Raw genomic sequence first — 144,179 nt, forward strand, 5'->3', positions numbered from 1 at the left:
GGCGCCCCCGATGTGCTCATCACGGACAGAGGAACAGCACTGGCAGCGGAACTGACGCAAGCCATCCTTTATTGCAGCCAAACCAGCCACCGGAGGACAACTGCATACCATCCGCAGACCAACGGACTTACCGAGAGCCTGAACAAAACTATCGCCGATATGCTCGCCGTGTATGCCGATGCCGAACACAAGACCTGGGACGTCATCTTGCTTACGTAGTCTTCGCCTACAACACTGCAGTGTAGGAGACCACCCATGACGCCTTTTACGCAGGGAGGCCACGACCACGCTGGACGCCATGCTGGCCAACGTTACCGAAGAAGATAACGTCGATGTCGCGGTCTTCCTTTCAACGCGCAGAAGGAGCCCGAAGACTTACCCGATTAAGGATCAAAGACCAGCAGCGGACCGACACCAGACGCTGCAACCTACGAAGACGAAACGCGGAATACAGCCAGGAGACCGAGTCTGGGTTTGGACTCCCATTCCCCGTCGTGGACGGAGGAAAAATCTTTTGCAGCGCTATTTCGGTCTGTACAAGGTTCTTCGTCGGCTAGGTGAAATGAACTATGAAATCGTCCGTGACGAAATGACTGCATTCCAGCGGCACGCGTACGACCAGAAGTTGTCCATGTCGTCCGTCGAAAGCCCTATTATGCGCGATAAAGGGCGCTGTGTTTCTGCTCTCGGTGTTTATTTTTGTGCAATCCGTTTAATTTGTTTGTAGTCGCCCTATCTTTTAAAGCATCGGGTCGATGCTTCTCTGAGAGAGCAACAATGCGCGAATCTTTGTAGTGTTGTTTTTTTTTTCTTCAAAGCGGCCGGCACGCCGCTTTACAGCTTTTTTTTTAAATGAAAGGCGCGCTCAGATTTCTCTCGATTGATCGCATCCAGGCAGAGCCGAGCCTATATTGTTCCAGAGTGTTCTAGTAACTTTACATGCTTTATCTCGAAAGTTCGCTACCAGCTTTAAAATGAGCACGCCAGGGAGCGGCGAGCATTCGTTTTGACGACTACGCTTGTTGCAACGCCGCCCCCGACTCATTCAGTCGTTTGCAGGTGCAAGTCAGCCCAGGTAAATAGTTTTGATTAGAAGCCATTTTTCCTGTCTTCCTGCTCTCCGGACTGCTGTCACTCAATACTTCAGAATATTGCAGTTTTTTCAGGCCTCATGTGGCCTGTAACCACACTTTGTCGTCATAGTCATCCTTCGGCTCTTGAAACCAAAACCGAAAGAGCACAATAAAGAAATCTGATTTTAAATTATTTAGCGGTCGTTGGAGAATTCCATGTGATGATCATGTATAATAATGATGATCCATGTATAACGCATCATTACAGACCAGAAAACACGCACCTAGGTGTATGTGCCCCTAAAATAAATAGAACGCCTTCAAAAGGAAAACAACTGCGGCAATTGATCGATGAAAAGTAGCCTTGGTCCTTTTCGGGAGCCCTTTCTGGCTAAATAATGAGGACGATATTATGCACAGAATCCGTCATGACGCAATATGGCCTTGCACTACGTCGCTGAATGACGCACGTGGAAGAAATGGCCGGAGAATGCTGAGGTTCGAACTCCCACTTTTCTAGGACAGAAGAGTAGTAGTACTATTTATCGCTTTATATCATTTCATAGAACTATTGTCGGAGCGTGAACGAAAAGAACACAGGCACGGACACGAACATTGGGGAGGAGGATTCGAGAAAAATATTCCGTTTCTTGAAAAAGCAACCCAGCGCTACATTTTCAGACGAGACACAGAGAGAACTTGACAATGCAGTGCTCGATTACTTCAACAAAATATGCAGCACCGACTAGCCGTGTAACGTGTTTTGTTACATCGTTTCTGCGTTTCTTTGCTTGGCGGTTTGGTATTTGTTCCAGCGTAAGCAGCGCGCTTGTCCGCTAACGCGTGTAATGCTTTTGTTGATCTGACCGACCACGCAGAAATGTTCTTTTTTTTTTCTGTGACCCTGCACGAAACCTTAGTCCATAACTGTACAGTTGCAAGAACACCGCCGAAGAAACGCATTGAGGACCTTTTTTCTTCCGTTTAATTGCACGAATGTTCACTTTTTATGTATTATTCCGCTCTATCAATCAACTTCCCGTCCGCCAGGCTGCCAGACATGGCATATAAAAAATGTTGCTGAGGATTCGTCCCAGAAATAATTTATGCAAGGAGCTAGTGAAGTCTTAGATATATTTTTTTTTTGTGGAACGCGTTGCACATTGCCTTGACGTGAAGGATTGGCAAGTAAAAAAATATAGTTGCGTCCTCCAATTATAGCATAGATATATCAAAAAGTGTCTCCCAGTGCTCTTTGAAATTTACTGTTCAAAAATTGCAATCCGCCACTTTGGCCTTCGCGCGAAAGGAGTTATTGGCTTAAAGAATATTTCATACCCATTTTATGGTCACAGTTGAATTGCTTGCAAAATATACCACAGACAAAATGATAAAATTCTTATGTACCCAACCACGAACACGTGTTGGCGACAAGATGGCCAAAAGGTGTTTCCTTTCCTTTATTTTTCACCTCACGACTGCAGGTAAAACAGTGCGATCAAACCTCAAGTGTACGAGCAGAGAAGGGAGTAGCGGCTTATCTGGTTCTGTTTTGACTTAATGTCTTCTCGCCTTGAACTAGAGAAATACCCATTTCTAGAAATATTATGCCTTGTATAGATGACTCACCATTAAAACGAGCCATAGCAGCCCGAAAAAAGTGCCAGGAGCGAGACTTAGCCGCAGATTGGTACGGTGCTCCTGTACGCAGTCGGTCAGTGCGCGAGCAATGCCTCGCATATTCTTCGAAAAAGTTCGTCCAGTTTTGTGGTTGTGATGGAGCTGCCGTCAGGGAAAATACGATCGAGCAGTTTTAAGGGGCAGATACACTCAAGAGATTGACAGACTCGAATGCTTCCACGAGGATTAGCGATTCCGGAAAGCACAAGTAGTGCTCTTCAATGCGCAAAGAACATTATTTCTGTTATTCAAAAGTGTCCGAGAAACTGTGACAGCCGTGTGGTACTATAACCCTGTCCTGTAATCTGTGCAAATATTTAGGAGTTCGTAAAAGATACGCAGATGAAAGGAAAGCATCGTGCTAGAGCTTCCAGCGAAGAAATTTCACGAACATCAGTCGCCCTATTCCTGCCACAAGCAGACGTATACTTATTGCAGACCAGAGACGGAGTTTTCGCCTCAAAGTATTTCTATTTTGCTTGTCTGAACGAGAAAGAAATGAACATTTTTCTGCGATATGCACCACCGGTACGCTCAGGTTTTCAAAACTGTTTCACATTTTTGGAACATTCTCTGCATATCATAATGGCTTCGCCCTGCAAGTTGAGTTCCTATGAAATGCACTGAACCCTCTGAATTTTTGCTCAAGGATTTAACCAAAACGGGTCGTCCCTGCTCTGGACCGAAACAGCAGTATACTTTCCATAGGCCAAAGACGGAGTTTCAGGCTCTATGTTTTTTAAACGTGTTTATCTGAAAAACGAGAAATCCACTTTTCTTTTTCGGCATCGCATAGGGTTTACGAATGCTTTTTCCAGTAGGTATTTTGTGACACTAAAGTTCCATTGAAGTTTCAGTGAAAACACCGTTACAGAAAACAGCGCCATTGAAGCAAGATCTTCTGCAGGGAGATTGCTACAAATAGCACATTTCGAATGCGTTCGGCGGGATGGTTTTCGCGCCGCAGGAAAATGTTTTTGGCTTCTTTTGCGGCATATCAAAACCCAAAGACGAGCGGTATACCTTCCCTTTCGAGAAAAAGGTGCTGCGAGAAAATGCGACATTGAAACGCCATATTTCTTAGAATCGTTCGAGAGTTTGACAGCAAACTGGTGACCCATTATTCCTACCGCATTGCTGTTTACAAACTATCGTTCGTACTAAATAATTCCATGAATAGCTTTTGCCACATATCTTTAATCCAGCAACTGACCTAGGAATTGCTTCTAATTATTCTAATATTCACTGATACCATTACAGAATTCTCGCTCAGTACAAATTATACTATGCCTGTCAAATAAAAAGAAATTTCATCAGCAATGTGGAGGCGCGTCGCAGCTTTGAAGCTGTATGACGGACATATTGATGCGGGTAGACGACGACGACGAAGAGCGATGGCACGAGTGCGAAGAGTAGAAGACGACAACGAAGTTCGGACTGTGTTCTCGGTGCCGCTCGCAGCTGTTCTTGTCTATTTGTAAATATCTGTAAATATATTCTTTTCCGCAACATATTTGGTGGAGGTGCGGATTTCCCCTACGTCTACCGACGACGGAGCTCCGCAGCGGCCGCCAGTTGCCTTCACTCATCATGACCCACGACGCCGCCCAGCAAACCTCAGCCCCGGCCATGACATCACTCGTTCTTTCTCCCCCTCGGGACCCTGGGACATTTTCTGGTACCGACAACACTGACGTCGACGACTGGATCAACATGTACGAGCGAGTGAGTACCTACAACCGCTGGGATCCGACCCTTATGCTCGCAAATGTAATATTCTATCTAAAAGACACCGCCCGGGTCTGGTATGAGACACACGAAGATCATCTGACCAGCTGGGACGTGTGCAAAGAGAAACTCCGCGAATTGTTTGGACGGCCGCTCGGCCGAACGCTTGCCGCTAAGAAGGACCTCGCCTCCCGAGCTCAAACATCTACGGAGTCCTATGTGTCGTACATTCAGGATGTGCTGGCCCTCTGTCACAAAGTTGACGCCAACATGCCCGAGTCTGACAAAGTCGGCCACGTGTTGAAGGGAATCGCCGACGATGCCTTCAACTTGCTCGTATACAAGAGCTGCACTACAGTCGACGGAATTATTAAGGAATGTCGACGCTTCGAGGAAGCCAAAAGCAGGCGTATTAGCCAGCCGTACACACGCCTCCCCAACACGGCTGCGACTTCTTCATGTGAAGACCTGCGACACCGGGCAACTCCAGCGCCCCCAGAAAATGTGACCCGCATCATCCGACGCGAGCTCGAAGCTATGTCCCCTGCCCCCCAGCATCTACATGATGGCGACACCCGCTTACCTACCATCTCTCTGGTACAAGCTGTCGTCCGTCAAGAGCTTGCCAACCTTGGTTTCCAGCCCGTCAGCCCTGTACGGTCTTCACCACCACCCGAAATCACTGCGATTGCTCCTGGACGACCTTCGTACTTCACTCCGCGTCGCCGAAACCCTAACGACTGGCGGACAACCGACGACAGGCCCATTTGTTTCCATTGCCACCGCATTGGCCACATCTCCCGCCACTGTCGAAATTATTGGTCCCGTCGCAGCACATACCGTCCTCTCAGCTCCCACCACGACGACGAACAGCCCAGCCACTACACGCCCCCTCCAGCCCAGCACAGTGCTACAGTCGACGGCCAGATTACCCGCTCCAGCCGCTCCCCGTCCCCCCTGCGTCGCCAGTCTCGTTCGCCCCAACGCCGTCGCTCCTCTCCCTGCCCCTACGGACGCTCGCAAGCGGAAAACTAGACGCTGCAGTGTCTAGAGGTGATGCTGCAGTACAGCCCCAGTCCCAAAATCCTCAATTAGCCCTTCGCGCACACCATAATTTGCTCGCTATTCATGTCGATGGAGTGCCTGTGAGAGCCCTGATCGATACAGGCGCGCACGTATCCGTCATGAGTTCAGCCCTACGACGCCGCCTCCGAAAAGTACTGACCCCTGCACCCAAAGCCGTTCTCCGCGTTGCCGACGGCGGAACTGCTCATGTTGTTGGACTATGCACAGCCCGTGTGACCATATCCGGCCGCCATACATCCGTTCTGTTCTCTGTTCTGGACCAGTGCCCGCATGAAGTCATTCTTGGCCTCGACTTCCTGTCTGAGCATTCAGCCCTCATTGACTGCGCCACTAATGTTGTTCAGCTTGACCTTCCTCTTTCTGCTGAGTCGCCGTCCCCAGTTATACACCGTCTTTGTGCTGTCGACTTTGTCCGTCTACCGCCTCAAGCCGCAACTTACATCTCTTTCTCATCTGTTCCCCCTGTACCTGATGGTCACTACGTAGTCACTCCGGAACTTGACGTCGCCCTGACGCGCAGCATTGCGCTTCCACACATTGTATTTACAATGTCGGCCAACCGAGCGTGCCTTCCGGTCCTGAACTTCAGTTCATCCATCCAACCGCTCCCGCAAGGCATCTCACTCGCCACGCTGTGCCCTGCTGCCGAATGTGTGATATCAGTGGTGGACAGCTGCTTACCTTCCACTCAGCAATGCCGGTTGCCTGCGGCCCCATCAACAGCGAGCCCAACGGACGACTACGCCGACATGATCGCTTCTGACCTACCGCCGATGCAAGCTCGCGATCTTAGGTGCCTCTTATCATCTTTCCGCGACATCTTCGACTTTGACAGCCGTGTTTTGGCTCGGACCTCTGTGGTGACGCATCACATAAACACCGGTGATTCCGCTCCTCTCCGCTGACGTCCGTACCGAGTGTCCAGCGCCGAACGCACCGTCATAAATCAAGAGGTGGACAAGATGCTCGCAAAAGACATCATCGAGCCCTCGTCAAGTCCTTGGGCTTCACCAGTCGTCCTGGTGAAAAAGAAGGATGGCAGCTGGCGCTTCTGCGTTGATTATCGGCACCTCAACCGCATCACAAAAAAAGACGTATATCCACTCCCAAGGATCGATGATGCCTTAGATTGCCTCCATGGCGCCAAATATTTCTCTTCAATTGATCTTCGATCGGGGTACTGGCAAATTGCTGTTGATGAAAAGGACCGCGAGAAGACCGCCTTCGTGACGCCCGATGGCTTATACCAGTTTAAAGTCATGCCGTTCGGCCTCTGTAACGCCCCGGCTACCTTCGAACGAATGATGGACTCCCTTCTTCGTGGCTTTAAATGGTCCACCTGCCTCTGTTACCTAGACGATGTTGTGGTTTTCTCGCCTACTTTTGCCACGCACCTCGAGCGCCTCTCTAATATTCTGACAGTGTTTCGTAACGCCGGACTTCAGCTGAACTCATCGAAATGCAAGTTCGGTCGTCGCCAACTCACTATTCTCGGACACCTCGTTGACGCTTCTGGTGTACGCCCAGATCCCATCAAAATTCAAGCTGTGAAGGACTTTCCTCTTCCAAGGTCGTCGAAAGATGTGCGCAGCTTTGTCGGCTTGTGCTCATATTTTCGCCGTTTTATCAAAGATTTCGCCGGCATCGCTCGTCCCCTCACCGATCTTCTGAAGAACGACACCCCCTTTACCTGGGGCCCTGCTCAAGAGAACTCATTTTCATCTCTCGTCCATTTGCTGACCACTCCGCCCATCTTAGCACATTTTGACCCGTCGTCTCCCACAGAGGTTCGCACTGACGCCTCCGGATATGGCATCGGCGCCGTCCTAGCCCAACGTCAACAGGGTCAAGATCGAGTCATCGCTTATGCCAGCCGCCTACTTTCAGCCGCAGAGCAAAATTACACCATTACTGAGCGCGAGTGTCTTGCCCTTGTCTGGGCAGTAGCTAAATTCAGACCCTACCTGTTCGGCCGTTCATTCGCTGTTGTCACTGATCACCACGCTCTCTGTTGGTTGTCTTCACTAAAAGATCCCACCGGTCGCCTTGGTCGCTGGGCATTGCGCCTCCAAGAATACTCATACTCCGTCGTGTACAAGTCAGGGCGCCATCACCAGGACGCTGACTGCTTATCCCGATACCCTGTGGAACCACCTGACCTAGAGGACGCTGAGACCCTGCCCTGCCTCTTAGCTATCTCCGATCTTGCTGATATTGCCAACGAACAGCGTCACGACTCATCTTTACGACCTATCTTTGATGGCATCCGTTCTGCAAACCGATCTCCGTCTCTGAACCTTTATGTGCTCCAGAACGGCATTTTGTATCGCCGAAACCTACGCTCCGATGGCCCTCCGCTCCTGCTCGTGATACCCCAACGTCTACGCTCTTCTGTCCTTGCAGAACTGCACGATCTGCCGACAGCCGGTCACCTTGGCGTGTCCCGCACGTACGCTCGGGTGCGGCATCGCTTCTTTTGGCCTGGTCTCTATCGTTCCGTCAAGCGTTACGTGGCCGCTTGCGACCTGTGTCAACGTCGGAAAAGGCCCTCCACTCTGCCTGCCGGTCTTCTGCAACCCATCGACATACCTCCTGAACCTTTTCACCGTGTTGGCCTCGACCTTCTTGGCCCTTTTCCGACGTCCCTCTCCGGCAACAAGTGGATCGCTGTCGCAACTGATTATACGACTCGGTACGCCATCACGCGTGCTTTGCCGTCCAGCTGCGCTACCGATGTTGCCGATTTTCTTCTGCAAGACGTCATCCTTCACCACGGCGCCCCTCGTCAACTGCTCACCGACCGCGGTCGTTATTTTCTATCCAGAGTAGTTCACGACATTCTTCGTTCGTGTGACACGCAGCACCAGCTCGCGACAGCTTACCACCCACAAACCAATGGGCTTACGGAAAGGTTCAACCGCACGCTCACCGACATGTTAGCCATGTACGTATCGCCAGACCACCGAGATTGGGACGCAGCCTTGCCTTATGTGACATTTGCATATAACTCTTCCCTTCATGACAGAACAGGCTATTCTCCTTTCTACCTTTTGTTTGGTAGGCATCCCACCTTGCCTTTGGACACACTCATGCCGCCTTCTTCAGCCCCCACCACTGCTTACGCTCGGGACGCCATCTCCCAGGCCACGCTGGCGCGCCAAATAGCACGTAGTAGGCTCCAAGCCTCTCAAGTTTCCCAGAAGTCAGCCTACGACCGCCGTCACCAGGCCGTCGAATATACCCCAGGATCACTCGTCCTTCTCTGGACGCCCTCTCGCAGCGTCGGTCTCTCCGAGAAGCTCCTTTCGCACTACCGTGGCCCTTATCGTGTCGTGCGCCGTGTTACCGACGTGAACTATGAAATTGCTCCCCTTGAAACCTCGCCCTCGTCATCTGGCGCCACCACCGACATCGTCCACGTCTGTCGCCTTAAACCTTACCACGACGCTCATACGTCGCCGCCCTAGCGCCGAGACGGCGTTTCAGCAGCCGGGGGTCCTGATGCGGGTAGACGACGACGACGAAGAGCGATGGCACGAGTGCGAAGAGTAGAAGACGACAACGAAGTTCGGACTGTGTTCTCGGTGCCGCTCGCAGCTGTTCTTGTCTATTTGTAAATATCTGTAAATATATTCTTTTCCGCAACAATATTTTTCAAAACCAGCTCTGGCTTTCGGCTGCTTCTGTGGATTACTTTGATATAATGGCGTCCCCTGTCACTTCACTTCAGAAAAAATGTACTGTTCCTTTTCCATTCTTTTGTACCGATCGCTTTCGCAAGATCGTTGCCTTCGCCCTCAGCTGGCGTAAATTCGTGCATACGTCGAGGTATTAGCAGTCACTATTCCTTTGAGGGCTATTTATACTTGCTCTCCGCTGCAGCCTAAGTAAACATTTGCAGGCTTGAAAGGATTGCACTAAAGAAATAGTAAGGTTTTAACCACATTTACTGCCCCGTAATAAGCGCAGGATAAAGGAGAAAGAAATGGTAGCCTACGATTACGATACCCGGTAATGTGAGATTTGAGCACTGCTCTTGAAATACTTTGCACATATTACATTAATTACGGAAATAATGCGAATCTTTTTTTTAGGCGAACAGCATTTGTGATTTCAAACATTCCAAAAATATTATACTAATGATTTTGCTTCAGTGGACTATAGTGAACAAAAGCTCTATCACGTAAACCATAAACCAAACCTGAGCCTCTACAAAGGATAATAACCCGATATTTCAATGTACAACTTGGTTCAGAAGAAATGAAACTATTGACGCAAGATGAAAGCTTAGAGGTAATCTTTAATCAACACTAAAGTTGGAACACACATATGGGCCATGTGGCAAGGAAATTTGGCGCAAGCGCCCAGGTTGTCGGATCAGGTTCAACAATAAACGTATGCATTACGACTCCTTATTTTCCGTCATATCATTTATTGCTGCCTTATCCTAAGCAACGTAAACTCAAAGTAACATTACAGAAAAAAGCCGTTCGTCACGCAGCTAACACCATTTACGACGCCCATGCAAAGGCCCTATTTCCTTTTATTAATGTTTTTGCACATTCAACCTTATTATGCAATATAAAGGAAGTACCAGGAATAACAATACCACTTCCATAAGTCTGTGTAATCTTACGAGATCTGCAGGAGCACCCTATTTCATCAAGAAAATAGAGTTCTGGTCAATCCTCTTCTCTCGCTGAAATCGCCCTCTACATAGACTACACTACCACCTGCCGAAATACTTGAATCCCGTACCAACGTAAAAACCAAAAATGGAACCAACACCTTATATTAGAAAGCATGCAACTCCACAATAATTATAATGACTTGTACCGCAATTAAACATCGGCAGCATATGAATTTTGTGTTTCAATGTTCTGTCTACCATTGTCTTTTTATTGTATTGTTGCTAATTAGATCCTTTGTGCCGTATGCGTAATTATGCGGAGTATTTTGGAGCGAGAGCTCCACTACGCCATGTTTTGCCAAGGCCATCGGGTGTTGCAGTTTGACCTTCAGCAGGAGGAGGGCCGGAGGTGTGGCTGAGGCGTGAAACCACGTGATTCGCCGCGCCACTGCTCGGACCGCGGTGGCCGCGTATCGGCCACGGCCACGGCGCCCGTGGGCCGTGCGATCTCAATGAACATTAAAGATCCCGAGCTGGTCGAAATTATTCCGGAGCCTTCCACTACGGCACCTCTTTCTTCCTTTTTTTTTTTTCACTCCCACCTTCCTCCCTTCCGCTACAGCGCGGTTCGGGTGTCCACCGAGATGTGTGAGACAGTTATATGTGTGCTATGTGTGCTTCTTTCGTTTTGTGCTAATCAAAAATCTAGCAAAACTTCAACATTTCGTTTAGTTATCCTATTGGAAACCACGAAATGTTCGAGGGGAGTCTGGCAGTTGTCTGGCAGTTGCATGCTACTGCCTCGGACGGGACACGTCCAGTTCTTCCTTTCTGCTTCCGCTTGGGGTGAAGCTTCGTTCGCAGGGCTACAGGCTTTGGAGAAAAGGAAATGGGCACATTGTGAAGAAAAGCCTGTCCGACCAGACAGAGAGAATTTGGCTCCCTAAGGAAAGATAAATTCGACTGGCGCACGTAACTGTTCACCGAGTTGAGTGGTATCATACACGGTGGAAGAATAGACTCTTCTTCCACCATGGTATCACCGCAACTACGCCAGGCTGCAGGGGAAAGGACAGGCGACGAGCGACCAGGGAGCAGGGTGAACGCTGACAGGTCCCGCAGTACCCGTTCGATAAAGGGCGTCCTCTTCGCATCTCCTCTCACCACAGTGTGAATGTCCGCGTTGTCTTTTTTTTGCCTTCTATCTATATGATGCCTTTTCTTCTGGGAGAACGGCTCCTGCGTTCCAAGGTTGACCGTACCATGCTTCTTCTGTTCCCGACTGCCGAATTCGTTCAACGCGGTATCTGCCATCGAAACCTGAAACACCTGAGCTGCGGATGGCGGGAGTAAAAGGACATGCAGAGGGAAAGAAAAAGGGGGGGGGGGAGCGGTAGAAGAAAGGATAGGGGTTGGGCGGCCATATAAACTATGTACACATACAGGATATTGCTGGAAGTGTCTGCTGATGTCGTATCCGGGTGGAGGTGGTCTCCGCCGGCTTAAGCCAGTCATTGCGCCGCTTTCGTCGTTCCAGACTTCGTCCCGCGCGCAACCAGCGGCAATATATACTATGTACAGTCTTTGGCAAACATAACCAGGCTGCACGTTTTTCTTCTCAGTCGTATATTAAAGCTATTATGACAGATCTCAAGCTCTAAATCTCTGTATGGTAAGAAGAACCCCTGTTCTCACCTTCAAAGAACTTTTTGATCTTTAGGGAAGCCGTGAGGCCTCTCTTATACGAATGAGAAGCAAACCATGGAGCCTGGTTACTTTTGACAAAGACTGTTCATATACAGGATATCGATGAAAGTGGCCGCTGATGTCCTCTGCGGGCGGAGGTGGTCCCTGCCGGCGTACACCAGCCACGCGGAACCTGATTTATCCCGAGCTGTATGTGAGGGCCACTCCCCCTGCACAATGCTTCATCTCGGCTCCTGTAATGGCCCGAGTCCCCTTTTCTCTGCAGGGTGCTCTCGTGCGGCTGCTCGCGGCGGCCTGAAGGGGCGTCCCTCTAAGCGCTTGTCTCACTCCCCATTCGTCTCAGCGCAACATACTGCGTCGTCTGAATTTGTCCGTGCTGTGGTCCGTGCGCACCGTACTGTGCCAGCTCAAGCCTCGCTCTGCTTTAGCCGTCATCGCTTGGATTACCGTCGTGTGGCATTGTTCCCAAGAGGTACGTTTTGCGAGCGCCCCTTGCGCGCTCCTTGGTCGTTTAACTCGGGCCTCAGTGCGCCCGCTGTCATAATCTAAGTTTCTCTTCGACTCTAGCATGCGCTTAACTTTATCTGCTTTGCGTGCACTTGGATACACTACTCGCTTGTGCTTTTTGCAGTACAGCACAACTCTGTGCATCCTATCATGTGCCGTTTCAAAGCTGTACACGAACGAACTGTTCACTTAAACGACCATCTTGCCGGTCGAGTTGGCAACGGTTCATCTTTGGTTACAGGCTCGAAAAAAGACATGACACAAGGCAAAAGACGGGATGAAGCGCCACTCACAGCTGATTTATTCAAAGGCAACACGCACAAATATATGCCGTCTTACTTGCAAGGAATACTATCATCTTCAAAGTTGATATGATAGTGAACGGAAGAAAAATTGTTGTCACCTTATACAAGGATATAGACATGTCGCTGACACACATGCTTCCTTTCTTTGCAATAAAAAAGCTTGGATTAATTCCGTGGCTTTTGTATCTTTACTTTTTGAGAGAAACCGCACATCGGAACAACATGGCTCACAAGAGCGTGACGGGCAGTACCTTATATACTTAGGCATATTTGGGCCTTCTTTATTTTGCTCGTTTGTTTCGTGTTCGCTGATTCGCTCGTTAAAGCAGAGCCCAGTTTGCCCTATACATGAGCGGCCGCATGAGAGGAGAATTTCATAGACAACTCCTTTGGCGCACTTCAAGCCAAAGCAATATCCTACCTGGCTTGTTGACAATAATTTCCTGTCTGTGGAGAGGCTACCTTACCAAATGACAGATAACTCTGGGTGTGCGTGTTAGACAAGCTGCTGAAGGAAAGAAGTACGAAGAGGAAGACTTCTGGGGGAGGATTAGTCGTTGTGGGGGACATTCATCTGCCTGAGGACCTGTCATCTGTTCTGCGGAAGGGACCCAAGTATGGACTTGAACCACAAGTATCACCGCAAGAACTGATTGCCATCAGTCGTCGAATCGCCAGTAAGGTCAATTCAGAGGAGCATGAAAAGTGCCTTCTTGAGGGCTTTGACTGCCTTCTCAAATCTTGCAATCGGGTTTCTGTTCGTAATAAGGGAACTTCAACCCGAGCCACTGTATCTTTATTTAATAAAAAAAAACCTAAGGCTTTTACAAGCTGATATAGAAGGTGGATTTATAGTTTTATCTGAAGATAATTTTTCAGAAACAGGAGCCCGAGCAATTGAAAAGAATTTTTCGGCTATCAAAGTGAAAGCTACGAAAGTTAACAACAGAGCTGTTGCATTGTATGAGCAGCTAGGTTTAGTCTGTCTTGGTAAACAGATTGCCAAATGCAAGAATAATGCATTGAAAGTGTTCTTTTCGGTAAAAACGTACAAGGAAGGAATGCCCTTTAGAAATAATGTTACTGAAAAGGGGTCCTAGCTGAGGCCGCTTAGATGGTTCTTTTTCAAAAATTTGGGTAAGCTTGATGTAGAAGACCCCTTTTTTACCAAAATATCTGATGAAGTTTGTGAATTGTTAAAATTGCATCATGATGATGGACGCGCCTTTTCGGTAGATGTTGTGGATTTATTTTATTCTGTTCCACACGAAGCCATGTTCACTGCAGTGAGACAGTGTATTGAAAGTTAAAACCCTATTTCTTTTCAAAATACTGCGGGTGTATCCATCGAAGATTTTTAAACCCTTTTACAGAATTACTTAAATCCGCCTTTGTAACATTTGACAAGCAGTGTTTTCTGCAGAAAGCTGGCATATGTACAGACTAAGAGGTACTTGAAGCTGGGCTTGTAGGTGCGTATTCGTGAAAGACATAAGAGCGCAAAACGGCACGAGAGGTGAATGTCTGCGATTAAGAGCATGGATAAGGGCAAAGGCTATATAAACGTTCTTCCCTGAATAAATCCTGTTGAAAGTGCAGCGCTCGTCCTGTTCCCTTACTCGTCCGTGCTGCCGTCTGGCGCTTTCATGTCTTTCACGAATATGTACAGGCTGTTGTGTTGCATCTGTTTTGAATATTTTGATTTCACAAATGAATCAAGTTTTGCACCAGGTTTCACCGGCTAGCATGTCAAATGGAAACATGTTGTCTATAATCTGCGGAACTGTTAAGAATAAATATGTGAATGTGGTTCGGGAAAGGCACACATGTAGAGTGAAACATGATAATGTACATATGCCTTGTAAGAGGAATATGGTGTACCGGATACTGTTACCTTTCGGTCCGGTTTATGCGGATCAAACTAGAAGGTGTATCAATGTAAGATTACGGGAGCACGGGAGATGTTTGAATATCGGTAGGATTCTAACTTGGCTGCGTATTGCAAGTAATGTGAAGGCTGCTGCCTATTCCTTCCGGTATAGCGCTTTTCAGCGATACATTCGGAGCACATTAACCGGCAGATTATCGAGGCTAGATACACGTTACGACTCGGTGACGGAAGTGTGAGTGTGCCGTCCATCGCGTTAACACGCAACGAGTTGGACCATCAAGACCATGGGAATGTTCGAAGCGATTTTTGACTCATGTTGTGATGTATGTTTACAAGTAATTATGAGTTTTGTTGTGTCGCTTGCATTTTCTATTATTGCGAAAGCAATACTTGTTGCACTTTCAGCCCGTCGCGTAGCGAGGCCGGTAGCTACCAATGACCTTTAGCATGACTCCCTCCTGTGACATCATGCCATCTGCCGCAAAAACCAGGGGCCCAACTCGCGCCGTCGCGTGGCGAGGCTGCAGCTACCAAGCGCGGCCTAACTCCTGCTCCTGCCACGCGCGGCGCGCTTAGCCGTCTGACTTCACAGCTTCAAGAGCGGGGCTCCAACTTGCGCCGTCGCGTAGCGAGGCCGTAGCTACCAAGCGCGGCCTAAGTCCCGCTCCTGCCGCGCTCGGCGCGCTTAGCGTTCGGTTCGGGTGTCCACCGAGATGACAGAGAATTACTGCGCCATTTTCTTTCCTCAAAAAGCGGTACGTTCAAAGGGCAAAGCGTGGCGCAGTAATTCTCTCTCATCTCGGTGGACACCTGAACCACAGGAAGGGAGGAACGCCACCACCCGTTCGGCGCGATGCCTTGCCCTTTGAACGCAACGCTTTTTGAGGAAAGCAAATTCTCTGTCATATCAGTGGACCCCGAACCGCACCGTACAGGAAGAGAGGAAGTGGGAGTGAAAGAACAGGGAAGCTTCTAGACAATCATCCGTTAGCGTCAGCCGCTCGTTTTGGCGACCGAGGCACGCATAAATCTCTCAGCACGTGGGGGCCCTCGTGTGGTAAGTATAATGCCATGTAAAACAAATGGTCAAAACGTCTATAAACATAAGCTTTACTAAGAGCACTACCAAGACACACCACCAGCCAAATCAGGCGCAGCCAGGGCTATTGCTTTCGCAACTTACCGGGCTTAACCAAGCTAAGCCTCTGCCAAATTTATATTCCCTCTTCACTTCAATAATGTTTAGCTGCGAGTCAGCGCTTTTTTTTGTCTCTTTCATCGTCCCTGTCTTTTACGCTGGTATATTAATCATGGCAATATCTTCTCTGCCATCAAGTGCGTTGCAAATGCTGAACGTTCGGAACCAGCGCCCAACCAAGCTTTCCGGGATGTTGTTCTCAGGCTGGATGTAACTCCTAGCTACGAGTGCTTGATGCGCCCTGCTGGAGTTAGCTGGCGCCTTTAACTGGTCCCGTGAGCTGCTCTGCTCTCTTGCCAACTCTTTGTGGTCACTTCTGTGGTCACTCGAAGTGCCCCTGACCTCCATGATTTCACGAACTCTGCCAGTGCTGATTCGACTTCGGGATGACGGCCTTTCTCGAGCCTCGGGCGGTGCCATCAGAGAAGTGGCTGAGCTCCGAATCCTGGGTCTGTTCGTCATTAACAAACTTAGGCCGGACTCTACTATAGCGAAACTCAAGAGCATAGGTGAACAGGTAGGGCGCATGATCCACCGTGTTTCCAACAAGCGGGGTGGTCTGCGGGGCCGGGACGCGCTACGGCTCGCCCATGCCTTCGTGACCAGCCGGATCCTCTACGCCGTGCCGTACCTACGCACCACCAAACAACAAGACGAGCGCATTGACGCCATCATCAGGAAGGCAAGAAAGCGAGCACTGGACCTCCCGGTGGCCACCTCCAACGACAAACTGAAGGCGTTGGGAGTGGTAAACTCCTATCAGGAGTTGCGGGAGGCTCACCTCGTGAACCAATATCCGCGGCTATCACAGACAGTACCTGGGCGCCGCCTGCTAAACCGCTTACACATCCAACACACATGCATACCAGAGGGGACGGAGAACATCCCGGTGCTGTGGCGCCACATGCTCTGGGTCGCTCCACTCCCGCGTAACATGGAGATGACCACATGAAGGCAGACGACACGCGCGGGTTCGCACGCTTGAGAGGCAATATGGATATAAAGAGGGCGTCTACTACGTGGACTTCACAGGGCCGTCACCCGCGGGATTCTTCACGGCTGCCGTAGTCCACCGGGGAATGAATGCCGATGGGCTATCTCTTCTGGCCCCAAATTCAACACGAGCGGAAGAAGTCGCAATAGCTCTCGCTGCCGCCGATCCAAAATCCAGAACAGTTATCACAGGCTCTCGCCAGGCCTGTGAACATCATCTTGCAGGTGAAATATCACCTCTTGCCTCCCACATTCTAAGACGCGCTCCCGCCGATCCAACTCGCACAAAAGTGATCTGGGCTCCTGGCCACCAGGGTCTACGAAGCAATGAGGCCGCTGATGCGGCCGCCCGAGCGCTCACACACCGGGCTCCTCATCCTAGCTCTCCTGGCTCAGAAGCTCATAAACCGCTTCTGTGGTTCCGCGAAATCCTAATTCATTATTGCGACAGCCACCGTCTCTACCCGGCACCTGCCAAGGGGCTGAGTAAGGCGGAGGAGCGAACTCTGCGGCGCCTGCAGACAGGAACTCTTCTCTGTCCTTCCATAGCAAAACACTTCGATCCGAACACAGATGGGCGCGGCCCGTACTGTGGAGAGATCTGCGATATCTTTCACATGGTGTGGGCATGTACTCAGAATCCTCACCTTCCCCCTTCCCCCACCCCCACCCGATAGGCATGGGAGACTGCCCACCTCAACTGCTCCACACTGGAGTCCCAAAGGGCTCTAGTAAAGCGGGCGCGAGACGGGGCCTCGTCGTGCGGTGTCCCGGACTAAGGATACCGATCATGCAGCAGAGTTTTTTGACCCTCAAACTCTCTTTGAATATTAAAGTTTTACACCACCACCACCGCGCTGTTCATTTAAGAACTGTTCGGCGGCGACGACTTTTCTCTTAAAGGCGGCAGTTAACGACACCGTCTGCTTGGTACCATGATATAGGCGAAACACCGCGGGTGAAAAGCTTGCACAGCCGCGGAACGTGCCCAAGCCACCACATTAAGAGAAAACGAGGTCAAAGTGGTACCCGAAGTACACCCAATGCTCGTGCGCGCTTTTGGCGGCATCGGCTACGAAAAGTAACGGCTACAGTGCCGTCTTCTGTTGGAGTTTAATGGGTGCGCCATCTGTCTGCTACTTTTTGTTTTGTTATGTGTTGTCGTTTTATTTTGTGCATACAACAAAAAATTCTCGAATCTAAGCAGACTTAACATTTTCATATCTCGTGTTCTTGAATAAACAATGGACCTATTTTCGAATAAATACGATATCATCATCGATTGGCAGTTTTAGAGGCGACCGAAGCTGTGGCCTAGTTGCCTAAAGGCAGAAAAGCCTCTTCTTGCCTCATTGGCTTCCCCCAAATGAAAGCTTAGGCGTGTGTTAGCAGCGAAAAATCTACCTATGTGGAAGGAATCGTTCAATACTGTGAAGTAGCGGTGCAGTACTGGGTGCCGCAGTAGTGATAAGAAAATAGTACTATAAATGAGAGGGGCAGTTTATTATTACTTGGGACAATGCTACAGCATAGCGCCTTCGTGCGGCTGTTATTGTGCTGTTAACGTGCCGCACGATACATAAAGTCCATGCACACGTATGGCTTCCCTCTCCGCTAACGGGGATTTTCCGCAGTGCGCAACGGCCTTGCTTACAGCTTCATGCTAAAGGATATAGCTTGGCATGTCTGCACATGGCCGAGCGCAGCTGCCATGCCTATGGGGCTTGTACCGCTATCACAGTAATAATCCATCGCCTACCGTAACAGGAAAATGAGCGCGGGCATTGCCTTAGAGCATATTGTGCGCTTAAGGCCGAAGCCGTGTAAACTGGTAGCGGGTACCCTGCCAAAGCGAAGCTGGTGGAGGCCATTCCGCATATGAACCAGTCTTGTGTCGTGCACACAAGGTAGTAGGGCGACTCTGCAGATTAAGACCCATAGAGTGTAGACCACGGCCGGCCGCTGAGTAGCGGGACGTGTCCCATCGAAGCGCACCAAAGCTGTGGCGTTGTTGTAGTAATGGAGTTCAACACGCCAGGGCTGTACGTAAAGTGTTTGAAACGCTGCATTTGGGGGCTACGGAGGAAGTGGGATTTCTCAGATATATGTGGGGGTAAAAACGCTTTCTACAGTAATTGCTATCCTACACAAGTAGCTGCCAGCCAAGCACGACGTCGGTAGTAGTGGAAATGCCTTATTATATTAGTTGTATTAGCCGTACGCCACTGCTAAAACACTCCAACTTCAGAACGCACCGACATCGCTTTGCGTTTTCGTGTTTCGCACAAATCGAAATGTGGTAAGTATGTGCCCGCCAAACCCACTGAAACACCGCGCAGAAGAAAAAGAGAAAAGTCGCAGAAAGATGTGACCAGCGCTCACGGCGGAATCGAGCTAAGCAACCACAATATGAAGGCATGAAAAAAACGATGGTCGATTTGCGTGGTTCTAACAAACGCGAATTAGGCGCGCTAGCAGCTCAATTTTCCCTTCGGTTCTGATGTTCACATCGAGTTTTCATGGTGGTTGTTCGGATATCGATAATCGGTTAATGTGTATATATGTGAAATTGGTCATTCTCTCCATAGTACGGTCATTGTACGGTCAAGTGTATGTAGTGTGATGTATGAGTGGTTGTACAAAAGGAAAAGGAAATTGCACAGACCTGTAACTGGCGAGGCACACCACTACCACTGCCAGCATACAGATAGACACGAGGGAGAAGAGACAGGGGCAGGAAAAGAGTCATTGAAAAAGGCGCGCGAGCCATCTTGTGCCAGGGACTCCTACCAGCAGTCCCTACACGAGACTTCCAGGCATGTGAGGAGAGACTGAAGGGCCTTCGAAGCGCTGTGGCCAGCCGAGAAGAACAGGCGGTCAGTGTTCCGTGCAGGGAGCCCAAGCGCCCAGTAGCTCGCCGTCAGCTTTTCCTGGTGGGCAGGAAGGCAGCACACTCCAGTAGGAGGTGGTCTGTGGCCTCCTGCGGGTGTCCGCAGTGATGGCAGTGAGCAGCAGGTGCCAGCTCTTTCTTGAAAAGGCAGGAGCCAGTCAAGCAGCAGCCAACACGTAGACGTAGCAGGAGGGACCTCTGCTGCCTTGTGAGCCCACTAGTAGGAAGGAGCTGAGCGAAACGGCACACGGCCAAAGAAAAGAAGCAGGAAGAGAAGAAAGACGAACACAGCGCTGACTGTCAACTGCCGTGTGCCGTTGCGCTGAAAAACTAGGAGCTTAAATCAAGTACACCAACTAGCCCAAGAACTAACTCTACGGAGCTGAGGGAGCGTTCCCGTGGAGACCCTGAGATCAGGGTGCTCCATGAGGAGCTGGCGCTCAGTGATGTTACGTGCGGCGTCTAGGGAATCACATCGGAGCGCCAAGATGAGGAGCTGCCATGGGCTGCCTTCGCTAGGACATCGGCAGCTTCATTGCCTGGGAACCCAGCGTGGCCACGAATCCAGGAGAGCTGTATTGAGCAGCCCCATGCTGCGAGACCATTGAGCATTGCCGCCAGCTTGGTCACTATCGGCAGTAGGCATCGAGGATCCTGTAAAAGGTGGAGGCCCGACCTGGTATCACTGAGGATGGCAGCAGGAAGCCCGGACTGCTAGGCGGGCCTCCAAGATGTCCGCCGCCAGGTGAAGGGAAGCCATCTCCGCAGTGGTGGAGCTGGCAACGAAGGGAAGCGTGGCCTGCCTGTTTCCTCCCAAGGCGGGTGCCCGTAGGCCGCTGTAGCAGAAGGGCAGGCCGAGGCAACACGAAATCGTCCGTGTAGAGCTGGGTGTAGCTCCCGAGATCGTCATCCACAGTCGCCCTACTGTCTCAGTAGACTATAACAGCTGGGATGGAGAGCTTAGGCCTGTACCCAGGAGCAGAGAGGCGCACCCGGAAGCTGTGTTCAAGGTCTGGGCGTGATGTAGGGTAAAGACGCTCCGGCAGACCCCAGACCCCTCGAGTACGTGGAAACCTTAGCCCATGCGTGATTGGAGCTGGCTGATGAGGCACTCCAGGACGGGGCTATCATCTGGGACCAGGCAAAGGCTGTCTGCTGGACCTAGAGCTCCATCGGCCAAGCCCCAACCTGAGCCAGTGTGGCAGGAACATGGGAGCCATGAGGGACACCCAGGCACAGTCGAATGGCCGCCCTTTGGCAGCTCTCGTCGATGAGCTGATGGGTGATTGTGAGCTGTGTCAAGGGGAGGACTGAGAGAAATTGAGCCGCTGCCATGACTTGGAAAATGCGGAGGCCCATCTGGTAGGTGATGCCGTTCCCCCTGGCCAATAGCTGCCAGATGGCGCCTCGGACTCTGGTGTTTTGCATGCAGTAGGCCTTGACTGCTGGCTGTCAAATGAGCTGACGGTCAGTCAGCAGGCCCAGGTAGCGGCAGACCCACTGCCACGTGAGTTCTTGGCCGGCGATGCTGACCACCGTCTTCCCCTGCTGCACACCAGGCCGCGTGTTGAAAAGTATGGCCTCGGATTAGTGGGGGACAGCCCCATTCCAGACGTTCTAGTAAGGCGCTCACTCTCGTGACGGCCCGCTGGACGCTCCTGACAACTTGCGCGCTCTGGTGCCGTGGATCATGGCACCAAATCAAAATGTCCGCATAGATGGTGATGCGGGCAGGAATCCACAGGCCAGCGGGGAAAAAGCCCAGCAACCCTGCCAGGGCAACGTCAAAGAGTATGGGGCTCAGGACGCTGCCGTGGAGGACCTCTGTCGTGAGGCGGTGCGGAACACTCGTACCTCCACCGACTGGCACAAGAGATGCCGCCAAACAGGATGCCCTAGATGTAAGCCTCGAGGTTGGCAGTTACCCCAAGGTAGTCCACCGCCTCAACGATGGCCGCATGGGAAATGTTATCAGACGCCTTTTTGATGTCCAAGAGCATGAGGCACACCACTTGGTGAGAGTTTCGTGCATCCTCGAGGCACGAGACCATGTTTGCGATGACGTCCGGTGTGCTGCGGTGCCGCCGGAAGCTGAAGTGCTGCTCGGGCAGGAACTCCTTCCGTTCGGCCATCCAGGTGCGTCTCTCCAGCCCCATGGCCTCCATGAGGTTCACAGGTGCTGATGTGAAACGGGTCTGTACGACTGGCGGTCAGCAGCCGGCCTACGAGCTTTTGAAGACAGGAACGACAGCGTTTGGCCAGGCCTCAGGGTGGGAGCCCGTTGCCCATACCTCGTTGTACAGCGGTCATGCGATGCGCCACTGCGCCTGTATGGCAGGTACTACTATCGGCGATACTTTGATTGCTTGAGTTGGGTTGAGACCCGGGTTTTGCCTTCCCGGACAGCCTCTCATGATTGAATCCGCTGCCGCCTGACATGGTGGGCAGGTTGGTAGGCAGGTCAGCAGCCTGCCGTAAAACCTGCTCCAGGCAAGCAGACGGAAACAAACACAAAAGCGAACGCACAATGGTTAAAAGCGTGTAATGGTCACTGTAAGCGGTAGCGCAATAAAACGCGAACCGCATTCGTGTCGCTGTTTCGTTCGTAGGAAGCCTTTAAATGCAGATCCCACTCCACATACCACGTGGTTATTCACTGCCGACAGAAAACAAGGCTTCCGTTTGCTTAACGCCTGGCAAAGACGCCGCTTTGTCTCTGAATTTGGAGCGCGCGCTCAGGACAAGTTTTTTTTTCACAGCGGCGTTCAAGAGCGCGAAGAAAGCCCTAGTGCACACGCGCAAAACCAGCTTACGCGGGCGGCACTCCAGGAAATTTAATTCAGCCGGAAGCTAGTCGTCCTGCCCGATCAATTACGCTGAGTTGCTCAGCTTGCAAACAAAGCGGCGAGATAGCCGGATACGACCACATTCTATGGAGCTGCAAAAGGGCTCCGCCACCGGTGGACCTACTACCAGTCCCTTCTCTAGAGCAGCGAGAGGCTATACTGGTCAGCTCAGACCCGTTGACGATAGTGCGGGCCACTGAGTGGGCTCACAAGGTCGCCGAGAGCCATGGGCTCGAAGCCATTTAGTATAGTGCCCACTAGGGCTCAGTGCCGGCAATAAACGTTTTCTAATACATTGCTCGGAGTGGGAGCTGTTCAGTGATCTCAGCCCGCAGACATGTATACTTGATCACAAGCAGTCTACTGCGCAGGAGGTCACGCTCCCCACAACACCGCCTTTCCCATAGACGATGGTGTCCGTGCTGCCCCTGAAGCGGTCTGACCCACCTGTACACATTCTAAACATTTACTGCCCACCTAAACTTAAGAACGTCACGTTCAATGAAATTTTCACCCAAGCAATGCAGGTGGCGGGAAGGGATCCCCTTCTGATCGTCGGCGACTTCAACGCCCCGAGCAGGCTATGGGGGTACCCCCAGGAGGACAGACGTGGGCGGAAGCTTGCGGAACTTCTTTCCACACTTCGACTTACTTTACACACTGATCCCGCCAACCCAACACGTGTCGGCAATTCGATTCAACGAGATACTTGCCCGGACCTCACATTTACACGCAACATACGCCATGCCGACTGGCTGAATACAGAGGACAATCTGGGTAGTGATCACTCTATAATCAACACAACCATTTACATGCGTCCCCTGAAACGCCCACTAACACAAGCTCCTGTACCGGACTGGACGACTTTCCGCACATCTCTACCTATCTTAGATCCCCTCCAGTCGGGATACGACGCATGGTCCAAATCGCTGACGTCTACACTCACGCAACACGAAAAGCAGATACAGCTCACAGAAACACAAAGGACGTGGACAACCACTTGTTCCACCTTTGGGAGGCCCGCCGCAGCCTCACCAAACGATGGAAGAAACAGAAACATAACAGACGCCTAAAGAAACGCATCCTCGAATTCACACAACAAGCAGCGGAATATGCTACTCAGCTAGCCGACACTAACTGGGTGGACCGGTGCAACGCGGCTCATCGCGCTCTCATTCCGCGCTCTCATCGATCCAATACAAACACGCACGGAAACCCAACGCCACTTACATAGGGCATTGCACAACTTTACAGGAACGACAACACAGCTAGCGCACACGCTCAGGGATCGATACCTTTGCACCACTAAGAACCCCCGGCAGGCGGCGTACTCGTATGCAGGCGAAGAGAACACGGAGCTGGACAAGCCGTTCCAGCTCCACGACCTCCGGGCGGCCTTAAGCAAGATGAAGCGGAGCACTGCACCTGGGCGCGACAAGGTTACGGTCAAGCTTTTGGCCAACCTTCCCGACGCAGCCTACGCCGCGTTCCTCAAATACATCAATAGCATTTGGGACGGAGAGACTCCTCTCCCTCTCGATTGGAAATCGGCTCTCGTGACCTTCATTCCGAAGGCCGGCAAAGCTATCGATGTGGAGAACCTTCGCCTCATCTCTCTGACGTCTTGTGTCGGCAAGCTGATGGAGACGATGGTGCGCGACAGACTCTCCGATTATCTCGAAACACAGCACATTTTCGCGGACACCATGTTCGGTTTTCGTCCTCAAAAGTCAGCACAGGATATACTTCTGCAGCTCCACCACGACATTTTAGATCCTGTCGAATGTCCCCACAACGACAAGATGGTCCTGGCCTTGGATCTTAAAGGCGCATTCGACAACGTCAAACATGAAGTAATCCTGGACCACCTCAGTAACACCAACTGTGGCCACGAAACATTCCATTACATAAGTCAATTTCTTACAGACCGTCAAGCCTATATACGCATACAAGATGCGGAACACGGGCCATAAACCATCGGCTCGAGGGGAACACCTCAAGGCGCGGTCCTGTCTCCCCTGCTCTTCAATTTGGCAATGCTTCGCCTTCCCTCCAAATTGTCTTCTCTGCCCGGGATACATCACGTTCTTTATGCGGATGACATTACAATCTGGGCCACGCAAGGCAACCTGGTGCCACATGGAGTCCTGCCTGCAAGCAGCGGCGACCCTAGTCGACGACTACGCGGCCTGCTGCGGACTCCAGTGCGCCCCAGCTAAATCAGAATTGGTGCACTTACGTCCCTCCCCTCGGGACACAACTCCACTTCGCATCAGTCTCCCCTCGGGACTGATCCGGGAGGCCAAGGAGATCCGCGTCCTTGGCCTCTTCATACACCACCAACGCAGAGTCAACACCACCATAGCCAAGCTTCGCACGGTGGGAGATCAGGTGGGCCGAATGGTCCGCCGGGTCTCCAACAAGCGGGGCGGATTACGAAGCAAGGATGCACTGCGGCTTGCCCATGCTTTCGTAAAGAGTAGAATCCTCTACTCAACTCCCTGCTTGCACCTGCGCAAACACGATGATGACCAACTGGAGGTCATCCTGCGGAAAGTCATCAAGCGGGCTCTCGATCTTCCGGTCACCACGTCCAACCAGAGGCTTCTGGCCTTGGGCGTGGTGAACACATTTCGGGAGCTTCGAGAGGCCCACTTAGTCAACCAATACACGCGTCTTGCACAGACCACGTCCGGTCGCCGCCTCTTGGACCGGCTACACATCAAACACGACTACCACATTGAGGAAAGGGAGAGAGTGCCAGAGCCCTGGAGACACGCCCTCCGGGTCCGACCCCTTCCCCGCAACATGTCCAGAGAAGACCATAGCGGTCGTCGCCAGGCGCGTGCGGAAGCGTTGGCGCGATGCTATGGTAACCAAGAACATGTGTATTACGTAGACGTTGCCGGCCCACACCACGGGGGGTGGTACACGGCCGCAGTCGTACACAACACAAACACAGTTAACGGGTTCACTTTCAAAGCCTACAGCGCAACACACGCGGAGGAGATTGCCATTGCTCTGGCTCTCACGAATCCCAAGTCAAAACACATCATCACCGACTCGCGAGGGGCCTGTCGGAACTACGAGTTGGGCTGGGCTCCCCCGCTTGCCTGGCGCATACTGGAATATAGCTGTCGATTTGAAGATCCAACTCCACGCAACCTGATTTGGGCCCCCGGTCACCAGGGACTCCAGGGAAACGAACAGGCCGATCAGGCCGCCCGCACACTCTCTCCCCGGGCTATCTCCCTGTCCTTGGAAGGGTACTCCCAATCAGACAATCTGGCCATTACATTCAAACAAATCACCGATTACTACAAGGAGGAGCACCGGCGCTACCCGGCCCCTTGTAAGGGTCTGGATCGCGCTGACGAGCGCCCGGCGGTGCTTAAGCATTTCAATACATCCTTTGATGGCACGTGCCAGTTCTGTGGGGAGGTGTCTGACACCTTCCACATGGTTTGGGCGTGTCAATCTAACCCATCTATCCCCCCAAACGCCAACCCCACCAGAGAGGACTGGGAGGCGGCCCTGCTCGGCTGTCAAGACCTGAAGAGCCAAAAGGCCTTGGTTCAACGGACGCGGGCGGCGTTGCTTGCCAATGGGGCCCCGGAATAGGGGCTCCACCTAGTACTGTGAGGGGAAAGGGCCAATAGGGTCCTACCCCAATCAACTTTCTGTAAAAAATTTAATTGCTTATAAATATTTTTCACCACCACCACCACCGCAGCGGCTTCTTGCCCAGGTTGTGTCCACTGTAGTGCGATGCACCTCCCTGCAATTAATGAACGGGAAACATAGGGTAGCGACCTCATCAACACCATGTGACCGCCAGTGATCGGGCACCGCCAAATTTAAAATCTGAGGACCCCAAACTCCCAAAGGAACCCAAAATTTTGGAAGACCCAGGAGGATTTGTCGGTGGACTTAGTAATCACATATGATAACGCAGTGGAGAGCACTCGAGCATTCTAGAAAGTGATGAGTCAGCATTGCATATAAGGGCAATGCAGCCGGTCCCATGACTCCCATCCGCAGATTTGGCGGGAACATTGCGCAATTAGAACATTGTACACTCTTTGCAGACACCATAGCAGGCAACCTAGGCAACTTAAATGTCGAATTTTCGCCTGTAAAATTCTGATTAAGAACCCTCCATGTTTTTCACTTCATGTTTGTAATTATCTGATTGTCTATAAACACCATTTGTTATCGGTGCAGTTCATGATCCCTGCAATATAAAAGCAGATAAATATAGGTTTTACTGAAGGTATTTTAGAGTCTATGAAACTGGTTACAAGCATGAAGGCTAAAAGCAACAGATTTTTTATTAGCGCGCTATGTTTTACAGTGTGAAAAAGCATTAGCTCACGTCGATGATCTTATTTGTAAGAAGCGGTCTCCATTGCTTTGGATGGGCGAGTGCCTTTTTTATCCAAAGCATATAGGCAGATACCCTTGAATAAATGCTATATATATTTCTTCTTCGTGCGCATTTGTCACCAACCGAAGTCACTCCGACTAGCACTGCTTTTCCACCGTCACCTTGGAGCCATAACGGTCCGCCGGAGTCCCCCTTTAAACGAAAAGGGAAAATAAAAAGCAGGTTAATTGTCTTGTGACCGATTTGCCTGATATTTTTAGCTTCTCGTCGCGCATGTATTTCAATTTTTAATTGAATTAAACTCAGTTTATTTATAGTTATACTTTGGAATGTTCTCCAGGGCTAAAAGGTAGGACTGGGCCTTGATTGATTCCTGGAGACCTTTTGCAGAGCAACGGGAGCCAGTGCTCCCAAGAACATGCTAAGTCAATAAAAGAATACGCATATTTATCCATGGCATACATTTTTAAAGGGCCACTGACCAGGGGTCTGCATATTTTAGACAAACAAGCGCATTGCATAGATGAGGCATCGAGGATAACCTCTGCAAGAAACTAGAGCCGTGTGCATACCAAAAAGTGGCAAAAATTCAAATCAAAGCCCGTTTGCTCTTTTATTTGAGAAGAAAACATCGTCACGCTCTACTCTGGCTTCGGGCCTTAAAACTGACGTCATCTTCAAAACCTTCGGGAAAGGCCTTCCATTGGTGCGTCGTTCTGACTGACGGGAGAACGGTGGGCTACTGCAGGCAATGAACAGCATCCCTCATTGGGACTTGGTCGAGAATAAACAACTGGGGCGAGGTCGCGGAAAAGAAAAAAAGCACGAAGAAACATCGCGGGGAGACCCAAGGAGCTAAATAGAGAGGATCTTGGGAGACCCCCCACCCATGAAATATCCCTGGCAGCAAAAAGCAAGACAAGAATTCTTTTCAAAGCGCGGCCATGACGTAGACGCGTGACGTACTCCATCAGACCTCCCGCTAACATGGGAGGAGGAAGGGCGGTTTTCCCTTGCTGAGCCTACTCGACGAGGCGCGAGAGAGAAAAATCTCGAGGAGGGAACGGAAGGAGAGGAGCATGGCGAAGTATCTTCATTGCGATGTGCATAATTACGCTATTAATGAGTCTTTTCAAAAATATTTATGGCCGCGCCTTCCGGACATGATGCGTCCCTACCAGAGAGGTGAAAAATTTTTCCGACCGGCGGGTGATCAGTGGCCATTTAAGTGAGAAACAATTCAAAAATTATGTAAGGTATATGAAAGATACATACACAAATGCCAGTGTGCTACCTAAAGGGGACATATATACATAGACGCAAGCATAGAGTGCCCGCATGCGCAAACGATATACACATAAAGTGCGCGTTAAAGAAGCCCACATGGTCGAAATTCTTGGAACACTTCACTACGCCGCCCCTCATAGCCTGAGTCGCTTTGGGACGTTACACACTCACAAATCACAGACCTTATGCATATACATGTAGCCAGAAAAAAGGAATAAAAAAGCATGTGGAAAGGACATGGAATACTAGATTAATGGCAGTTAGTAGTACTAGGGTAATGGCATTGACACAATCCTGTGGATTTTGAGTGAAAAAATATTCCTATTTTATACTGCTTCATTTGTATCACGAAGAGTGTGCTTTAAAGATCGGAACTTAGCGCGGAAACGAGGAATGAACGAAGGGTCGGTCTTACGGGTAGCAAACTATATATGTTCTTAAAGGGACACTGAAGCAAAATTTTGGAGCTGCTGTTTTACATGTAAACAAGAGCTTAACTGCTGAAATTGATAAATGAGACAAGCATTTTAGCGAAAAAAGGCGGATAGCACTTTTTTTTGCGATTTAATGCTGTATCTTTTCACCTGGCGGCCGCCTGTGGAAGCTGTGACTGGTCATAATAGCCACGCGCCCACTGTTCCCGCAGGAGCACGATTGCCATCGCTACTCGCGGGTTTTGCGCCGTCAGCGTCGGAGGTTCGGAGCCTTATCGCTTGGTCTACCCAAACTGCAGTGCGACATCGCGCTTCGAGTGACGCGACCAGTTGCCTGTCCGACGAGGCTGTCATGACGTCACGCTCTTCACCTAGCGCCGGCCGGGAGGGCTCAGCGCGCGCCCATAAAACATCGAAAATAAAACCATCCGCTGAAAAATATGCGAAGTCACCATTAGATTTCGGTGTAATCACATTCCGAGAATCTATTTTAAGCGTTTTTGTTCAAATTTAAGATTTTGCTTCAGTATCCCTTTAAGGCGATAAACTTTAACAAGTGGGACGCAGTGAACCTGTTTACAGTAGATGGTTTGACGTTGCTTCTTACAGATTCTCAGGTTTTCAATGCGACATTCTACAGACTAATCATAGTGAAGAGCTAAGCGAAAACACACGTAGCGATTCCATCTCTTCGCTGATGGGAATGTTCAAATCTTGAACATTTAAACCGCACTTGCTCTAATCTTGCACGTTGTAAATTTTTCCGATAATTCGTTCCAAAACAGGCAGGTCGGATGACATAGCAAATGTGCGATTTTTTTGCGCTTTAGGATGGATTCTAGAAATTCATCATACTTCATTCCGTTCACGCACGCAGGCAGGTGTCTCCAGCATAATGTGCCGTATTTCCTTGCCTCAAACTTGGACGCTCATCGCACTTACCATGCAGGTCGATTTCGTTTCATTAGTACAAATTGCTGGACCAACAACGATCCTCCTCTTCGAAGGATGCAAGACGAGTTTTCTTTGGCTTTTAAGGCATAAAGTGTCCGTCATCGCATGAAGTTCGGTGTATAGGAGCTTTGAACTGGTTCGATCCCCTGCAATTAAGACAAATAAAACCTTTTCGAAAAGAGCTAAGAAAACTTCTGAGTGAATTACAGTAGTAGCGTGCCGGAGAAATGCATTGCTTTGCTCAGCACAATGCTGTGGGTGGTTTTTCTGACTGTCAGTCGTCCTAGCAGTTTTTAGTGGGCAGCAGTGTTAAACGGTCTGTGAGAACAAATTTCAGCACCTATAACAAACTGAACTTGGCAAGTATCAGCAGCTTAAATGGCAGAAGAAAGAAGAGAAACGAACTACAGGTGTCGCTACATTCACTCGCTATTTTCTCCGAGAAACTGCATGCGTCGGCGTAAAATTTTCGCCGTGGATCCTGAAGGCTATCTTATATTCACTTCAAAACAGCGGCAACCGGTGTAGGCCCGTTCCACATGCTACGGCTACAACCAAAAAAAATTAGGCAGTGGCTTAGCTCTGGTTAAGCCTGGATATGCAAGCGAAAAGCTGCAGTTGTGCTTTGTTTGACGTCATGGCTGTCGCAGTTGGCGCACATCGCACTGGGAGCACCACGATAACGGTGGAGGCGTTCGGCCGTCCACACACTGCCTGTACGGAGGCGGAGGAGGAGACGCGCGTGTAGTGAATACGGTGCTGTCTTAGAAGGTTGCTTTAGAGACATGTAATGTGATGTCGATTCCTTTCGGGTGTACACCAAGAAATGAGAGAGAGGCATTTCCTTTCCTTAAAACCAATTTTCATTTAATTTCTTAAGACGCGGTTCAGGTATCCACCGAGATATGAGAGAGACAGGCTTTTTATTGGTTTATTGGGGTTTAACGTCCCAAAGCGACTTAGGCTATGAGGGACGCCGTAGTGAAGGACTCCGGAAATTTCGGCCACCTGGGGTTCTTTAACGTGCACTGACATCGCACAGCACACGGGCCTCTAGAATTTCGCCTCCATCGAAATTCAGCCGCAGCGGCCGGGATCGAACCTGCGTCTTTGAGAGAGACAGGCGTCGTTTACTTTCCTTAAAACCAATTTTCCTTTCATTTAACTTCGCTTACGGCGCGGTTCGGGTGTCCGTCTAGATATGAGAGTTTCCTGGCGCAGTGTTTGTGTTTTATTTATTTTTTTATTTGTGGCGCGTGTGACGTCACTCGGTTTCCCGCATGCGCAGCTGTGGCAAATCTTGGCTCCGACGGCTCACGCGAAGCGCGGTTTTGGTGCGGGTAGTGAAGCTTTTCGCTTCAAAATTCTGTGGGGTCGCTGATGTCGCTGTGCAATTTCAGGTAAGTGTTTTAGCACATGCAACGCATGCCCAGCAAATTCGGTCGGACCGGAAAACAGGCTTGCTGCCTCATCGGATCTGCCACCTCACCGTTTCCCCCGGCAACTCGTCCGTGCCTGCACGTGGAACGACTTCACGGAGCTCGCCTTTGGTCACACGATAACGATCACTCCAAAGGTGCACTCGAATTCCAACCGGACCAAAACGTGTGGTTTTGACATCTGTGGCTAAACCGACTCTCTAGCGTCGCAGACCGACGGAAACTGCGGCGTCAGGAGGCGAAAATCACACCATGCGTAACTGGTCGTAGAAGTAAGGGGTTTATACCGAGTTACTTGGAATCTCTCAAATGCGATTTTATCCGCAAAAAAAGAATGCATGTTTTTCTACCTGGCCTAATGTTGACTTACTGGGAAAGATTAATAGCATCAGTTTCAACTGGCAACAATGATAGCATGAAGATGTCTTCAGTATCGCTTTAGGTAGACGAGGTTGCTGAGGTGAAGCTACCGTAGAATATCAAGCGGACTTGTTTCGCGCGATTCGTTTGATACAACACGATTCATAAGGTCCACATGTAAGGCCCGTGAAACCTGCAGTGAAGACGAGGGGATAACGACTACATTGTCACGGACCACGAAGGCCTATGATGGCGATACTATGAGCGTGTATTTCTTGAAAGTGCGCATCCACCACCAGAAAAAAAAAACGCTAGTCAGCGCCCATAGGACCGTAAGTGTGTCTGGGTGAAAAAAATATGTGCGCGCTTGTTCTGAGTCCATCAAAATGCATAACTTGTCATTCCTTGCAGCCCTTCATTCATTTCGTGAGGCTGTTCATGTCACTTTGGCTTTTCTAGTCCGTATTTTTGTGCTCATGGCGTCGTAAGAGGATACGGTTGGAATATTTCTGAAATTAATCATTTGTTTCCTCTTCTGGTCTGTGGCATATCGACGGAGGCGAAATGGCAGAGACCTGCGTATTGTGAAATGTCGTTGCACGCAAAGAACCCCAAGTAGTCGATATTATCCGGAGCTCTTCACCACAGCGTTTCGCATAGTCTGAATCACTTTGGAACGTTGAAGCATATAAATGAAAGAAGCAGTTAGTTTTCTAAAGCTGTTGAGAAAGTGTTAGAGGAGCGACTGTGACTGAGAAATGGCCTGCGAAGCTCAACAGCGTCAGTAACGCAGAAAATGATGGCATATAACTGCTTCCAAGCGACAGCACCACTGCCTCAAGACATTGCGCAATTTGAAATGAAAGTTGCGAGAACTAAGAAATTTGTGAATTTTATAAGCGCCGTGCAGTGCGGTGCTACGTTCCAGTTAATCGGACATGTCTTTTGTTTTCACAGGCCCGTGACGTTCCTTAGTAAGGAGGCAATGAATGCACTCACGCTCAAAAGGCTTCCTCAAAACCTGGCGGCCACAAAATCTGAGCTCTAAAGTTCTAAGCTAGTTACCAGGGCACCAGGCGGCCGGACACAATGTTTAAAAAGTAGAAGATAATAAAGATGGTAAAGATGGATAGCTATCATAACGCGCATGCTGAAGTAAGCATGTATCGATGCCGGGTTCACGTATTTGTTCCAAGAAGAGCCATTTCGAACCGCATACAGAGGTTGTCTAAAAGCAGCGAAAGCAATATGATTTAACATTGAAAGGAGCCATTTAGTGGCGCATGATATGACGATACGGAAAAGGCGACAAGCGAGTGGAGCGCTGTGTTTGTGGTGCTATTGCTTTTATTTGGGGAGTTTAGTTCTGCAATTTTTCTTCACCATTGCACTAAGAAGTGAAATTATTTGACTTCTGGAACAGATAACAAGCCAATACACAACAATAAAAGTGCAGAGACTCCAAACGAGCCCAGTGGATAGAAACATGGAATGGAATACGAGAGGCATGTGATTTTCGCAGGTGCCAGAAACATACCAGTGTGAGAGACATAGAAGAGACGAATGAGAGACGTACGAGTCTGAGCTACGTGTCTGCGATCATGACACCTATGAGAGTCATATGAGATCATAATACCTTCGTACTAGAGCTGTCGTATAAAACTCTTCCTGGTTTTCAAGAAGGGAAGCGAATCAGATGCGCTAGCACTTTGGTCTTCACTTTGATTTCGGTTTCGAGTCATGGCTTGGCTTTCGACGTCAATTTGGCTTCAGACAAGGACCGATAAAATCACTGACACTAAAAGTTACTTTTATGGGATGGTAAAGCCCTGAATGATTTACGCACTAATCAAGGCGCTAGTGCGAGCGTGCCTAATGCTTTGGGGCACGCCATATCATGGACAGCTGAAGCAGACGGGCTGATTAGCAGCGCTGTTTTCAAAGGCTAGACAACATTATTAGGGGAAACCCATTTTAGTTCGAGAGCGATCCGCCTTTGTAGGGTAAGTTGTATCGGCTCTCAGCTGTAAAGGCCCTAGGCAAATATCTCCGGTACTCGTTTTCAATGATGACACGACGGTAGTCCCGTGTAGCTTTGCCGGAAAACTCCAATTCCGTGCAGCTTCCTCTGTGAACCGCAGCAGGTTGCGCACAAAACTGGGAAAAACACCTTTCAGAATTTTAAAAAGAAAATATGATGCACTCCTAACTTTCGCATGTGTTCTTCTGCATAGCGCAGTGCACTGGCAGCTAAGCATGAATTTTCATCTTCGTACTTTTAATAACGACCTCGTAGCGAAGAGAGTAGTAACATTATGGCACTTAGTTCTCTACTCAGTGTTCATATAAACTATGACTAACGTTGCACATGAATACAATAAGTTCAAGAGCTCCGCAAAGTTAGTGCAAGTCCTAAAATATATACGTTCCTTCACACATAAAGCTGTAATAGCTCGATAAGCGCAACCGTACGTGTAGAAACCAAAACGTGCCGATCCATAAAATCCGTGAAATTATGCGTGAAAAATTATTTGTTGATAATTGTTCCTTAAAGGAGCGATGTACGCTGTGAGTGCGACTGGACGAAATGGTTTCTTACCTTTGCCTACCATTCCCCAGCCAGCACCGAGCAGCTTCTTTCCTTGAACTCGAATCTTGCGCTTAGGAAGGCATATCGGGTTCACGAAGGCATCAAACTTCAGTGGTACTGGCAGCTGCAAAGAAAAATGCGCTAGTCGTTAAATTCTATAATAAGAAATGGACATTCCTTCTTCGTAAAACAAGGAACTTTTAATGTGTCTACACGAGGCGGTATTTATCCATTTAGAATGTACTTTCACAGTTCCAAAGTCGCGTTTTACTAGTATGTTCCGGCCTAGAAGACGCGGCTTTTTTTTTCAAAAATCTTGCTGGTGCGTCCTATACAAGTGGGCGTCTTATACGCGAATTTTTCGGTTTTTTGCGAGTTTAGAAATTACTCAGGTTCATCTTGAAGCTTTTTTCACCGAAAAAGTATCACTGCCAATGACGCGGTTGTAACACGGTTAATACTTCAATACGGGGACCACCGTGCGCAACTTTTTTTTTAGGTGAACTTAATCATCAAATGCCGGGGATGACGACTTCCGGGATCACAAACGAGCGACCGTTTCGGAGGCCCCAAGCAAAACTAATGTGAAATGCCAAAAGATGGCGAAAATCGCGCTCTCGCCATTGTCAAGACGAGCCAAGACAAGCCGGCGTTCTTTTTTAGCCACCTTTTGCAATTTTGTTTGCTCCGTGTACGTAGTACATACAGAGGGCAAAACGCTTGTCTAGAACACGTCCTAGGCGTGTTTCGTTCTGATCACGCGATGTCTAGCAATACCATTTGGTTAAAAATGGTCTGGATGTAAGCATGTGTAGCTAAACTTATAGGATTTTGTTACGTTCTACCGGCCAAAGGCCGGCAGCTACGTGACGAAAACCAGGCCGAATCGCAGAGCAAAAAAGGCCCCTTTATTTCCAGCTCGGAAATATAGAGAAAAGAAAAAGAGAGAGAGAGAGAGAGAAGGAAACAGGGACCATCGACGCATGCGCGGAGAGGCGCATGTGGCCCCGATTCTGTTATCTCTAGCAGATTTCATTTTAATTTTTTCCTTTCCTGGTCGCAGCGACTTTGTGATCTGCGGGGCACGCAGTTCGGTAGTCCTAGACATTAGTTTTGCCCTCTGTACGCAGTGCGAAGAGAATGTTTCAGCCGTGTTGCCTCAGAAATGGGCGAACTTTTTGATAGATCATCAGAAGGTGAAGACTTCGAATGCTTTAAGTCGAAATAAAATGTTGTTATGGACGTATGGGAGAGTTATTTCATTTTTTGTTTCTTTATTCTAAAACGTGGGCGGGTATGGCGTGAGCGTTGCCTTTTTCGATCATTTAGCGTTGCTTAAGAATTTCTCACAGGTACAGTGAATTTTATGATGGTCGTGCAAGAGTGTTTAATTAAGCCTCACTAGCCTAACTGGTAAATTGGGGTGCGTCTTATACACGGGGGCGTCTTATATACAAACTTTTTCAGTGACGGCTTGCATATATATGGCCGGTGCGTCTTGTACAAGGGTGCGTCTTATACACCGGGAAATAAATATTTCACATCCCCACAATTACCAAGTGTTTATACTCGCTGCGTAACATTGTAACTATACCATCTTTAGCATAACGTACCACTGTTGCCATTCTTGAAATTATTTTCAGGCTATCCCCATTTCCGGGCTCACATCGCTTAGTCCTGTATTAGTGTCCACTATTTACATAGTACTGATGTAACAATTGCTATGGCACCTCCGATTGATGAAACCAATTTTAACAGTACTTCACCCTATACCTCGCTGTGCTGTTAGAAACATGAACTCATATTGTCTTATATAATATACAATATTTTTTTTACACTACAGAAGGGTAAAGGCATCTCATATCGTACGAGAACATCAACAGCAAGATGCTGTCTACGGGGCTTAAACATTGAGAGCTTCTTATGATGGGCCCCGATTTTTTATTTCCAAAGCATGTGCCATATCTACGACGCAGCCTGCAATGAATAGATGGGCACAGAAAAACACAACTCAAAAACTTTTGCACAATAGTTAATGTTAGACGGTGCGAGTTGCAGTGCAAGATATAGAGGTTGTCCCACGTACCTTCTGCCAAGGCTTCAAAATGAAAGGCACTTCGGAGGCGGGTTGAAACCAACGCTTAAAGCAAGTACCCGCCTAGAATACCTTAGTATATTTTTATTGCCCCCATAAGTGTTTAAGTAATTAAGTATAATTACCTTTTTTTTACATGCAGAGCTCTAGAAGACCTTAAAAATATATTATAACCAGCGACGAGTACTCCCTATGTACTTTCAATTCTTGTGTTTCCTTTTTTTTCTTTGATTGTTGCACTACGTTTGATCCACACCAGCCAGAAGGCATGGTTACCCTGTTACATTCAGAAGCCTCTTATTATTTTTTTTCCTGCACGATATGTCTCACGTAGTTCTTTTTTCGCGTTCCAGCGATAGTCCACAAAAAAAAAATAAGATAGGGCACTTGCGCACTACTATTCTGCTGCCCTCCATCCTGCAATGAATGAACAACGTCGGCTGCAGCGTGACTGGCTGCGGGGAAGCGACAGAGCTCTATGCCAGTCGTGAGTATCCAGGCCTCCGGATATTGTCGTATGACGGCGCAAATGCATGCTGCTGGCCGAACGCTGCCGAAACGATAAAGCATCGCAGACAGCGTAAGAAAACAAAGACACAGCCTTTCGATTCTACCTCAGTGAAGTAAATGGTGAAGCGTGTGAGAAGGATGCAAGCCAATGACGCCTACAATTTCGCCGTTGGATAAAAATTACCTGACGAAGTTTCTACTTCGTGTGAACCAATCGCAATGAATTTCAACTGATCAGGAGCTCGCCAGGCACCCATATCCCAGAGTTCTCTACGGCAAAGTTACTTGGCAGCAGTTGTGCCTTCCTCGGATAAGAAATAGAGCATCTACTTCTGACTCTAGATGCACAAAGCAGACATGAAAGGCAAACTGTTCAGTTGTTGCAACGCTGGCATCCAGGTACGCATCCAAGCTTAATGACGATTGCGCTTACGTATGGGAGAGAATGGGACATTTATGAAGAAACGACAGATACTTGTAATTTTAGAGGAGGATTGATTTGATTTGATTTGATTTATTTTCCATTTAAAGAAAATGGTGGAAACTGAGGCAAAAGCTGCATAAAGCAGCCTGAAAGAGCCTCAGTCCCAGTACATTTGCAGCAGCAGAGGAAACCTATACACGGTTTCTTACAACACTTAACAGATAAAATGAGTCAGCTTATTAAATTAAACAACCTGCTAAATTTAACAAAAACATGATAAACTTAAACAACAGCTGATCGCACACACAATTGAAGATATGATTTGTGGGTGTTCCACAAACACGTATAACAAAGAACACATACATCCAGAAACCTTCGCAGAAATTGCTCAGGAGGGAAAAAAATAATAATTCAATGTAATTATATTTATGTTGAGCGCAAGAGTTTATAACTTTCTTAAAGTCGGTTAGTGAGAGATTACAGATGTTTATGCCTAGTGCGAAATATGAATAGCCACAGATATCCTGCTAGACAGGATAGACACAGATATCCTCTAAAAGTTTTCTTCGGACCCCCCTCCAGGCAAGCATTCGCAGTGTGGGTGCTGAAACTTGAGTACTGAAGTGTCCAATGTAGAGAATACTGAAGAAAAACACCATCCCACCCTCGTGCAGCTGCACCAAATGCTGGAGACTCGTGACTTCGATAGTCGAAAAGACTTAGCAAACTGAATTATAATCAAGGCAAAATGGAGCCTAGGTTTCCTTATCGAGGTACTCTGCACCGACGAAACTAAATTCTAGCGCAATGCACAACTATATATCGACAACCTCACTAGAGGACTGCCAGAATTTTCGCGTTGTTTCGTAAGCACATCACCAACATCAGTGGTCCTTCAATGTGGGGTGTGGAATTTACAGTAACATTATAATTGGGTCTATGTCTTTAGACAACACACTAAGAGTCGAGCGATACGACAACGACATTCCTGGTGGGCCACCTGAGGATTTTCCTTTGCTTAGAGATTCCTTTGCTTAGGATCACTGACATCATATGTAAGCATGATGGCGCTCCATATGTAAGCATGATGGCGCTCCTGCCGAGCGCAGGAGCGCCATCATGCTTACATATTATTCAGTGATCCTAGGCAGGAGCAAAGTTTAGAAGTGGTTGGATGTAGTTTTCCGCAGCAGTGGAGAGAGCGACATCTTTCTATGGCTCGACCAGCAAGGTTACCTTATTTAACACCCATGGATTTCATCATTTGGGGGTGTGTCAAGGATCACATATAACACACACCAGCCACTACATCATTCTTTTAAATGTAAGGTAGCGCCATTAACAAAAAAAAAACAGGGAGAGGATGGCGCAACAGAAAAGAACGATGCTAACAACTGATTTATTTTTCACTCCGAGGATAATATTTACAAGCTTTATCACATGGCATGCGCTCAACAGGGCGGCATCACCCGTTAACTTGCTTTAGCTCACACACTCATGCTATTGATCACACATCGGAGTAACAATACAGAAAACAAGTCGAACTCCATTCTCGAGGTCATTATCACTAGCGCCACGAAAATGTTCTAATAAGATACCACAGTTGCCTTAGAGCAGATGGCGACCTCTTAGAAACGCTAGGTAATCAAAGGGCTCTTTTCGAAGTAACAATTTCTGAAAAAAAAAAAAAGCCCTTGGTCCTATCGCCGTTTCACCGTCCCCCCGCTCCTTCTTCGCGGTCTCCCGCTTTCATGCGTTTGAGACATCAAAAATCAAAGCTGTTTTCTTATTTTCTTTTGCTGTCTTGTTCACATTATTGCTTCGGCAACGCTCGGCTAGCAGTATGCATTTGCACCATCATGCGACAAGAGCTGGAGACTCCGATAGCTACAATTGGCATACAGTCATGTAACTCACCCGTAGCCGCAGTCACGCTACAGCCGACCTTGTTCCCCCATTACACGCTTGAGAGCAGCAAAATAACAATACGCAAGCGCCCCGACATATGTTTTTCTCGTTTCCGTAAGTGGGGCACTTTGTTTGGAAGGAAGAAAAAAATACTACATCAGATGTATCACACAGAAAACAATTTAATTGAATTTAATAGACTAGGTCAGATATATCACACAGAAAACCATTTCAATCAATCAATCAATCAATCAATCAATCACTTTATTTCATCTTTCTTTACAAAAACTGAGGGCGACAAGAAAAAAGCAGTCATTACGACCGCTTGGCAAGCATCGCCACCCTTACAAAGAGGCAGTTTGGTAGCGACTATGATGATTACTTTATACACTTGTAACAACACAAGGTACACGGAAGGGCCAGGCGTGTAAATACATGCATAAAAGGAAACCTTTTTTTTTAAGTACATGCATAAAAGGAAACTTTTTTTTTTTGCATGGGCAAGTAGTATTTCCGCACGACAGAATAAAGGTTTTGCACAACATTTACGGTACAATGCAATAAAGTTCTATACATGGTTACACATACTGCGGGACCTAGCTTGCAAACAGGTTTCGAATAGCCGAGACAGACATGCTGTGCAACGTGTTGTAAAATGGCGTGTTCAAGTATTTCGGAAGAATGTATTTTAGTGTGGAAAAGCCATAGTTTGTTCTGCATCGTGGCAATGAATAGATCATACGCTTTCGTGTCGTATACGTTGGCTGATGTCGCGTGTCACAGTGCTAGAAAAAAATGTGTCGTCTTCGGCTATTGTTTCTTTACAGAAGGATGCAAACCTCTAATAGAACATTCTTGTTACGGGTATTATTCTGTATTTCTGGTAGATAGGCCGTGTGGGAGCATCATACGGTACGTATTAATTACGCGAAGTATTCTTTTCTGCAATACTAGAAGCTTCTGGGTGTTGGATGCTGTGGTTTGTCTCCATAGAAGGAAGCAATATGATACATAAGAATAAAAGAACGCATATTACAGATTCAGCTTAGTTTTGGCGGGTAGAATATGTTTATTCCGCGTAATTATTCCAATATATCTGGAAAGGGATAGGCACCCTCTGCTTACGTGGGCGTCCCACGGCCTAGTAGCAGTAAATACCACTCCGAGTGATGTGAATGTTTCCACGTACTCAAAGGGAGCGTTGTCGAAATAGTGTGCAGGCACACTGCCTATATGCTGCCCCTTCGGATGGAACAATAAAGCTTTAGTTTTTAGTTTGCTTATTTTTAATGAGTTCAAAGATGACCAGTCAGAGAATGATGACAAAACTCTATTTGCGGTGTTAGTTTTTGATGTCAGGTGAGGACAAAAACAGACTGGTGTTGCACACATGATTAATATATATGTTGAATAGAAGTGGCCCCAGGACGCTGCCCTGACCATGGAATGACCATGGCGAATTGGAGGAAATGCGTAAATGAACGCGTCGGCACTCTAGACGCACTGAATAATTTATTTAACCATACTGCAGGCCAATGCTTTGGCCCTAGCAGGAGGGGCATTTCACAAACAATGCAAAGTAAGAAGGCTACAAAAACAAAAGGAAAATGTCCAGAAATTCAACACTAGTAAGTCTGGCAACAAATGAATACAACGTAAAGGGGCATTAATATAGAAAGAGTGAGAAAATGACATGGTACAGTGCAAGAATACAGTGCAAATCAAGGCGCCTCTACTTGGGAAAAAAAAGACATTCCAGTTCTGATAGAAAGTTGTTCGATTCAAAAATGCTCGGTGGTAGTTTGTTCCATTCATTCACTGTTTTGTGGAAAAAACTGTTCTGGTAAGAATTGGTTTTTGCAAAAATCAGAGCCAGTGTGTATTGTGTAGTGTGCCTTGTTCGCCTGGTGGCAGCTTTCTGAATGCAGTCTGGAAGTTTAAACGGGACTTTACTTGACAAAAATTTATGAAGGAGCAGAAGTCGATTTATTTTCCGGCGTATTGCTAATGTTGGAATTTTATGTTCTTGCATGAGTAGTGAAGGAGAATCTATACTTCTATATTTTCCAAATATAAACCTCACTGCTTTTCTTTGAATGCGTTCCAATTTTTCTATGTCCTTCTTGGTGTAGGGATCCCACAGCACCGACGCGTATTCCAGTCTCGATCTTATACATGTGTTGTAGGCTAAAAGTTTTGTTCTGACGGGAGCATTTTTAAGCTTTCGTTTCAAAAAGCATAATTTTTGAAAAGCGGAAGCACAAATATCTGTGATATGAATGGACCATGATAGATTATTTGTGAGGGTTATTCCTAGATACTTATATTTATCAACTACAGAGATCACAATCTTGCCTATTTCGTATGTGAATATGCTGGGGTGTTTCTTTCTTGTAACGCGGAGCAGAACAGTTTTTTCCCCGTTTAATTCCATGCCCCACTCTTGACACCAAAGATCAATAGCATTCAAGGCAGCCTGTAGAGAAGTGTGGTCTTCCGTGCTCGAGATCTTTTTAAAAACAACACAATCGTCTGCGAATAACCTGATTGAAACATCATTTGGTAAAACATCTACTAGATCATTTATATAAAGTAAAAATAACAATGGTCCCAGAACACTTCCCTGGGGAACTCCGGAGGTAACAGAAAGCATGCCGGATGAGTAATCTTTAATTTGAACAAATTGTTGTCTGTCTCTAAGATAAGCATAAATCCATCCTATTATGTCAGACGGAAGAACAAGGCGCTGCAACTTGAACAATAATTTACCATGAGGCACTTTGTCAAAGGCCTTGCAGAAATCTAAAAACAACACATCTAACTGGCCAGAAGTGTCAAGAACACTCAAAAATTCATGAACTGTTGAGACCAACTGTGTGACAGTAGACAGGCCTTTTCTAAAACCATGCTGGTAAGCATGGTTTTAGAAATGTAGGTAGTGCGTCTTGAAATACTTGCTGGAAGCAAGCATTGCCTCCTGGGAAGATATGACATCTAGCGGTAGGCCCAGCTACAGTTCCCGATGTACAGAATCTCGTTGCCAAGGCAGATATCTAGGAAAGTGCGCCTGTTCCGCGCTGCTTCTGGTGCGGCATACAGAATGCACGACACTAAAAAAAAGAAGTGTAGTTCTCGCTCTCCACAAACGCTCCAAACAGTGCAGGAGCCCCCGGGCCACCGCTTTGCACTTCGTTGAGATGACGATAGTTGACCCAAAACCGCCAACTTTGGTCTTTCTTTTTCACGAGCACGACAGGAGATGCCCAAGGGCTGTTGGAAGGCTCGATGATATCGTCAACATCTTGCCGACCTCCCACTGGAGGACCTGGCGCTCTGGTAGCGACGTACGATAAGGCCTCCGGTGTACAGGTCTGGCATCACCGGTGTCAATGCGGCGAGTCACTACCGATATTTGACCCAGAGGATCAGACGGAGAGTCCAAAATGTCTGTGTAGGATACGAAAAGGTTGTGAAGATCCTGTGCGTGCTCGGGGCTCAGGTCAGAAGCAATCATCGCAGAAATGGATTGCAGAACGTTGCCCGGGATGTCGGGCGCTTGAGAGACAGTAGAAGGCGGTCCAGGTGAGAGAGCAGTGACGGTAAAGTCGGTGAGAGAAGACAAAGTAGCAAGCGATATGCCTGCAGGAAGAACTTCAGGTGACAAGCTGAAGTTGAGGACAGGAAGGTAGGTGCTATTCTTGGTGACGCTCACGATGAGGTGCGGAAGAACAACATTGCGGGAGGGAACGACATCGGCGAGTGGGCAGGCAAGATAATCACCGTCAGGAACAGCAGGAAACGGTGACATAGGCAGGTAAACGGCAGAGTCGGGGGGCAGGCGAGCGTACTCGGTGTAGCGAAGGCGGTGCGTGGAGCTTGAAGGTGCGTCGGCTGAGGAGAGAGGCAGGTCCAATCGAAGAAGGCCGCTGGAGCAGTCGATAAGGGCAGAGTGAGCCGTTAGAGAGTCAAGACCAACGATCACATTGTGAGGGCAGTGTTCGAGGACGGTGAACAAAACTGGGATGTGATGTTCGGCAACAGTGACGCAGGCAGCGCACAGGCCAGTGACGGCAGCAGTGCTGCCATCGGCAACGCGAACGGCGGGCGAAGCGGCAGGGGTCTGGACTTTTTTGAGGCGGTGGCAAAAAGATGAGCTAAGAACCGAGACTTGGGCACCAGTATCAATGAGGGCAGAAACGGGAACACCATCCACAAAGACATCGAGGAGATTACAGGGCGAAGGCTGGGGAAGTAGAGGATTACCAATGCAGCCTCACCTCCGGGAGCTGCACTGGCTACTTTCCCGCGAGGCGGCCTGCAGAGGATGGTAACTGCGGTGCGGAAGAGGTGAGCGGGAACGGTGGGCTGTCGGGGAGGGAGAGCGGCTGGATCTACGAAGAGGCGGTGGGGACTCGGCGCTGGGTGGGGCATTCCGACGCGTAAAGCGACGGGGTACATAGTCATAGCGGCGGTCAACGGGGTGGTGCGGACCAACGGCTGCGGCAGTGGCGAGAGATGTGGCCTACGCGCGAGCACGTCAAGCAGATCGGCTGGTCATCAGGGGTACGCCACTCATCTGGATTGAGGTATCGGTAACTTGGGACGAAGTTGTTGCGGGTCCTAGCGGTAGCGACCACGGGAGAGATGGGGCTCGCAATCTGAGTATCGACGGGGTGGCTAGAGGGCATGCCCAAGCTGGCGACCTCCTGGCGGCCGACAGCTTGAATAAGTGATATTGTGGCGAGGGTGTTGTCCGACAAGGGCGCGTTGGTCGTAACAAGAGCCAGGGCCTCCAGTTCACGGCGCACGATGCGAGTCACGTTGACGGGTTTTGAAGGCTGCCTCAATGTCGGCAGATCCTCGCACGTGGAACTGGTAGCTTTGTTAGGAAGGCGGTCAAAGCCGTGTGCATTGCGCTGGTGCTTGGCCTGCTCGAAGCGTCGACACACCTGCAGAACGGAGTCAACCGTACATTAGTCCCGGCGTAGTAGAAGACGGAAGGCATCGTCGGCGATGCCTTTGAGAATGTAGCGTACCCTATCGTATTCGGTCATGTTGTTATTGACCTTCCGGCACAGTGCCAAGACGTCTTGGATGTAGGTGATATATGATTCAGTCGCCGTTTGGGCGCGAGCTGCAAGTTCTTATTTGGTAGCAAGCTGACAGCCAACTGGCTTCCCAAACAGGTCGTGGAGCTTCTGTTTGCAGACATTCCACGTGGCAATTTCTTCTTCGTGGGTTTTGAACCAGATGCGTGCGGCGCCGGCAAGATAAAAAATCACATTGGCAAGTATCAGCGTGGCGTCCCACCTGTTGTGCTGGCTAACACGCTCATAAAGCGGGAGCCAGTCCTCGACGTCTACGCCATCTGTACCGCAGAATGTGCCCGGATCGCGAGGGTGGGCTACGACGACAGTTGGCGGGCCAGGCGAAGACGGCGGGGGGGGGGCCGCGTCGGTAGCCATCGCGATGGGTCGGCTGGTCGGCTCGTCGGCTCGGCAGGTCGTCGGCATGTAGGCTCGAACCCGCAACCTCCACCAAGAGACGTTACGGTGAAGTCTGTATTGACGGCTGCGTTGCGATGGCCAGCACTCAGCACAGACTCCAAGGGCCCAGCTTCACACTGTCAGCGTAGTTGTCGTCCAGCGCACCACCACTTCGTCGTTCACGATTCATTCACAATTAATGAACGAGTCGAGTCCACTGAACAGTAACCAGATCACTGGTAACAATATCGTGTCATTCATGAATAGGCGATGCATTTTTTCCGTGGTCGGCATCGCCAACTACGCAGAAGATAAAACGAAAGAGGCGGAAGCGTCTCGTACTCGGCAAGCGGATTCGGCTGACTTCAGTCGTCTGTTCTGGTCTGAATAAACCCCTGCCCGTAACATCTATGTGGATTGTACCGGGTATGCAGCTTCCCCGAAAACGTACCCCTGATGCAACTTCGCCAAAGTCGTTGCCTTGCTGGTTTGTTGCCTCCTGTGCCCATGACGTCCCTAGGTGGAAACGCTCCGAGGTGCGTGCCCAGCAGTTCGTGCCAGCTTTACCGGAAGCTACGGTCGTTCGTGGGCTCAACCAGCAGTGACTTCGATGAATCGCTGCCGTGGTGAGCAGCTACAATAAGTGGGATTCTTCGGCTCGGGTTGCCAACGTCGTCTTTTCCCGTAACGGCACGGCCCTACCGTAGTATGACAAGCACGAGGACTTTCTTACGTGGTGGGATCGCTATGTAGAGGAGCTCAAGAAGTGCTTCGGCGACTCTGCCCCGAAGAAGCGCCTGAATAAGCGCTTTTTCCAGAGACTCAGCTTCCCGGTGAGACCTGTCCGAAGTTCTTTGAGGAAGGCTTGAAGTTCTGCAAGGTTGTCTCTCCTCGCATGACAGAAGAGGACAAAGTTTACCATCTGTTTAAAGGATTTGTCGAGAACATCTCCAATTTTCTTGACAAAGCAAGCCTTAACTCCGTGCCTGATGTCATCCAGCAGCGCCGCACCTTTGAAACATTGAAAATGTGTCGCATTACAACGAAATTCACACGTGTGGGAGTGACGACAGTGGCGGCTGTTGACATAACATCTTTAGGCGATCTGCCATCCACGATCTGCAAAATTATTCGTGAAGAATTGATCAGGTCGCTGGGATTCTCTTGTATACATAATTAGCGCCCCCTCCCGAGTACCCAACGTATCCTCCTCCGCCGGCCGCCTTTAACGCAGTGGAACTTTAGTAGCACCGGGTACCCCGGAGGCCGCGGCCGAGCTGCATACAGCAATTACCCTCGGAACACCGGACCAGCTTTTACCACCATACGTCGATCACTGATGACGAGAGCGTTCGACCCAATACTTCGCGCGGCGACTACTTGCCGCTGTAGCCTGCTTCTGGCCCCTCTCTTGTGTGTTACGCTGCGGTAAGCCCGATCGTATCCCATGTATTTGTCGCTGCAGATCATCCCGTTACGGCTGTTCAAGCTATCCTGCGAGGCCGGATTACCAACCTGTTCCTTCGCGGCGCCCATCCTACCCGCCTGGCTCCGGGGACCCATTTCTCGCAGAGTTGCGGGATCGTTCGCCGGCATCGGATAGAAGCGCGACACCACCTCCAGCACCACACACGTCGATATCCATCACCGCGACGCCGCTCCTCCTCGCCTCGGCCAGAAAACTAGACGGGGCAGCTGATGGGGCTGTGGTCACTGGAAATCTGCCGTCGGAAGAGATACCACCACCTGCAGGCATTTTACCGCACAAATTACACGTTACTTCACATCACTTTAATTTCCTTAAAGACCCCTTGCGGGGTGTTACATAAGGAGTGGGTTTTTACGAAGTACAGGCGTTCACAGCAGCCATGAATGTTGCGGGGCAGGTGATGGCAGTGATATCGTGGGGAAGGCCATTCTAGTCAGCTGCTACTCGGCAAAAAAATGAATGGGAGAAAACGGTAGTACTGGCACGTGGTCAAAAAACTTGAAGAGGGTGACTGATGCAATAGGATCTGCCGGCGGGGTGCGCAGATGTACGGTTCTTGTCTGAGTGGTGAATAAAAAAAGTTGTGAAATAAGACGAGACTGGCAGTGCGACGGCGAGCAGAAAGATAAGACAGACCTGATTGCCATTTTAGACATGATATGCTAAGGTCGTATGAATACGAGGAATAAATGAATCTGGTGGCTCTGTTCTGCACAGCTTCGAGGGCGTTTGCTAAATATGCTTGGTACACCATCTACACGTGCTTGTAGATGGTGTACATGCGATAACTTTAATGGGCACCAGAGCTACTCTTTAGTTATCAGTGCTGCTTATGAGTGGCTTTTTAGGGCTTAAAGTTTTGTTTCGGTGCGGCAAAAATGTCCAGTTTCTTCTGCGTGTGTGAGCGGGGAACCGTTGCCTGCAATTGCACCGTGCCGTGTTAAAGTTCCTTTGGGCGGGGCAGTGTTCCGCACACAAATGGCGGTGCTCGTCTTATCGACGCACGACGTCATCCTTGGGCTCGACTTTCGAAGATGTGTGGCCCTACTGTCGACTGTCGCACCGGTCAGCTCAGCGTCGGCAAATGTTTCACCCATGTCCTGATGGAAGACTCGTTGAGTGATGACAGAGTGTTCCTTGTTTCCCGTGATATCCTCTTGCATCCTTCTTCGGCTGCCTGCGTACTGGTTTCCTATACCCTGATGCCACTGTGAAGCGAATGTGGAACCGAACCATTTGACCTGCACGAAGAATAATGTATTTGTCCCTCATGCCATGGTTTCCGTCACCAAATGTCGGACAGAACTGTGCACAGTGAATTGTTCGAGAGAATTTGCATTTCTGCCTGAAGGCTTGAAGTTTGCGTCCTCTAACCCCGACATGTTTGTATCTGCTGCTTTGATTACCGACGCCTTGGGCGCGACAGTGGCAGAGTTTCTGGAAGAACCGCAGTTACTTCGTGTGATTGACAACTCGCTCTCCACGCATGAGCGGCGTGCTCAGTTGGCCATCCTCCTGCGACACTGCATGTTTGACTTTTCACAGCCCGATGGCCCACCTTACATTCCCTCGTCTCGGGCTATTCACAGTCTTGATACTCGCGCCTAACAACCGATCCGACAAAAGCCTTACCGAGAGTCGCCTTCTCAATGCAATTTCCTCAATGCCTATGTATGAGGTGTTAACCAAAGGTGTTAAGACCTGGTCTGCTTCAGCAATCCTTACCAGCCAGAAAGTCGGATCCTGGCGTTTGTGCGTTGATTACTTGCGTCTGGATGCCGTCGCTAGAAAAGACGTATACCCCCTTCCTCAAACCGAAGATGCCAAAGACTGCCTTTTTTAGGCCTCTTCTCTTCTGTTGACCGCCAGATAAAATTCTTTCCCACGTCGCACCCGGCCTTCGTAACTTCGATCCATCCGCCCCCACAGAGATTCATATCGATGCAAGTGGTGCTGGAATCGGCGCTGTTTTCGTTCAGTGCTGTGTAAGGACAGAGTATGTTGTTGGGTATGCGAGTCGTTCCTTCAGTAAAACGGAGCGCAATTAACAGGTCACCGACAAGGAATGTTTGACTTTCGTCTTCGCTACGCAGCGCTTCCTTTCATGCTTCTACGGAGGCCCGCTTGTCATTGTCAGTAATAATCATGCGCCCTGCTGGGTCGTTAACCTTCGTGCCCCGTGCGGGTGCCTTGCGCGGTTGGCAATTCGGCTACAAGAGTGCGACTATACATCGCCTACAAGATTTGTTGATGGCACGCTGACGGGCACTGTCTTTCGCGGCTGCCCCTTCTTGAGACGTAATGTGGCGCCGGCAATTTCTACCACTGCGTCGCGTTAGTGCAATCGTTTTTTACTGACATCAACACGCTCAAAGCAGACGAGCATAAAGATTCAACCCCAAGGCCTCCTTTTGCGGTGGCTGAAGACACCTCCGGCCATTTCTGTGTGCGAGATGATGCGTTAAGCCAGAAAAATTGTTCTTCTACGAGCCATCGCTTCCTCGTAGTAGTAATGAAGCTGAAGAGCCTGTACAGCTACGTCTTGCATGCCATGCACGAAAAACCTACATCTGGACGTCTGGAGTCGGCACGAACGCTCCACCTTACCCACGCCCGCTTCTATTGGCCGAAAAATGCTGGCCACGACTCAGCGGTACATCGCCAGCTACAGTCAGTGTCAACAATACAAGCTACTTGTTAGCGTTGCATCATGCAGCTGCACCCTGTAACACCACATGGAGCACTGTTTGAGCAAGTGGGCGTAGCTCTCCTTGGCCCATTTCCTAAGTCCTGTAATAGAAACCACTGGACAGTGGTTCGCGTTGATTGCCTGTATCGGTATAGTGAAACGGCTGCATTACCCTCGGCTACAGCTTATCATATGTCCTCATTTATGATGCGGTGTATAGTTCTCTTCCATGAGCCTTCAGGAGTTATTATCAGTGGCCGTGGTCGCCAGTTCACCGCAAATGTCGTGGAGCAATTTATCCGTTCCTGCGCTTCACATTTTTTACTTTCGCCGCCTTACCATCCCCAAACGAGTGGGCTAACTGAGCGCATGAACCGAACGATCACCAGCATGCCGTCCATGTACATTGTTTTTAAGCATAAGAACTGGAGCACGCTCCTGCCGTTCATCACTGGGAATTCAGTACTGCGCGCCATGTGAATACTGGCTTCATCCCCTTCTTTTTACTCTATCCTCGCCCCCCCCCCCCCCCCCACGCTACACCCTCGACACCGTACTGCCCTTTTCTGCCGAGCCTCATGAAAAGCCCTCCGTAGCCGAGACACTCTGTCTAGCTGAAGAAGCCCGGCGCCTTGCTTGCCTTCTTGTTCTCGCCTCCCAAGATCGGTCTAAAGTTCGTTACGACGCCCACTGCCGTTACTTCACTTACAGCCCAAGTGATTTGGTCTAGTTGTAGCGGCCTATCGGACAGCGGGCAGTGCCCCACAAGTTTCTGTGCCACATCGATGGACTCTATATCATCATTTCCTGAATTTGGGAAGCCAATTACCGCATAGCGCGCCTCACGGCAAGTGGCCATCGCTCTGTGCGAACTGAAGTCAGTCACGTTGCCTGTTTGAAGCCCTACCATTCGCGCCCCACTATTTAGCTTGCCCAGCGGGCATAGTGCGTAGGGGGAAGTGTGGCGGCTATGAATACGCGACGCCTCTTCTGCGTGGTCGGCATCTCGGTCTACGCAGAAATTAAAGAAGTGGAGGCATCTTGCTACGGGCAGGTGGAACCAGCTGGCTTCGGTCGCCTACTCCTGTCTGAATAAACCCCTGCACGTAACAATATTGTCACCGGTAAACAAATGCTTCTGGACGAAGGCCAGAAAGGACACAAAACCGCAAAGCAGCGAGCATGATGACACGAGTGGCTGAACGTCAGCTGCCCAGGAGTTTAAATAAGCTTCTTCGCTTTGGACAGAAGCGCTCAAGAACAGCACAGAGTAAAAGAGAGGAATGTGCCGTGTCATTAGCATCGTCTGATGCTTCAAGACTGCGTGTCTATAGAGAGGAGTAGTTCCGCGCACAAAAAATGCCAGACTTTACCAATCGTAATAAGGTTGTAAGCAGACCACATGGACCGCCTCAGGTAGCACGGATCATCGGGACTTTTGAAAGCCATCACGAACGACATTGTAGTTTAGGTCCGGCCTTATTACTCTGCACGGTCCAAATTATCACCACAGTACCTTTTCGCTGAGTCCTCCTCGGCGAATGGGAAACCAGATCCACACACGTTCTCCATTTGTGTACCGAGTAAACCGGCATCGGAGGTTAAAGGATAGGGAATCCCGACGTTGTTGGTTGTGAAGTGGCAGCCTGGCCAACTGAGAGGTTTTTTCGGTGAGGTGCAAAAAGGTTTGAGCATCAGCATGCCGGCTGTCGTCATCCAGATGGGGTATCATAGAGACCTGCATTATCGCTACTTCACGGTCATGCACTAGGCGGAGCGATCGTTTCCTGTACCGCAATACTGTATGCGAAGGTGACAGGTTTGCACTTCGTCCTTTATTTTATGCGCGACGTCGGCACATACTGAGAGCACGTCGCGAGCGTTTTGTTCAGCCGTTGTCAAACCGCTTGCTTGACGATATTATGATGATGTGCTTCGGTGGTTTGTATGACTGTGCAGTACAATTTCCTGCAGCAACTCATCCATAAATGTAGAACTCTGGTTTGCGATTAGAATCTGCGGTGCACCATTGCGCTGAAGAATGTGAGAGACGAGGAATTTGCAACTTCCAAGGCTGTGCTTTCCACGTATTTTATGAGGTAGACCGTAGCAGTGATGAGCCACTTGTTTCCCAAGTGCGAAAGTGGAAATGGCCTCAGCATGAACATGCATATCTGTTGGAAAGGCCTCAGGGTTGGTCCTATTGGCTTCAAGAGCCCATTTGGTTTTGATTGTGGCCACTTGCGACGCTGACATTCACGACACGCTCCGACGTAATGAGCAGAGTCCGCATTAAGAGGAGTCCAGTTATACTTTTCATGGATGCTTGCAAGCGTACGGGCGACTCTTAAATATCCAGAACTAGAATCACCATGCTAGGCTTTTAACATTTCATCCCTCAGACACGTAGGTATAACGGTCAAGTAAAGCGTACTGCGCGCGGTAGAAATTTTCATTTACCAGAACGCAGTCGCGAATGCATAGCGACGGCAGCGCACGCTTGAGAGCTCTCAGGGCAGTCGTGCGTGTGCCATTTAGAAATTTCATGATGTGGAGAAGTTCTGGGTCGAAATTTTAGCGATGCACGCTGCACTGCTGTCACCGAAGAGGATGGCACCGTCGCTGGCATCATGGGTAGGCGGATCTACATTAGCGCGTGAGCGGCAACCGGCTTCCGAGTGCGGGCGCCAAACTTGTATGTGACAGTTATGCCGAATTTCCATGTTGGTCAGTGCCTACATTAAAAGATTTCCCTTAAAGGTAGGACCGGAGTTTTGACGTCACTCAAACAATAGATACACATTCTTTCTGGGTGGCAGAATAGCTAGATTCGGCTTTAGACAAAAAAAAACTTGCGCAAGCGATGGTACGTTCTTGACCACCTTGGATTTGAACGAGGACGGCACCCAGGCCTATGTTGCTTGTGTCGGTATGAAGCTTCGTGTCAGCGTTCTCGTCAAATGGGGCCAGAACTGGAGGTGCTTATAGGTGGCCTTTAAGATCTTCCAATGCTTTGGCCTGCAGGGCGTCTATGTGAAAGGCGTGTTTGTCCTTGTTCGACGCGTCAAGGGCTCGGCGATTAGTGCGGTCGTTTAGAGAGCGGCAGTAATAAGCACCTAATCCAAGAAATTGTCGGACGGCTTTCTGGTCACGCGGTGGAGGGAAGTTCACAATAGCTTTTGTTTTCTCTGGATCGGGTCTAAGACCTGCGTCGCTTACGACGTGCCCTAATAACTTGAGCTCGGTGTAAGGAAAGTGTTGCTTCTGGTTTTTTAAGGTAAACCCAGAAGCTATGATGCCTTGGAGGATTACTTCGAGGCGCTGAAGGTGCTCCTCGAACAATGAGACGAAGATCACAACGTCGTCAAGATGAAGGAGGCATGCCTGCCACTTGACATGTGCAATGACTATGTCCATAACCCGGTAGAAGGTTGCCGGTGGAGGTCGCAGACCAAAACGCATTGCTTTAAATTCAAAGAGCCCATCTGGAATGCTGTTTTTTTCATGGTCCCTCTCATCTACATCTATTTGAAAATCCCTATTTTAGATCCATTCATTAAAAATATTTCGCGGAGCAGAGGCGATCTCGAGCATCGTCGATTAGTGGCAGGGGGTAAATGTCTTATTTAGCAGTTTTGTTTGGGCGGCGGTGACCTACGCAAAACCTCAGTGCGCCATCTTGATTTCTTAGTGAGAACGACGGGTGCCACCACGCACTATGGAAGGGCTGAATAACGTCACCGCGAACAGCCGCTTTGACTTGGCCTTTGATGGCAGCGCGTTCAGTGGGAGGGCCGCGGTAAGCTGACTGTCGACTGACCCACAGCGCTAGAGGAGATCTCTCTCTTGTCTGCTCTGCAGTTGGGAAACCCCGGGGTTCCTTTCGAACTGCTAATCCGTGGTAGGCCTCCCCTGTTCAGTCGACACCACCTTGAAAGACCAGTGGCGATTGAAATGTTAGTGTTACCGGTTATGTGAGCCACTACAGTCTCAGTGCTCAGATGTTGGTTCTCATTCTCGAAATTCGTTAGCAGTACTAGTGTCTTGCCATCTTTTAGGCGAGCAACCCCTCTGTAGACAAGAAAGCTCAGTTCGAAAAGCAGGCTTTGTTTGCTTTATACAGTGTCTTCAAAGTTTAGCGCTGTATTCGCTGTTACGGCCATCATCAGACTCGAACGTCGCAGATTGATGACGTGATCATCAAGGATTTAGAGTGCCATCGGTCGGTCAGAAGAGCTGTGTATTGGGCGCTCCGTCGATATCACTGACCTGATTGAAGGTCAATAACTTCGCCATTTTCTGTCAACGATTACACGCAAAGGATGATGTCGCGCGAATAGTGGTCGAGTAGGATGAAGGTTGCCAGGTACGCAAGTGAGCTTATGCAGTACGAAGTTCCGGGCCCGTCCAAGGCGTAGTCATCTTTTTCAGAGTTGCGGCTAATGGCCTACTGAGAACAGAGTAGTCGGCACCGGTAGATGCGGCGCTGATTGGTTTCGCGGCATCGGAGATAATGGGGCGTCGATCGTGAGTGTTGGAACGTAACGTAATCATGCGGCCACCTGGCTGCAGCGGTCGGGAATTTTGAACACTTTGCTGAAGAGCAACTTCTTCCCAAAGGTTGTCGCTTCTAGCTTTTTTAAGAGGGCTAATGGCTGTCTCTTCGCCAGAGTAACCTATGGACGTCGCGTAGAGGAGAGGGACGGGGACATGGCGATCGGGAATGGTGTTGTGGCGAACCGGTTAGTGAGGCCAGGTAGTTGTCAACTTCAGGGAGGCGCTGATCACACTCCGGTCGTCGCCTGTCGGCGCAAAAGACTGGCAGACCCATTCGTCCGTAAAGGCTGTTGCGGTGCACATGGCCAATCTCACTGCAATGGTAGCACAGAGGGTCAAGTGAAAGAGACGTCTCATTTGCGTGGGCGCACCGGATGAGATCTATCGAGTGATGCTGGGCGGATGTAGGCAGGGACCTCCTGTTGGCGGCATGAAGGTTGGCAAGCACGAGAATTGCTGCTGCGTATTTCACGGCCGGTGGCGGTCTTGGTTTTAGAGATTCGATTAGCGTGAGCGTCTGCTGGCCCTCGTTACGATTTAAGTCCGAAAGGACTGGGACTTGCGGCGGCTGTGTCGTACAAGGGAGCTTCTGAAGCTCCTCGTGTCCTATGGCCTTTATGGTCACACAGAACACGTCAGGCCTCTGTGTGACCATACAGCGTCGCCGACGGTGGCAGCCGTCAGGGAGGACAGATGCTCTTACTGCTTCGATGGAATCTCAAACGTCTTCTTCATGGTAGTGGCCTCGGGCACAAATTTCGTTGTTTTTTTTTTTTGAGAGCGGGGGGGGGGGCTTTGTATTAAGCTAACGAAGATTTGCTCTTTGATGCCTCTCATAAGACAACAGTTCTTTCTCTTCGGCCATGTTGGGATCAGCCTAACATCAGCACCGAACAGGCGGCTCGCACTTGGTTTTCCTCTTACGCTGATATGTTCGCCAAGAATTCTGAACCCCTTTAACAAGTATCCCCCTCCCTAACTTTTAAGTCCCAAATCTCCCCGCCTTTTTCGCACTTGCTCCCTTTTCTTACAATCGGTTCAAGGCCACAGTATACATCGCGCTATTTTTTTCTATCTGTTCTTATGTATACACATTTTCCAGCGTGTTCCCCTGGCATCCATCTACGCGCTTCACTCTCATGCACCCTCCCTCGATCTATTTTTATCCCCCTTTCAACTGTGGAGGTTCGCTTGTGGCAACAAAAGCTCCGGAGAAGTTACTGAGCCTTCCCCTCTACGCCCCCCCCCTCCTCCGTCGTCTCCTCCGTCACTCGCTTGAGAATATAGCGACGCATAACTATACCGCAACTATGGGTCGACGGGTCTTGCCTGTGGCGTCCGGTGAGGAAGCGTGCACGCTCGAACTGGCGCCTTTCGCAGTTTGCGCAAGCGAAAAGCCACATCTGCTCGCTTACGAGAATTCCGGAGTAGTTCAGTACCCTGGCCTGTAATATCTAATTTGTGAATATTACCATTTTTGATCTTGATATATATTCGGAAATGAATATAGTTTTGAGAGTAATTGTTCCCTTCAATACACGCCGGTTTATTTTTGTTGCGAAAGCAACACTACGCCAGCCAGTTCGGCTCGTCGCGTGGTCGCACTTCAGCCGTATGCCGTGGCCCACGAACGATATTGAGCCGCCGTTGCCTAGCAACGCTGCAGCCGCGCTCCAACAGATGGCGCCACAGTCGACGCCGCTGCGGTCGCCGCTCGCTCCACCAGATGTGCTCCGCTGGGTAGAGGGAGAGGAGGTGTCGTCTCGCGGGGTATATATATATATATATATATATATATATTGTATGTATATATATATATATATATATATATATATATATATATATATATATATATATATATATATATATATATATATACACCCCTCTTGGTTAGCATAGGCCGTATGCCGTTACAATATATATATATATATACTGAGGGGCGTATGAGGGGCATACAGAGGGGCGTATGGAGGCTTGCACTGAATAAACCAGAAATATTTTATGAAAACATTGCTAAATATGGTAAATAGAAGGACGTCTCACAGTACCTCTGACATACTTTACAGTCAGGGATTCCTTAAGTATAATGCCTTGAAATAAATAGGAATTGTGCCGAATGAATTTCTTGCGTGCATGTCCAGGAGACGAAAAACACTTAAGGAATTCTTGACAAGCTATTCCATTTCATGCATCAACCTGAAACTTCAGGAAAGCTTTTATTAAGCGGAATGTGCTCCAGCACAGGTTTACCGAAGTGTTGTAAACGTAGTTAAGTGCGAAAACCTTTATATTTACGACAGTGTGACATTTACAATATCACTGATACTAAGAAGGAATTCAAACAGTCTAAAAATTCAACCTTAAGAAAACCTTGATGTTGAAGGTGCAGCCGCTGATGCCAGAGCAACTTATATATTATTTAACAGTTTCATTTTTGCTCCACGATCAGCAATAAGGTAACAATTTTAGCCCTATTAGGGCCATTGGGCCGTTGGAAAACAAAGGTTTAATTCGTCGGGTACTGTATGAGTCGCTCTATGTCATAAGTCATCGCACCATGCTGGATGCATTCCCGGCACGACGACGCCGAGGTTCCAACGTTTTATCTTGAATCCATGTAATGTATACATGCGCTGGTACCGATCTTACCAAATATTCTGCAACGTATTTGAAAACATAGACGTATTTTTGAGCGTGATGATACACGTTTTCTCATGCAGAAACACGTCAGCTGCATTTCTTCCGCGATCAGCAGATGCAGTTCTGCAAAAGCGCTAGTTCAGACAATGAAGTCCCAAAAAATTTCATACACAGTGGGCTTCTGCTGAGAACGTATATTATGCAGGGTTAGTTAACTTGCTCCAAGGTGGGGGCGCTGTTTATTCTTGACTGGAGGTAAGCTCAACAGTAGAAGACATACAAGAGCTTGTGTGCTGCATTCTCTCGCATATGTTATTCAATCAGCTGTGAGCTGGACTAGGAACAGTTCCACGGTCCTGTCTCCTGCGTCGTCCTTCTTGGAAACGGGGTAATTGCGCTTGAACACACCTACAACACAAGTTGAAGTGGACAGTACGCACGCAGTTACCCCTTTTCAAAGCGAACATCCAGCAACTAGCCTAGCCCTGCTTTCCGCTTTACTACGGTATGTGTCGTCCTTGTCTTTTTCCGCTATGCTTCCTAGTTCCGCACCACTTCTCGTTTGAACCTTAACTTCTCTTTTATACATATAATGTGACTGACCACAACCACCCAGACAGCAAATAGTTTCGTTTACTGGAATTCTGACGGAAAATTAGGCTGTACTTACCTTAAGCAACGCCACGTCGTAATAGTGCTCTGGGTCAAATTTGGGATGGGTTGTCATGCTCTCTGCGAATGTGTGCACGCCCTTTTTATCTATCGTAGTATTGTAGAAGACGATCACCCGAACTGCCCGGCTGCCATTATCATTCCTGGAGGAAAAAGAACACGGGAAAATTATCAGCAAAACTGACACATCTGCTCTAGACATACTACGTCACATAAATCTATGATTGATGATTTGAATTTAGCTAACAATTGCTTATATGATTGAGTGGCGAAACAACATCGTGTTCTGATTCGCTCGATGAGGCCCACATTTCCTTTCAAATCAAGTTTATTTCATATTTACAGTACATGGTTATGGGGTATATACATCAGGAGGCCCAAAAGTCGAGACTGCAAATAGGGCCTCCTATGGCTACATGAACAGAATACATAAACCGACGCATGCACAACAATTCGAGGTAAAAAAAAAGGACGGCAAATAAAGCGACAAAAAGGAAAGAAGTGTACAGCAAATGAATGTTACATAGTGATTGCAAACACAAAAACGTTATTAAACATCTAAGGATTCAAACAAGTTTCGTTTTAACATTTTTTTGAATTTGTGCAATGACATTGGGGATTTCAGTGAAGAGAGCAAATTATTTCAAGTGGAGATGGCAAAGAACGATGTAGTTTGCTTTCCATAATTAGTCCGTACTTTTGGCAACAATAAATTGTTCGACAAAGCAAAACGCGTGACTTTATTATTAGTAATTATATTTTCAGGGAAAAATTAACACCTATGTATTATTGATGACTTTGAAAAGAAAAACCAGGACCTGAAATTTGTGTAGATGTTCAAGGGGCAGGACATGTAGTGAATGGAACAAAGGTGCAGACGGCTGGGTAAAAGAAAAGAAAGTGATGATTCGAAGTGCTTGTTTTTGTATAGAAATGAGCATAGAAAGATGAATTCTGTATGTGCTACCCCATGAGGTGATACAGTAATTAATATGGGAGTGTATGAATGCTTAATAGATTGAAAGCAGCGTATGTAAGCTAAAGAACGGCCTTGTTCTGATAAGAGCCCTTATTCCGAAACGAATTTTATTAACAACGCAGGCGACATGATGATTAAACTTTAGGTTCGAGTCAACTATCACACCTAGAAATGTAGCAGAATGTGTTTGTGGTATGGAAACATTATTGATAGATATTGATAAATGTGGAGTAATTTTTCTTTGAGGGGCGTGAAATACCACAAAACTGGTATTTGGACGCATAGTGTGTTACGTGGAAAGGCAGAAAGTGTAGCCGAGTTGAAGAGTGCCACTTTTTCCGTCCAGTATAATGGGCAAAAAGCCTCACTACTGTGAACAGTTCTTTACAAAACGGCTTCACGTATCTTGAGCTAAAACCCAGGTCCACTGTGTTCTCTTAAAATGCTTATAGAATAAATTCCAGATACTTTTCCGCGTCTGAATCTGCTGTAGCATCGTATTTCATTCCCTAGTAGTAATGGCGTGGTAAAAAATGGTGGAACTAGCAAGTTCACGGGAATTTCTTCATTCTTTCCAGTCTTTGGTTCTTAAGAGAATTATAATGGCTGTGACCACATTGCAAAAAAAAAATGTTTACGATGTATATTCTACATCATGGGACGTTCAACGTCCGAAGGCTCAAATTGCCTCGCAGAGGCGCGGTCGCGAAGGTTTCTGCGTTAATTTCCGGTACCTGCCAATTTCTTACTTAATTTGAAAAGGCACAAATACCGAGTGTCTTGTTTTAATTCCTTCCATCCAAATGCAGTCTAGACTCTCATCCATAGCCATAGACTAAGAAGCTGACTTCGCATACACAAAACTGCCACGGCAGGCAATTCTGCGCCACGGCTCACATGCCTATGGCCTAAGTTTCACAATCATGTGTACAAGCTCTCTAAACTAGAGTCCAGAATTCCTGGCCATTACAGGCCAATATGTACCTTTATGTCATACAGTTTCGGGCGCAACACTGGAGTTTTAAGCAGCGCTTTGCGTAGCAAAGAAATATTTGCGTGGAAGTGTTTAACTCGTCTTGTTTAAGCTTAGTTCAGAGCATTTGGTTGGCCGAATGCCTTAGAAGAATAAAGCTCTGCTAAAAACATTTTTGAATGTATTGTACTGACTTCATATGTGTTATTGTGTCCCGTACCTAAAGACCAAAATGAATGCGTTAAAAGTATGCTAGGAGAGAAACTACGAACATTCTTTAAAAACTTTAAGAATTACAAATTCTGCCTATGTATTTTATTTTGCCACACTAAAACAAATTAAATTCAGTTCAGCTTATGCGACTTAAAATGGGCCACAAGTGGATTTCACTGCAGGAGGCGGACTAAAGTTATTCGTCCGCGGAATGAATTCCTGGCGCACCCACGCAACGGCATGCTCTAATACAATTTTGTGAGCATTTCACCGCAAAAAGCCGAGCCCCAAGCCGAGGGAAGTATTATACTCATTAGAATACTCCTTTAAAAAGCGGTGGGTAGCCGACGGCACTGAAAATCGAGTTTACATCCTCCCGAATGAACGCGGATGCGGTACAACACTGCCACCGCTTAGAGGAGGCTCCTAGGTGCTCAGAGGTATCCACAAATCTTACTACGAACGCTGTCGTCTTTCATAATTGTATTGGCTTTGGCTTGCGGGTTAAACGTCAGAGAGCGACTGACGCATTCAAGGAACCCGTAGTGTAACGCTCCGGATAATTTCGACATGTGTTTCTTTGAAGCGCACTCTCATCATAGATTACACAGGCCTCTAGCATTTGGCCCCCATCGAGATGCGACAGGCGTGGCCCGGACTGAACCTGCGTCTTTAATGTAATGTTTCAATGAAGCATCGCCCTTCAGGAGAGGGCACTGCTGGTCCTGTTCCAACTTGTTTTCGATCAAGTCACTCCTCCACGGGGCGTAATGTTGGGCGTTAATCCTTACTTGACGCCCACCTCGACATCGACATTTTGTTGAGTGTCCTCACAAACTGAAGGAACTTTTAAGACTGCGACTTCACTGCCAACAGGAAAGTGATGCTGTTAGGTATAACCTCCTTCAAAGATTTTTCAGTTACAAGCCAGACGACGTCGTGTGAGTGGGGACACTTTTGTAACGACAACACATACTGTGAGGGTCCGCACGGGATGGAGAGGCAAAGAGACACCGCTAGACTCAGTTGAGACAAAACAAATCTATTCAAGAATTGCATATTATCGAGTACACGATGCAGAGGCTCTGGTGCCACTCCTTTGGCGCCGAAGTTTTCGCTAGGAGGAACTGAGGGGCCGCGGTGTGGACCTTGTTCGTTCGCTTAGGCTTGTCTTCCCCGAAAGCTTGGTCGCTTGGGGCCCCGGAGGACCGACCGGCCCACCGGCCCGGGCCTTGTCCTCTCTGGGCAGCGCCATTGCCACTCTTGCTGGGGGTGGTTGACCAGTTGAATACTTAAAGATGACGGCCAGGCTGGCTCCAATACAAGGAGAGTCCCGGCGCCATACAATCTGTTGTTCAAGTGTATCCAGGGTCTCGCAAAAGAAAGATGTCACCGTAGATAGCGGCCTTCCGAGAACGCGCAGCGTACGGTCACACTCGCTCACCCGCCGAAAAAATGTTCCGGCGAACATTTGAGATCGATATATTAAAACCGCTTTGAGTACCCTCGCAGCTGTACGATGGGTCCGAAAGCACTCTCATTCCACATAACATTTTCGTTAACACCATGCTACGGTAGTCACAACTGGGCGTATCACAGAGCAGCACTGTACTTGCACAGACACACGTATGAACCCAGCACCCAAGCCTCGCCCTTAAGTCCAAACTGGACGGCATAAACATCACCATATTTAAAAATGAGCTCCCACTTTCAGCGCTATCATGGCACAACAAAACAACAAACAATAATCGAGGGGAGGGCCTAGCGAAAGGAAGCCAAGGTTGTTATTGAACGGTGCATGCTCTCCCGCAAAGGTACTACTTCATGAAAACGAATACATAACTGCCAACTCCAGTGTCTTAGCTCAGGAGCACGAACATTGTTATTAGTTGCGAAATAATACAGAGCTAACCATTTCCCAACTGCTCTTGATAGATGCCATTAGTTTGATCTAGCTTTCGGCTTTCTTAGCTGATATCGGCATTCACGACTATTACCGGAGAGGTATGGGCTCCTGTGTGTGGTTACGGGTCTAGGCGGTGCTCATGGCAGGGGCCTCGGACCTTTAGGCCCAAAAGGCTTTGGTCAAGAGAGCTAAGCTGGCGGCTTCGACCAATCGGGTCCCGGAATAGGGACTCCACCCGTTGCGGTGCTCTTTAAAAGAGCCTCACCTCTTTTATTAAATAAAGGCTTTTTTTTTTTTTTTTTTTTTGAAATTGAAATTGAAATTTATTTTCTTTCTTTCTACAGAAAGAGGGAGCCGGGGCAAAAGGCCAATTGGCCTGACAATCCCATGTATGTTACCTGCGCAGCAGCATTGCACGTCTCGTCTTCCGACAATGCATTAAATAGGTCAGATGTCATTCCTGCCATAACCCCTGCCGCCTGCGGGACAAATGCAGGAGAGGACGTTTCCTGCGAACTATCTGCACGCTCCTTCTGAGTGCCGCCCCCATCTAAATCTTGACTTTCACTTCGCTCATTTGGTGAATAGTGAGCTCGTGCCAGCTTCAAGCGATCTGCATGTGTCGTGATCACGCGTCGGTTCATGTCTAGGATTTTGAAGGTTACTGGAGAAAGCTTCTCGTCAACCTGACATGGTCATCTCCACTTTGTCTGGAGCTTCCTAGCTAGCCCTGACTGTCCTTGGCAGTTCTCGATGTACATGCTGCCCTCCATATGAAACGGCGCGTGTCTGGCACCGCGATCGTGCGCCTCTTTCATTCTCTCCGCCACTTTGATTGAGGTCTCCCTTGCTATGTCCCATGCAACCTGCAATCGCGATTCCAGCTACACCTTATTGAGGCGTATGGGAGGCGTCCAGTGAGTCCAGTGAGGCGTATGGGACGCGACGGGGACCCACTGCGACTTCACTCGGCTCGTCTGGATCTCTGCCATATAGGATGGAGAATGGCATGTCGCCCGTGTTTTCATGCGCTGCGGAATTGCATGCAAGCATCGCATAGGGGAGCCACATGTCCCAGTCACGCTGGTCGCGCGAGACAATATGCGACAGGAAAGCGGTCATGCTTTAGTTTAGTCGCTCCAACGTGTCGTTGCAAGGAGGACGGTATGGTGTTGTCTGCTTGTTATTTATCTTGAACAGCTCGGATACTCTCCTCATTAGCTGCGATACGAAGTTGGTTCCTTGGTCTGTTAAGAGTTGCCTTGGAGGTCCATGTATGAGAACGATCTGTTCAACCGGCGCTCGCGCAACCGTGTCTGCCTTTTGATATGGAATTGCCGCCGCCCCTGCGTATTTTGAAAGGTGACCTACAAATACTAGAATGCACATTTTTCCGGAAGTGGTCGTGGGAAACCAACCGGCTATGTCCATACTAGTCCGCTCGAAGGGAGCCGAAGACTCAGTCAACGTCTGAATTAGTGCTGGCCTGCGACCCTTGGGTGTTTTTCTCGCTATGCAGGAACGCCACCCTGCGCAGTATTCCTTAAAGTTCTGTCGGATGACACTCAAGACGTAAATCGTTCAACCCTTTGTGCGCGCCTTCATTACGCCAAAATGGCCGGCGCAGGGTACGTCGTGAAATGCACGAAGGACCCTTTCTGTCCACGACCTATGTATGACGACCATTTCCCAAGTGGTAGGCTCTGGTCTCCCTTTCCTCTTTGGCCGCGTCCGCTGCTGCAGGGTTCCGTTTTTACCAGTGAAGTAGCCTGAATGTTGAGGGTCCAATGATTTCTCTTCTCAGGTTTCGATCGTTCGCTTGAGGCCGGGATCTTTGAGCTGCCGCTCTCAAAACTCGGCCGGGTCAGTTACTGGGACAAAATTCCGTACAACTGCGACGGTGGCTTGGCGGCTTAGCACGTCTGTGTTCATATGGGGTCTGTCTGACTTACGTACGACCTCAAAAGAATATTCTTACAGCACTAAATTCGATCTACGCAGCCGCGAGCTGGGGTCTCTGACACTCATCACCTATCTTAGAGAAGGCAGTCTGTTACTAGCTTGAAATGGCTGCCGCAAATGTAGCACCTACAGTGATTTACTGCCCATGCAACCGCGAGGCACTCCCTTTCTGTGGCTCCATACTTCTGCTCTGTGGGGCTCAGCTATTGGCTAGCAAATGCTACAGGACGTTCCCTACTCTCGATAACCTGCGAGGGCACGGCACCAAGCGCGAACTTTGACGCATATGTGACCACAGCGAAGGGCAACTTGAAATCTGGATGCCTCAACAGCAGTGCACTGATTACATTTCTCTTCAGAGCTCCGGTAGCATCCGCCGAATCCCTTCGCCAGCGAAGAGCGACATTCTTTACTGTTAAGGTTGTCGGCTTAGCTAGGTTGGCGAATTCCTCTATGCGCCTTTGCTAGAAGCCAATCCGGCCTAGGAAATGCTGAACCTGACGGGCACTAGTGGGGGATGGAAAATCCGAGATGCGTTTTAGTATCTCCGGGTCTAGCCGGACGTCGTTATCTGAAGCAATATGCCCGAGGTATTTAGCCTCCTTCTCTAGGCATTCGCACTTTGAAGGCCTAAGCTTGACGCGCGCTCCTCGCAGTCGCACCAAGGATTTTTCGATGTTGCTCAATGTCCCTCAAAGTTGTCACTGTACATGATTATGTCATTTATATACACGAAGCACAACTTTCTCAGAAGGCCTGCCAGGATAAAATCAGCTGTCCTCTGCCAGACAGAAGGGCTTTAGACTAAGCTCATCAGCGTCCTTCTCCGTTCATAGTGCCCTGCTGGAGTATCGAATGCCATTTTCTCGTCATCTGCCGAGTCCGTTGCTATCTGCCGAAATCCCGCCGCCAGAGCCCAGCTTAGAAAGCGTCTGCTGCGCATTGGGAAAAGGAGTTTAAAAAAAGCAAGCTTCGATGTGGTGCTCTCGACGTCTGATCGTCTGGCTCGCTTGAGGCGAGCCGTAAACAGCGAATATGGAAAACACGTTAAGTGCAGAACGAGGAGGAGGACGAGGAACAGCTTCATTTCGAGAAAAGAATTAAATCCTGGCCTATTCCCCGTCGTTGGTATGTGCCATGCCACTAAGGCAACAACAACAGCAAAAAGAGGGGGCACTTTAGCTCCACCTTCAGAACATGAGGAGATAGCGTAGTGCGTTAATTCCAATATATGCGCAAGGTCGTTCTCAAGTTTACATTCACAGATCCCTCAGAGTCCTCATACCACTCCTGGCGCAGTAGTGCAGTGGTTAAGCGATGTTCCACTGCACTGCGAAGGAAGGTGCTCCCAGCGGTGGGCCTTGTGCGCCCAGACTGATCTTCTCGAGCGAACAATCATTAATTGAACTGCCACCTACAATGGTGAGCAGTTTGCTCACTATTCGGTAGGCAGGTCGCGATGACGCCGCAAGTTCACGTGAACTAGGTGGCCCACATTCTTCCTAGCTTGCTCTTTGGACTCCACTTGCCAGAGTCATGTTGCACACATGGCGATTGCCTTCCTGCTAGAAGCTACCATTAACGAAAGGACGACAGGAAAAGGAAAGTTTTCACTGTTCCGCGAAATGCCATTTTGAGCCCTAGATTGTTCTACTGTAGGTTGAAGTGTGATGCAGATATGTTTACGCGGACTGCCCATCTGTTAGAATTTAAGTATACTTTGGACGGATTAATTGCGTATTTACGAAAGTACACTTTAAATATATTGCCAGCAACCAAATCAGATTTTCTGAAACTCAATTTCAAGATTTAGGCTGTTTAACGACAGCTTGAAGTATACTGCAAACATGCTTATGCATGCTACCCATTTGTTAGAATTCAAGCGTACTTTGGACGAATTAATTGAGCATTTACGAAAGTACACTTCAAATACATTGCCAACACGCCGGTGCCATTTCCAGAAACGCGATTCGAGCACTATACTATTCTACGGCAGCTAGAAGTGTGCTGTAAATACATTTAAAAGGACTGCTCGTTTGTTAGAACTGCAGTATACTTCGAACGAAATAATTTGAAATTCACGAATGTACACATCCAATACGTTCACAAAGAGCTAAAACCGCATACATATTTTTTCACGTATTTGAAACGAGCTCGAAGTATGCTTTAATTGAGGTATTTTTGGCAAATTTTAAGAATATATTTCGAGTACCAAGTATGAAATCATGAACCTGATTCCTACATATTTTAAGTGTATTTGTGAGTATAGATTATAATTAAAATGTAACATGAATATCCCACCGTGTATTCCAGACGTATTAATGTTAGCAAAGGGTACCCTGCTATACCTAGCAGAGTGAAGCGATCGCTTCAAAAAGACCTCAACGGTGGGCTCCTACTTGTTGAATAGTCCATGGAAGTGGGCCTCACGGAGAGCTCTGTCCACTAGTAATGTTTGGAGAGCGACTAGAGCAGCTTCCAGACCGGCTTCTCGAGAGGAGTGGCATGGGTTGGGTAGGGAAGGAACTGCCATGGGTTGGATCATTCCCACAGGTCGTGCACGAGGGTGGCCTTGGCCGTCCCACATGTTGAGCAGAGTGGGAGGGTAAAAACAGGATAGTAGCGATGAAGGAGGTAAGGTGAGATGTAGCAATTTGTCTGCGGTTGCTGCCAGATTACACTGTATTTTGAATCTAGTGTACGGTGAAGTGGTCAGAGAGCGAAACCGCTGTTTTTGTATTGAGTAGTGATTTCGCGCTACGTGAGTAGAGCCAGTGAGGTTTCCCGTGTAGATTTGGGTGTTCGGTCTTCCTGGGCCCGGAGAAATAGTTCTCCAGCCAGCGCATGAAAGCAGTGATTACCGGGGATCAAGGCATTCCCAGGAACCCACGTGAAAATTATCTCTTGGTTAGACTGTATCCCGATGCGAAAGTGCGTCGGGTGGTTGATGTGATAATGTTTTACTGATAGTGACGGTACGCAGCCTGGGCATCGGTGCAGATTTCAGAGATGTTGAGATTTTGTGTAGCGTGTATTAGCGCCAAGGCGATGGCCGCGTTATTAGCCTCCGTAGGGTTGTTGGTTTGGAGGGCGGCTGTGTGACACCGATCGCCCCATCCACGTAGGTGGCGACAGAGAGGCCTGGTAGGGTGTGTGGAGCAACGTCCATGTAGATGATGTCGAGACTACCTCTGTAATGCTCGGCGGAATATTCAGCACGGGCTGGGCCTGCCCCTGTATAGCTCTGGTTTCATATTCCTGGGCAGCGGTTTGGTGCGCAGTAGGCCCTGGATGTCAAGTGGGATGATGTGATAGTCAGGGGCCGGTGTGCTTGTGGTGGTGGCCAGGTGCAGATGCCGTAGGATACGTTGGAAGGTTTTGTGCGGTTTAGTCGAAGCATGTGGTTGCTTCGTTGGGCTTCGAGTAGTTCCGAGATTGTATGGTAAGTACCCGTTGGGAGTGAGTGCTTTGTGCGAACGGATTGTGGTAAGCGGAGCGCTGAGGTGGTCGCCTTTCTAACAAGCATATTCAGCTTTGTCTTGCTGCGTTTTGCTAAGCAAGTGATAATAAAGGTGATAATTCAAGCCGCTGGTGATGAGGGCTTCTGTCTTATTAAGGGCTTTCTTCTCCGACAGGCCGCGGTTGCGTGTCGCCACTCCGCGGCTTGTCTAGGAGTTATCGAGTGAAGGTTGCAACCAAAGTGTCCAGTATATAGCGCCCAAGGACCTCAAGTCTTTTCTTTTGACCAGTGGTATGTCGTCGTCGTACATTCGGAGGTTTATGCGTGGATCCCGGGGAAGTGGTGTGGTCATGAGCAATACCGATCTTGGTGTGGAGCACTTAAGGCACAGTTACTTCGACTAACCCGCGCAGAACGAGCCCCTAGCAGCACTTCGTCGCTTACGACCGAGCTGTTGCTTTACCATTCTGCTGTCCTGCCCTAGGCAATATGTAGGGCAGACTAGACTGTGTCTTAACGAAATATTAAAAGTACGCCGTTAAAAAGTTTCACAAGCTCCCCAGCTAACCGCACTTCCTTTCCCCTCACTTCTTCTTCTTCTTCATCCTCTTTATAATGGCACATACCCACGTGGTGGGATTGGCCAAGGTATAGTGGTATAAATAAGGAAATTTCCATACGATTACGACAAAATATCGGAGCCAAACGTGAATTTTGAAAAATGTATTCATGAAAAACGATAGAAGAATAGTTGAAGTGAAATAACAAAACATTTTGGGGAAAAAAAAACTCCAAGACTTTTAAAGGAGTTAGCAAATCAACCTACCAGTTGCAATTATGTAATCATGGAGATTGCCACAAATTGAACCCAATGCAAATGCTTTGGCGCTCTCCCCTCACGATTTGCCGTCTTCGTTATCCTCCCCTCGGTCTCATGCGCTGCTTCTTGATGCTAAAGGATTTCTTGTCTCATGAGTGGCGTGTACATGACCGGTCGCAGAGCGTGTCGGCAGAGCGTGTCCGCATGAAAATGACTATTCGAGAACCGCCGCTGTGGCTCAGTGGTTAAGGCGTCCGTCTACTGAGCCGGAGTATCCGGGTTCTAACCCGACCGCGGCGGCAGCGTTTCGATGGAGGCGAAGCGCAAAAGGCGGCAGTGTGTTGTGAGATGTCAGTGCACGTTGAAAATCCCCGGTTGGTCTAAGTTAATTCAGGAGACCTCCACTATGGCTCCTCTTTATTTCTTTCTTCCTTCACTCCCTCCTTCATCCCTTCCGTTACAATGCGGTTTCGGGTGTGCACCGAGGTACATGAGACAATTACTGCGTCATTTCAATTGATCAAAACCAAAAAAAAAGCAACTTAATTTTAGGAAATAATTCGGCGGCACTGCCGTTCGAACCTAAGCCCTCTCTGTAACCGGCGGGCACGCAACGCATACGCCAAGAAGGGTCTTTTTTTTCTTATTTGCATGGAAGTACACCCACACTGACAGGCTTCAAGACCGACTTAACCAGGCGGCATCACGCAACCCGTCATATACAATCACACCAGCACCCACTCTCATTTTGTCAGCACATCAAAATTTAGGAAGACACAAGCACGCGCCGAGGAAACGGAGCCAGGCAGGAGGTCAATCCTGCACACCATATACCCCCCGCACTATAGTACACTACTCTCTGAACAGAGACGAAAGGCCTTATTTTTGTATTATTTTTTTTCTTCAACATTATATTTATTACAATGATGCGATGTTTTATGTGCATTGGCTATCTGCAAATATTAATAAAGTAGTTGTACATTAACACACATAAGCAACGAAGCGCGAGAAAGAGTCAAATCGGAGCACATATCTAATACATCATAACACGACACATCTAAGCAACAAAGAACTAGAAAAAAGGCAATGAAGAACGCAGCGCTAAAAGTGACTGCCACTCCAGTTCAAACTCGTTCTAGGTATACAATTATTTTAGGGGTACAATCATTCTAAAAAAAATGATCTTGAGGAGAAACAACAGATTCACAATGTCAGTCCATCATGCGTCTTTTCCACATGCCAGGTAATCCAATTAAAAATAACATATATAAGGGTTCATCAACAAATGGTAGTGCAGTGACGAATCGTACAGAAAGCGGTGTCGAATTAAGTCCTTTCTTTCAATGTCCGCTACAGGATGTCCATCAAGAGTACTGTGTTTTTACAATTAATGAAACAATGCTCAATTGTTTCAGGAGCATCACAAAGGTGACAGTTCAGTGTACACCCGAAAATGCCTTTTTTCTCTAGCCGTATGTTTTAACTGGCAATGTCTCACTGTGTAGGTTAATGAAAAATATTTTTGTACATAGCGAGACGGGCATTTTACGTACTCTCTTGAGGATGTCATTTCCCAGTGAACCAAAATGCACAGAGTGATACAGCGGCGGAGGGAAGAGAATAAAATTAAATTTCTGTGAAACCGTTTACTGGACTACGAAGAAAGGAACTCAGGGGAAAAACAAACAAGGAGGAAACGAACAGACAAATGCACATGATGCATGAATCCCCACAAACACGGATGATCAGAAACATTGGAGGGCACATTGATGCTCGGAAAAGCATGAACTAAATTTACTTGAAGGAATGCACGCACTATTGGGTGTGTACCGTCCGAGAAAAGCATGAAACGTGAAGCCCTCTGTCGGACATACGAGTGGACAAAACCTAGGCCGCCAGCAGTTACAGCGGTTACAGCGGTTACAGCGGTTACAGCGGTTACAGCGGTTACAGCGGTTACAGCGGTTACAGCGGTTACAGCGGTTACAGCAGTTACAGCGGATATTACAGGCCGCCAGATTGTTTTCACGCCTGATTGATTGAAAAGACGAATCCCACACAAAAATTGCGAAGACTCTGTGTAAACGCTGGATATACAGTCTTATGCAATGAAGGATTTGCAATACATAATAGGTATTAGTGGCAAGAAAGAAACTGCATGTGGTCACTCTGCCAAAAGAATGGCTGTGGCTTAGCTTGGTTAAGCCCGGTAATTGCGAAAGCAATGTCCGTAGCTACGCCATGGTTCAGCTGGTAGTGTAGCTGGTGGTGGTGCTTGTGGTTAGACTTGTGGTGATGTATCGGTTATACATTCCAATCCAATCCAATGCAACCTAATCTAATCTAATCTTATCTAATCCAATCCAGTCCAATTCAATAATTCCAGGCAGCAGCCACCACGCGCGGCCTCGCCTCGCGACGGCACAAGTTGGAGCCCTGCACTTGCAGCTGTGACGTCACACCGCTAGGCGCGCCACGCGCGGCGGGCGCAGGAGTTAGGCAGCAGCCACCACGCGCGACCTCGCCTCGCGACGGCACAAGTTGGAGCCCTGCTCTTGCAGCTGTGACGTCACACCGCTCTGCGCGCCGCTCAAGGTCAATGGTAGCTACCGCGGCCTCGCTACGCGAGGAGCTGAAAGTGAAAGTAGTATTGCCTCGCAATAAAATTGAGAGACCATGGGGCACAAATGTCTGAGCATAGCGATGAAGAGTTGGCACGCTGTCTTTCCACTAATGTGCACTGTGCTTATAGGCACTCAAAGAAAGAAGTTACTTTGTAGGCGCAGGTTTCCATTGTATAACAGCATATTCGGCAGGTATAGCTCCCCACTTATGAAACCAGAGACCGCAACTCTTGACACAGAACCCAAGTTTGCCGTTAAACGAATAACCTCATCGATGCTTGGCTTATCAGAGTAAAAAAACGCGAGGTCACCCGCATAGGATAATACCTTCACTTCGTGACCCATAATATGAAAACAATTAAGAGCGGCACTGTTTATAGGTTTATGGCTTAGGGGGGTTTAACGTCCAGAAGCGACACCGGCTATGAGGGTCGCCATAGTGAAGGGCTCGGAAATTTCGACCAGCTGGGGTTCTTTAACATGCACTAACATGGCACAGTACACGACCTCTAGAATTTCGCCTTGATCAAAATTCGACCGCCGCGGCCGGGATCAAACCCGTCTCTAACGGGTCAGCAGCCGAGCACCATAACGACTGAGCCACCGCGGCGGCTTCACTGTTTATAACACTTGGACAAAGTGACTCCAAGTATATGCGAACAGAAGCGGAAACAGCGGGCAACCCTGTTTCACAGAGGACTGAATTTGGACTCATTGTGAGAGACAGCCATTAACAATCAAGCGTGTTGAGCTGTTTTTGCAACAAAGGCGTATCCCAGTAGAAAGAATTGAGCCAAGATTGAAGTGATTTTGAAGAGAAAAAAATTTAATGAGGCACCCGATCGAACACCTTTGCTGGGACAATTTGTAGCAGTGCTAAATGTTCATGAGCGTCATGGCAATATTGCAACAACATGCGCGCTATATGTAGATTAGACTTAATTGACCGACCCCTAAAGCCACATGTTTTATCAGCTCCATCGAAGTAGCAATTGTACGCTGTAGCCGATTTGAAGGGACTTCAAGGAAGACCTTATAATCAACGTTGTCAAGCCTGATAGGCCTGTAGTCATCTACAAATCGTAATTTTTCCTTATCGTCACTTTTCGGTATTGAGACAATATGACTTTTCGGAAATAACTGTTGCAAAAATCCAACATCAATACTGGTCTCAAAAATTGGGAGTAGGACAGGGGATAACACAGATATAAATGTCTTATAAAATTCCCTTGAGAGGCTGCTTTCGAAAGTGGTAATTGATCAATTTCACCTTGCATAGCATCCAAGGTTATAAAACCACATAAAACCATGCACTCACCCTCTGAAAGCTTTGAAACCACACACACCCAGCGCGCTACATGAGCATCGTCAGCAATGCTTGAAGCGGCAGCAAATTGCCAGGCGTTGTATTTTGAAAATTCGATTAATATTTCATCTGTACATGTGACCAAGGTGGTGGCGGTGGTGGCAAATATCTATTAAACTATGTCACAGTTGGTCTGGAGTCAGATCTTAAGGGCCTGACCCTAACAAACTCAAGGGGGCGGTCCCTAGCCCGGTACCCTCGTGGCTTCCGCGGCGGCCCGGGCTCGAGCTACCAGAGCCTATTGAGCCTAGAGGTCGGAGACACCGAGCAGGGCAGCCTTCCAGTGCTCTCGGGTAGGGTGGGGATGAGGTAGGAAGGAAGGATTTGAGGGGCAAGCCAACACCATGTGATAGGTGTCGGCAAACACCTCTCCCCAATATCGGCACTCCCTGAGAATACAGGATTGAAATGTTTTAGTACTGCCTGCCGCAGTACTGTGTTAGTGTATATACGGAGAAGCCAGCGCTCCTCCGCGTTTTTGACGACTTCACAGGTGGTAGGGTAGTGCCCGTGCAAATTCTCAAGGGTCAGTTTACCGAAAGCACCCCGCAGATCCAATGCAAGGACTACTTTGTCGCCACCGCGGTGGCTCAGTGGTTGTGGCACTCGGCTGGATACCCGAAAGACGCGGGTTCGATACCGGCCGCGGTGGTCGAATTTCGATGGAGGCAAACATCAGGAGGCATATGTGCTGTGCGATGTCAGTGCACGTTAAAGAACCCCAGGTGGTCGAAATTTCCTGAGCCCTTCACTACGGTGCCCCTCAAAGCCTGAGTTAGTTTGGGACGTAAAACCAAATAAAAACAAACCAACTTTGTCGTTGCTAGGGTGCTCGATCCGATCAAGGATCTCCTTGCTAAGTTGCAGGAGGACATCTTGTGCGGAACGGTGTGGTCGGAATCTGAACGTGGTGTCCGCTAAGGTTTTCTTTCGTTCCAGGTAGGCTGACAGACGATAATGGACCGTGGCCTGTATTAGTTCCCTAACACAAGAAGTAAGGAAGATGGGACGGAGGTTGTCGCTGTTGATAGGCTTACCTGGCTTAGGGATAAAGGTTACTATAGCAGTCTTCCAAGCTATGGGGAGGGGTGTTCTCGTTCTCCAGATAGGGACCAAGGCGCCACCAAAGTAAAGCTCAGAGACGCGCTTGGCGTTCACGTGGGGACGCACATCAACCGACTACTGTCTACTTGGCTCCTCACAGTGCATAGCACGATTGCTGCGGGATCGTACACGGGCCGCTCGAAAGCATTCTGCATCGACCCCTTGAAGGTGAAACTTTACAGCTGTAATTGCACTTTACAGACATTTGTAGCATGGCAATTGTTTAAGCCGGAAGTTCGTGGCGTAGCCATTAAGATTGGCTCCATGAGGTCCTACTTTAAGCATGGTGAGGAAAAACGACTTCATGAGAACCTTTATAATTTGCACGAACTTGGATGGGAGGCTCCACGGTTGCACAGAGAAGAAATTGTGACTGTTTTTTCTTTATTGTATGGAAGTACACTAACCCTGGCAGGCTTGAAGGGTCGTAGCGTGTTTGAGGCGCACGAAGTGTGCGCGTTGTGATGTCTACGACGGAAAAAAGTGTGTTGGGGGTGTTGTACTGAGACGACTTGAAAAAAAAAGTTGCTAACCTAAAGATCACGCGACCACAATGACTTGCAGAAAAATGTTCCCGACGTCATGCAAGAGCCATGCGATAACAGTCGCGTGAAAACTATAAGTCGACCTATAAACGTTGGTGACCTTCAAACGCGAACGCTCTCGCATTTCTCAAATGCAGCAGTCTGCAGTGCTCTACAATTTTTTCGCATTATCGTTCGTGTTTCTTCTTTCCTTCCGCCGGTCTGTCGGGTTAATTCCCGATCGAGTGGATGGTACACCTACCTGCCATTACTGATCCCCGCACCTTCCCTCCTCCTGGCCACGCATGACCACGTCTGAAGCTGATGATGATGATGATGTCCTCAAGCTTAATGGCATATACCCACGGCGGGGGATCGGCCAGTGTACATAGCGGATACAAACGCACACATGTACAAGGAATGGAGTATTTGGATAATTTTGGGACGTAGAGCTAGAATTTTTACAAAAGAAAAAATACGGAAACTCCTGAGCGTGCTTGATCCAAACCTGGTTCTTTTTCTCCTTCTTAATTATTAATCTTTTTGAGGCCTCTCTGCCCTACACACCACTCTTCACTGGCCATCATTTGTGCTTTTTTCCTAATTGGTTTTTCTCAAATTTTCCCTTGGGCGTTGGCTCCTTTTCTTCTTTTTCAACTGACTTTGCCTGCGATAACCTGTTGTTCGGCGCCTGTCTTCCCCTCACATTTACTTTAGATTTCTACGTATTTCTTGAAGTTAACAACAATCGCGGAATCCGTGTGTCAGCTCCCTTTCAATTGCACAGCTGACCAAAGAAACATCACCTCAGGGGAAGCATAGTCATTGTATTTGTAAGGGATCGGTAGTGCGTGCGGGGTCATTACTACCGCTAATTCTTTCTCAGTGCCCCGCAGCTGCCGTCTTCAATGGACCCCCCCCTCGACGGGACGGGACGGTGGGGTGCGCTGGAAGCGAAGAATGACATTTCTTGGAACGATGCGTGCGCGCGCAGGCGCCGGGCCGCTCGGGCGTCCACCGCCCCTTGAGGCTGACTCGCGCCGGCTAGGCAAAAGAGCGGTGAAAGCTATGTGGCTGAAGGGCCGCCACACGTCGACCCCCCCTTGTCTTGATCCCTTCGTCTTGGCGGACACCAGATATGCGACACAAGCTCGCGACAAACGTCTCGTTCGAAAAGACTGCAGAATTCCTGAGGATTAAGCACTGCCGGACGGAACGGCGTCAGGGCGGCTAGCCGGGAGGAGCGAAGGCCCGAGTTGTGTGACGCTACTGACCGGGGGTCGGTGAGGCGCCGACTAAACAGCCTTGCGAAGGCTAAGTCGCCTTGGAATGCAGGTCCGAGTTCGAAGTGTCAGCTACAGTGGTAGCTGCCCGCTTAAGCCCGATAATCCCGAATTCCGAGACGACGGCAAGGTCGGGGGAAACCGACTCACGTGCTCGCACGAGTGGGTTTTGTGTTTGTGTTTACTTTTATTTTGCAGGGAGAGAATGTTCTACCCCGCACATGCTGGCACTGGCTGGCACGACTGTGCGTTTGTGTTTTTATTTTTATTTTGCTATGGAGAGGGTGTTTAGCCCTACGGTGGCTACAGGGCTGGCCATGCTCTCGATGAGCCAATCGTAGGAAGAGTGTAGCATGATTGGAGGCTACCAAATGTGGGCCGGGCCTTACGGGCTTTAAAACCGGGCCCCGGAGCCGGAAAAAGGGGTTCTGAGCTAAGGTCAGGTGCTATGCATCTTCGGCTATGCCGATTAGGGGCCTCCCCTAGTGTTAGCCAGTTTCACCTTTTTGTTGTTTGTCTTTTTGCTGCTTAATATGTCTCCAGTGCCTCAACTTGTAGGTGATTGTAAATATCTGTACATAAACTTCAAGTATTCCCTTTATCCCTGCATCGTATCTCGTCGCAAGACCGTCTCTGACGGGGCAGCCCTGGTGCGAAGAAAAGCTTCAGTTTTCAAGTTAAACAAACCGCCTCTGGCGGGGCACCTCTGGTGCAAGGAAGGAAGATAAAGAACTTGTGTGAAACTTTACTGGCGCAGTCGACAGGATCCTGCGGCCATTGGAAGACGGCGCAGGAAGAAGAAGACTGAAGACAGGGAAAAAGGTGATGACCAGACAAAAGGTCAGCTTTTGAGAAAGGACCTGTGGAGAGACGGCAACCAGGAGAAGCAGCGTGTCGAGTCGGAAACTCGACGGTCACCGGCGGGTCGCAGCAAGTGACGACAGCGGGCACAGTACCAGCGGCGTGGAACAGCTCATCGCAGCGTGCGGTGAAAGTGACGGTAGACTCCGACACCAGGAGGCTGGCAATGCGGATCGACGCATCGAAACCGTGAGTTTCCTTGGTTGCATTGTTCTCGTCCCTGTGCATGTGTTCGAGCCGGTAGGACAACAGACGGCGGTATGGAGGGTTATCCATGCCGACCTTCACTCGATGTGAGGTGCCAAGTAGAATTGGCGAAGGCGCGCTTGGCGTACTATGAGGCCAAACTTGCAAAGGTAAATGGCGGAAAGACGCTGCTTCGCGAGGAAAAAGCTCAGGACGTTAAGTCCGTCTTGAAGGCGTTAGAGGCAAAGCGCCAGCAGCTAGAGCTCGAGCTGGCTGAGCTCAAGGGGGTTAGGAGGGCTAGTGAACTAGCCAGGGGAAACTACTCCGAGTCCAGACAGACTGCGCTGGAAGGCAAAGGCTTGTGCTCGTCGAGCACAAGTGAAGGAAGCAGCAGCCAGGTGGCTGTAAACAAGCAGCCGGCATGCGGGAACACCTCGTCGTTCGAAAAGGCCGAAAAAAAGGCAGGAGATGAGGGCGAGATTCCTGAGGGGCGCGAAAATATCACAGCTTTTCCGCCACTACACGCGGCTAGCAACGAAAAGGAGCAGCCAAATTCCGATGTTTCGGGGGCAATCGAGACGAAGCTGTCCGATAACAAGCTGGACAGCGGCCTAATTCCTGCAGGCTCGATTGCTGAGTTGGGGACCTCCGACACGGAGCTAGTGACAGCAGGAAATATAACGTTGCCGCAACGACACATTGTGTCAGGCATAGGGCATGAAGTGCCCCATAGCGTTAGTGATGACAGGAACATTCCCTCCGAGGCAGAGAACGAAGGTGGGCCTGATGGGCCGACCGGACCGGGCGCCGCGCAGTTCTTGAGCGCACCCGACGGGTGTCAAACCAGGTCCTTCGAGGACAAGGAGATGCGTAGCGACGTGCAACAAGGCAAGCTCGGGTCGATTGACTGCGAGAGTTCTTATGCAGCCCCAGAGTTAAACGATGCTACGGAGCCGGCAAGCGCCTACAATGCAGGGAGTGGAAATTTCAGTGTTGGCTCGTGCAGGAACGGGGCAAATGGCTCCAAGCGAGGCGAAGTAGCCGAAGGCAGAGGCGTGGCTTTCAAATTGAAAGTCGCTGCGAGGAACAGTACGTTCCGTGCTGCGGTACGTCAAATTAGTTGTAGCAAAGCCGGCCGCACTAGTATGGTTAGACAGGGCAAGGTATGCGCTCCCTACGCAGCGCGAGTTTCGTACCGGCGCGCCGGAGAGAGCGGGCCCTCAGGTGCGTCGTGTGGTCAGGGGTTTGGACCCATCGAAGACAGGGACGTATTTGATCCTGGAGGGCACCAGCTTCAGAGTTCTCGCTCCGTGGTGTCATCAGCCTAGGGAGCTGAGTGACCGTCAGGCGTTAATGTGGTTGATTAACGCGTAGTGGCTCGAACGTGCACACAGGGACGCTCGGTGCGACTAAGGAGGCTCACGTGGCCGCTTACGGACCCCATATCAGTGCTACTGAGTGCTCCAGTTGCGAGTGTGTGTGTATGTGTGCTCGTTCGCGAGCAGGACGACGGTGTGCATGCAGGTGAACTGGATACAGCCTATCAACTTGGACTCCGTTTTACGGCGCGCAGCAAGCATGCCGCCGTGTGTATTTGAGTGTGCATTTTGCTTATGTTTCCTTGGTGCCCGTAAGCATTTTGCGTAATGTTGTGTTGGTGCCCGTGCGCATTATTTTGCTTTTAGTTTTATTGATGCAATTGGTCCCAGCGCGACTGCTTGGACTTCGGCCAATGCGCTGGATTTAAATGTGAAACACGCATTTGAATGTGTACGTTTTGTTTGTTATGTCACCCGCAGGGTGGTTTCGTGACAGGCTCCGATCCCTTTTGTTATAATTCTAAAAGTGCCATTTGAGCCCTTTTTAGAATCTTGGAAAGGGCGTGTAAGGGATCGGTAGTGCGTGCGGGGTCATTACTACCGCTAATTCTTTCTCAGTGCCCCGCAGCTGCCGTCTTCAATGGACCCCCCCCCCCCCCCCCCCCTCGACGGGACGGGACGGGACGGTGGGGTGCGCTGGAAGCGAAGAATGACATTTCTTGGAACGATGCGTGCGCGCGCAGGCGCCGGGCCGCTCGGGCGTCCATCGCCCCTTGGGGCTGATTCGCGCCGGCTAGGCAAAAGAGCGGTGAAAGCTATGTGGCTGAAGGGCCGCCACACGTCGACCCCCCCTTGTCTTGATCCCCTCGTCTTGGCGGACACCAGATATGCGACACAAGCTCGCGACGAACGTCTCGTTCGAAAAGACTGCAGAATTCCTGAGGATTAAGCACTGCCGGACGGAACGGCGTCAGGGCGGCTAGCCGGGAGGAGCGAAGGCCCGAGTTGTGTGACGCTACTGACCGGGGGTCGGTGAGGCGCCGACTAAACAGCCTTGGGAAGGCTAAGTCGCCTTGGAATGCAGGTCCGAGTTCGCGGTGTCAGCTACAGTGGTAGCTGCCCGCTTAAGCCCGATAATCCCGAATTCCGAGACGACGCCAAGGTCGGGGGGCCATTGGGGAAACCGACTCACGTGCTCGCACGAGTGGGTTTTGTGTTTGTGTTTACTTTTATTTTGGAGTGAGAGAATGTTCTACCCCGCACATGCTGGCACTGGCTGGCACGACTGTGCGTTTGTGTTTTTATTTTTATTTTGCTATGGAGAGGGTGTTTAGCCCTACGATGGCTAGAGGGCTGGCCATGCTCTCGATGAGCCAATCGTAGGAAGAGTGTAGCATGATTGGAGGCTACCAAATGTGGGCCGGGCCTTACGGGCTTTAAAACCGGGCCCCGGAGCAGGAAAAAGGGGTTCTGAGCTAAGGTCAGGTGCTATGCATCTTCGGCTATGCCGAGTAGGGGCCTCCCCTAGTGTTAGCCAGTTCCACCTTTTTGTTGTTTGTCTTTTTGCTGCTTAATATGTCTCCAGTGCCTTAACTTGTAGGTGATTGTAAATATCTGTACATAAACTTCAAGTATTCCCTTTATCCCTGCATCGTATCTCGTCGCAAGACCGTCTCTGACGGGGCACCCCTGGTGCGAAGAAAAGCTTCAGTTTTCAAGTTAAACAAACCGCCTCTGGCGGGGCACCTCTGGTGCAAGGAAGGAAGATAAAGAACTTGTGTGAAACTTTACTGTATTGCTTTTGTCCTGAGGAATGGGTGCTGTTGTTTGTTCTTGACGTAGACGCTCTGAATCATTTTGCGTCATCTATGTATTTACACTAGATGTCGCAAAAAAATCCTTCAGCTGATAGCCAGCGCTGTGTTCGTTCTCATTCTTCGTCGCAATCTGCCAGTGTCTCCTACTGCGCTGTCAACTTCATTATATTTCTGAAATAAAAGTACTTTTTCGTTGCTTTAACCTAAAGAAGGAACGTAAGCTCGTCAAAAAAGTCTACGTAAAAAACGCCTGGAATTTGCCTGCAAATTTGTTTTTTATGATTGTGTAAGTTTTTTTCAACTTTTTTATTCAGCCACAGATAGAAATCGGTGTTTCTTTTTCTCCTTTTTAGGCGTGCATACACTCGCCTTCAACGCGTGACATCTGTTATTCGAAGATAGAAAACAGCGGGATTGTTTCGCTTTGCCTTCAACCGGGAATAGAGAAATGATGCCCTGAAGGTGACTTTTAAAACCACATCACTAGGCTTTCTTCTTCGTACAAAAGCTAGCGCAAAACACGACACACACAAGAAAGGTAGACAGGACAACGCGCAAGTCAGTTCCTCTTGAAGCATCTTAACCAGCTTGTGGTCACTGATCCTTTTGCAACAATAAACTCCTTGGATATTATTGAATTTCTTAAAGATAAGCAGCAAATTGGGTATTTCTTTTCTGTCGACGCGAAAGATCTTTTTTATTCCATTCCCCATAAGGAATTGTTCAAAGCCGTACAAGCATGCATTGAGGAAAGTGGGGTTACGTCCTTTCAAAACGCAGCTGGTGTGTCACTGGAGAACTTTATGACTTTGTTAGAATTTTACCTTAACGCTACAGTGGTAGAGTTTGAGAGTGGTTTGTTTATACAGAAGAAAGAGGTTTGTATTGGTTCCTGTGTTGCGCCGGTTCTGAGCAATATTTTTTTTTTCAATGATTGATCGAAGTGTGAATCAGCAGTTGGATAAAGATAAGGTTTTGAAGGTTTTCAGGTACGTCGATGATATTTTTATCCTTCTAAGTAAAGAGGACACACAGCCCTACTTAGGCACAGTTAACGAGATTTTAAGAATTTTTAGTCAGAACGGAGAAGGATTGGAATTTACACAGGAGCAACCGGAAAGTGATAAATTACAGTTTTTAGACCTGGAACTTTCCATAAGCAATGAGAAGATGTGCTGGATGTATCACCCTCGTGCCCAGAAGGGATTCTTGTCTTATAAATCGGCGCACTCTAAGACTGTGAAGCAAGCCATTGCCATGTCAGGTTTAAAGGCCGCCATTGCGAAGTCCTGTTGCCATACTATGGAAATAAGCTTCCAGTTTCAGATGCTAAGGCTTCAGGATGCAGGCTTCCCACAGTCTGTCCTGACAAGTGTGGTGGAGTCCCTTTTTCATAGCATAATAGACGTGGAACGAAAGCGGCCTGAACTTGTTGAAGAAAGAATTAAGCCAGAAGTGGTTCCCTACTCTCACCGCGTTGCGCATAATCTAAAAAAAGTTGCAACTAAGTTTAAGGTTCCAGTAGTATTCTCCGCTCCCTGTAAGCTAGCCTCGTTGTGTTCTCGTGTCAACTCGGAAAAAAGAGCAGAAAAATCCTGTGGAACCAGACATACACGCAGGTACGTGGAATGCAGTGAAAGGGTTGTGTATCAGATCCCAATCACACGTGGAAAAGTGTATGTTGGTCAAACGGGGCGTTGCCTGAATGAAAGGTTGAGGGAGCATGAACGTTCGATGGGGACAGGAACAGGTTCAAATCTGCCTCTTCATTGCAAGGACTGTGAACAAAACACTTGCCGGCCCATTCTTGAAAAAACCGTTGTTTTAGGTAGAGGCCATGATCGAGTGTCCCGTGAATTAAAAGCTTTTCTGATCAGAAAAAAGGGCGCGAATGCTGTTAGCGATGCATCTATCTTCTTGTATAAAACTGAAGAATGCTTTTTGGAAAGGTTTTCCTGGGTACGAGCATGTATACAGGTTTTGTTTTGTTTTTTTCCCCTCAATTTAATCTCAAGTGTTCAGCGCACAGGCTTTTTATCAGGTTTTTCTTGCTTCACGTGTTTTCTTTTACTGCATTTGTTACATTTTTATACAATATCGTTTTGTTATCATCCTGTTGAATTCCAGTCAGTCATGGTTCTTAGGCCTTATACACCACGTGTCATGCTTTTAATGTTCTTCCGCCACTTTTTATCGTTTTTAGCTACGTCGTGTTTTCAGTCTTTGTGTCTTTTATCGCTTTTATGACCCTTTACATCATTCTGACGTTTGCTGCAGCTGATAGGTGGGTTGACGGTGTACCTATATATTACGTGTTTCTTCCCAATAAAGGATCAGTTGTCAGTAGCGCGTTGTCCTGTCTACCTTTCTTGTGTGTCGTGTTTTGCGCTAGCTTTTGTACGAAGAATAATGCACCAACTAGCCCAGCAACAAGTGTCACTAGGCTTTCTTTAGCCGCATTCCTATGCTGTAATGTGCCCGCGGTTACTCACAGTCTCCCAGAGAAAATGCAAAAAGGCTTCGTGATAGCCAGAACGAATCCTAGACAAACGGATCCGTTCGTGATAGCCAAAACGGATCCTTCGTGATAGCCAGAACGGATCCTAGAACGGATCCTAGACAAACCTTCACCCCTGTGGGGGCACCGTATATGTCCACAACGACCAGGAATTTATGTATGTTGTGAGATAACGCCGTGCATCACCTGATTTAAAGCATCCATAAAGTCACCAGCCTCAATCTTCATAGCGTATATACAAGAGAAGGCAAGAGGCTGCGAGAAAAACATGGAGAGTGCGCGACACGCCCAGAATAGGTGGTGCCGAAAAAGCCCTCCTTTTTCGGCGACGCCGTGTAAGTGTAAGATCAGAAAATATGAGCCAACAGCTGGAAATACAACAATAGGTAATTATGAGCCAACAGTTGATCGTAAGCACTATGTACTGTTCCCGAACCGTAGCAAACTTTTTCCTTCTCACAGCTGTGAACCGATCTCTAATGGTGCTTTCCGTCTCGTTGTAAGGATGTATCCAAACACACCAGTCACCACTGGCAGACCAAATATCCGCAGAAACAACAACATAAAAATCATCAGAAGGGGTGCTAGCACTTTATCAAGAAAACATGCTGCGCATCTGTCAGGGAAACTACGGCGCATCTTTCAGCGAAATAGGCAGTTAGCGTCTTCGAGAGAAAATTTTTCTATGAGCGTGTATTAATATCCAGTTCATAGGTTTTTTCTTTGGCATATGAATCCTCAGGTTGCATAGCCACTCAACGTCCTGTACAATAAAAACCTTTTAAGCAGCACATTGCACCCTTGTCTTCTTTTTGGTGTGCTCGGTTTTGTCGACTTTAAACCATGTTTAGAAGCTGTATCTAAACGTGGGAGGGTATTTTCTTTGCTCGCTGTAGCGTTTTTTATCTTAGATTCTCTCGGTTGTTCGGTAGGCCATCGGAGTACTTCGAAAAGGTGAATTCAAAGTGTGGCATTTTTTTTTCCATAAGCCATGTTTAGAGGCTCCACGAGAGCAAGTTTCTTTCTAGGTATTTTATGACCAAGTCATTGAAGCATTGAAAACATTTCAATCCGACATGACCGCAGGAGAAACAAACTTCCGTGATGTATAGCTCTCCGCAAATCTGGAATGTGCTCATGGCGAGGCTCGGCTGGCACATGATGGTGGTGCTTTCATTGAAATAGCCGTTTCCAGATCTGTCATTGGAGCCTTGCTGGCGCATTTAATGCAAGCCGCAATGCAGTTGCACTGGAGCGATTCGAGCCATCAACAGGACCGCGTCTCTAAGCTTGAAGCCGGCTCACAATTTCATCTGCCATCTAGAGTAATGCGACGTCATGGGACATTATTCCACCGGTTACTGCTTCGTGTTGCCAACGCCAAGCACTACCTTAACAAGATCGGAACAGAAACTAACCAAAATTGCATACAGTGCCATGCTCCAGAGACTATCGGACACCTTCTTTCCGAGTGCCTCAACTACATTGATGACAGGAAAACACTGGAAGTGACCGTGAGACAAATGTACTCTCGCCATCTGTCTGAAGACTCTTCTAGGCGCCAGGGCGAAAAGTGCTGATTTGTGGTGCGTGACGAAGGCCGTGCTCAAGTTTTTGTGTGAAACAGGCCTGCATACCCGTCTGTGACCGCCTGTGCACTGCCTACAAGGTTTACACAGTTTACGTGGCTCACTCCGTTTACGGTCTGACATGCCTGAGAGTGCACATTACTGTTTTCATGGAGCCCCTACTCCATTGTGTATTAATGAGATGCGTCGCTGTTTGTGTCCAAGACATCACTTTCATGTGCGTCTACTCACCGCGATACGAGCGCTGGCCATTGTGTGTGCGTGTGACATCACCCATGAAACTCATTGTATTATGCCATCATCAGCCTTCATTCGCACTTTCCTTTTCCTCCCCTTCCCTTTCCCCTGTGTGGAGTAGCAGGCCAGGGCTATGTCAACACCGGCCGACCTTTCCTCCTTTCCTCTCATTAAAATTCCTTTCTCTCTATCTGTCGAACACGCGCAGAGTGAAGAGACAAGCTTCATTTTAGGAACTGCTAGACCCCATGAGCATCAAAGTTTCTTTTTCCTTTCCTGAGGAGGCAGTTTACATATGACCGAATTCTCAAGAAATACACGTGCCAACCTACCTATTTTGCCACGTCGGCAAGAAGTGTTTCAGTGCCGCTAAATCACTTAATGTGCTGAACAATTCGGGTGGCTGCCCTGGAGCTCTGTAAACCTGCTGAATGATTGTGATGCGCTCAGTTAAGCTATCACGCGCACAGCGAGTAATTACGCTGGTACGCGTGAAGGCCACTCGACAGGCTGCGTAGGCTCAATACTATTTTCATGTCGTACGGAACCCCCTCTCCTTTCGGAACTTAAGGTAGCGAATGCCACGTGGAGACTGCGGTTGCAAACCGTTTCCCAGGAGTCTGCGGTGATGTTGGCTTGTAAAGGTTGGCGAATACCCCCGTTGGCGTCGCGCCAGGTCAGCTGCGCGCTGAAAGAAGTCAGCATCCTCATCTGTTCGTTCAACACTTCAAAGCGCTCATTTCCGTATAGCCGTCTTGGCTATGTAATTTAGCCATTCGAGTCAAGGCGTGAAAGGTTCACATAGGGCACCAAAGATGGCTTTGCAGCCAATGGCAATATGGTCAAGTGGGAAAACCCATCGCTGAGGCCGATAAAGGGCCGCAGGCATTATGGCGCAGTTAAGAGCAACGTCCTTTTAGCTCAGTGCTCAGGACGAATGAAAAGGCAGTTGAACGTGCCGGCAAGTAAACGAACGAAAAAAAATGAAGCGAAGCTTGCTGCCAGCTCATAAAAGCAGCTCATCGCGGAGACCTGTGAAGATGCTAGGGGTCACGGGAGAAATTCCGCCGTGCTAAGCTCAAAGAACTGAAGCGGCTGATGGTGGAGAACGTTTAGCAGGTGTAAGGCTTGCCCTTAGCTGAGAGGATTAGCACCCCTTCTCGTCATCAGCAACAGAATCAGCCTGACTACGCCCATTACAGGATAAAAGCTCTTCCATACCTCTGTAATTGTTTCTTTTCGATGCTAGCCGCGGCCACCTTATCCCCACAAACATCTTAATATCATTCGCCCCCTTAAACTTTCTGCCGGCTGCTGCTACGCCTAATTACAATAGTTTTTCTTTTTTCAGCCAAAATAACACTACTATTCTTGGCTCATAGGGGACTCATCTAGGAACATGCTTCCAGGACAGCACTGGACAGCATACGTGAACAAGCTTGAAAACAAGCATGTGACATTAAATAAATTTATCATTTTCATTTCAATTCACCTATGTGGATTTGTGCATGAATTACTTTGGAATGCACACAGCTTGTGGTAATTGACAGATGTCTGTTAACAAGCTATGCATTCTTGTGCATGGCTTCTGGATACACAAAGCCTGTGTTAACTGACAGGTGACAGTTAACACAAGAACTGCATAGTAATGACTGTGGCACAGCGTATGAGGCACTACACGAGACAGACTACTCAAGAGAGCGGAAGACAGACTTCACAATACAACACAGACTACAAAAGACATTCAGAAAATACGACAAGACTACAGACATTTTTTTATCTTAGAATTCTGCAGTGTGTTTTGACTGGGTTGCCTTCTCGGAATGCAGTCCATTACACCTCACGTCCATACCTAGCTGGTGCTGAGTCTTCGATGGTCAAGGCACTTTCTGTGAATGGTCCAGTAAATAAGCTAAGCCTTAAAACCATTACTTTAATTATTGCAGCTACTCTAAACTATGACATGGGCTGCAATATTTTGATGGCATTCTGCAAGTAGTTTCCTGAAGTCAAAAATCTATAACAGCTGTATCTTACCGATATTTTCTATTGGACAAAAACTTGGAGGCTAACTGGAAGGGTTCAACTTAAGGACAACACAACATACCCTACAGTGAGCGCAGTAAGCCTGATGATGATTGGATGGTGCAAGCCGTTAGAGTTTATGTATTATCAACAGTTTTGACAAAAATAAGAGTAAAATCATTAAGAACTGTAGGGATCGTTCATTATTGCTCAGCATATCAAAAGTATTGAAACTGTCTACGAGAGCTTCTGATGACACAGACTAATGCGTTCAGGAGGTTTTAGTTTTACCTTCTAGATCTGTCTTCAGCCTTGTGCTCAATATCTTTCCGTTTCATTGCAGAAAAATAGTGTTTGTTTTATACTTGACATTCCCGGTGTTTTTTTATTTATTTTTACCTTTTGCTTCTTTTGTTGCGCTGGTTTTTTTGGATGCAGTCTCGGTAAGTCTGCTAAAAGACATGTAATTGAAACGAAACCGCTCTTTTCGAGGCAAAAACAAGCAGAAAGCTAGGAAAATAGGTGTTTTTTTAAACTTACAGATGAAACAGACAATGCGAAGCCGTCAGTATTACATTGCTTGTTATGATGCTTCCCCCACATAGGTGAGCTCTGCTGTTCGGTCGAATTACTATGAGCTCTACCTGTAAACAAGAGAAATGCCATGCTAAGAAAAGTCTTTTCAAGCCATTTCAATTTGGAACACATTGCCACCCAATCTAAAAACATCAATTTCCTTGCCTGAATTCAAAAACAAAGTATTTTTATTGGAATGCTGATGTGTTATTCTCTTTTTGCTGATGTGTTATATTACCTGCGTTATTGTGATTCTGACCTTGTTTTTGTGAAGTATTGATTTTATATTTTCTATATTTTGTATTTATCCGCTAACTATGCTGTAACCATTTCTTGTACTAATGATATATCGAAGGTCCCGGTGCAGTCTTTGACTTTGGGACCAATAAAGCCTAACTTTCTTCTTCAAAGCGCATGAAAATTTCTTTCCGTGACCAAAGATTATTCGCTGTGCAGTGATGCCAAAGAATGAGGAAATAACATGTTAGAGAAAGCGTTTTAAAAAACTAAAAAAGTGTCCCTTGCAAGGTCCATCTTGTCGTAGATTCTCGGAGGAAGAGCAGTCTTGGCGAGTTGCGGAATCTGTCGACATTAAAAAAAGTGACTCAAGGCAAGATTTAAAGAAAGTGAAAATTTTCACCATTGGTTAATTGCTTGTATTGAAAGTGGTTACATGCTGTTTAAAAAAAAAGTAATATTTCGTTGCAATACCAGGAGAACACTTCCCTGAAAAAGCGCTGTACATATATTCAAAGCCTTCAAATTTGTTTATTTCGATGTGAAACAAAAAAGATGAGGGCTCGCGTTATTGATCAAACGCAGTTTTAAAGGACTTCAGTCTAGAGTAAAAAGAAGAAATCGGGTCCCTTGGGAATATTTTTTTCTTTTTAAAGCAACAAACCAAAATTGTATTCCGCTGTTTTCTCCACAAGAGAACGCACGTTTTCCAGATATTTGAAAAACAAACTTGTGTCACCGATCTTAATGATTAATTTCATGTCTCAAAAATATTTTTCCTCGACTCTTTTCAATCCCAAGATGTGGATTGTTCTAGTGGTTTCAGTGTCGGAGTCCAATACTCACTTAATTTGCTCTAAACTGACAGTATATTCACATGCGATGACGGGTCCATTAGTGATAACAACGAAAAAGCGACAATTATTTCGAGAACGAGAATCCGTGCTGGAGACTGCTTTTATTCTTGCGCTAGTCAACTGTATCGAACTAGAGAACTGTAGGTGCAAAAACTATGGTTTGTTGCCTGGAAAGAAGCTTCGCTCACACCATCATTCTAAATGTCGCAAAGCTACGATGTATAACTTAGCCGGTCTTCGCAGAGAGAATTTTTCACTTGACGCTAATTCCCTTGTTTTTTTTTTTAATTCATAAGCTCTTCTGGCACATAGAACAAAAATAAATTTTTTTCTGAAACCGGAAAGGCCCTAATTTTACCTATATGAATGTCTCTGAGAACGAGCTGCAATTCTTTCAAATGAAGCAAAATGTTTGTTGGTCCCACCTGCCTAGTCTTAAACGCTTCTCCTGAATTTTTACCTAGGACGTTCGAGGATAGCCAATGGTGGCATCGCAGTTTACTCTTCCTGCTGGGCTATTTTCATGTCATGCGCATATGTGGCCAATCATAGTTATGTCAGGGTACTCAGGTTATAATGAACAATTTGCGACGGCGGTGTAAATCTACAGGCGGGATTAGCATTACAGTAGCCTGTCGGCAATTTCGCCGCCTGAGTCACTGATTACAGTCATTGCGTCTCTACCTCTCTACTATAAGCGCAGTGTTCTCAACAAACTTAATTAGTGGTTGTGACACTAACCCCTGCGCAGTTCAGGATCCGTCAGGGTACACGATCCGTGATACGCAATCCACAGGCACGTTCACTCTCCTCAGGTGCGCATTGAGTTTTGCACATATGTTGGAAAAGTTACTTTCGGTAAAGTCCTTCAAAAAGTAGTCATTATGAACCCTTGAGCCCCCTTCGACAACACGAACAGGAGAGAAACTACATAGCAGTGTTTACCGATTTGCGCATCGTTCGAAGCACTCAAACAGCTGAGAAACTTACGTGTTATGGTGACTAGGAAGCTAACATGGCGAATCAATAGTAAGCAAAATGTAAGTGTCATGTCAAACATGCTTCATAGTATGCACCCTACGAAGAAGAAAGGGGGGTAGAGTTTATCTGTCTGCTGCTGGCAGGGCGCCTCAGCACTTTATTCCAACGTTGCTGCGTCCGCATTCTTTACCTTGCAATGAAACAAATCTCAATTGCCTCATCCTTGCTGTAGTGGCTTTAATACAAAAATATTTAATACACACACAATGATCAACTTAAGAGGAACTTCACTCAGACTTTTTACACTTACAACAACACAGACATGAGAGAAGCCAGCAGCCACAGAAACCAAGGGGCACAGGGGATTTTTTTAGTTTATTTATTTATTTTGTGGTGTTGATCAATATTTAACATTACTGGATATGTTATCGCTTAAAGCTAATTGATTAGAAAAGCAGAAGAAAATACAACCACATGCCGCCGGTGGGATCCGAACCCACGACCTCCGAATTACGCGTCCGGTGTTCTACCGCTGACCTACGGCGACGGCTGTCAAGTCTTCTGCTTTCGGGGGTATTTATGTTTTACAAATAACCTGAACTTGGGAGTGCTCACCAGCGCCACCCACGTTCTTAAGCGGCGGACGTACCACGTCCTGAGTTACCGCTGGTGTGACGTAGAACGCCATCGAACGGCGAGGGTGGAAGCTGTGTGAGAACCCTCTTATGCTTCCTGTGGTGTCAAGGCTGCAAGAACCGAGGCCCTCGCTAAGCTATTAAGCAAACAAGGGAAGGGGAATGAGGGGCTCGTTATAAATATGAGAGAAGCCAACAGCCACAAAAACCAAGGGGCACAGGGGATTTTATTTTATTTATTTTGTGGTGTTGATAAACTTATAATATTACTGAATATGTTATCGCTTAAAGCTAATTGATTATAAAAGCAGAAGAAAAAACAACCACATGCCGCCGGTGGGATCCGAACCCACGACCTCCGAATTTCTTCTGCTTTTCTAATCAATTAGCTTTAAGCAAAAACATATTCAGTAATATTATAAATTGATCAACACCACAAAATAAATAAATAAATTTAAAAATCCCCTGTGCCCCTTGGTTTCTGTGGCTGTTGACTTATCTCATATTTATAACGAGCTCCTCATCCCCTTTACTTGTCTGCTTAAGGTGTGCGAACAGCCCGTCTGTTGCCTTCAGTACTGTGAGCTGCTGTATCTTCAATCATTTCACTGAAGTAAAAATTTCTCGTTACATTTTTTTTAGCACAAGAGTAACTTGGCTGCCACCATGTATGGGTAACTGGGACAAAGCGTGAAATGTGGGAAAGCACACAGTTGGTTCCTTACCGCCACCTAATATATAAACATGAAATCAAATTGAGTGCACGTTCAAGTTAAATGCCCTGGGGCATGTGATCTTCAAATCACATTTCGAAAGACAGAAATCTGGGCGAGTTGGTTGCTATCCAAATTAAACAGTGCGAAAAATGCAAAGACGAAAACAAGCACAACAACAAGAACGCTTCAAATCAAGGTAACGCTGACGAGACTGGCCTTTGGCAAGGAAACAAAAAAATTCTGGAATGAACCTCTGTGAGCGAGAAAGCAGCCAAAAAGGAACTCTGTAACTACGAAGTTCATTTCTGGTCTACCTGTGGTTTCGCTGCTGGGAGAGCTTCTTTTTATTGTGTTTATTAAACATCTTCCTACGCCATATCATCTTTTATCTGCCTCTTTGCTGACGACTGCATTCTTTATCAACGCATATCTACTAACAAAGATCAGTCTCTGCTCCATCGCGATTTAAATCTCACAGATACTTGGAGTAACTGAAATAGTACTGAAATAATTTGTTAAAAGTCAATTACTTAACTTACAGGATGGGGAAAGAGGGCATTCCATTCTTTTATCACGAGGTGTAAAAACGAAACTCTGAAGGCGTCTGTTAGCGCAAATGAAGGTTCACTTTCTAATTTTGCGTCAAGTCGATGAAATAAACATTGGAGGCCTAATTAACAGCGCGGAGTAGAGTGTGGAGTTGTGGTGTAATTTATGAAAAAAAAAGGTTAGACGTGGTACGTCTGCTTCACAACGTTGACAGGTTAAGGTTCTCTTTTATTAGACGTGCGATGAATCGACTGGCACTGTTTTGCAGTGTCTCTAATTTGTTGATAAGGTACAGTTGATGGGGCGCCAAATGAATGACGCAGACTCAAGATGTAGTCTCACCAGTGCACTATAAGCATTGGTCATGTATCTCTGCTAGCTTTGCAAAATGACTGGCAAATAAAACCAGAAGTTTTATATGTGTTCGAAAGTCATTGATATAGGTACTCCACAGCAGATTCTTGGGTTAAATGCATTCGTAAGTGTTTGAAAGGTGCAACAAGCTCTATTTCAGTGTTGCTGACGGTGTAGGCGTTCGACAAAACGTGACAGCGGGTACTGTAATGCATTAATTTAGTTTTTTAGTGTTAATTATTATTTGAAATTCAGAGCACCACTTAGTCAGACCAATCAGTGCCTAACATAACACAGTCAGCAAGATTATAGATGGGACGGTAAATGACGTTATCAAATGGTGAGTAATCTGATTGATGATCTAATTTTGGAAGCAATATCATTTATGCAAATAAAAGCAATGTTGGCCCAAGGACGGATGCTTAGGGGGCACTATATTTTAGAGACTGAAAGGAAATATCAGCGTCGTTAGTAATGACTACAGAAATCTGTGGTGCAGGCAATCCCCTACCCACCTAATAACTTTAATGTTTATCTTTATGCTGCTCTTTGTATATGACGTGATTTTCGGAGCGCACCAGTAAAACCTTTAAGAAATCAATGAAAATGACATCAGTTTGATTAACTGTTCTAAACTGCGGTGAATTTCTGTAGTTAGTTCAAATAGCTGGTATGCACAAGAACACCTGCGCTAAATACATGCTGTTCTCAGTGATATATTTCATTATGTGAGGTGATATAACATGTTATAATAATTTACAAACAACTGATGCCAAATTTGTGAGCCTATAGTTATGTTATCTATATTCCCTCCTTTAAATATGGTTAAACATGAGCAAGCTTTCAATCATCAGGAATCTCCGCCGTATCAAGCGATTGATGAAGGATGATTGCCAGTTTGCGTGATATGTAGGTTTTGGTGATTTTTAGAAGCTTTGTACCATTTCATCCGGGCCTGGGCTCGAAAATTAGGCAAAAGTTCACTAGCCCTCTCTAAGCCCTCGGAGTGTATTTTTATTCAAAGGATTGTGCATTCAGTGCTAGATACAGCTCCAAAAACAATGAATTTTCTTGTGAAAAACAGCGCTCGCAGACAAAGGACCAGAACGAGAAGGACACACAACTTGCTCCCAGCAACACTCCTTGCTCAATGAATTTTCTTCTGCAAAAAAGCCGCAAACAAAAATTAAAATTATCGCACATAATATCTGGGTTCATTCAGGTACCATTTCCAGAGGAAAAACGCGTGGTTTCTATTTTGGTGCTGGAGACATTCTTTCCAAAAATTTTAGGGTTTTTTTCTACAGAAGTTCGGAATCTCAAAATAAAAAAAAAATTATCTTTGGCCTGTTCCGTTTTTTCTAGCTTCCATTGATTTCAAGTTCAGCTGCGCAAACAAGTCTACATCTGCTTCAGGGCGCATAGCTTTTGCATACAGGCGTGCACATCATTTGGTAACCGTTGCGAAACATTCTTTATTCCCTACCGTTTAGGACCGCATTTCTCCAGCGAATTTTTCAACAGATCACGAAAAAGTACCCAATTTTGAGAAACATTGCTTTTAGAATATGTAGACTCAAAGCAATAACAATAGCTATCGTATTCGTTATTTATACTGTTTAAGTCTTCTTTAGAAAAATGATAAATTATTTTTTTTTTACATACCGAAACCTTCGGAGTGAGTGGCTGGCAGGAAGATGCAGTGAACAACAGGGTTGTCATTGATGCATTCAAGCAGGTTAGAGGCAGATTTGGTGTGAGTTGTAAAAACTAAATAAAGAATGGCGTCAGCTCTTGTTGGGGAAATAACTGTGTCAGTTGAAATAAATGCAACTAATGAAGAAAATCAGCAGACCCAAGCCGCCGACAAGAATCAGCAGGTGAAACAGGTGACCAGTTTATGTATAGAAAGGTAGCCTACAGTGAGGATGATAGGGGAGTCGAAATACTTGTTCTTCACATTTTAAAACGTTGTTAGTTCTGCAACAAAGTCAGTGAAATAACTCGGTGGGCCTAGCATGCCTAAAAAAAACGGTGCACAGAAACACGCGGAAAACACAGGGAGGACGGACGGGACAAGAGCTCTTTAGCAACTCATGCGTGGTCGTAGAAACGCCTCTCACTCAGTGTGCATGCGCCAGGAAATTCAGCACGTGTCAACAAGATAAAAACCCAAATAAAAATGTGACGTAGCATTACGATAGACATACGGACTAACCCAGAGGAAAAAAACATACAAAAGATAAGAATTAAGACAAAAAACCTAAACCACTGGGGTGACCGAAGCACATATAATCAGCACATGCGAAAGGCGAGAACTGCATGGAAGCGCTATCACTTTTTCTATCATATACCGAGGAACTTGCGTTCTTTTTGCAGCAAAAACACCGATGTAGAACTGACACACAAGTCGGTACCTCGGTGATTACGTACGAGGCCTCCAATATTTCTCTATCCGTTCTTTTTCTTCCGCGCCCGATGATGCTTATCGCACCCAAGTTGGGCAGACAGCCGCCCTCTCAGTCCTTACATTTTTTGTAGTGCAGGGGAAGGTTCGAACCATGACCCGTTCTTAGCGACGCAGCGTATTGGCGGAACCTTTCATTCACACATTTCCCCGTCTGGCCCGCATAAATCCGGCCGCAGCTAAGGGGAATGCGATACACGACACCTGTCGCACAAGGAACGAACTTAGTCTGATGGTTGATCCCACAGGAAGTTTTCTTTGTGCGCCCTTCGGAAACAATCCTGCACAGCTTGGAAAGCTGATGCAGAGCGGTAAACATGAGACGAGCACCAGGCTTCTGGGCTGCCTTCTTAAGATTGTGTGACACCCTGTGTATGTAGGGTATCACCTCGAAGGCCTGTTTGGAAGTATTCAGTTCTTGAGCCCCCTGCTCACTCTCTGGTTTAAGGACGGAGACAGTACTGTTTTCAATTTTGGGCCCTTAGCAATAACATTGGTGCGCTGTAAGCTTTTAGACCATTTTGTATCCGAACGTATTCGACAGCATTTAAGGAGTCGGAAATATTTTAGTCAATACCAACATGGGTTTCATGACGGCTTGTCAACGTTGATACAACTACTGGAATGTTGTGACGATTTTTTTAAAGTAACTTTTGCATGAGACTGATTGACGTTACATTCTTGGACTTCAAATATTGCCTTCAAGTGGTGTGGCCGTAGTGGCATGGTAGGCGCGGTAGCCTGGGACATTGCGGGCCGTCCGGGTCTCCTGGAGAAGGAGAAAATGAGGTAGGGAGGGGCGGGTGAGTAGATACTGGTGGAGGGGGGTCTTATTGTGGCAAAGATTTCGGCAGTTCCACTGCACAATCTCGAGGTCCTCGCCAAACGCCATTATGATAGTGGAGAGGAACGCGATGGTACGCGTTCCTTCTTTTTTGCCGGGGGCAGTGACTCATGGACGGATTGGAGCATAGATGCGAAGGATTCCAATTGCTTTGATTGTGCTTGGAGGGTGGTAAGGATCTAGAGAACCGAAGTTTCCAGCTGAACCAAGCGAGTGTGATGTGCCTGTGTGGTGGTTTCTACAAGGTCAGCCAAAGGGGCGACCTGGGCGCTGGAGGAAGGAGTGGTGAACGTGGCAAGGTGCTCATTTAGCTTGCTAAGCTGGGAGGTAAGAGAGGAGGTGGTTGTCTGGAGGGTTTGAGTCAAGGCATGTATCTGCTGTTGTAGATCGTGGGAAATGCGCTGCTGCTCTCGCTGCTGGCGTTCCAGCATTGCGAGCCGGAGGTCGAAGGAACGGCTCTCGTCAGTCAAGGATGGAGAGGGTGGTGTAGTGGAAGAGAGGGACGCTGGCACCGAGGATCCTTTAACTATGGCGGCGTAGGAGCCTGGTGGTGACGTGATCGGAGATGATGGAGATTCATGATTAGAGGAGGAGGAGGAGGCGGGGGAGGAGGAAGGGGTGGTGGGTTGAGTGGCCCGGCGCAAAGCTAGGCGTCGGAGGTATGCAGCTTTAGCACACTCGCGTTGCTTAGCAAGGATAAAGGGGCAACTGGGGTCGAGGGAGGGGTGGGTGTTCACCTGGTAATGAACGCACCAGGGCTGGGCACACACATGAGAGGAAGGGTCAGCGGGTAGAGGAGCAGCACAGCGACGGCACTTGGCCGAAACGCTGTGCTGGGGGCATTGGTGGGCGCGATGGCCTAGAGTGAGACAACGGGTGCAGGTGGGAGGCTTAGGTTTATGAGGACGGCACCGGAAGGCAACGCGTTTGAAATAAACAAAGTGGGGGCCACACCACTTGCGTCTATTTATGTACGCAGAGACGTGCTCGTAGGGCAAATTGACATCCCCTCCACCCTCCTTAAATATTTAGTTGGTGTGGTTTATTACCACCCTTCTTCCCGCATCTCACTCGTCCTTTTGTCTTTTTACAACCCCCCTGTCACTTCCTCTTTATTCTCTGCTCTCGGCAAATTCCTTCACTCTCTTTCTTCTACCTCCCATCTCCTCTTTGGTGGTGACTTTAATGCCCCTCACACACTCTGGGGCTACCCACAAACCCTCAAACCCGGCCGCCTCCTCCATTGTCTGGCCCAGGAACGCCACCTCACCCTTCTTAATACTCCTGGCTCTCCTACTCGAGCGGGCACTGCCTCACAACGCCCTACGACACCCGACCTCACTTTCTCTCAGGGTTCACTTTCCTTTCACTGGCAGGTGACAGCCGAAACTCTTCTAAGTGACCACTTTCTCATCCATATCACCACCTCTCTCTCCCACATCCCTCGCTGTCATCCGATTATTCACACTGACTGGCATGCTTTTCGCACTAATCTCGCCTCCTACTCCTTTCAATCCTACGACGACTGGACGTCGCGCATCTCTGCAGCGCTCACGTCCAGTAGCCGTCGCAGTCGCTCTCGTTACCCAATCCAAGACCCAGATCCTCACGTTCTCCGTTTATGGCGTCGCCGTAAACGTCTTCAACGCTCCTTTCGCTCCCAACCACACAATGCCCAACTTTCCTCCCGGATCACTGCTTTGCGGGCCGAGATCGTCGCCCACTGCGCCTCACTCGAGCACTCTCGTTGGAGTGCTCTCTGTGATGGCCTTGATTCTGCATTGCACTCGCGATCCGCATGGTCTCTATTTAAATCCCTCCTTGGCACTAAGCCTGCCCTTGCTCCCACTCTAGCTAAAGCCCTCACTCAGGGGACTCCCTCCGAAGTTTTTGATCAACTCGCCTCTCTCTACCTCCCGCCCCCTCTGTCACCTTCCTACCCGGTGTACTCGGGTGGACCTAACCCCGATCTGGACCAATGCTTCACTCTCCGGGAGCTCGAATCTGCTTTGGCTGCTAATTCTACACGCTCGGCTCCCGGTGAGGATGCCATTACATACACCACACTTCGCAACCTTCCTGACTGCGCCAAAGAATTCCTCCTTCAAACCTACAATGAGGCCTGGGAGAGCGGCTTCTTGCCGAACTCCTGGACATCCTCCCTTATTTCTATGATTCCAAAACCGGGCAAACCTCCCTCTCTCTCTAACCTCCGCCCAATTTCCCTGACGTCGTGCGTTGGTAAGACCCTTGAGCGAATGGCTCTGACTCGCCTCTCTGATTTTCTTGAGGCACGGGAGTTCTTCCCCCATTCTCTCATTGGCTTCCGACGCCGCGTCTGTGCACAGGTCATGTTTCTGATTTTCCAGCAAACGTTCCTGTCCCCTACACCTACTCAAATTTACGCACTTGTGACCGTCGATGTTCGCAAGGCCTTTTACGGTGTTTGCCACGATCACATCCTTTCTCAACTCGCCTCTTTGAATTGTGGCTCCCGCATGTACTCCTATATCCGCTCATTCCTCTCTAAACGTGTGGCTCGCTTTCGAGTAGATACCCACTTGTCTAACCCACACCACCTCACCCGTGGCACTCCTCAAGGTGCTGTTCTCTCTCCTACCCTTTTCAATCTCGCTATGACCCCTCTCGCCTCCCAGCTAGCTGAAATTCCCGACCTGCATCATATATTTTACGCCGATGACATCACTCTCTGGTGTTCATCTGGCTCTCCCGGTCACGTACAGGACACCCTGCAACGTGGCCTAGATCTCATCGACTCCTTTCTCACCACCGCTGGCCTCTCTCCTGCTCCTGAGAAATCCGAACTTCTCCTTCTCAACCGTTCCTCCTACCAGCGCTCACACAACCACTTAGTCTCTCTCCACCTTTCTGGCTCTCCCATTCCTGTCGTCACACAGTGCAAAGTTCTTGGCTTCCCTTTGCATGCGGCTAAGAATGTACAATCCCTTCACCGCGCTGTCACCACCTGCCACTCTGTAACTCACCTCCTGAGGCGCGTGGTCACTCGACGCTCAGGTCTCCACGAGGCTCACGCGTGCCGAGTTGCCCACGCGCTCGCCCTCAACAAGGTCTTGTACTTTGCACCCTACGCTTCCTTCACTCAGACTCAACTTAACGCTCTCGAGACTGCCCTTGTGGGCCTCTACAAGGCAGCTCTCAACCTCCCTATCACTACCTCGACCACTAAGCTCTTTGCCACAGGCCTCTTCCATCCTCTTCGTTCTCTTCTCAGTCTCCATCGTGACTCGCAGCTTTCCCGGCTTTCCCTTACCCGTCAGGGTCAGTGGTTATTGACTCAAGCGGGTATCTCGCCCGTTTCAATCTCCCCGTTTACCTCTCCTATTCCCACCCCCGCCCCCAATCTTCGTATCCTTCCCCTCCCGACCAACATGTCCCCCGTCCTGCACGCCGGACGTCGTCATGCGGCCGCACAGCACCATTCCCCTCTCTTTGACACCCAGGGTGTAGTTTACACGGATGCGTCCTTCGTGGCTCCTCGAGGTTCCTGCGGCTACGCCATGTACCATCCACACCTCCCTGCTCCTGAAGCCCACACCAGCGGGCCGTATCTACACCCTCCAGACGCATTGTCCCTCGAGGTCCTCGCCATTGCGCATGCCCTCCAGTCATTTTCCCTCCTTCCCTCTCTCCAAGAGTACACAGTCTATTCGGACTCACAAGCCGCTATACACCACATACAGAAACGCACCCTGACCCCTTCTCTCCAACAGGAGGTCGAACGAGCGGTCTCCGCACTGCAGCCTTCCATCGTTTTCCTCCGCTGGGTCCCTGGGCATTCAGGGATTGACGGCAATGAGCTGGCCCATCAGCTCGCCCGCGACACACTTTTCCGGGCACCGTTGATCCCCTGGCCCAAGCCCTCGGAGGACGGTGGGAGACTCACCCTTCGCCGCACCATAAAAGAGGTCTACCTTGAGCTCCGCCTCGACAAACGCCTTTACCCTCCCCCTCATCCATCACTCACGGTGCCGGAGTCTCGCCTTCTTCGGCACATTCAGATGAATGCAGTTATCACCCCGTCCCGCCTCTTCCTCTATCGCTATCGATCGGATCCTTCCTGTCCCAACTGCCCCTGTATCTATGCGAACGTGGCCCATTGCCTCTTCTATTGCCCGGCTGCTCAGCAGTCGGGTTCCTTCCCCCCACCCTCTCTATCCATCACGACCTGGCTCGACTGGCTTGGCGCTGAAGGGGAAGAAGAACAGCGGCTTCTGGTCGCCCAGCCGGTCGAAATGCTCGGCCTGTAAATTATGGTCGATTAAAAGTCTTTTACTACTACTACTACTATTGCCTTCGGTAAGGTCAACGACAGAAACCTATAAGGTAAAAGCGGTTTTGGAAGACAACATCGTGGTTCAATGGTTAGAGCACTTTCTTAGAAAAGGCAAACAGTATGTTGTCATTCGAGATAAGAGGTCAGATTTCCGTGAAGTTAGGTCAGGTGTGCCACAAGGGTCAGTTCTTGGCACCTTCTTAATTTTTTTAGGCATCAATGACCTGATCCAGGACTCTCCAGTAAATGTAAGGCTGTTCGTAGGCAACTGCATCATCTGTAATGAAATCAGATGCACTAGTGACCAAGTTCAGCTTTAATCCAAATTGATATTTGGTGTACTGAGTGGCAATATCTTTGAACCCGCACAAGACAGTTTGCATGACGATTATTCAAGAGCCTGAGCCCTGAACTATGTACATACCTTGTGAGGTAGCCGGCTTTCTAGTGTTGAGAGGACATAGTAGTAGCGCTAAAAAAATCTAGCGCCTGTGTTGTCTTTCTCTACCCTGTCGTCCTTGTTGTTTTTTTAGTGCTACTACTATGTCCTCTCAATCCAAACACCAACTAGCCCAGCTTTCTGCCTTAAATGCCTTACTTTCTAGTGTACCTGATACGTAGCCATCTCGTCGTAAACATAACCTCAAACATAAACTGGACAAAACATGAAATGAACGGCGGCGCAACAAGGACACTAACAAGAGAGGGGACACCACATGCGGTCTCCGCACTGCAGCCTTCCATCGTTTTCCTCCGCTGGGTCCCTGGGCATTCAGGGATTGACGGCAATGAGCTGGCCCATCAGCTCGCCCGCGACACACTTTTCCGGGCACCGTTGATCCCCTTGCCCAAGCCCTCGGAGGAAGGTGGGAGACTCACCCTTCGCCGCACCATAAAAGAGGTCTACCTTGAGCTCCGCCTCGACAAACGCCTTTACCCTCCCCCTCATCCATCACTCACGGTGCCGGAGTCTCGCCTGCGCATGTGGTGTCCCCTCTCTTGTTAGTGTCCTTGTTGCGCCGCCGTTCATTTCATCATGCACCAACTCGCCCATCAGGCCATTCTTCTGGACAAAACATGTTGGCAACATTGTCGCGAAGGAAAGCAAGAATTTAGGCTACATCAGACGCTTCCTAAAACAGGCTTCTACGCACACAAAACTGACAGCGTATAAGATGCTTGTATGAGCTCTGCTCTACTTGAGTATGCTTGCGTAATATGGGGTCCATACCAAGAAAAATCTGTCTTTAAGCTTGACCAGTTAAAAAGACGGGTGCTATTCTTTATTTTGTCCCGATACCGATGGTTAGATTCCTTAACCCCTCTTTATGCCAAAGCTTACTATCCTCTTCTTTCTCACAAACGAAAAGAAAGAAATTTGTTCTATTCAGTCATAAATTGCTTAGTTTAAGAAAGAAGAATACACACACGTCCAGGTAAAAAAGATTTTTCAGAGACTGTTTTAAGTACTCATTTTTTCATGTCACAGCATCCGACTGGAACCGTCTTATAAACCAAATTGTAAATGCACAATCTCAAGAGGAGTTTTCAGCCCTTCTTCCAAATATTTAATGGAATTGTGTATTTAAATTGCCTATCTTGTGGTCTGTATTTGATGAAAGAAATTTTGTTCACTACTCAATGTACTGAATGATTTATTGTATAAATATATCGACAATAAATCAGCCCTACCACCATCCTATGACCCCTTGTCGGCCAGACACGCGGGTCGACTACAGGTCTTGTCGTGAAAGATCAGTGTCAATCTCTAAAGCCAGTCAAAATCTGTCATCAAAATCGGGCTGGATTTTCATCGCCTAGCGAACGTCAAGCTCTCATCACGCTTGGCTTGTCTAGTCTTTGTCCCTCCATATTTATACCAACAGTATAACCTTAGACCTTAGCTTTTAGATACTTCAAGCAAAAAATTCAGGGGGGCACTTTGTTGCCCTAAAGTGCGGTGAGGCGAAAGCCTTAAGCACAGTGTTGCTGCTTGTGTCAATGATGTGTGGTTAAGATGTTAAGGTTCGCCTCTAAGAGTGAAACGCGACAGCGTCTTGCAACGCTGCCAGGGGGTCCACAGAAGGCCATCGCCCGTTCGACTCTACGCCTTGCTCGTCGGTAAATTGTTTCTTAAAGGTGCACTGAAGAGGAATCTGAACTTGTCTTTTTGCCGCGGAAACTCAATCTACACGTTCCGAGCATTCTTAGAAACCTCCATTGTGTGGCCAATTTCCCTAATTAAATCGAATTAACGCCAGGCTCCCGCCTTTTTTTTTTTGAACTCTCCCTCGTACAGTGGGCGGAGTCGACCAACGCGGGGAGTGCCTTTCACTCAGTCCCGTGGCTGCTTGCCGCTCTGCCATCGGCGGAGTAATACGTAGTAGTCCGTAGAAGCAAATAGTCCGCGCGTATTTTTATTTCTGCGGGCTTATTTTGCGGTTATATTATCTGCAAATGAAACTATTTATTCGCGGAGACCTAAAAAACAAAATGAAGTGAAAGCAAAGCCTCCACGGAGCTGGCTGAAAGGCACTCGCCGCGTTTGTCGACTCCGCCCACCGTACGAGTGAGAATTCAAAAAAAAAGGCGGGAGCCGGGCGTTAATTCGATTTAATTAGGGAAATCCGCCACACACTGCAATAAGTCGCAGTTTCTAAGAATGCTAGGAACGTGTAGATCGAGTTCCCGCGGCAAAAAGACGAGTTCAGATTCCTCTTCAGTACACCTTTAAGGGAAGGAAATGTATCCGTCTCTCATATCTCGGTGGACACCTGAACCTCGCCGTAACGGAAAGGGAGGAAGATGGGAGTGAACGAAGACACTGTATTCACTAGACGCGCCTTTGTTCATTCGAAACCATCGAGCTAGCATGGCGGAGTGGTAGCGTGCTCGTCTCGCACTCCGGAGGCCGGGGTTGGATTCCCGAGCTCGACCAATTTCCAGCTCGGTTTTATTTATTTATCTGGTCTGACTAGAAAGGTTAATTAGGCTAATCGGTTAATTATGCAATTAACTAAACTCAGTCCCACTTACTTGGAGCATCACTATACGATCCCTTTAATTGGTTGTATGGTTAGTAGCCAAAGTACAATTGGCCCTATTTGAAATTCGCGCGCTGTGACGTGTACTACCGTTTCGACCAATTGAAAAGCGTGACATTTCTGTCGACAACTTCTGCTTACAACGATGAGGCATTAAAGGCTTCCGCCTTAATAAGAATTCTGCAAACAACTAGTTAGGCTAGCGCTTCATATCTAGTCAGTGGTAAATTAAATGAGATATAAAAGACGCGCCACGAAGAGAAGGAAGCCACAGACTACCCAAATCATGTTTCTTGACTGTCTTTGTCCCTCCTCAGTGCAGTTGCTTGTCCAAATCTGAGATTAACAAATTTGCTTCCATTTAGGCTTAATCAAAAATTTGCAGAAAAGTGAATATAAATTTGCATATAAGGCCCAGGAGATATTGGGAACGGTTAGTTTATAATGCCCTCACACTCAACAGGCGGTAGATAACAAAATAGTCGAAGGATGTTTATAAAGGAATAGGTGGTGTTGCTTTGTTGCGTTTAGCGCGCCAAAGTGATAGAGAAGCTATGAGAAACGCCTTATTTGATAACTCACTATTCTGGTATACACCTGAAGGGTCAAGAAAACGAACGAGACCTGCAGTTGGACACCATTCTGGTCTGGTTTGGTTTATGGGGTTTAACGTCCCAAAGCGACTGAGGCTATGAGAGACGCCGTAGTGAAGGGCTCCGGAAATTTCGACCACCTGGGGTTCTTTAACGTGCACTGACATCGCACAGTACACGGGCCTCTAGAATTTCTCCTCCAAAGAAATTCCAGCCGCCGCGGCCGGGATCGAACCCGCGTCTTTCGGGTCAGCAGCCGAGCACCATAACCGCTGAGCCACCGCGGCGGCGCACACCATTCTTGGCTCAAACAAAGTCTATGTCATCATCATCATCATCATCAGCCTGACTACACCCACTGCAGGGCAAAGGCCACTCCAATGTCTCTCCAATTAACCCTGTCCTTTGTCAGTTGCCGCCACTGTATCCCCGCAAACTTCTTTTCTGCCGTCCCCTGCTACGTTTGCTTTCTCTTGGAATCCACTCCGTTACCCTTAAGGACCAGCGGTTATCTTGCCTTCGCATTACATGCCCTACCCAAGCCCATTTCTTCCTCTTGATTTCAACTAAGATGTCATTAACCCGCGTTTGTTCCCTCACCCACTCCGCCCTCTTCCGATCTCTTAACGTTACACCTATCATTTTCCTTTCCATAGCTCGCTGCGTTGTTCTTAACTTAAGCTGAACCCTCTTTGTTAGCCTCCAAGTTTCTGCCCCATAGGTGAGTACCGGTAGGATACACCTGTTGTATACTTTTCTCTTCAGGGATATTGGTAAGCTACCATTCATGATCTGAGAAAACCTGCCATATGCGCTCCACCCCATTCTTATTCTTCTAGTTATTTCCCTCTCATGATCCGGATCTGCGGTCACTACCTGCCCTAAGTAGACATATTCTCTTACTATTTCCAGCACCTCACTACCAATTGCGAACTGCTGTTCCCTTGCTAGGCTGTTGAACATTACTTTGTTCTTCTGCATGTTAATTCTTAGCGCCACCGTTCTGCTCTGCCTGTCTAACTGATTGATCATGATTTGCAGTTCTTGTCCTGAGTGGCTTAGCAAGGCAATGTCATCAGCGAATCGCAAATTACTCAGGTATTCTCCATTAACTCTTATCCCCAACTGTTCCCATTGCAGGCCCCGGAATACCTCCTGTAAACAGGCAGTGAAGAGCATTGGCGAGATCGTGTCTCCCTGCCTGACACCTTTCCGAATTGGAATTTTATTGCTGAGTTTATGGAGAACTATAGTAGCTGTGCAATCGTTATAAATATCTTCCAATATTTTCACATTACAGTGTTCTACACCATGATTCCGCAATGCCTGCATGACAGCTGAGGTTTCCACTGAGTCAAATGCTTTCTCGTAATCAATGAAGGCTATATATAGGGGTTGGTTATATTCTGCGCATTTCTCTATCACCTGGTTGATAGTGTGAATGTGGTCTATAGTCGAGTATCCTTTACGAAAGCCTGCCTGATCATTTGGTTGACTAAAGTCCAAGGTTGTCCTGACTCTATTAGCGATTACCTTAGTAAATACCTTGTAGGCAACGGACAATAAAGTCTATGTATAAAACTAAAAACGCATGTGCTCTGTATTATTTTATTAATTATTGGTTTCTCTCGAACAGTCCTGTCTTCGCTTACCCTCATCCAGATAAGAATACTTAAATATTGTCATTTTTTTTGTACCTCAGAGCTACCTTTAGGTGACATCTGATATTAGCGAGCACATATATCAAAGACCGAGAGCTATCTACTTACGATCCATGGTAATTGCTGTCTCCTCCGTACGGGTTTCCCGTAGATTACCCGTCCTAATGGTTCCGCCGCACCGCAACCTGTTGCGAACAATTTCATGATGATATGAAGTCTGGAGCTTTAAACCTGTTATAAAATTCACAGTCTGTTTCTTAGCCGAGGGCTATCTATTTTGCTAGGGTAAATGTTTGAAATCGCTTCAGTAAAAGATTGTCTAAAATTTTCCACTGCTCAGTACTGAACTTTATCCTGCAATACCAGCTGAATGTCTCTTCCACAAGGAGATGAATAGACCGTTATGAAAAAGAAGAGCTGTCTTTATAGCCGTCAGTTAAAGAAAAAACAAAAAATACTTAATTCTATGCACATAGCCTGCAATACCTGGAGCTATTCCATGCTATTTTATGGCGGCCTGGGGTTATCTAAGCGTATCACTTCGCAGACACGACATTGGTCTTTCGTTGACCGTCGAATATAACGCTTGACCTACCGTGATGAGTACTGTATGATAACATCAGAGCTGCATTTCACCCAAGCACACTCCCTCTCTGTCGCCTAGGTTCTACTTAAATGCCCATATGTGCGGAATTATTTGTTCCCTACCTAACATTAATAAATCGCGGGGAGTCCTCATACCACTATTGGCGCAGCGGTGCAGCGACTAAAGGAGCCCTGGAACAACCTCTGGGTAGAGTACATAAGCTCGCTCAATAACAACATTCTCTCGTCATGAACACCTGAGCCAAACAATGCACTTCTACAAGCAGCAGAAGACCTACAATCTTACGCGAAGTTCACTTTTTCATGCTGGCGCCCTTGTCCGTCGCCCACACCTGCGCAATTGTCTTGACAGATGGCTATTGGTTGCATTCTCTAAGACCTCACGCAGCTACCGCAGCTGCGGCCATCAACCGCTCCGGCGCGTCAGGAAGCTGCACCCAGCGGGGAATTCCCACCCACGTCGGCAGCCGATGGAGGAGCGGCGGCCTTTCAGCGCGCAAAAAGGTGACAAGAAGAGAGGGAAATGCGTGAAGGCGTTGAAATTCAATTTCTGGCTGCACACAACTTAGACAACAAAGCGCATTAAAACCTGTACCATCCCAGGAACACCACACGTTTATTAAGAGCCGCTTTCAGAGCCCCTTTAAGCTGTGCGCCACCCAAGCAGCACATGTAATGGGTCCAATGTTGGGAACGACCTTTACCTATTGCAAAAGAAAGCCATTACAATCATTTACAATCTGCCCTGGGACCATCCCACTTCCGAGCTCTTTGATGTTGCTAACACTGCAAAGGCGTTCCGTCTGTATAATTTATTGGCCCTTCGTTACAAGCATGAAATAAAAAATAACTTCATGATTCTATCCAACATGGCTGAGCTTGCAACTCATGAAAGCACGTACCCTTTACGTCACACACAGCGGTTTCTGATTAGAACGCCTAGGACTAGCTATGATATAAAAATGTTAAGGCATAGTCTTCCCTCTCTTCTCAATGAAATTACAGATGCTGGTCTGAACATTTCCTCTTCCAGTCATTTAAATTTGTGTCATTGTTGGTGTTCATAAGTGTGTGGTCATCTCTGTATGTTAGACATCCAAAGTGTTGAATTAGTTGTTATAGCCTGGCGAGTCCATTTTTTACCTTGTAATGTATATTGTAAATAGTCATTCACATTTCAGTTGTTAATATTTTTAATACTCTCTTTTGTATTGTCACAATGCATTAAATTTGAGACCATTTCAATTTAATCTAGGATAAATAGGAAATCTTATGCTCCCATATTTTGTGTATCACTGTTTTACTTCATATTTGTGGTCTTTGGAATGCTGCCGACTAGATTTTTGGGGAGGCTTGAGAGCCTGTCGAGCACATTGGAAGTTTTCTTTCTCGATGTTCCCTCTCATTGTTGAATAAATAAAACAACTTCAACTTCAACTTCAAATGCCAGCCCTACAAAGGACCAGAGTGAAACCATGCATTTACAACACAGGGTTAATTACCTGAGCTGCTTGGGTAGCTGTTTGCCATTGCAGGTAGCTGCAGGTAACTGCCATTGCAGGTAGCTGTTTCCAACGCAGCCACCAAAGGCGCTCGTGAGACGAGGGTTGTTCCCACCGAGCAAGTTTTAAAGTTGGCGGTGGAGTGGGCTGACAAAGTCGTCGAGGGCTATGTACTCTCGACCACTTGACGCGACCTCTTGCCAAGCTCTTTCCGGCGAATAAAATGTTTTAGAATCAATCCCACCGAGCAACCTCTCGCGGTCAATAATTCATTTACCTGCCACCTTCAACGGTGGCAAGTGGCACAGTTCGGATTTTGCTGCGAAAGCAACACTACTGGAGCCCAGCTCGGCTCGTCGCGTATGCTCCTGGCGGTGCGGCTAGCAAACGACCTTGAGTCGCCGTTGCCTAGCAACCCGGGTAGTAACTCGGGTAAGCTCGGGTAACTTCGGATGAGCGTCGTGCGATCTGCGCGAGAGGTTGCTCGGCAAGAGCAACATGGGGCGCAAAATCCCGACGGGTATCTGGGATGGAAACAGGCACCTGCCAGTGCAGTGGCGCTTCGCTTAACCGCTGCGCTGGTAGTGGTATGTGAGAACTCGCCGCCATCTATGGATCTTAAGCAGGAATTACCAATTCACCATACATGGGCACTAACCCACTAAAGATATCATGCCACACCCCCAAGGCGGAGTTTAAGTGCCCCCTCCAATTGCAGAATGAACACCTGCCTTCGCAGGTCTACGCGGTTTAACAACGTTAAACCCCTGCCAATTTTTCATGAAAGCTCATATCGCCGACGACCACGGCAACGACGACGCCAGACTTTGTGCAGAACGGGAGTCTCAACGCTCGTGCGTCCAAACCTCAAGCTTTACACACATTCGCTGAAGCATCCACCAGGCAGTCACTTTGAATAATGAACGAGTACAGTGATTAATGCATAAGCACTTTTACCAGATTTGAGCCGTTATTGGAGTTCACACTTTGATTCATTTCAAAACACTGCGAATTGTGGAAATTAATAAGGCCTTTGCAATGCGCCGGCGCGAGCGTCTTGGTACCATGGAAACTTCAATGCTTTTATGCGCAAACTTCTTACCGCTAAGATTGTTATGCGTTGTACCGAAGTCCTTATTTCACATTATGCCCGACAGCAAGGCTGGACATAAAATAGTTTCCGTGTACACATGCTCAGAAAAAAAAAGTAATTAGATGAGCTTATATCCTGAGATAGCTGAAAAAAAAATCACCAGCGGATCCTGCCCATTCAGTGCCTTGCAGTGGAACATTCTGAACACACTCGAGTATCATCACCTCTGATGATACTCGCAAGCTTTCTAAGTTCTGAATTATACTGATGAAAAGGTGATTTATGATTATTGTAACTTTCTGCCTAACAAGTTATTTGGAGAACTGTTGGCGCTTTCGTTTCTTTTTCTATATTTTCAGGCGTTCCTCTTTTCATGCATTTCTCTCAGTATCCCAACATATACTCTCGTTCTTCCTAGTTCATTGACGGAGCCACTATACCAGTTTCCACTACTCGCAGTCGAAATAACCTAGATAATACCTGCCCAGCCGCTAAAAGACACAGGATAGCCACACAGACGCTGCTGCAATTATGCTGGAGCGTGTACTCACCCGCTTGATTTATTTTAATGTCCAAGGCCTGCAGGGAAAAACCGAGACGTAAGACGGAATGAGGCAAAGTCCTTTCACCCGTTTCTGCTTATTCATTCACTTTCATCAACAAGCAGAGTTTGCCACGGAATGAATCATTAGAAGAGTTCTACTGCGCTCACCTTCTTGCCTTTGGTGGGCGCGTGCGGCGTTATTTTGCCTAAGCCCTTTCTCAGTTCGATGACTGTATCGAAGGAGTATACGGGCGCAGGGGCTTTCTACGGACAGACCAAAATATGCAAGCATTCGTTAAGTATTTTTGCAGACGATGTTTCATATGTTGAAAGCCATAGTGTAAAACAGTGTAAAACTGTAAATAGCTGTGTAAAACAGCTGTAGTTTTAAACTGAAGGCACAGCGCACGAAAGACGGGACTAAAACAGAGACAAGCACAGCGCTGACTTGCGCTTAAAGGCTTTATTGCTCTCACGCAATAAATAGGCGAAAAGGAGCCCAATCAACAGATACAACAGCATCAGAGATGGTTGTCAAAAAAACACACATCAAACAAACGCACACAATCGCACGCTGCACTTAGCGTACTCAACTGTTAAGATAGTCAATTTCTTTTTGTGTTAATTCGACGGGAGTTTTGCTGACGCGATTGTCAAGTCCCCGGTGAATTAAAAGAGCTTCAACGATTTCCCGCGTACGTTGGTTCTCATGTTTGTACAGTATTGTAGTATGACCAATATAACACCGCCGCCGCGGTGGCTCAGCGGTTATGGTGCTCGGCTGCTGACCCGAAAGACGCGGGTTCGATCCCGGCCGCGGCGGCTGGAATTTCTTTGGAGGAGAAATTCTAGAGGCCCGTGTACTGTGCGATGTCAGTGCACGTTAAAGAACCCCAGGTGGACGAAATTTCCGGAGCCCTCCACTACGGCGTCTCTCATAGCCTTAGTCGCTTTGGGACGTACAACGCTTACGCTTTTCTGTATATGTCCGCCGTTTTTGAATTTGCTTTTACGTGTTTCGTGTACTTGGACCCGAACTAGCCGCTGGCTATGGGTCCAAAAAGTGCTTGTATTTCCTGTAAAATAAATTCGAAAATAAATTGAAAAAAAAAAACCAAACCAAACCAATATAACACCGCCCACAGGATAGCTCTATCTTATAGACAAAATTTTTACGGCACTGCACATAGGGTGACTCGTGATTTTTTTCACATTCGGCAGGTGGAGGTCCTTCACGGTTGACGGTTTTGCACAAGGGCTGCAGTTTGTTAGGTTGCAGTTTGTTAGTTTGTTCAGTCGTACTGCAATACTACTGTACAAACATAAGGACCAACGTACGCGGGAAATCGTTGAAGCTCTTTTAATTCACCAGGGACTTGACAATTGCGTCAAGCAAACCTTCCGTCGCGCTAACAAAAAAAGAAATTGACTACACTTAAGTTCGCTAAGTGTAGGGTGCAATTGTGTGCGTTTGTTTGTTGTGTGTGTTTTTTGACAATCATCACTGATTCTGTTTTCTCTTTTCAGTGTGCTTCTTTTCACCTATTTATTGCGTGCGAGCAATAAAGCCTTTTAGTTGCAAGTCAGCGTTTGTCTCTGTCTTAGTCCCGTCCTTCGTGAGCTGTGCCTTCAGTTAATATCAAAAATTGCACTACGAGTACCCAAAGCTAAAGGTGCCGCGGGGTCCTCCGAGCAATAAGCATATTACAAGGTGATAAAAAATTCCGCAAACAGCCATAACCTTAACAAAGCCATGTAAATTTTCAGACAACCAATAGAAAGCAACTGGCCAAATGCACTGATGTAGAAGCTCTCTGTAAGTCTTAATTAATGAGGCAACAGTAATTGTGTTGCATTAAAGGCTGTTTAAAGAAAAAACTTAAAATAACGTAAAGCATATATGATTTATTTCAACGCAAATTGTTCCACAGTGATATGTATGCATATTTAGTGGGAAATTTGCCACAGTTCCAACCTCAGGGAGATGAAAGGAGTTTTCTACTTTATTCTGCAGTACACGAGGAGCGATAACCTGAAATGAAAAACTTTGCTAGAATGCAAGATATTTAGTTGACGGTAAACTTGGGCTCAGAGAGACCGTAATGAGATAAATGTCACTTGTCGTTATGGGTTTGAAGTCGTTGTTTGTGTTCTAAGTGCGTAAAAGATTCACTGCGTCAGGAAGACGAGCAGTAAGAAAGATGACTATGAATATGAGGTCAGTACAGCGATAAAAAAATATTAGGATGAAAACAGGGGCCCATTTTGGCAATGATATAAGGCCGAACGAAATATTTAGTAAAAAATTAGCATGCGTATCAAATTTTATATTTGCATATGAAATATGTAGCAGTAGTAGTAGTAGTAGTAGTAGTAGTAGTAGTAGTAGTAGTAGTAGTAGACCTTTATTCGACCATGATTTACAGGCCGAGCATGTCCGCCGCCTGGGCGACCAGAAGTCGAGCGACTTTTGCCTTCATCTGTACATATTCATCGTACACATCGTACATCGTACATCGTACCATATATAGACCTGCGCAGTTTTCTGGGACTAGTGTCATGCTTCTGTCGCTTCATCCACAGTTTCGCCTCCATCGCGGCCCCTTTGCACCAGCTTCTTGACGCCAGCACGTCTTTCGTTTGGGGTGAAGCCTGCGAGACAGCCTTTACGACCTTAAAGCAGGCTCTCACATCGAATCCGACACTGGTCCACTTCGATAACAACGCCCCAAGAATTTTACATGTATGGCAGTCGACACGGCATTGGTGCCTTTTTTGCTGCACCAGCGCTCGTCAAGCGAGCAAGTGATGGCCTACGAAAGTCGTACCATGACACCAGCCGAACGCGATCACAGAACAAGAGTGCCTCATTGTTGTCTGGTCCGTTCAGAAATTTCATCCCTATTTGCACGGCCGCCAGTTTACTACCGTCACTGACCATCATTCCCTGCGCTGGCTGTCGTAGCAGAAGACCCTGTCCATGCGCCTCGGACGCTGGATTCTCCGCTTGCAGGAATCTGACTTTACCGTCACCTACAAATTCGGAGAAAAAAAAACGCAAGGGCACCTATGCGCTCTCTCCCTGCCCCCTCGCCTCACAGCCACCTTCCTGCGTGACTGCCGCTTCTCCATCCATGCAGTCTGCTCCTTCAACTGCTATGTCGACCTTGACTGCCACAGCCAATGATGTTATGCCCGCTCCCAGGTTCGCCGATCTTGCCTCAGAACAGCGGGTCCACCCTTACTGTAGAACTCTCATGGACCGTCTCAGTGGCGCTACGCATCCTCCCAATGCTAGTCTACGTCACCAACTTCACTGTCTCAACTTGGTCAACGACATCCTTCTGTGGCGCAATTATAGCGCCCTCAGTCCTTCCTGGGTATTTGTCATACCGCGTTCTCTTCGCCTTGAAGTCTTGCAGGCATTTCACGACGACCTCATAGCCGGCCACTTCAGGAAACGTACGGACTCATCAAGCACCGTTTCTTTTGCCTGGCGCCTCAGCCACTGTTGGAAGATATATTGCCCCTTGCATCCCTTTCCAACGTCGCAAACGCGCCACGTATTCTCCTGCATGCCTCCTACAGCTTCTCCCCTGCCTTTTCTCCCCCTCGAAGTCGTTGCAATTGACCGCTACGGTCGCTTACCACCATCGACCGCTCACCCCAGATGCGCTGAAACCACCCCCGTTCCTTCCGGCTCTTCTCATGAGATCGCCCATTTCTTGTTGAATACCATACTTCTGCGCCATCAAGCCCCTCGTATCCTTATAAGTGACCGCGGCAAATCATTCCCCTCCAAAGTCCTAGCCGAAGTTCTTCATGCTTCTATTACTGTCCACAAAACCGCTTCCGCCTGTCCAGCCAAACCAATGACGTCAATGGGCTTTCATCGCACGCTGTCAGATATGCTGTCCACGTATATCCAGCCCTACCACACCAACTGGGACACCATGCTCCCTTTCGCTACCTTTGCTGACAGCAGTGCAGTGCAAAGAACAACCAGCTTTGCATCGTTTTTTCTTGTGTATGGCTGCCCACTTACCTCCACTCTCGAAGCTTCTCTCTTCTCTGCTCCCCCTCCCCCCAACCTCTTCCGCCCTCTCCCACGAAGAATTTACTTCTCATCTTGCCTACTGCTGCACCATTTCCCGGCTGAATACTCACGCCTACCAAGCCTCCCAGAAAAGCACCTGTGACCTCACCCACCGTGCTGTGTCCTTTTTTTCTTGGCAATGAAGTGTTGATTTGGACTCCATTGCGATGTGCGTACACCCGCCTTGTGGGAAAAATTCCTCAGGCGCTTTATTGGTCCGTGCAGAGTTCTCAAACAAACGCCCCCTGTGAACTACCGCGTTGCCCCTGTCAATCCTGTAAATGGCCGTCGTTGTCGCTGTGCAGAGGTCATCTATGATACGCGTTTAAAACCCTTTGCCCGTCCTCCCTACTTCGATATAATCTGCGCCCGGGCCGGTCGCTTTCGGCCGTGAGGGAACAAAGTGTAAGCATAGTGCGCGACCTTCGTCTTCATCTGCACATACATGTATTCATCATCATAAAATTAGTAAATTGCTAAATTGGTTTTTGAGGAAAGTAAATGGCGCAGTATCTGTCTCACATATCTCGGTGGACACCTGAACAGCGCCGCAAGGGAAAGAAGGGAGGTAGGAGTGAAAGAAGAAAGAGAGAAAGAGGTGCCATAGTGGAGGTCTCCGGAATAATTTCGACCACCTGGGGATCTTTAACGTGCACTGACATCGCACAGCCCACGGGCGCCTCTTGCGTTTCGCCTCCATTAAAACGCGGCCACAGCGGTCGAGTTCGAACCCGGGTACTCCGGCTCGGTAGACGAGCGCCTTACCAATGAGCCACCGCGGCGGGTTCATCATCATCGCTCATCGTCGTCTTCGGAGGAGTGGCCGCCATTACTGCGAGTGTAAATAAAGCTCGTTCCGTCCTGTCTCGCATTATATTATTTAAATATAATAAAATATTCCACAGATTGAAATCGTATATCTGCGTCTTCAGTTTATTTCCACAGCAAAAAGAATTAATATTTGTAGTAAGAAGAACGATATTTGTACATTTTTTTTTTTGTGAACCGACGCAAATAAAATCTCAGACAGGTCCTCCCCTCCCCTAAGAGCAGCGAGCGCGAACGTCGTAATATATCGACAAATTCTCGCACATGCAAGTTGTATTCCTTTCTGCCTGTTTCGAACATGTTTCAAGCGAAATCTTGAAAGGGCTGAACAATGTTTAGGCAATAAGACTTAAACCCTTGCTTTCGTCGTGGCAGCAACAGCGATTATTCTTTCCTTAAAAGAGTACAGGAACCTAATATTCTTTAAGGAACGAAACAGCGCAACTAAAACGAAGGACCTTCGTTTTAGTTGCGCTGTTTCGTTCCTTAAAGATGCAATACCAACTCGCCCACTATGCTATGTTGCTACAACCTAATATTGTTGGCATGTTTTGTTATGTACAATGATGCGGAAGACGCTACTATGCATGAATCGCCTTGTGGTGTTCGCATACGACCTCTAAATAATGTATAATCGAATTTTTCTTTCATGCTATTTCGGTTTCGGTTTCAACAGCCGAGCGATGGCTGTGACGTGGGTGTGTAGTTATACGCCACGCGAGGAATGGAAAAACGTCGATATAATCGCTGGTTCATATTTTTAATTCACTACAGTGCTGAAAGCAGGCTTCCTCAAGAGCCAGAACTACAACGAATGTAGAAGCAGCGATTATATTGCACAAGTAAGCTAAACTGGGCTAGTCGGAGCAGTTGCATTTTAGAAAAACGCAGCGCGAAACCTTGTGGCGCATCCATCGCCTTGACAAAAGGTGAGATTGTGTACCTTGAATTGGTTGTTAAGTAACACCGCACGTGTTTATGTTGTTATGTACTTGTTTTCATCTCCGGCCTTGTCTCTCCTTGTCTTGTTCTTTTTTGTGTTGTTGTTCTTCTTTTCCTTCTTTCTTCCCCTCTTCTATGTCTACAGTGTATATCCTGATAACCTTTCTAATAAAAATTCAGTTGTGAAAGAGGCGCACGAGTCCTGTCTTCACCTTTTCTGTGTCTCGTTTTTCGAGCTACGTTTTTCTAAAATGCGATTATATTGCAGTTTTTCCATGAATCACGCGACCTATAAATACATTTTGACGTCGCACTCATCATTCGGCTGTTGAAACTGAAACCGAAATAGCAAGAGAAATAAATTCCGCTATAAATTATTTTGCAGTCGTACAAAAATACCACGTGGCAATCCATGTATAATAATGCCTTACGCATTATTAGAAAAAAGAAAACAAGCACCCAGAAGTTAGGTGTCTATACTGCTCTAAAATAAAAACCACTTGAAAGGACCACAAATATTGCAAATATTCGATGAAAAACAAGTCTTAGTCCGTTTCGGGCGCCCTTTCTGGCTAAATAATGAGAACGACATTTTGTTCAAAACCCGTGATGCCTCAATTGACCTTGCTTTACGTCGAAAAATGACGCACGAGGAAGAAATGGCCGGAGAATTCTGAGGTTTCAACTCTTAGTTTTCTAATACAGAAGAATCGTACTAGTGATTCACACCACTTCGCGCACTTTTGGCGCGCGTTCCCAGACACCCTTAGAGCGTATGAGGGTATCGGTCTCGGACTCAAAAAAGATGCCCTCGACTCAGCGCAAGCTCGACAAGCTCAGCGGAGACCAGCTACCAAGTGACAAGAGGTTTTTGGTCGTTTGTTTTCGAGCTTTGACCGGCCGCGATCCAGAGAATGGGTCGGAGCCGAAGGTTCACAAACAAACCAAAGTTTATACAGCGAAGAGACGATACAGAGGATTTGACAATCCCTAGTACAAGCACATACAAAGTTATTAACAAAACAATGCCGCTTGTACAAATTTACAATAGGGAGAGATTACAATACAGATGAATTAGTGCACTTAAAGTGCACTAGCACAAGGGCGAGGCAAACAAACAAAACACAGTTTGTTGACCGGGCACTCCCACAGCCCGACGACCAGAGGTTCACGACGATGCCGTCTCGCAGATTCGCGTACGCTGCCTTGTTAGACCATGACTGGGAGAGTGGTGTTGTCCCGGGAGTCGAGCGGGCGCGCTTCCCTGAAGCTTACACGGTGGCTCGGGCTGACCGACAGCGGTCAACGCCCTTCACATAAGGAAAGCTCCATGTCTATCTGTTCTTCGCGCCAAGGCAGGCGCGCACACAAACACAGTATCGGCTGTGCAATCTCCTTCTCGCGTCGGGCGCACGTCCCTATTAGTCAGGCGCTGAGACTGGCTTCGAGTTGCTTCGAGAATTTTCTGGCCTGGCGCCGTCGCTGACGCGCGAGTGAAAGAGGGAGAGGGCATCACTTAGCACACTTAAGGCTACACCCTCTCCATCAAAATCGAGTAGAAACGACTCCGACATTCCAGAAGGTTCGATGTCATGGGCTGCCGCGCCGGCAAGCTATGGTGGAAAGATACGTAACGCACACAAGACTAGTCGCTCTCCCGGGTTTTCTTTCTCCCTTCTTTCTAACAACCACTCTGGCAAGACCGCGTCCGCGCGGCGCTGTTTTGTTTCTTTTTTCGAAAATGCACTGAATTTTGTGACACTGCCCCTTCCTTTAAGAATATTTTATAACAATATAAACAAAACACAAAATTCGCGCACACATGCATGCGCTCACAAACTCAATGGTAAATACATACATCAATACAGTGATGTTTGAACCTACATAACAAAATGAAATGGTCACAATGCACTTAAAAACGCTCCGCAATTCGGCAGTACATTAACAGAACATTACAAACATGGAGCACACAAGTAGAAGCCATACTTTCGACGATACTTCCACATTCGACCTACACAGTGGACATGGAACAGGACTGTTTCGCTCAAGCATTCAGTTGCGCTTATAATTCTCTTTCGCAAGCGACTGCGGCTTTTCTTCCTGTCGCGATTGCGACTCTTCTTCCGCCTCCCACTGAGGCTCCACTTCTGTACGCTGTTCTGGCCTAGATTTTTACTCGTACTGCTTTCTGTGTTTCTGCTCATACTTCGAGCCCTTTATCTTTTCTTTTCGCTATCGCGTCTGTTGCGAACAAATTTTACGCCAGTTCGTTCATGACGGCTCCGCTTCTCGTGTCTTCTTTCTTTTCGGCGTGCGCTCTCCTGTTTAAGCTTTCGTCTCCAGACTGCGTCCTCACTGAACGCTCGATTCGTTCGTCTCACCTTCTTCCTCACTTTGCTGCAAGTGCGTGCAGCTCGCTTTTACTCCACTCATCTGTCTTCAGCTTAGTTCTCTTTCGTTCCATTCTCTTCCTAAGCTTTCTGCGAGGCCCCTCCTGTTCGACTGCACCTGTATCGGCAGTGCCTGACTCCTTTCTTTTTACTTTCTTCCACATTCTCCTTCGGGTCAAGCCCGGTTCATCGACAATTGCGTCATCCGAGTTGTTCTCTCGCGATGAAGCCACTGGTTCAGCACCCTTTTGTTCTTCGAGGACTTAGCTTTCTTCTTCCAAGTCCTTTTTCCTTTTCTTCTTTCTGGCGACTCTTCGAGCGCAGTGCTTTGAGCTCGGCTCAGGAGTCATTGGAGAATAATTCGCCTCACTTATGAATTCTCCCCCAATTCCTTCAGTCAGTAGGTTACTTTCAGTGTACTCATAAAAAGGCGTTTCCTCAGCCTGCTCCTTTCCTTCCCCTGCACATTGTCCTTCCTCACAGGCAATAATATCCTCACCTTCCTCATCTGCAGAGGCCCCCTCGCTGCTCCTGAGTTCGCTGGCTGCAGACTCCTGTTTTTCAGTTGTAGTGTTCTCCGCAGCTACTGCGACGTCGGAGTATGTGCACTCTGTGACATTCGACCACTCTGTATCATGGTTACTACAGAAACATTCAGTCGAGCAGCCTTCTAACTTCTCGCTGGAGCTCCAGCTTTGTTCCTCCTCTTCAGGCGACTGCCCTAAGATTCCCTCTGACTGAAGCGTCAGTTTGGACTTTTCCTCATTGTCTACTACCGCGGTAGTAGCTACACTTTCACTTTCTTGAGAAAATGACACTCCAGTGTTGTCTTCACTCTCTTCAATCACAGTTATAGGAACCGGCTCGTCCACAACCATATCCTCACTAGTGGAGCTAGTTACACCATCTTCCGTGGTTGCCAACAAATCAGACTCGTTAGTCTCCCATCAGGCCTCTCCGGGGGCAAGGTCCACTGGCTGCTTGACGTCGTTCAAACGCCGAACTTCAGAAGCTTCCTTGCAAGGATTGCATACTCTCGTTGAAATGCCCTTTCGGCCTCTTCCTCTCTCCTCTTCCATTCTCTTTGTCGTTCCCTCTCTCTTTCTTCTAGAACCTCTTTCCATTCTTGGCCCACCCAATGAACAAGTTCAGCGCCCTTCAGACCCTTCTGAAGTCCTAACTCAGCTATCTCTCTGAGATTCATGCTGAGCAGGAACTCTTCAGATGCCGTACATAACGTATGCCCGGTGAACCTCTAACCGCTTCACCGTGACACCTCCCAGTACCGCTCTGTTGCTAAACAATCGTTTGCGACCTCTTCGTAAACTCCTTCCGACTCTTTCTCCGTTCTCTGCGCTTACAAGCACCTGACCGCGGACGCCAGAATATATGTCACCACTTCGCGCACTTTTAGCGTGCGTTCCCACACGTTCTTAGAACGGGGGGGGGGGGGGAGGGGGGTTAGCGATCTCGGACTCAAAGGAGAGGCCCTCGACACAGCTTGGCAAGCTCATTGGAGACCAGCTACCAAGTGTCAAGGGGTTTGGTCGTTTTTTGTCCAGCTTTCGACGGTCGCAAACCATAGAATGGGTCGGAGCCGAAGGTTCACAAACAAAACAAACTTTATAAAGCAATAAGACGATACAGAGGATTACACAACCACTCGTACGAGCACATACAAAGTGAATAACAAAACAATGCAACTCGGGCAAAGTTCATTCGAGTGAGATTACAACACAAATGAATTATTGCACCTAACACAAGAGAGAGGCAAACAAACAAAGCACAATTTGGTCACAGGGAATTCCGACAGTCCGACGACCAGAGAGAGGATCAGGACGGTGCCGTACCGCAGACTCGCGCGCTGCCTCGTTGGACCGTAGCTGGGCGAGTGGTGTTGTCCCGGGAGTCGAGCGGGCACGCTTCTCTGAGGCTTCAACGGTGGCTTCAACCGACAGCGGCCAACGCCCTTCATATATAGGCAGGCTCCACGTCTGTTTGTTGTTCGCGCCAAGGCAGGCGCACACACAAACACAGTATCGGCTGTGCAATCTCCTTCTCGCATCGGGCGCGCGTCTCCATTTGTCAGGCGCTGAAACTGGCTTCGAGATCTTTCGAGATCTTTATGGTGTGGCGCCGGCACCGACGCGCGAGTGAAGAGGAAGACGGCATCACTTAGCACACTCAAGGCTACGCCCTCTCCGTCAACATAGAGTAGAAACGACTCCAACATTCGAGAAGGTTCGACGTCATAGGCTGGCGCAATTCCTCGAAGTCGCGCCGGCGAGCTATGGTGGAAAGGGCCGCAACACACACAAGACTAGTCGCTCTCCAGGGTTTCCTTCTCCCCTCTTTCTAACGACGCGCGCAGGCCGCGTCTGCGCAACGCTGTTTTTGTTTCTTTTTTCAAAAATGCGCTGAATTTTGTGAAAGTGATTATCGCTTTATGTTATTTGGTAGAGCTATGGTTCAAACGTGAACGAAAGGAACACAATGACACGGACACGACTTTTGGGAAGGGGGATTCGCTTTAGATATTCGGTTTCTTGAAAAAGCAACCACGCGCTACATTTTAAGACGAGGACACAGAGAGAACTTGAAAATGAAGAGCTGGATTACTTTTTTAAGGAAAATATGCAGCACCAACTAGCTCCGCAAAGTGTTTGGTTACAACGTTTCTGCGTTGCTTTCCTTGGAAGTTAGTTTGGTACTTGCATCAGCGTACGCATGTAAGCCTATTGTTGATCTCACATGAACGGCCACGCAGAGATTTTTTTTTTTTGCGACCCCGCACGAAACTTTAATCCATTGCTATACACTTCCAGAAACACCAGCGATGAAAGGCATTAAAAGCCCTTTTTCTTCGCTTTAGTTGAGTGGATGTTCACTTTTTAAGTAATATTCCGCTCTATCAAGAACTATCGCACCGCCGAGCGGACAGACTTTTCAGGGAGAGAAGATGTACAGTCTTTGTCAAAAGTAACCAGGCTGCATGGTTTGCTTCTAGCTCGTAGAGTGGAGCCCTTACAGCTTCCCTGAAGCTGAAATGGTCGTTAAAGGTAAGGACTGGGGCTCCTCTTACCTTCCAACACCTTTCAATCTTTAGAAAAGCCACAAGGGCTTCACTACACAAGCTAGAAGCAAACCATGCAGCCTGGTTACTTTTGACAAAGACTGTACTTTGCTTGTCTTAAATATACTTTTCTTTGTGGAGCGCGTTGCACGTTATCTTGACCTGAAGGACTGGCAAATAAAATATTAAAGTTGCATCCTGCAAATGCAGAACTGACGTGCGAAAAAGTAGCTCCCAATGTCCTTTGAAATTTACAGTTAAAAAATTCCAGTGCATCACTTTCGCCTCCGCTCCAAAAGAGTTATTGGCTTAAAGAACATTTGATACCAATTTGATGGTCCACAGCTCAATTACTTGCAAAATATATCGCAGACAAAATAAGAAATTTCTTATGTACCCAACCAGGAACACGTGTTGGGGTCAATATGGCTAATGTTTTTTCTTTTAGTTTTCCCCTCACAACAGCAAGTAAAACAGTGCGATCAAATCTCACGTGTACGAGCAGAGAAGGGAGTTGCGGCTTATCTGGCTATGCTTTGACTTAATGTCTTCTCGCCTTGAACTGGAGGAATACCCATTTCTAGAAATATTATGCTTTGCTTAGAGGACTCACCATTAAAATGAGGCACAGCAGTCCGAAAAAAATGCCAGGAACGAAACTTAGTCCCAGATTGGTACGGCGCTCCCGCGCGGACTCGGTCGGTGGGTGAGCAATGCCTCGCATATTCCTCGAAAAAGCTTTTCCTGAGGTGCAGTTATCATAGTGCCGCCGTCGGGGAAGTACCATCTAGAACTTTTAAGGGGCATATACACACAATGAGGATGTCAGACTAGAATGCTTCCGCGAACATTAGCGATCCCGTGAAGGACAAATAGAGCTCGTCAATGCACAAAGAATATTGTTTCTAAAGAAGACCTGTTCTTGAAAAGCGTCGGACAATTCTTGAAAGGCGTGTTGTATTGTAATGCTGCCCTGTAACCTGAGCTAATATTTAGGAGTTCGCAAAAGATAAGCAGATGAATAGAAAGCACCGTGCTTGACCTACCAGCGAAGGAACTTCACGAAAATCCTTCGCCCTGCCATAAACAGGCGTGCTATATTCATTGCATACCATCGACGGAGTTTGTGTCTCTTCGTATTTTCATCGTGCTTGCCTGAACAACAAGAAACGAACTTTTTTCTCCGGCATAAAGCAGGGCTGACGAATGCGTCTTTCAGTACATTTTTTGTGCCACAAGATTTTTATTCAAGTAATTGCCTTTTCAAGGTATTTAGACTCCAGCTAACGACGCCATTCGAGAAAACGGTGCTATTGAAGCAATATCTTCGGCAGGGAGTGACAACAAACAGAACATTTCGCATACGTTCGGCAGGATCGTTTTTTTTTTTTTGCCGCCGGAAAATGTTTTATGATTTCTTACGGCATATGAAAACACAAAGACGAGCAGTATATCTTCACTTTCGAGAAAAAGGCCCGCCGAGCAGATACGACATCCAAACGCCATATTTCATACAATCGCTGCAGACTTTGACACCAAAAAGGTGCCACAATATTCCTACACCGTACCTGTTTCCAAACGATCGTTCGCAATGAATAGCTTTTACCACACATCTTTAATCCAGCAACTAACCTAGGATTTGCTTCTAATTTTTTTTTATATTCATTGATACCATTATGCAATTCTAGCTCAGTACGAATTATACTATCCCTGTCAAATAAAAAGAAACTTCGCAAGCAATGTGTAGGTGCGTCGGAGCTTTGAAGCTGTATGACGGATTCTTCAGAACCAGCTCAGGTTTTCGGAGTCTTCTGTGGATGGCTTTGATATAATGGCGTACCCTGCCACTTCACTGCGGAAAGAATGCACTGATCCCCTTCGTTCTTTTGTACCGATCGCTTTCGCATGATTGTTGCCTTCTCCCTAAGTTGGCGTAAATTTGTACATACGCCGAGGTATGAGCACTAACGATTCCGTCTTGGTTATGAGGGTTTGAAGACTATATGTATTTTCTCCCCGTTGCTGCCTAACTTGCAGGCTTGATAGGAATGCAGTAAAGAAATAACGGGGTTATAACCATATTTACAGGCCCATGGTAAGCGCATGATAAACGAGAAAAAAAAAACGTGGCCTACAATTACGATACTCCGTAATGTTAGAGTTGAGCGCTGCTCTTTAAATTCTTTAAGCATATCACATTATTTACGAAGAAGATACGATTCTGTTTTTTTTTTTTCAGTCGAACAGCATTTCTGGTCTCAAAGATTCCGAAAATATTACCCTAATGAAATTGCTCCAGTAACGAATAGACGAAAGCTTCATAACTTGAGCCTCTACAAAGGAGTATTAGCCGAGATTTCCACCTGCAACCTGTTTTAAAAAAATTAAAACTATTAACAGAACCTGAAAGCTCAGAGGTAATCTTTAATCAATGCTGAAATTGAAACACACATATGGACCATGTGGCAAGAAAGTTGGCAAAAGCGCCTAGTTTGTAGGATGAGGTTCAAAATTAAACTTATGCTTTACGACTCCTTGTTTTTCCGTCATATCATTTATTGCTGCTTTATCCTGATTGACGCAACCCAAAGCAAAATAAACATATATATAGCGCCTGTCACAGAAAACAGCCGTTCGTCACGCAGCAAATACCATTTAAGACGCCCATAAAAAGGCACTATTTCCCCTTCTTTAATGTGCTTCATTTAAAGCCCTTCCGCACATTCAACCTTATAATGCAATATAAAGAAAGTATCACATATACGAATCATCATCATCATCAGCCTGACTACACCCACTGCAGGGCAAAGGCCTCTCCCATGTCTCTCCAATTAACCCTGTCCTTTGTCAGTTGCCGCCACTGTATCCCCGCAAACTTCTTAATCTCATCCGCCCACCTAACTTTGTGCCATCCCCTGCTACGTTTGCTTTCTCTTGGAATCCACTCCGTTACCCTTAAGGACCAGCGGTTATCTTGCCTTCGCATTACATGCCCTGCCCAAGCCCACTTCTTCCTCTTGATTTCAACTAAGATGTCTTTAACCCGCATTTATTCTCTCACCCACTCCGCCCTCTTCCGATCTCTTAACGCTACACCTATCATTTTCCTTTCCATAGCTCGCTGCGTTGTCCTTAACTTAAGCTGGACCCTCTTTGTTAGCCTCCACGTTTCTGCCCCATAGGTGAGTACCGGTAAAATACAGCTGTTGAATACTTTTCTCTTCAGGGATATTGGTAAGCTGCCATTCATGACCTGAGAGAACCTGCCATATTCGCTCCACCCCATTCTTATTCTTCTACTTACTGCCCTCTCTTAAACATGACAGTTGGGCTTTTTGGTGCTGGCACACTGGCGGAGACATGTTAACTAGCCAGAATAAAACAGCGGACAGAGACAAAGAAACAGGGTATGTCCCGTCTACTTTGTCTGTCCCGTCGGCTTCTCTGCCTCTCTCCGCTGTTTTATTCTCGATATTTAACATGTCGCCGCCAGTTTCCCTCTCATGATCCGGATCAGCGGTCACTACCTGCCCTAAGTAGACATCCCTCACTACTTCCAGCCCCTCGATACAAACTGCGAACTGCTGTTTCCCTGCTAGACTGTTGAACATTACTTTGGTTTTCTGCATGTTAATTTTTAGACCAACCGTTCCGCTCTGCGTGTCTAACTCATTGATAATGATTTGCAGTTCATGTCCTGAGTGACTTAGCAAGGCAATGTCATCAGCGAATCGAAGGTTACTAAGGTACTCTCCAACTCTTATCCGCACCTGTGTCCAATCCGGGCCTCGGAATAACTCCTGTAGACTGGCGGTGAATAGCATTGGCGAGATCGTGTGTGCCTGTCTAATTTTTAACAGCGCGAAAAGACGACGACGTTTACGCACACAACAGCACGAGCGCTGACTTTCAACTGAAAATTTATTAACACAAAAGACATTTATACATGATCGCGCCAAACAAACACACATTAACTTATCTTAAACATCCGGCAAGGACTTATCAAGAAGGGCAAATTCACGGTTAATCAATGACAATGTCGGTTTAGCGACACACGCAGAACCCCCTTATCAAAGTGATAGGCCTCTACTAATTCTTTTACCGTCTGATCTTTATGTTTGAAAACTACAGACGTGTCTCGAAGCAGAGGGGTGCAGGCGTGTTCACGTTGTCTGCAATGCAGAGCTAAATTTTGATCCGCCTGCTTTGTCCTGTCTGACAGCCTTCCTTATTGGAATGTTATTGCTGACTTTATGGAGGACTATTGTAGCTTTGCAGTCGTTATAGGTATCTTCCGATATTTGCACATAGAAATACGAGTACCACCTTTGGTGTTATTGTAAATTTTGTTCACTTTTGCACACAACTGTCTGTTTGTAACCCATGCCAAGACAGGGGCATGAACCTCGTCAGGCCACTAACTTAGAAACTTTTTGTTCCTGTCGTAGTACTTTTTTCTTCCGCTTATAAGCGAAAAAAAAAAGCAGAATGAAGCATCTGATTTTATTCGAAGTGTGGTCGGACGACGATGCGCTAAAGCCCCTAAATTAAATAAAAGTAACGACATCTCCTACCTCCTCCTCCTATGTCAGCGCTCCTTCTCTCGGCTCCTCCCGAGCGCCGACGGTGGCGGCACCTAGGCCGCGGGAAGCTCCCAACGCTCGCCCTATGGCGCGCAGTAGACCGCGCGTGCGTTTTCTGCCTTGGCTTCGCTGAGAATGAGGTCATGACATGGAAGATTAAAAAAAATGAGTAACTCAAATAGCTACCCTGAGCAACGTTGCTCACCTTTATTGAAATGTTTTGTACTGCGATCAATTTGACTGCAGTGCACGGGGTGGAGGTGGCGTGCGCGGCCGAGAATATCCTGAGTGTTGCTTCTCAATGCTCGCGCATTGGCGCGAAGTGGACCGCGCGCCCGGGTCAATTGGTTGCATTTTCTGCCTTCGATTCAGCCGCAATGAGGTCATGGCATGGGAGATTAAAAATATTATTATAAAACAACTGCCCCGACCCATGTTGCACTACTTTATCGGAAGTTTTTGCACTGTGATCGCTTTGATTGCGGTGCACACTGTAGAAATAGCATGCGCGAGTGAGCTCGCGGCGCAGCAGTGAACATCCTCAGAGTGTTGTTTTTCGACCGGCCTCTTTTGCCCAATCTAATTCAAAATTTAACTCTTCCAACAAGAAGTGGTACGACATATGACTAGACGAGCGGCTTACGCTTGATATGAATGGACGGCGGTGCAATACTGGCATAATTATTCTCCTCTTATAGGCGCGTTTGCTCGTGCAATCGGCTGTGCGTAGGCACCTACTCGTCTCAGTTTTAATTTTTTTTGGTGTAGGAAAGATTAGAGATTATTTCGGAGTTTCTATATACATCGGACACCTCGCAGGGTAACGTTAAAGTGCTTGACTGACGGCAGTCCCTTACTGTTTGTTTGTAAATAGGTGAATACAATGCCCTAGTTGCGCTCTGCAACACGGTTGTGACCAGAATAATTTTGATGTACAGTTAATTGTTTTTGTTGAGTAACAGCAACCAAAATAGGCTTTTAACCACAGCGTCGCGCGCAGATACAGTGTTGCTTGACTCACTAGAATGTTTTTTTCTTTAAGTGATTGTCATGTTGTGTCCGCCTATGCAATTATGGTTTGTAAGAAAATATTGTCTTCCCTCGTGTAATTGCCACGCATAATGCGCAGCAACCTGGACTGCCGCAGTTAATTCATCGCTTTCGATCGAAAGAGCGCGAAAAAAAAATTAAAGAGCTGCAGAACCAAAATCTTTTCTTCTTTTCATTTGCGCATAAAAGAGCGCCCTAAAGAATTTTGGCTGTTCATGAAAAGAAACGGCAAGGATCATGTATCGATTCCATCTCTTGTACATAAAGGTTCCATTATCGACGAGAGTATCGATAATGCTGAGTGCTTCAATGAGTTTTTTTCTTCTGTATTCTCTGCTCCTTCCAACACCTCTCACGTTGAGCTCAATTTTGGTCGAGTTAATTCTGATCACATGCGTTGTGTCGAGTTTAATCAAAGAGGAATTGAGTCGATACTCAAAGGGCTGAATGCTGCCAGTGCTCCTGGTCCTGACGATCTACCAACTGCTCTTTTCCGTGCATGTGCGTGTGAGTTGTCTGCATATCTGAGAGTCATTTACACAAAATCCTTAGAGGAAGGTGCATTGCCTTCTGACTGGAAGTTAGCCAATGTAGTTCCTGTGCACAAATCTGGCCCTCGAAATGTTGTTTCTAACTATCGTCCCATCTCTTTGACGAGTATTGCTTGTAAAGTTTTGGAACATGTGTTTTTCACTAGCATTATTGATCATATGAATACGCATTCCTTATTAAGCAATCAGCAGCATGGTTTTCGTAAAGGCCTTTCTTGTGTAACACAGTTGACTGAACTAATTCATGATCTGACAAGTGCACTTGATTAAGGGTTGTCTGTAGATTGCATCTTTTTGGATTTCAAGAAGGCATTTGATGTTGTTCCTCATTCTTTTTTGCTTGAAAAATTGTCTTGGTATAACATTGATGAGAGAATGATTGACTGGATGCAAGATTACTTGCACTTAAGGAAACAAAGAGTAGTTATTAATGGAAAATTATCAAGCGAATGCATTGTATCTTCTGGTGTACCTCAAGGATCAGTGCTCGGACCTTTGTTATTTTTTATCTTTATGAATGACATTTGCTCGAATATCTCTTCTCATATTCGTCTGTTTGCAGATGACTGCGCATTGTATAGGGTCGTTGATAGTCCGAATAACTGTGTGCAGTTACAGAATGATTTGAACAGGGTGTCTGATTGGTGTAAGAAATTATGTATGTTTATTAACTTGCAAAAATCTGTGTATATGCGAGTCACAAAAAAGAAAAAGCTCCATGAATTCTCTTATGCAATTAATGGGACACAACTTTCCTCAGTATCAGAATACAAATATCTCGGCGTATTCATAACCTCCAACCTAAGCTGGAGACGACATGTCGACTATGTCACAGGAAAGGCGTGCCGCGTTCTTGGTTTTTTAAGGTGTAACACCAAGCAATTCCCTTTAGAAACAAAATAGTTGCTTTTCATGACAAACGTTCGCTCGGTTCTCGAATATGCCTGCGCAGTATGGGACCCTTGGCGTAAAACGGATATAGATAAACTTGAGAGGGTACAAAACTTGGGTATCCGATATTTAACAACTATACCAGGAGCTTTAGCGTTTCACGCGCAAAAAAAAACCGTTGGCGTGAAAGACGCTTGAAAGACGTAGATATTGTTTGAGGTTAAAATTTTTCCATAGTATTTACTATTCCAATACTGGCATAAACCGTAACCTGTACATCCATTCACCAAACTATATTTCGCTACGCCGCGACCATCGATTAAAAGTTAAGGAAATTAACTGTAAATCAGAGATGTACAAATATGCTTTCTTCCCTAGGTCTATAAGAGATTGGAACCGGCTCTATGAAAAGGTGGTATCAATTACGTCAGGTGATTTACTCTCCTCATCTCTGTGAATGGTGTTTTTAGGCTGTATTAATGTTGCATCATGGTTGTATTGTATGTGCTGCACTTTGTAACCTTTTTTTTCGTTTGTATGATGTGTTATCCCCCCCCACTGTAATGCCACTTGCGGCGCTGTGGGTATTACAATAAACAAAATTCGAATTTACTCAGTCCTGCTCGAAGCAAAACGTTGTTCGTTTAGGAAGTTGCTTGACGAGAAAATTGAAAACACAAACAAACGCATACAACTATGTTTGACCGAGGTCTTGGCTTGCATTCTCAAGTATTATACGCGCAGATATCGAGTATTCAAGCGATAGTACGGCTACTGTGCTTAGGCACAGTAACGACCGATTTTGATACGAACCATGCCAGAACAATTGCGCGCAACATGAATGCTAGACCTGCACCGCGAGCAGCATGAACATCGTCGCTCAAACAGCGAGAACCGACTCTTTAGTATCTAGTTCGTGAGCGAAGGAGTCCAACTGCAACAAAATAAATACGTCCAGCGCTGCGCGCTTCGTTAAAGCTAGACATGCACCGCTAGCAGCGTAAACGGCGGAGCTCAAACAACATGAAGCGAAAGTTTTGAATCGAGCGAGCAAACGAGTCCGACTACAACCATGCCAATACGTCACTTAATGCGCGCGACATGAAAGCTACACGTGCAGAGCCTAGCAGAGCCAGCAGCTTGAACGGCGGGGCTAAGACAACGAAAAGCAAGCCTTTCGTAGCCCGCGAGCGAACGAATTCATCTACAGCCATGCGAAACGGAATTATTCATCTACCGCTATGCCGAACGGCATTAACTGCGAAGAAAGACTGCAGTCGCTCGTGCTTCCCACCAAGTCATCCCCCCCCCAAAAAAAAACGTGACTTACAACTGAAGAAAGGCCACTCACATCGTAAAGACGGTGGTCCAGCTGATTATCAAATTTTCCCGGCCGATCCTATGCAGCCAAACATTTCGGCGAGCCACTTTGCATTTTCCGGACGGAATGACGAAAAACCTTTTGCCACTGCCTCTTCGGTTGCTGCACCCGTAAGAGCAACAGAAGCTCGGCGTCACCGCAGCGCGTAGACAGCGTCAAAGCTGGAGAAACGCTTTTCGACAAAACTGTGTCGCACCCATGGTCGCACCAAAAGAAAAGAAGCGCGATTTCTACCCGCCGACAATGGCACCGGCGTCTGCTGCGAGTTGGTATATTAGCTCTATGGCTGCGAAGGCAAAAAGCGCGCGCTGACACGTGACACCAGCGCCTCGGCCAATGGGAGGCTGTGTTATCCGGCTGAGTGCTATAGGAGAGGAGAAGAGCCGGAAAGTTCAAAGCTTTTCGTTACTTTTGCTTCATTGAGGTGCTTTACTATGCGCAACAATCTAGCGCACTCTCTGATCGAGCGGCGGGAATAAATTGAATTTCTCACAACGCACTCGCCGTATCCTTCCTCCATGCCGTATAACTTTCCGATGACGTCGCATAGAGCTAATATACCAACTCTTACGAGGCCCGCTATTCTGGCGACATCTTTTCGCGGGTCGCTGCAGCGGAGCTCGAGCCTGCTCCATTTTCTCTCCTGCGCTCTCTTCCCCATCGCAGTATTTCATGTTCCCCGTTCGCTCTCTTCGTGCCATGTGCTATCTCACTCTGCCGGTTACGCCGTCGAGATACGAGGCCGACGACGCTCAACCCACCAACAGGCGCTTAAGAGGAGCGACACGACTGTTTTTTTCCAGGCTAAATTTTTGCAAGCATTGCGCACGGAAAAAAAGCGTCCAAGCATAAACCAACCTTAGACAGTTACCAAGCGTTCTGCACTCAGTACAAAATACGGCATATATGTAACATACCGCACACTCAAAATATGAATTGAATGCCATGCAGTGCGACGACAGGTAGGCTCATTGATTTTCATCGTGGCTTCTCTAGTTTGGTCGCGATAATTTAGGGTGGTCCTGTTCTTGTGTTTAAAGCACTGAAGGCCTTTCGAAATGAAGCAGCTCGCAATGAGCGCAGCGCAGAAATAGTTCAAGATATGAACCACATTTGTCCGACTAGTTGTGATCTTCTAAGCACGCGCCACATCTCTACTTGGAAACGAATGTCACGAACATTTCTCAGGAGCATTGCGTGAAATATGTCACCTCTTCTTCCTCATTTGCCTCACAGTTCTGAGAGCGAGTGCAAAGGTCAGTGTCCGCTCTTCTCTCAGGGCAGCAGGCATGCCAGCTAGTTTCGGTAAGGAGACGAACAAAACGGTTACCTGGAAAAGCGGCCACATTTTTTTAATGACATTGCACAGGTGTTTTGATTCTACATGCTGGCCGCCATTTTACCTTTCAGACGCGAATTATGTTCTACTGTCAAAAAAATATGAAGATAGGTGTGTGTATATTTTGAAATCCCTATTTCATAAAAGGAATTTGGGGAACGCTTAAGCTCCGCCAAGGAGACATGGTAAGCCCTATTCTTTCCATGTAATTTAGGGCATGTTGCGGGGCACTTTCCTCAACAACAAATTGAGATAGAGCGCCTACCTTTTTATACAGGGTGTTTCATCAAGGCTTTACAATTTTTTGCTTTAAAAACAAAGGCTTTTTGAGTTACAAGAGTGCTTTTTTCGGCATAGCATTGTCAGCGGTTCAGTGCATCAGCATACAGCTAAGATATTCAACTAGTAGCTGGTTAACTAAAACTGAACAGTTAACTTTTTAACCATTACCGTTATGCTCCTTAATTATGAAGAGGAGTGTAGCCCACCGCAAGTAATACCCATATCACTTTTTAGAACTTCGAAAACGCGATTGGTTACGCTCGGCGCTGTGGCCCAACCCATTTTGCCTACATCGCATCAAAATATATGCGCTTTCGAGAAGCTTGCAGGCTAAGGAACCTCTCCAGTACACGCAACTCGTTGAAAAAGCCAAATCTGTTGGGCAGCAACGCTGAAGATAACCATGTTTTCGAAATTCTAAAAGCTAATATGGATATTGCTTACGATGTGCTACACGCCTCTCAATAATTAAGGAGTCTAACAGTAACAGTTTAAAAGTTAACTATTCAGTATTAATTAACCAACCTGCTATTTGGTACGTTTGAGCTGTATTCTGATGTAAAGAGGGCAAAACACATGCCTAGAACAACCAAACTGTGTGTTTCGCCACTCCCAAAGCCACTGCGACCAAGAAGGCAAAAAACGACGATTAAATTCTGTGAATTTAACGGCACATGTTTACATCCAGACCATTTTTAACCAAATCGTACCGCTAGTTAACGCGTGTTCAGCCCGAAGCACGCTCAGAACGTGTTCTAGACATGCGTTTTGCCCTCTGTACGTACCACAGCAAACAGTGCTACGCAGAAACAGACCTCCTCTAACTCAAAAAGCCTATTTTTAAAAATTGTGTAAAATCTTAGGTGAAACACTATGTATAATTATTATTAGTGCTTTATGCTCTACGACTAAACCAAAACTACATAAAAAAATTAAAACAGATTTTTCTTTTTTTCTCTCTCTCTAGGACTAGATTAAGACTACATTTAAGGTCTTTTTCACCGTTATTTCTGTCTATGATCATTACACATGCCTTATTTTGGTTCAGTATATTATAACATGCTAATATAAAGCACAGACAAAGAACAGGCCTTCTGCCTTGTATTGTTTTTTGAGATAATTGTGCCGTCGTACCAAAAAAATATTGTTTTGAGATAAATGAGTAAAGTGAAAAGTAACTTTCTTATCAAATCTTCTCTTTGCCAACATTTGCTGACGAATTTATACCATTGGCACAACCTCCATTGTCATTATTGAGCATATCTTTGTCTTTTTCTACCAGGTGTTTAGTTTCCTTGGCTTCCTTTTTTTTCCTTACTATGCTGCTCGGCCAGTAGGGGAATCTTGTCACCAGTCAACTTCTCTGAGCCGGTGTAGAGTCTTCACGCTACTTCAGACTAGCCACAAGGGCTCCAGAAACATTGCTTTCGCTATTTCTCCGCCGTTGAACGTCATGGGGCCATCTGCTGTGCACATCCTTAGTGCCCATCGTACTAAAGGGGTAGTTTTTGGAGCTTGCTCTCAGATGATGCCAATGAAGGACTGAAATGATAGCATCGAGCCTTATAGCTCCAAGATTTTTGTTCCGAAAGCAGCACTACGCCCACCGTTTCGCCTGTTCAGCGTGGCCACACTTTCGCCGTGGCGGCTACTCCACAAATGACCTTGCGCCGTCGCCTAGCAACCGCACCATGTGCCGCCACCGCGCTTCGCCAGATGGCGCCGCCACAACAACTGTGGGGGTGCACAAAGGATTAAGGCAAGGTTGTCCTCTATCACCGCTGCTGTTCATGCTTTACGTGATAAATATGGAAAGAAGGCTAGAAGAAAGTAATCTGGGTTATAATCTATCGTACAGATTAGGCGGAAATGTAGTTAAGCAGCGACTCCCGGGTTTAATGTATACGGACGATATTGTACTGTTAGCAGATAGCCAGGAAGATTTACAAACTTTGGTTAATTGCTGTGGAGACGAAGGAGACGCTCTAGGATTCAGTTTTAGCGCAACTAAATCAGGTGTGATGATTTTTAACGATACAACTGATCAGGTGCTTACAATACAAGGCCACGAAATACCCAAAGTGGCCGAATACAAATACCTCGGGATATGGCTAAACGAAGGGCAGATATACACGGAAAAGCATGAACAGGATCTTAGGGCAAAAGGACGAAGAGACGCCGGGATAATGAAACATAAGGCATTATGGGGGTACAACAAATATGAAGTACTAAGAGGTATTTGGAAAGGAATAATGGTGCCGGGACTTACTTTCGGCAATGCGGTTCTGTGCTTACGGGCAGAAGTTCAGTCGAGATTAGACGTAAATCAGAGAGCTGTTGGAAGATTAGCACTAGGTGCCCACGGCAAAACCACAAACGAGGCAGTACAAAGGGATATGGGCTGGGCATCGTTCGAGGCACGGGAAGCTAAGAGTAAAATACTATATGAAGAACGCCTGAGGAAATTGGACGATAACAGATGGGCAGCTAAGGTATTTAAATATTTATACAGAAAGCACGTTGACTCACAGTGGCGGAAAAGAACTAGAAAACTAACCAGTAAGTATGCCGGTCATGAGGACGGAGAAAGAAAGAGCATTAAACGACAGGTTAAAAACGCGGAAGTTAAAAATTGGATGAATTCAATGGAAAAGAAACATAGTGTAGAACTATATCGATTCTGGAAAAGGCAGATCAGGAAAGAATTTTTCTATGATAACTCAAGAGGCAGTGCCCTACATTTTGAAGCTAGATCAGGGTGTCTTAGAACGCGCAGCTACAAAAAGAAATTTAACGAAGAAGATGACACATGTGCAGTGTGTGGCAGATCTGTGGAAACAATTGAACACCTCATAATCAAATGTGATGGTATCCATCCGGATGTCGATGCAGGCACAGTCACTCTTCCCGAGGCCCTAGGGTTTAAAGATAACAATGGTCATGTAAATAAATCTGCAGTGGAAGTCAGCAAAAAGCGATTGGAGGATTGGTGGCTGAAAAGCAGAGATGTGGCATAAGGTTAGAATTGTAGGAAACCGTAGTGAAAGAAGATGGCGAATCTTAATGAGAATTGCCAGCACAGTAAACAAAAAAAAAATAAGAAAGAAAGAAGAGCTGAGCATGGTGGCAATTGCCACCACCCCGTTTCAAATGGGGCGCTCCTATCCATCCATCCATCCATCCATCCATCCATCCATCCGTCCGTCCGTCCGTCCGTCCGTCCGTCCGTCCGTCCGTCCGTCCGTCCGTCCGTCCGTCCGTCCGTCCGTCCGTCCGTCCGTCCGTCCATCCATCCATCCATCCATCCATCCATCCATCCTAACCACGCCTAACCACAAGCGAATCCTAAGCGTAGCAAGGCAGCCGTTACTTTTGCAACACAACCAGGTTTAACCACAACCACTGCCATTTTTTACTCCAACTGAACTAAGAAAGATTAAGCTCCGGTCATGGACAGTCGTGTTTCACACGGCTGGTAAGAGATTGCATCTGCAAAAAATGTGGCTTGGCCTCTCACATCTTCATTTTCAAAGCTGGTCTTTAAAGGGAAATCTACGACGCAGCAAAAAGTGCGGTACTGGAAACGATGTAGAAAAGAATGCACTATTAGAAATTGAAGAAAAGTAAAAATCGGTATTTTGGGTTTTTTTGCATACGCTGACCCCGTGTGACGCGATAGAGTACGTGGTTCCCTTCAGCGGCCTGGTGTCCTCTGTAAATATCTCTTACCAGACACGGGCATTGTTCCTTTCTTAATTTATCCTATTTTTCATATGTATTTTTTTATTTTTATTTACACACAAGCCCTCTCTTGAAACAAGCCAAACGCACCGTCCGCAGTGGCACGCTCGTATTATAGAGCCTAGTTAGTTTCAAGGTTTCAAGGTTCAAGGTTCGTTTATTGCATGTTTATGGTACAAGAAGAATAAAAAACACTGGAATACAGAAGGAGGCCCCAAAGACAGAGACCCTGGACGGCACCTCTTGTAAGAACAATTGTAAGAATAAGTATTGGGCAGCAGATGCAAAAATTATAAAGATGTTGGCATCAGTAAAGAGCAGAAAGTGAGATACAGGAAATAATGCAAGAACTTATTTGAATGAAAAATGATTACACACCTAAAAGCGTACAGAACAACACAAAACAATAATCATAGAGTGATATAAATTACAAAACTAGTACCATTTACCATGAGAAATACTATTAGAGGCATTGTAAAAACTGACGAAGAGCGGATTTAAAGGCACAGATATTTGATGATTGCTTAATGGTAACAGGTAATGAGTTCCATAAAGTGGTAGAGGAGAAACGAACTGTGTGTTTACCATAATTAGTGTTAGGTTGAGGGAGTAAGAAGTTACTGTGATCAGCAAAACGTGTGTTGTTGCGACGCGGAATTTGTTCACCGGTAGTTAGCGAAAAAGGAAGTAGCTCTTTAACATATTTGTACATAAGGGTGCATAATCTGTATTCGATTATTTTGCGCACAGACAAAATATTGTGGGATAGCAGCAGACGAGGCGAATTTACAGAGTAGTGACTAAGTTAAAATGCGAATGGCTTGGTTTGGAATAGTTTGCAGAGATGATAAATGCGAATGATATGTTTCCCCAAGATGAAATGCAATACTGAATATGGGAGTGGATGAATGAATAATAGAGGGAAATGAGAATGGGCACATGGAAATATGGGCGAATTTTAATTAGTACTCTAATACAATGCGCCATTTTTCGTGAAATGGATGTAATGTGGGTCTGAAATTTAAGATGTTTGTCAAGTACTACACCTAGAAAGGATGCGTTACCAGCTGAAAAGGTCGAGTTTGAGCCTATGCTAACAGATGGGTTTTCGCAAAAAATTTATGGGGGACCTAAAAACTATAAATCTAGATTTGGATGCATTGATGGACAGCAAATTATTTCTGCACCAATCAAATACATTCTGTGCATCAATGTTAAGTTTGTCAACCACTTTAGTTATATGTGAATCCGAGGTTAAGATTGTTGTGTCGTCCGCATAAAGAAAACAGTTGCAATTATGAAGACACCTATGGAGGTCATTGATATATAATAAAAATAGAAGAGGGCCAAGAAGAGAACCTTGCGGAACTCCAACGTTAGTAGTCCTGAATTTTGAGTATGTTCCTGAGATGAACACGGCTTGTTTTCTATTGTATAAATAGCTTCTGATTAGCGAAAGCGCAGGCCCATTTATGCCAATAGCGTCAAGCTTGTTGAATAAAATAGCATGGTTGAGGGAATCGAAAGCTTTGGAAAGGTCAATAAATAATGCACCAGCAAAGTTACCTGCGTCGATGTAGGATTTAATTTTATCAGTGAGAGCGATCACAGCTAATTTGGTGGAGAACCCCATTCTGAAACCAAACTGGTTAGGTGAGAGAATGTCAAATTTTGTTAAGTAGTTGTTTATTCGAATAACAATGGCTTTTTCAATAACTTTGCTGAAAAATGACAAAACGGCGATTGGGCGATAATTAGAAATGATTTGTTTATCACCCTTTTTGAAGACTGGAATTAGCTTTGCCTTTTTCAACGCAGTAGGGAAAATGCCTGATTTCAAGACCAAGTTGACAATATGGGCGAACACATCGCAAATGAGATGCGCAATTAACTTAATATGGGATGATTGTATATTATTGAGACCTGGACTGGCGTCTTTCAGATTGCTGATTATTTTGCCAATTTCTTCAGGAGAAACAGGAAAAAGGAAAATACTATGGCGAGATCGTTGTAATGTTTGATTAGCGGCAGTACTGAAAACTCCTGAGGCTAGAGCAAATGAATCACTAAAGGCTTCAGCAGTGTCTGAGGGATTGTTATATGTTTCTTTACCGGAAGTAATTGGTGATATGGGAGCTTTCGAGTTGTTTCTGTTTAGGAAGGAATTAATAACTTTCCATTGCTTAGGAACGTTATTACCTGCGCGAGTTATTTCTCTTTCGTAGTACGTTTTCTTCGCTGTTCTAAGGAGCAAGCCTAATACATTAGAATATTTCTTATAACGCGCTAAAAGCCTTAAGTTAAATGGTTGCTTTTTGCATTTTCTATAGAGGTTATCTTTCTTTCTCAAGCTGCTTAGAAGGCTAGAAGTCGACCAGGGATTATTCGGAGTTGAAAATTTCTTTTTGTGGTTATATACTGTAGAACATTCATCGATAGTATTAGAGATAATAAGAAAGAACTGATTGAATGCCATATCAGCGTCATCGAGAGCCTTAATCACTGACCAGTCAATAATAGCAACCCGTTCAAGGAATAATGCAGAGTTCAATGTTTTTTTAATGAATTCGGTATGCCTAACATAGTTAACACAGTTGTCCAACTGTATAAAAACAGGGTAGTGGTCGGTTATATCGGCTTCTATGACACCTGCATTAGGGGCGGTCATTAGGTTTGATAAAGCGTGATCTATGAGGGAGCTTGAACCATTAGCGGATATTCGCATGGGAATGTTGATAAGATTTTCGAAGCCATGAGTATTTAAAACTTCCATATAATCTACATATGAGGAACAGTAGGGGATTTAATGTGTTATTATTGATGTCACTCATTATTATAACATTTGTGCGTTCGATTGACAGTACCCCTGAGACTGAGTGTAGAGCTGAGCAGAAATCTTTGACATTGGACGATGGTGACCGGTATATGCAGCCAATGACTATATTTTTTCTATCTAGTGAAAAGAAAGCTTCGTCTGGTTCGATCCATACAGATTCACAATTTACCACTTTCAGCGATAGATCAAGTCGGCGACGATAATGATAGCAAGAGGAAATAAAGATCGCTGAGCCACCGTGCGCGCTATCGCTACGATGGCAGTATTCAGCGCTATATGTAGGCAACGTGTACAGGTTCTTATCGGCATCAGACAGCCAAGTTTCGCTCACGCAGATCAGTGGCTGATAATAGGTTAGTTAAGTCGTCCGAATGTTTTCGTAGACTTCGCGCATTAAAATGAATAAAAGACCGGCAAGAAGGGGAAACATAAGATTTTAGATTTCAAGGCGTGAAGTATGAAGCCATGTTGATGGACGAGATTGGAAGAAAGTGCATAGTCTCAAGTGAAAATGGAAAGGTCGGATTCAGATTTAATACGGAAAACATGGCTGGTCTCTGTCTTACGTGCCAAAATTTGGCAGTTTTTCGTCCAGAGAAACAGCCACCCTTTTTCCTTCTTGAGGGTTCGTGCCTTACTGAGAAGTTTCTTGTTTTCCCCAGTAAGGTGGTCGTTTACATAAACTGGTTCCTTTACTTCACCAGGGAAACCTAGCGTACCGGTGTCAAGCCGTGACTTGCGAGCTTTATCCAAGAAGTCGTTTCTTTTAGCGCGGGAAATGAAGCGAGCAATGATGTTCAGCCCTGACTGAGCGGGCACCCGATGAACAATGTCAAGGTCGGCGGTGTCAACAGGGCAACTTATTTTCTCTCAAATCGACGCCAAATTTGCAACACAGTCCTCGCCCTGTGTGCAAGGAACACCTTTGATTTCAACATTGTTGATTCTGGAATATTGATCCTGATTGGCGATTTGATATTTTAGCATTTCATTCTCGAGTTCGAGCGCTTTGTTTGCGGCCAAGAGATCCGCTTGACTACTCTGAACTTTTTCGACTATATCATTCAATAGCGTGAGACTGTCATCCATGTCATACACTTCCTTAGCCAGTCCACCTACGTCTAGACCAGATTCTTGAAGCTTGATAGTTACTTTAGTGACGAGTTGATTCACTAAATCATTCATCTTGAACTCAAACATAGCCTCCAAACTTTCAATTTTTTTAGCCAGCTCGCATTAGTCGGCATCATGAGAAAAGCGTAGACAATGAACACAACGAAGCAAGCAAAATTGGCAGCAGCAGTGGTTGCAGTCAAGGTAGTCAAAATTGCAAAAAAGCAAAGGCACCAACCTGGGTGAAGAACGAACGATGCTTAGCGGTAGGTTCGATGACCGCAACCACTGCTGCAATGAAACTGGGGGGTCTCGAGGTGAAGGCTTTTAAGGCTGGAAGAAGGATGCTTGCGCAGGCGCTTCAGCGATGACACGGTTCCGTAGTATACATATGAATGAATACAGTGCAGTATCCGCCCCGTTGACACGTGGCAGGAATCAGACCAGCTTGAAGGAAGACGCAACGCTGAGCAGGCACTTTGGGATCTGCAGGTGCTTGGAAACCTGGGTGAAGAACAAACGATGCTTAGCGGTAGGTTCGATGACCGCAACCACTGCTGCAATGAATATGTTGCTGCAATGAATATGTTGCTGCAATGAATATGTTGCTGCAATGAATAGGCTTGCATATGTTCATGAATTTACTTTCTGGGCAGTTTTTCCTTGCAATAAAGAAAATTCCTCCGGTGTCGAGGGGTAGCGTGCCCGACTCATGATCGAAGGGGCATCAGTTGATGTCCCCGCTAAAAATTGAAACATGAATATTGGTTTTTCAGGAAAGAAAATGGCGCAGTAACTGTCCCACATATCTCGGCGGACAACCGAACCGTGAACAGCACACGGGTGCCTTTTGCGTTTCGACCATTGATTAGAGGTGGACGACGTCGACAGAGAAGACTCCTGGGGATACAACCAAGGAGAGACGAAGGGCATCTCTGAAGATGACCCAAAACCGCAGAAAAAAGCACTAGAGTAAAACATAGTTTCCCTTCCTTCCTTCGCCTCCATCTAAACGCGGCGGCCGCGATCAGCGTCAAATCCGTCTCATGGGGGCGAAGGGAGGTGTTACATATTCCCCAGGACACGACTCAAGGCGAGGGACCCCTACCAACCGAGGACGAATACCTTCAGGATATGGTCCGCGTCTGACGCGGAAAGAAGAACGCGGCGGCGGCATCGAGGGGCCGTGGTGCTGGTGCCGGCCAGCAACAAGCGCCGGCTAGCTCTGCGCATACGCAGGGCGGGAGTGCGCTGAACGCAGCCTCGAAGCGCTCCAAGCAACTCCGGTGGCGGTCGCAGAACACGCCGCGCATCGAATAAGAAGACATCACTGCGGTGCTCAAACCGCGAAACACGGTTGACCTCAAGGCAACTTTTGGTCCCGGACAAGCCGGCCCTGCAATCCGCAGCATCCTCGGGGACGACGCAAATGCGGGACTTGCGGTGTGGCCCGTTTGGGACCAAAACGAGCTAGTATGTGCACTGAAATCAGTCGACGCAGCGGAGAAGCTACTCCGGGATATTGTGCTGCCGGTAGGGGAACGCGAGCTACCATTCCGGGGACACACAAAACTCTCCAGTGCGTTCTGTCGGGGTGGTGGTGGTGAAAACTTTTAATTACTGAAATAGAGTTTGGGAGCCACAGAGTCGGGGCGTCGTGACTGTTTCGCCAGACAAAACGTCCGACACCGTTAAACGCAAACTCAGTGCGGAACCAAATGGGGTGTCTGTGCGCAAGCTGCAGGGGAAGCACAGCTGCGGTGATCACCTTCGCGGGGACCAGGGTACCACGGACGGTGTTGTACAGCTACTAACTGCTCCCTGTTCGCCTGTACAAGAAGACAGTGCCTGCATGACACCGCTGTGGCACAGTGGGCCATCGGGCCGATGCGTGCCCGCGACCGCAGCCGGGGCACTGCAAACGCTGCGGGGTCCAGGTTTCTGGTGCCACTCCTGACGGCCCGGCGAAACATGACTGTGTTCCGAGCTGCTTGATCTGCGGAGGCGGCCACCCAGCCGGAGCTTCCGGCTGTGCCGGGCGGTTCCGTAAAGCCATCAAACCGGGCTCCCCATCCGGATCCAAGCCGAAGACAAAGACGGGGCCAAGCAGGCTCCTCCGTCCAAGGCCAAGAAAGCGCCAGCCGCTAAGGAACCCAAGGCCCAAACCGGGTCATCGAAACCTGTCAAGTCCGGGACCCAGGTGGGGCCCCCGGTCCTCAGCGCCAGGGTATTCCCGCCCTTGGCACCCATCCAACCAGAGGTGAGCAGTTGTAGGCCAGTCTCCAAGCCCCCTACCCGTCCCTCCCCTACCCGTCCCTCCCCTACCGAAACCGCCCTACAGCAGCAGGTAGAGGAGCTCAGGCGCCACAACCAAATTCTAGCGCGTAAAACTCAAGAATTCGAGGCCAGAAAGCCCGGGTCATTCGAACGAATGCAGGAAGCTGAGCCAGATGACGAGGATGACGGATCATCAGTAACATCTTGCCTCACTAGCGTCTCGCGGCAGAGCGTGGACACGGTAGTTCGATCAGTTTCCACTGCTGGTCGCGTCGGTGGGCTCGAGGTATTGCAGCGCCAAACCGAGCAACTGGAGGAGCAAATCGCAGCCCTCCGGTGCGCAGATTGGCTTATGACCCTCAACCCTAGCAAATGCAAGCTTCTTTCCATCACCCGTAGCAAAAAGAGTCATGCCTTCCAATACAAAATCGCTAACGAGTCCGTAGAATCTGTATCATCTTTCAAATACTTAGGCGTCACATTATCTAATGACCTAACGTGGAATGCACATGTTGCTAAAGTGATATCATCTGCTAACAAAACTCTGGGATTTCTTAAACGTCACCTTCGCCTCAACTCACATCACGTGAAATTGCTCGCCTACAAGTCACTCATTAGACCTAAACTTGAATATGCATCCGCCATATGGGACCCGCATCATATTACATCGTAAACGATCTAGAAGCCGTTCAAAACCGCGCTACAAGGTTCATACATTCTTCTTACTCCTACGACGTCAGTGCTTCAGCCCTAAAAACCAAATCAGCACTATCGCCTCTTTCCGTTCGTCGTCGCATAGCCACGCTATCACTGTACCACAAGTTATTTTACTCATCACTTAACCGTGCCCCTTACATCACGCCAGCATCATACATTTCTCACCGCACTAGCCACACGCTTCAAGTTTTTCGCCCACGTGCCCGAACTGTTACTTTTTCAGCCTCCTTCTTCCCACGTGCAGCTAAAGATTGGAATGGCCTTCCCCAGCATATCGTCGACATCACCTGTCCATCATTTTCTAGCAATCTAAACAACATTTTTTGATCACAAATAGCATTGTCTTGTACCTTTTCTGCTCATCCCACCCCTTATGTAATACCCCGCGAGGAGTCTTTAAGGTAATAAAATGAAATTAAATGAAATCATGTCAGCAGTCCGCGAGTCCTTCCAGGACATGTTCAAGGCGGCCTTAACGCAAGCAGCTCCTGACCCTATGGCCCAGGTCACTGACTCCGTCCTTAAGGCCGTACAGCCCTGGGTCAGCACCCAAATTAAGAACTCCACTAGCTGCGAATCCCCTCACCTCAAACGTAAGACAGCTTCCCGCCAGACAGCGGAGGAACATGGTTCAGGCTTGGCTGCCGGTAGGTCAGTGCGGCCCCTCACTGGAGTTTCGCCGGGTCCCGGCCAGAGCTAGTCCGCACGCCCCGTAAATAAATACAAGATGGCTAGCAGATCTAAAAGAAATGCCAAAAGCCTTGAAAAATTCCAGATCATCCAATGGAACTGCAGGGGTTTCAGAGCTTGGAAAAAGCGGTCACACCTCCAGCTCTACCTGCAGTCCCTAGGTGACATGCTGACGCTCATTGCCCTGCAGGATCCCGGCATAGACACTAAATTCTCGGGCTACACCACCTTTCAGGGGGGCCGCTCGACGTGCATCCTGGTGAATAACGCTTACACCGTGATTCAGGTCGACATATATTTGAGCATCGAGCAAGAATATACAATGGTCCGGGTACTGCCTCTCAGACGCCGCGACCCGTCAATACATATCCTCAACATATACTGCCCGCATAAGCCGCGCGTAACTTTCAGTGAAATCTTCCTTCTCGCGATCAAAATGGCAGCCAAAGAGCCTCTAGTGATCGTTGGAGACTTCAATGCTCCCAGCCTTCACTGGGGCTATCACTTCGAAAAGGCAAGAGGACGTCAGCTGGCGGAACTCATCTCCACCCTCAGCCTTACTTTGCTCACAGACCCGGCGTATCCAACCCGAGTGGGGAACTCGGTAACCCGCGACACGTGTCCTGACCTTTCTCTCCTTAAAAATGTTAGAGAGGCTGCCTGCGAGAACCTGGGAGATTCACTAGGCAGCGATCACTTACTTCTCCGGATTACACTCGTGGCAAAGGCAGCGTGCAAAAAATGGGGTCAGGCCGATTGCTACAAATTCGGAAATCACTCTATATCTACCGTAATCTTTTCCGGCGGCTACGCGGAGTGGGCTAACCTCATACACAACACTCAGGAGCAAGACGTCACTACACTACAAACCACCGAAGAAATCCCCGCCGTGGACACTCACCTACTACATTTGTGGGAGGCGCGCCGGAGCTTAACTAAACGGTGGAATAAGCAGAAAACTAATCGGAAACTACGCGCCCACATAGCCAAACTCACAGAGCAGGCTGCAGCGTATGCTGCCGAACTCTCAGATTCAAAGTGGATAGCACGCTGCGACGCCGCAGCTCATCAGATGAGCTCGAAGGGGACGTGGCGTCTCTTTCGCAGTCTAATCGACCCCTCCCAAACGAGAGGGGAGACGCAAAAGCAGCTCCGGCGGGCTCTGCATGGGACCAAGGTACGACGGCGCAACTTGCGGACACTGTGTGCGACAGATATCTCTGTCGTACGGATGACCCGCCTGGGCCTGAGTACATGTACTCTGGCAGGCCTAATGAAACACTCGATGCCCCTTTTGAGTTGCACGACCTTAAGGCGGCAGTAGCAAAAATGCGCCGGGGTACGGCACCGGTACGGGACCGCATAACAGTGAACCTGTTGGCTAACCTACCGGACTCAGCCTACCTCCATTTATTAGAATACATGAACCAGATCTGGGGCGGGCGTCCACTCCCTCCCGAATGGAAAACGTCGCTTGTGACGTTTATCCGTAAAACAGGTAAGCCCGTGAATATGGACAACCTGAGGCTCATTTCACTCACCTCGAGTACGGGCAAGCTTATGGAGACGATGGTACGGGATCGCCTCTCTCCATACCTGGAGAACAAGGGCTTCTTTGCAGTCACCACGTTCGGGTTGCGCCCCCACATGTCTGCACAGGACGTCCTCCTCCAGCTGCACAGTGATGTAATACGACCCATAAGTATGCAATACAATGATAAAGCCATCCTCGCCCTTGATCTGAAAGGGGCTTTCAACAATGTTAAACACGGTAGCATCCTGGCCAACTTGAGTTCTACCGATTGTGGGGCTAGGGCGTACGCGTATGTAAGAGATTTCGTAACTAATCGCCAGGCCTTTCTTCGGATTGAGTACGAGGAATATGGCCCTTGCATGATGGGAACACGGGGTACCCCTCAGGGAGCGGTGTTATCACCGCTCCTGTTCAACATAGCTATGATGCTCCTCCCAAGCCAACTGGCCCGGGTGGAAGGCATTCAACACGCGTTATATGCAGATGACATTACAATCTGGACCACCGAAGAGAGCCTTGGGGACATGGAGAACCGCCTTCAGCAGGTCGCTCCCATAGTCGATGTGTATGCTATTGAGTTTGGGCTCCAATGTACTCCAGCGAAATCAGAGCTTCTGCATGTCAGAGCGAACCCAACCCCAGTAGCACAAGGTGGCGGGCCCATGCGGGTCCGACATGGGCAATGAGGGCTGGTGGCTGCCCGCAGTAAACCCACAGGGGTCCCCCGTGGGTGCAGTGCTGGCACAAAACACTGGGGCTGCCCACTTCGTGCCCGACTGGGACCCTCCTCGGTTAGGCATAGGCTTAAACAGACTGGGCAGCCCACCTTGGTCCCACCGCAGATACATGCGGGCTAGGATGCGGGCTCTATTATGGTGAAGCTCGGGCAACCCACCATGAGGGAGCCGCAGTGTTTTTGTGTGGGCAAAGAGCTATTATTCCCGCCTTCAGCCGACATGGGTCCCGCGTAGGAAATACAGGGGCTAAACTATGGGCTTTACAGTGGCGAAGCGTTTCAGGCATGCAGCTTGGGCTGTCTTAGCAACACCGGCGAAGGTCCCGCGTGGGCTGGGCATGGGCACATTTGCCATTCCGACGTCTTCACCGCCTGTATTCTAAATCGGGTATGAAAGGGGTAAGCACGGGCTGCGTGCAGTTCGTGTGCATAAAAGATGGGGCTACATGACGGTGAAGTGCGGGAACACCCAACAGGGGCTGCCCGTGCAGCGCCCTAACGGAACCAATTGGGCTGTAGGTGGACTAACACCAGTATTCCCGCCTGTAGCCTAAATTGGTCCTGCATGGAAAATATATGGGCTAGGCATGGGCACAATTGCGATTCCAACATCTTCCCCGCCTGTATCGTACATATCTGGTAGAAAAGGCCTAAGCGTGAGCTGCGCAGTAGCAAGACATACAGTGTGTCCGGGCAAACGGCTAGTATTATATCCGCCAGCAGCCTTCGTAAATCCTGCGCAGACTACTCTGGGTTTCACAGTGCAGAAACATCCTGCGCCATTAGCGAGTTGCCGGGCAAAACATATCGACAGTCACAAGTACACTAGTTGTACACGGGAATAGTTGACATTCTTGCATTTAGTCTGCCTGCATATCCTACATCAGAGGTAAAAGGGTTAAGCGTGACCAAATAGCAAGACCTTCCACGTTTCACTCTGACGAAGAGCTGCTCTTTGAACGTCGTAATAACAAAAGAACCAGCTTCTGAGATTTGTTGGTGCTTAGTTTGCGTTTATCGCATTGTATTTTTTTCTCGTGTGCTGCGGTCGCCGCGGAGAAAGCTGCCAGGATAAGGTTTCTTGCTTGTTTCAACGCACTTCAATTACGCCAGCACTTCAAGCGCTTTCGTCGTCTCCATGCAACATGTGGCGCATGGAATTCATGACTAGTTGATGAACATAGCGAGCCTCCGGCGACTGCGCCAGAGGCTGCAAAAGGTTTGTTACTGTCGCGTTAATTGCAGCAGCTTTCTTAATGTCCGCTAGCAGCAGTCTGTAACGACGCATCGATCAAGACACAAAATTCTTGGTTTTTGTGCAGGCATTCTTTGCGCGTCTTCTTCGTCTAGTGATCGCACATTGATAACGCAACTTGGCCAAGCGCCATCGCGAGCTGCCGCACCCTTCACCCTATCAGGAAAAGATACTAATCACAAATCGCCGAGAACATTTCTATCGACGAACAAGAAAGGTTAGCTAGCGAAAAGGTACAGTGCTAGAGAGAACAAAATAAAAACAAACTCCTGTAGAAACGTCACATGAGTAACCTGTCTTTGCGCACTTTTTTTTCAAGTTTTTTTCTTTCCTCTCACCACCGCCTTCCCTGCTTTTCCTGAGTCCACTCTAAAAAAAAAACCTGCTCAACCCTGGTATTTCTGTCTTCCTTTGTTGCTTCCCGGAGGGCTCCTTTGTGTCTGTCCTGTCCCTCCCAGCCCCCTTCCCCGAAATGGCGTGGAGGCACTCACTCTACAGCCCACTACCGAACATTTTAAGCCGCCCTCCCGACCACACTCCCCGCGACGCACAATAAAGTGGAGAGGGGGCTCCGCAGAAGTGCACCCCCGCCTCTCCTGCGTTTGTTTGGAACAGGTTTTATTTTTTTCCTGCGGTTGGGTTGAGTGTCAAGGGATGAAGGTAGCTGCGAAAACACGCTGGCACTTGCTAGTCCTCGATGAATTTGTGTTATACAGTTTTTTGTGCCTTTCCTCGTGTTGCTTGATCAATCCACGATCGAAGATGGCATCGCCTTCCATGCGTACGTCTAGTGCAAGTATGGTGGAACCCTGTCGTCCTTGTCTCAGTGTTGAATAACTTCGCCCCGAAAGACGTGAGTGCTGAACAGTGACATTTACAGACATATGAGCGGTGGAGGCCACGGCGGAGAAGGCGGATTTTATGACGGCGACGTCGTGCTGCTAGGACGTAAGTACGCATTTGAAATCACTCTGTTGTCTGAGTACTGCCGCCGTCTCAGTGGTATGCTCGGCGTAAACAGAAACTTTCTAGTTGTCCAGTGTCTTTTTTGAACCAGCCAGTTCTAGATTGCACAGCGTAGAGAGACAAAATACCGAAAAATTTTCTCTGTTACATACCGAAATTTCTTGTCCTTCATGGTAACAAGACTAAAATTAGTTTTCTGGTGTGTATTCTTTCTTTACACAGGCATATGGTGCATACGTGTGAGCGCAATCATCGACGAGCGTCCTGAGGGGGAGCGGCTCAAGGCCCTGAACAAACATCACGCATCGCATCGATGCTGCGGAATGTGCCGTAAATAAAGAAGGATGACCAAGCAAGCATTGGAATCGTCCGAGCAACCTGTTTACACACCAACAATGTTACGACACACATTTGAAACACAATATTAATTCAAATACGAAAGGCGTGAGGCGCATTCACGATACTGAGCATTGCCAATCGTCAGGGCCAGGCGTCATGAGACGCCTGGCTTGTCCGTGCCTTCTCTTTCGTCCTGTCTTCTTTTGCACGCATTATCTCTTTTTAAGTAATGTGACGTACACCTTCCGCTTCGTGAGATTCTCGGTAGCTTCTTTTCGTCTTTTTTTCTTTTTCTTATTTCTTAGCGATTACCAATCCACAATCCCTTTACCGATAACGATCGTCGATTAGAATCCCAATTATTGATTACCTATGATCAATCCTTATCTAGCTTACAGAGCACGGCATACTACGCCACTTTTACACATACACACCATTTGTTCCAGTACACTGAAGCACCATAACACCCCTTTTCATTCCGTCCAATTTCTGACGGGTAATTTGCATATTAATATTTGTCTGGCTCCGCGGTGGCTCAATGGCTACGACTCTCGGCTGCTGACCCGAAAGATGCGGGTTCGATCCCGGCCGCGGCGGCCGAATTTCGATGAAGGCGAAATTCTAGAGGCCCGTGTACTGTGCGATGTCTTTGCATGTTAAAGAACCCCAGGTGGTCGAAATTTCCGAAGCCCTTCACTACATCGTCCCTCATAGCCTGAGCCGCTTTGGGACGTTAAGCCACCATACACGACACCAATATTTTTTTCACTACTG

The 144,179-nt window shown here is 47.5% G+C and overlaps 1 protein-coding gene and 1 pseudogene across 1 annotated transcript; one reads left to right on the top strand and one right to left on the bottom strand.

Moving 5' to 3' along the window:
* The window catches only part of LOC149337540 (uncharacterized), a 136,986-nt pseudogene extending 119,409 nt beyond the window's left edge, over positions 1 to 17,577 (top strand).
* A 9,323-nt stretch (positions 17,578 to 26,900) lies between these two features.
* On the bottom strand, positions 26,901 to 109,547 carry LOC149337542 (clotting factor G beta subunit-like). Its single transcript, XM_089554448.1, has 8 exons — positions 109,461 to 109,547; positions 105,803 to 105,830; positions 102,159 to 102,235; positions 84,762 to 84,865; positions 56,454 to 56,598; positions 33,995 to 34,109; positions 29,585 to 29,742; positions 26,901 to 27,113 (listed from the first exon to the last, which is right to left on the bottom strand). Exons 1-8 carry the CDS (start codon positions 109,545 to 109,547, stop codon positions 26,901 to 26,903), a joined length of 927 nt encoding a protein of 308 aa, XP_089410574.1.
* Positions 109,548 to 144,179: the final 34,632 nt, after the last annotated feature.

The sequence above is a fragment of the Amblyomma mixtum genome, chromosome 7 (assembly GCF_055824585.1).
Source record: "Amblyomma mixtum isolate Tamu chromosome 7, ASM5582458v1, whole genome shotgun sequence".
Lineage (NCBI taxonomy): Eukaryota > Metazoa > Arthropoda > Arachnida > Ixodida > Ixodidae > Amblyomma > Amblyomma mixtum.

Coding starts and splice junctions, on each gene's coding strand:
- LOC149337542 (XM_089554448.1), bottom strand. CDS start 109,547: ATGGCGCAGAAGTATGGTATTCAACAAGAAATGGGCGATCTCATGAGA. Junction 84,866..102,158: donor GACAGCAATTACCATGGATC/GTAAGTAGATAG, acceptor TCTTGTTTACAG/GTAGAGCTCATAGTAATTCG. Junction 34,110..56,453: donor ACGACGTGGCGTTGCTTAAG/GTAAGTACAGCC, acceptor TTTTCTTTGCAG/CTGCCAGTACCACTGAAGTT.